This window comes from Leuciscus leuciscus (assembly GCF_965113295.1).
Source record: "Leuciscus leuciscus genome assembly, chromosome: 3".
NCBI lineage: Eukaryota > Metazoa > Chordata > Actinopteri > Cypriniformes > Leuciscidae > Leuciscus > Leuciscus leuciscus.
The window spans coordinates 48,981,098-49,123,497 of NC_138727.1; the positions used below are offsets into that span (position 1 = coordinate 48,981,098).

Here is a 142,400-nt window from a genome sequence, read left to right on the forward strand (position 1 = left end):
TAGGATATATATTCCATTAGCACTGAGTCTGCAACTATAGGTCTATTTTCTTCACAAACTTGCTTTCAAAGATGTAAGATACTACAAAAACTCCTTCTGTTCCTTTGTAGATTGTAACTGATCACGGAGTTTGGATAGAGACAGCTTTTATCCATTAAAGTAGTGATAGGAGAACGGAGATTTTAGACACTTTAGACACATTTTAGAGATTTTAGACACTAGCGTAAAGCGCACTAAACACTTTACGCTGGCGACACCTGCTGGTCAAGACCATGTGCAAGACACTTTTACAAAACAAATGCAAATTGCATGAAAGAGTAACCTATTCAAAGTAATCTATTAGTCAGATGTCGTTAAACATGAAGTGTATGTATGTTTTGTGGTTTTTAGTCATTTGTAGAGCTATTTGGTGCATCATACAAAACTCATCCATGGCTCCCAGAATGCACTGCAGCATTAAACATGTCACCATTGTTGAGATTCATACACTGATTCTTGATGTCTAAGTGAGTCTACTAGACACAGGAGTTTAAAATATGTCTTCAAATTCCTTCAGATTATCTGATTAAAACACTGCTGAATCACATGCTGTAGAATAACAGGGCTACAATAATCAAAAACATAAAAATGAATAACATACCCATATGATCACTAGATGAAATCAGTAAATCACTAGATGATGACTGTCACCATCATTAACAAGCCAACCCCATCCACTTGATCACATATTGTCTTCTTAATAATAAATGTGCCTTATAAAAACACAGTTACGGCAGTCAGAGAAAAGCGAATGTCAAACAGTCAAGGGTCCAACTAAAGCAAACACTGATCAGCATAATGGTGACTGCAAATGAACCATTTTCAATAAAACAAACCTCTGTAAACCATCTAAACCTCTGTTAATTCTTACAGTAATAAGAACTTTTGTAGACGTCTGACAGAAATAAAGTCAAACTGGTGTTTCCCAGAAGCATCATTACCCAAATATGGTCTCAAGTTCTGTTGAATTGTGTTTGCTAAAGACATAAATCGTGACTACAGTTGTCTTCGGGAAACGCACGCCATGCACCCCTAGTTAGTTATAAGTGAAGCTGGTAATGCTGTTTGTGGAGTTGTCCATATCCAGTGCCCACTGGGAAACCTCCCTCGAATAACTTTATAAGAATGTTAGGGGATAATGTTCTAACAATGTTATCACTAAACATATTTAGAGTGTTTTTAGAGAATGTTATCCTATACCTTTTAGGAAAACGTTGCAGGAACAAAATACAACTTGCTGCTGAAAACATTACTAGAACAAAACCAAAAAATTCTAGCTGGGTCAATACTTTTAATTGTAGTTAGATTTAATTTCTAACAGCATTGTTGTCATTAAAGCGTTTGGTAAAGGCAATAAATTCGAAAGCTACATTAATTTTTAAACATTATAAGTCTTGCTAACATTAATAAAATGCCATACTTTCTGCCATGTCGTGTCTTTCTATTACCCCACCTCCATAGTGAACTGCTGTAAAAAGGGGTTAAACCTCTGTGCGCTTCACAATCCAGACCAGTAGGTGGCGAAAATGCACCTAAAAAGTTGGTTTGCCAAACCGTGATAAAACTCGAGAAGAAGAAGAAGTTTCAGAGCTTCATAAATCAGTGTTTTGAAAGCGCCTTTTTTTCAGTTCCAGCTTATTTCAGTTATCAGTTTTGGCTGTTTAATTTGTATTAGAAGATATAGAGTGAACAAAATGACTGATGGAGCGATCTGTGAAATAAACGGGATCGAACATTTCCAGGTGATGAAGACTGAACAGCATGAAAACAACAAGACCACACAGACACCAGCCGGGATAACAGAGACCTTCGAGTCAACAGAAGAGTGCAAGAATGAAACACAGTGTAAGTTTGGTGATTCATTAAGTTAAAGGAATTGGGTAATTGTCAAATCTACAAATTATCCATTGTAAAATTAGCCGACTAAATTTGAACCAGAGATTCAATTGCTGCAGAAACGGCGATTTTTCATTCATATTTGTTAGTATCTACTGAAAAATTGTAAATTGCCACTTTTTGAAAAATAATAAAATAAACGCAGCATTAAAATATCTATTTTACATAATGCTCAATTTTACAAAGTTGTTCTTGTCAAAAACAAAAGTTTTCCCAACACAATGCCTGATGCCTTCCTCCGTTTGAAAACAACTGAATTCAGGTAAAACATGGTAGAGAAACTAGGAGCAAAAACATTATAATTAAAGGAACAAAGCTTTTTTTTAAATCTATTATTTAAGTATTCCAGAGTCTTAAGTTCTGGTTTAAACGGATGGTTTCTTCACAAACCATGGGAACGTTTTTGTTTTGTTCATATTACATTATACTGTAAAATGCAGTTAGCAGGAAAAGCAAATCGCTGCCTATATATCTTGTGACAAATGTGATTTCAGTCATCAAATCACAAAACATTTTGGATCCTGTGTTAACCCCTGTATTAATAGATATAAGTGAGATGGATGCTAGTCTCTGGTGTAAATTGAGCCTAAAGGCCTTTTCACACTGAGCACGACGTGATGAAACTAAGCAAATCGCCAACAAACGTGAATCACTTGATCGCCTTCGGCTAATTCACACCAGCACGATAGGTGGCACTGAACCGAGAAAGCATGTATCTCATAGGGTTTTTCCATTTGGCAATTCAATTCACAATTATTTGTATAGCACTTTTCACAATATATACCGTTTCAAAGCAGCTTTACAGAAAATGCACGTGTCTACAATTTAGAGTGATCTGTTATCGGAGGTGACCATGTCCAGTGATGTATTTTAACCTCATCAAACTCTACTTTAACCTTGTCCGCTGTACAACATACTGCAGTAAAATAAGATGAATAAAGTTTGGTACTAATACTAATACTAATACCAATAACACAATCTATCTATAGCCTACTAGACCTTACGAGAATTATTCAGATCCAAATACATCATAAAATACAATCACAGCTGGGTAACAAGTGCATTAGAGCTACAATAAGTATCGAGCTAATTTATGAAATAATGACCGTTTATGCTCAAAGCCCCCCTTAAAACATGAGCATCGAGTGCTTGTATGAACTTCCAATTGTGATTTAAAGTGGATTTTGATAATGTAATGGCCAGACATGCATTATTTGTAGTGTTTTATAACTGAATTTCTCATGTAAACGCTCTTTATTGTTATAAAAATACCCTGAACCAAATTGAAAAACACATACAGAAACATATATCGTTGCATTGGCTATTTGGGTTCATGTTTCATCTGTAGAAACGTTTCCCTTAATTGTTTATGCTCAGAACTCGGAAGTATACAGGACGTTGTCATCTGGATGGGCAGGAGTTATGATTACGTAATATGATAGATAGATCTAGAGTGAATGAGTGCACTCTGACTCAACACACATGCACCCTGAAGAAAACTGGGTGGGAAATTAATAGAAATGATATTCTGTAAAAAGAAATATGATGTAAACATGTGAGAACAAATCTGTTCTCAGACACAATGATAACCAAATCTCAACGCCCATTCTCTTCTCTCTTCCTGAAAACTCTCGATTTGATGCTCCACGATTGATCACGCCTGGTGTGAATAGCTCCATAGGGATTTCGATTCAAGAGCATCATAGCATGGTACATTCACGTCGCTTGATTGCTGCCTTAAAGGGTTAGTTCACCCAAAAATGAAATTTGTCATTATTCACCCTCATGTCGTTCCAAACCCGTAAGACCTTCGTTCATCTTCGGAACACAAATTAAGATATTTTTTATGAAATCCGAGAGGTTTCTGATCCCTCCATAGACTGTAACGTAATCACCACTTTCAAGGCCCAGAAAGGTAGTAAAGACATCGTTAAAATAGTCCATGTGACTACAGTGGTTCAACCTTAATGTTATGAAGCGACGAGAATACTTTTTGTGCGCAACTATTTTAACCATGTCTTTACTATCTTTCTGGCCTTGAAAGTTGCAATGATGTTGCTGCCTATGGCTGGCTCAGAAACCTCTCAGATTTCATCAAAAATATCTTAATTTGTGTTCTGACGATTAGGGTTGCACGATTAATCGAAATGATACCGCACGCAATTTGGCAAAGGCTGCGATTATTTTATGTGCAGCTTGTCAGTGCAGCACAGCTCTGAGTAAAAACATGTTATGAAATGTTGACACTTGTTGGACAAGAGGTTCATAAATGCTTCTCAAGTTTGAAAAGATGTTTGACGCGTGTTCCTTTTTCAAATGCATGTTATAAGTGACTCAAACTCGCAGTGCTTTCAGATGGAGCAGCGTTTACCACTGATCACAGAGCCGTACGTCACAAGTGACAAGCTTTTTATAATTATTATAAAAAGATTATAATAATACTACTAATTACAACACACAACGCACTAAGGATTGATGAGCTGCTGGGTTCATGAATATTAATCACGTTGTCAGCCTTTGCTCGAACTGATTGGCTGAAATCATAACAGGGTTGAACGCCAGTGAGATTGTCATTAGTATTAGTTCCGCCCACTACTGGAGAAACCGACAAATCTTCTGCTTGTTCTTAAAAGCTGAATAATTCCAAATGTACTCTAATAATTCGAATTTGACAGGAAAATACAACACAAATTTGTAGTTCAGTTTGGGTCCGAATCCACTTTTGCTAGTTTAACGACGGGAGAAATGGTCGGCGCACTCGGCGTATGGTCTAAAAGGGTTGTCCATATTCTCTTAATGAGTAATGGGTAGGGATGGGTACCGAAACCCGGTATTAAACGGGCCCCGGTGCTGAATTGGGAAAGACCGCTGGATCGATAAGCTCAGATGTTATCGGTTCTGCTGTCGGTACTGGAGAAATTAATGGCGCTTTTCCATTACCAGTACCGACTCGCCTCGTCTCGGCTCGGCTCGCTTTTCGCTCCGTTTTCCATTGCAGATAGTACCTCCACAATAGTACCTGGTCGTCATAGCGACGCCGCAGGATACTGCCGTGACTTAATCTTTTACGCGAGACGCGCGAGACACACCCGCTACCCCAAACACACAGGACTATGGAGGAAATCGAGTGTATGCTGTTTTTGGATGTTTTTGTTTTTGCTGTTTTTTATTCAGGATACTCCGTCTGGCGCGTGCAATGATGACGCAGTGAATAGTGACGATTCTCTCTGACCAATAAGCAGTCTGCTGTGTTTTCACGTCACATTTTAGTATCGCCTCAGCTCGCTCAGAACCTCGCCGGAGGTGGTACGAAAAAAAGTACCTGGAAGCAGGTACAGGTACAACTTTTACACAGTGGATAACCAAACAGAGCCGAGTCGAGTCGAGCCGAGCCGAGGCGAGCTGGTACTGTGTAGTGGAAAAGCGCCATAAGAAAGTACACGTGCCATTTATTATTGCTATTAAGAAATTATTATCTTGCTAATTTAATCTCGCCAGCCACTTCTATATATAATAATATTGAACCATTATAGTCTGTGATGCATTTTTGATAAAGAGAGAGAGTGTGTGAGAGAGAGAGAGCGATCTTTCACGCGGAGCCACGGCGCGCGCAACACAACAGCTCTGCTTAATGAGTGACGATGAGGACAGAACTAAACATTCAAACGGTTACACTTTAGATGTTTGATATTAAACTAATTTTATTTTAGATTTAGATTTTGGCTTCCAATGATTATAAAAAAAGATGATATTTGAGGTATAACCATTAAAAACTAAAGCCACATTCTGTCCAGCGCAACTTCCTTCCCTTCACAGCGGTGCGCTGTCATTTCTCCCTAAAACCCAAACGTAACGTCAGAATCTGCATGATTGTTGTAAAATATAGTCTATACTGATGCTAAACTGCGGGACACGTTTGATAATAAAAGGCTAGTACCAAAATTGACGCAATAGACGCTGTTCCAAAGGCGGCGCGCGCTCCGAAACACACCGCAACGAGACAAGCAGCAACGTATATTTTGGGCTTCGTGTGCGCATCTAACCGATCAAATTTACACACAAATATGTCAAAATGGCCTTCTTGGAGATTCACGTAAACAGTTTATTCACTTAACTACAGTTTATGTCTTAAATGGGCGTACCGGTAAATAGTTTTGAGAAAATATGATGCGTAATAATGATAAGATCTGCATTTGGTCTTAAAGAGGCAGCAGTCTAATAAACCTGCTGACGATTGCTCCATTAACGTGAATCAAACAACAAAAGGCAAAGAGAAAATCAGCGCAGCTCTTGAATGAATAATTTTGGCTTTTATAAGCTTTAATCTATCTATGATAAACTATGCAGTGTTATTTTACATCTGACTTTATTAGATGTCTTTTTAGCCCATATTACTCCTGAACAGTAATCTCAGTTGACATTACTGAAATTAAAGCACTGGGTCTATAATTTGTATATTTGTTTTATTATATACTTTTTTTTTTGACCATGTGTTTGTACTTGGTTTTTGGTGTCCTATGTCTTCTGTATATAAAACACAAAACCCTGCACCCTTCTACATAACATACATGTTTTATTTGTTTTGTTAAAGCATTGCTTTTATATATATATAACATTTCAGAATATAAAGCAATATTAATTATGTTCTAAATAATTTTTCCCCTTTTTTTTTAAATAACGAAAAGAACCGATAAGAATACCGTTAAAGTACCGGATCGATAAGGAGTATCGGTAAGAGTAGTAATACCGTTAAAACCTTAACGATACCCATCCCTAGTAATGGGTGTGTTTTGGGCGTAACGTGAAATAAACCAACCAGAGTCTCATCTCCCATTCCCTTTAAAAGCCAGTTGCGCTCGATAGTGGAAAGACTAAACGCTTCTCCAGAGAGCATTTGTTATGTAACAACGTGGCGCTGGAGGTGAAAATGATACTAGAAAAAAACACTTACGCCTGGCGCTGCGTTGCGCCGGTTGTAAGATAGCTAATGGCTAATGATAGACATTATTTAGTCGCCCAAAGTGAAGTTTTTTTTGCAAATCTAGAACTATCACAGCTTTATTGTGCTTGGACTGATTTTGACATTGATCTTTTAATGTTCATTTTAGATCTGACAGAAGATTCTGTCATTTGCCATCAATATGGGATGCATTTCACAGAGCAAGAAAACCTTGAACAGCACATGAGAATTCACACTGGAGAGAAGCCGTTCTCCTGCCCTCAGTGTGGAAAGAGTTTCACAGCTAAACAAAGACTTGAAATTCACAAGAGAATTCACACTGGAGAGAAGCCATTCAACTGCTCTGAGTGTGGAAAGAGTTTCACAGTGAAAGGAAACCTTGAGAATCACATAAGGATTCACACCGGAGAGAAGCCATTCAACTGCTCTGAGTGTGGAAAGAGTTTCAAAGCCAAACAAAGACTTGAAATTCACATGAGAATTCACACCGGAGAGAAGCCATTCAACTGTTCTCTGTGTGGAAAGAGTTTCACAGTGAAAGGAAACCTTGAGAATCACATAAGAATTCACACCGGAGAGAAGCCTTTCAACTGTTCTCTGTGTGGAAAGAGTTTCACAGTGAAAGGAAACCTTGAGAATCACATGAGAGTTCACACTGGAGAGAAGCCATTCACCTGCCTTCTGTGTGGAAAGAGTTTCACAATGAAGCAAAGCCTAGAGATTCACATGAGAATTCACAGTGGAGAGAAGCCTTTTACTTGCCTTCAGTGTGGAAAGAGTTTTACAGTGAAAGGAAACCTTGAGAATCACACAAGAATTCACACTGGAGAGAAGCCTTTCAACTGCACTCAGTGTGGAATGAGTTTCACACAACAAGGACATCTTCAACGTCATGAGCGTTCACACTGGAGTGAAGCCCTTCACTTACTCTCAGTGTGGAAAGAGTGTCACAGAACAAGGACACCTTAAACGTCACAAGAGTTCACACTGGAGTGAAGCCCTTCATCTGTTCTCAATGTGGAAAGGGTTTCACAGTGAAATATAACCTTAATATTCACATGAGAAATCACAACCAGTCAGTTGATTAGACACTGTAAAGCAGAATTACTATGACCTTTTTTGTTATAAGAATATAATTGTGAAGAACATGCATGTTTCGGTTTAGATGCAGGCAGAGCTTTGACAATGCAAATATCTAAGGTTATTCAATAAACTGTTTTCTTATCACTTAATTTTTTGCCTCATAATACATCAGCCTTAATTCTGCAGAATAGTTTAGTTCAAATTAGTTGACTATGTTTGAAGACATTTTAGAAGAGAAAATCCTACAGGTATGACATTGGTATCTCAAGAATATCTGTGACAAAAGCTCTTCAGTCCACTGTGGTTTTTTGTTGTTGTGTTTTTTGTACTCCGCTGTAACCAATGCGGGGGAAAGTAACTTTTAAAGTAATGCATTACAATATTGCTTTACTCCCTAAAAACAAACTGTTACCTTTTACGTAAAGTAATGTTATGTTACTTTTTCTCACCTGGGCTGGGCTTGCTTGTTTGTTTTTTAATAACAAAAAAAGCAACATTTGGCTCTAAAAGTGAAATGAATAAGCCTTAGGCTAAAAGCAGCTCTAACCTTTCACCTGTACTGCTGTTCTACATTGCAGAATAATTGGATGCAAGAGAAGAAAGTTCAACAAAGTGCAATAAAAAAAATTAATCACAAATGTGATGTTTATCTAAAGTCATTTTTCCTTATGGTTGAATTGGATCATCGAAGGTCAGCAGCAAAGACTATGGAAGAAACATAATGTCAAATGTTTTTTAAATAAAAAGCCTGTTGAATTGCACTACTTGAAAAAAAAAATAGGCCTTACATTAACCATGCTTGCATTTGAATGCATTGTATTTTTAGGGCTTGCACTTTTATGGGCTGAAATTCAACATGGTTGAATATTTAAGCTGTGAATATTTCAATTGAAAACATTTCAAACACATTTTCATTATTAAAAATTCAATAATCCATATTCACCTTTCATATTTCACTTCCAAAATATTAAAACTGTTTAAAAATACAACCTATAATATTCAACAGGCATTTTTCGGTCCATTTTATTTCGCTTTGCAAATTCGCTTCCACAAATTCAGTGGTTCAAATTCGACAGTAAATCAACATTGACATCCAGGAACTGCAGGAAAAGCAGTAGATTGCCGAGCATACTCTCCATCTGCTGTTAGTCGACCTCACCAGCAGGGGGTGCAAAAGCGCGTGTTGTTGACGAAGACCAGCAACTTTTAGAACAAGCCATTCATTCAATGAAAATGATTATCTGTGTCAGTATATACTGTATATGCGGAAAAAATGATAAAGACACAAAAGGTGTGTTTATGTTTCATTCAATAACTTCATTGTTACTTTCCCTGTGTAGCCTACATGTTATCAGCTTTCTCTATGATCGGTTTCCCTCAATACCTCATACTCAAGGATTCCCCTTCCGTTGGGACAAAACGCTTAATGTAGCTTTATGGACTAATACAGTGATATAAAAGACCAAACTCGCACCTTATTGGGGATGTAGGCTGTAGGCTACTATAGGCTACAGGCAAGAAGATGGACTCAGAATATGAACTTACGCGCAAAGTTTCATGCAGAGCGTTTCGTGATATACTGGCACAAAATCAACACTTGATCAATTAATACTAACACTTTCTCTTCTCTTCTCTTCTCTTCTCTTCTCTTCTCTTCTCTTCTCTTCTCTTCTCTCTATAGTATAGTATAGTATATAGTAGGCTATAGTAGCCTAGGCTATGCCTACGTGTATTGCATTAGTTTAAACTGGGAAGGGTCATAGCACTTGCATATTGTTGTCCTCCTATTGTTAGTTGAACTGTAAATCGCTGAACTGTAAATGACTAAATGTAGCCTAATAAATGTAAAATTGGCTTGACATTGGACATTCGCACATTTAGGGACCGTCTCCAAAGTTGCATACAACATTCTACACGTTTCTAACTTCAATAGCAAACTTTAATTTATTTGAATCAAAAATCTAAGGGTGCGCATTATGCCTGACACTACATGAACACTTTACAGCTGGTTTTATGACTGTAAGTCGTTCTATTCAAATGCTATTGAAGTTAGAAACGTGTACACCAACGTCGTATACACTTTAGAGACGGTCCCTAAATGTGCGAATGTCCAACGTCAAGCCAACTACTGGGAAACGCTCAGCATTAAACTTTGCGCGTTATTCTGAGTCCATCTGGAGCTGGACTTGCGTTTGGTTTTTAATATCACTGTATTAGTTATATTAGCTACCTTAAGAGTTTTGTATGTCCAGCAGGGGAATCCTTAAGTATTGAGGGAAACCCTAATAGCCTGCATGCAGCACATCGCCACAATATAAAGTTAAGGCAACTACAACCAAGAGAAATATATATCAACCTCAAAAATGTAACATTGGATCTGTATATCCGCATCGGGGAATAACATTATAATCTTGTTCACGGTAGAGAAAGATGCATGTAGGCTACACAGGAAAAGTAACCGTGAAGACACTGAATTTAACATGAAACAGCTGTCATAATAATCAAAAATACACTTACATTGCTGTAAATGAGTTTTATGAATGAATGCACCCCCTGCTGGTGAGGTCGACTAACAGCAGATGGAGAGTATGCTCGGCAATCTACTGCTTTTCCTGCAGTTCCTGGATGTCAATGTTGAATTTACTGTCGAATTTGAGAGAGGGAGCGGGGGCCGGTGAGAGGATTTTTCACGAGTGAAGATATTACTGCGCCAAGTCGAAGTGCTTACAAGCACTTGCTATGGTATTCCGCCATACAATATAGTTATCCATTTTACACGCTTAGAAAAGCGCAACGTTTTGTTTTGTGTCACCGTCCTCGAGTAACACTACGCGAGTAACTGTATTTAAATAGGGAAAACGTGGAGGTGTTTGGTAGCTTCTCTGCTTGGCCCATATTGAATGAACTGGGCTAAGCTAAGTGCTAACAAACTTTCGCCGCAAGACAGAGCGATTGAGTGCACGCACTGAGACGAGAGAGGTATGCATCAACTCATCTTAGTTAAGGGAATAACATAGTTTAATATGAAAAATCGGTGGAGTATCCCTTTAATGTAAGGCCTATTTTTTTTCAAGTAGTGCAATTCAACAGGCTTTTTATTTCAAAAACATTTGACATTATTTTTCTTCCATAAAAGACATTGATTAACAAAGTGAGATTAAATACATTAAGGCCCGGTTTCACAGACAGGGCTTAGACTAAGCCAGGATTAGACCATAGATCAATTAGGACATTTAAGTAATTTTTATAAACATGCTTAGAAAAAAACATTACCGATGTGCATCTTAAAACTAAAAAGGCACTGATATATTTTTAAGATCAGTCAGTGCAAGTTTATTTCAGTGGAGAAACAGCTCAGACTTACATTTTAGTCTAGGACTAGTCTTAAGCCCTGTCTGTGAAACCAGGGGTAAGTGTATCTGTGTAATTTAAAATATTTAATTATTGCCGATTTGTTTAATTTTCTGAGTTTGCGTTTCACTGTTTTCATCCATTTTGAGGAATAGTGAATCTGTTTTTGTGCCAGTGAGATGAATAAATGCTCACACGTATGTCAAAAAACTCTTGCGACAGCGAGGCGGACACGTCGGGTTCTGCAGTTGCTCTCCACCGACGGCGCTGATCAAAAGCACGATGGGTATCAACTTGCTGACGACACAGCTTAACGCTCATTGGTTTAAACAACCGTGATGTATTGTTCTTTTAAAAGATTTGATTTTAAAACTCTGATATCATGTTTTTATATGTATAAATGATGTGTGAGTGAATATTCCCAAACTCTCGGACAGTGCAATCCAATCTCTTTACACACACACTTAAAAACGTTGGGTTATTTTTTTAACCCAACCGTTGGTGTATTCATGTTGGGTCATTATGTTATGGGATACACTATTATAGGATACGATTGTTTTCATATTTCTAAAAATATATAAAAACATGTCTGTATTAAAGCATAAATTATTGATAAACACGTCTTTCGAATTAAATTAAATAACAAGTACTTTTGGAGTCTTGTTCATATTTATTTAACAGAATTTAAATTGCATCCAGTTTATAGCAATACCGTGCATGAGTGTGAATCCCGGGATATCCTAGGTGTCTGATCCACTTTTTCACTCCTCTTTCACTCACAGCCTCATAGTCTCGGCTGAATTTCAGGCATGGATCATCTCAAACGAGCCTATTATTCATCTGTTTTTCCAAGCATTAGCAACAAACGGTGCTGGTCAGTGTGTCACTCACTACTTCATAGCGCTACAGTCTCCGTCTCTGAATAGAACTAATTTATTATGACTAATGTATTAATCCAGTTTATTTACTTCAAATGTTACACCGGCGTTTTCATGGGTTCATCGGATCAACGCCCTCTCCAGTATAAATGACGTAACGACGCCTCGTTCGTTGCTGAAATCACGTGACCTGCCCAGTTTGATTCGCGCTCCGAATCACAGATTCGAAACAAAGAACGGTTACGTTTCGGATCTTCTCGAAGCAGTGTTTTTAAAGCGCCTGTGACTACATTAAAGCTGTTGTTATTTTAAAGCAAACCAGCTGCGGTTGTAGAATCTCGATTAGAGAATAGATTGAATCAAAACTGACTGATGGAGAGCTATCTGTGGAATAAACTTGATCGATAAAAATGGAGCAGCATGAAAACAACCAGACCACACAGGTACCAGATGTCAAGACGAAAACCTGCCAGTCGCCTAGCCTTAAACAGAAGAATAAAGTACTGTGTAAGTTGGTTATTTGTAAGTTACAAAGACTCAGCTATATTAAAAATGAATGTGTTAATTCTGTTAATGGTTGTTCGTGACTAATAAATACAAGTGTGTCAAATTATTTATACCTGTAAAGCCTAGAAAGGTGTTGTTACTTCAGATGTTCAGTTTGACCACAATAGTTGGGGATTTGTCAGAGGAACTATATGTTTTTTAAATTAGCTGACTGAAACCATGAAGGCAAGTGCAGCAGAAAAAGCTCTTTTTAGATGTTTGGATATTTGATAATTCATTCCTTTTTCGTGTGTGTAAAAATCATAAACACTCTGCAAACAAACACATTCTTCTTCATTGACTGCTTTCTTTTTTTTCTTTTTTTTTGCAAGCTGCAAAATTTAATTGTAATAGACATAGTGATGAATTTGATCCATAGCTTGCTTACTATAAACACAATGAACTTGTGATTAATGTGAAGTTAAAGTTACTTCACAGAATAATAAGAATAAAAAATCGCCTTAAGGTAGATAGGCTACTACTACATCCGTTCATCCCTGACAGTATATTATCATGTTTATTACACATTTAAAGCTACTCACCAAATAAAGAAAAGAAAAGAAAAAATATATTTTATTTTATAATCTTACCCCTATATTGACTTAAAATTGACACAACATAATAGTTCACTATAAATCTGCATAGCAACAAGAAACATAATTCAAAAATCACTGCAATCAAAAATTTTTGAACAATACGTCCACTCTATATATGCGGATAATGCAGTTTTTCTTCAAGGCACCATCTACAAATAAATCATATACATTTTGGATCCAGTTTATTGACAAACAGAGTTGGATTTTGGTAGTAGCCGATGAATGGGGCCTAACAGTGTCTAATAGAGGGAAAATGCTGTTAATCTAAAAGATAATAACCTTGTATAAGTCTTGCCAGATTTAATAGCAAGAACATTACAATGACAGATTTAACCATTTGTTTGTCAAAGACAAACTGTCACATTAAGCGTGCTGCGGTAGTTTTGTTACACAGTGTTCGGCTGTACACAGATTACATTACCTGGCCTCTGTGGCGCACTGTTGTTTAGATTTTTTATAGAAATAAAAACTATTTAGTTCAGTTGGACAACGGATGCACACAGTGCAGCAAGAGTCAGATTTTCCTTATCACGCAACGAGTAAGGAGAGATGACTGACAGGACGATGGCGGTGGATTTGGTGCGTAACAGATCCTTAGCGTCATTGACAAGTATCTTATCTTGTAAAATGTGCAGTCACTGTACACTGTAAATCGAATTAGTTAGTCTTAAAAAAGCATGCAAACCAATTACCTTAAAAAAATGTAGGCTAATTGTTACCATTGTTGTGTTTTGCATGCTGAATGTTTGTGACTTTATATTTGTGAAAATATTGTCACACAAATAAAGGTATTACATCAACCCAATTAAAACTTTCTACAATTTTAAAAGATCATAATTCAACATGAAAAATAGACTAGTTAAGGATTTAGTTAGAAGATAGGAAACCTTTTAAAAGCAACCTATTTAGTAGTTCCCTTCCTTTGAAACCAAACAACAGATTTCTTGTTGCATCGCTGCACCTATAGATAATTACAATGATATAAATGAAGTTCCAAGTGACCAACCAACGGCAACACTGATCACCACAATGGTGAGTTCAAACAGTGCAGAATTGGAGGGAATGAGAATGAAGAATTGCCCCACCTTAAAACTAAATTGTTTGTTGTTGTTGACAAAATGGTTCTCAAACCAATCAATTAATCTTAACTTGGTAGCTTGGAGTAAACAAGGAATAGTATGCCAACAGTACAGATTGCTAAATGTTTACAATTAAGTTAAGACATTAAGTAAATTTTACTCAAAAGTGTTAGTTTGAACAACTGTTGGATTTTACAGTGTACAAAGCCTCTATACACAGAGTACACATGATCGCAAATAGGGAAGTAAGCGCACATTCTAAAGCGATTTCAATACCCTGCATATAGATAGCGGCTTCCTGATGTCCATGAATTATAGGCCTATCCATAGAGCACCCATGATAGCAAATTCAAATTCGAAAGTGAAAAGCGAGCACGCATTCAAAATCCCCCTGTCCCTCCGGTGTTATCGGTAAAACTGTTGTTGTTGCAAGTTTATACGGTGGGAAAATGTCCTCACTGTGACATAACTATGTCACATTCTGCCAGTGGTCTGTGTTGCAGATCTGTTACTTTGGCTATTGGCTATTTCAAATTTATTGTCCTTGAATTGAGTTTTGACATTGATTTTTTTACAATGTTTATTTTAGATCAGAATGAACTGAAGGAAGATTATATCTCTTGCCAACAATGTGGGATGCATTTCACAAAACAAGGAAGCCTTAAGCAGCACATGAGAATTCACACTGGAGAGAAGCCATTCACCTGCCCTCAGTGTGGAAAGAGTTTCAGATTGAAACAAAGCCTTGAGGTTCACATCAGAATTCACACGGGAGAGAAGCCTTTCAACTGCTTTGAGTGTGGAAAGAGTTTCACAGCCAATCAAAGCCTTAAAGTTCACATTAGAATTCACACTGGAGAGAAGCCTTTCACCTGCCCTCAGTGTGAGATGAGCTTCTCACAACAAGAATACCTTAAACGTCACATTAGAACACACACAGGAGAGAAGCCGTTCACCTGCTCTCAATGTGGAAATAGTTTCAGAGTGAAACGAAGCCTTGAAAGTCACATGAGAACTCACACTGGAGAGAAGCCTTTTACCTGCCCTCAATGTGGAAGGAGTTTTACAGTAAAACAAAAGCTTGAAAATCACTTGAGAATTCACACTGGAGTGAGGCCATTCTCCTGCTCCCAGTGTGGAAAGAGATTCACAGTGAAACAAAGCCTTGACAGTCACATGACCATTCACACTGGAGAAAAGCCGTTCATCTGCCCTCAATGTGGAAAGAGTTTCGCTGTAAAACGAAACCTTGAGTATCACATGAGAATTCACACTGGAGAGAAGCCTTTCGTCTGCCCTCAATGTGGGAACAGTTTCGCAATGAAAAACAACCTTGGGAGACACATGAAAATTCACATTGGAGCAAAGCCTTTCACCTGCTCCGAGTGTGGAAAGAGTTTCGCAGTGAAATATGCCCTAGATATTCACATGAGAATTCACACTGGAGAGAAGCCTTTCAGCTGCTCAGAATGTGGAATGAGTTTCACAGTAAAACAAGGCCTTGAGAGACACTTGAGTATTCACACTAGTGAAAAGAAGCTTTTTCAACAGAGTGAGGGAATCTCTTCCTCCGCCTGTGTGCAGCATCCATCAAAATGAAGTGACTGAAGTCGTAGTGTACCAGAAACCCCACCATCTATCAGAGGAGAGTGATGTAGTCAATATTCTATGTAATTAGGAGGCCATAACTGGTAAGAGACCAATGGGACAATTTTGTTGGGATGCCACGTTTACACCCCTACTCAAGCAAGTGTTTCTATTGTTCATTATAATGGGAGACGCTGAAACTCAGCAAGAATACATTGTAAATTGTAAACATTTGATACAAGGAAAACTAGACCTAAATAAAATGCATTAACCAATAGTTTTTACAATTAGTTAACCATAGTCATAATTTCAGTTAATCATTTATAAATGGAGTCAGTTGAGTAGCAGTGCCGGCTGGCAGTCGCTCTGCAGTTTCTTCCGATCTGGGGTGTGTTTCCCGTACAACGACAAAACTCACTGCTTAACTATATTGTTGAAGAAATCAACTAGATAGTCAAAACTGTTTTTCTGAAACCATATTGTCCAAAGTTGTCGTTCAACCATGTTGGTTAATGATGTCATGAACTAGGTGAGGTGATAACTACTTTTAATGAATCGTTTGAGATCGAATCAATACTAGACTTTTGGCCATAAATTAGGGACATGGCACCTGAGGCCTAATTTTGCTTTATTTTCAGATTCAGTCACAGGCTCGTTCTTACGTAGTAGAGCACGTTCACACATGCGCACTCTTCAAAAACGACAAAGTAAAAGAGGTAAATTACATTTGTATGTATTCTAAATAAAAGACACAGGTTGTACTGAATGTCAGCTTGCTTATTTGGCCCCAGATAAGGATTTATTGAGTCCACATGTCATGCAAACAAGAAACTATGCTTCTAACTACAGGGTCGAGAGCTGTCGTTTCAGCCACAACTTTGCGATGCTGTTTGTGAATGTTCATTAGAACGATGGTTTCGGGAAACACGACTCGTTGAACTGCTGATAACGACGGAACTTGCGACCATAGTTGGCTAACGATGCTTTTGGGAAACGCACCCCTGGCCGAAGGCATGCTAATGGCATCTGGCTCTGAGGAGCTAGATGTAACAAAAGTTGAAGCGGACACTTTCAGTGAGCCCAAATTTTAAAATGACCCAGACAAATCTTTACTTAAAGTGTAACTGCCGATTTTCAACCCACTTTTGTATTGTTACAATGTCGGTAGTACTGTATGTGTAAATGAGCAACTCATTCTCTGTGTTACATGGACCAATACATTCACATTTATTTGTTTAATGTTTATTGGCGGACTTTTGACAGCTTTGAGGCTTTTGTGAAAAAGACGTTATACTTCTGGATTTTTGTATTCCCGCCCAAGGACCATGTGTACCTGATGTGGGCCGGATCTGGGCCGACACTGTGTTGCTGTCTGGGACAGCGGGATTGACAGAAAGTTATTAACTGAACTGTTATTGTGAACTGAAAACAATGTGAAAATTTTTATTTTACTATGCCTACTCTTTAAACAGCATTATGGTAAAAAATTAAACACTATAGCAACAGCTTTCTTACCTGTACGCGACGGTGTACTTCGGGGGTTGGGGTGAAATGACAGTTTTTCCCCTTCATTTGTCCTAAAACACAGTGTTCGTAGTCATAGAGTTTGATTATAATTGACTACAAATGTTGACTACAAACATAGAGGTTTTTCAGATTTTCAGTCATGGCGTTCTCTCCATATTTATGATTATTTGTAGCCTTTAGCCACTGCCTACAATGCGCTGGATCCTTCACTGGAAACTGAAAATAATTAATATAACCTAATATATTTGATGAATAAAAGGTTAAAAAGAACTGCATTTATTCAAAATAAAAAAATATTTTCTAATAATATAAATCTTATTTACTATCACTTTTTATCAATTTAACACATCCTTGCTGAACAAAAGTATTGATTTTTTTTCAAAAAAAATAAAAATAAAAAAAGACTGACCCCAAATTACTGACCAGTAGTGTATATTGTTGTTACAAAAGATTTATATTTTTAAAACATTTGCTTATTTTTTTCCCCTTTTTTTATATTTTTTATCAAATAAATGCAGGCTTGATGAGCAGAAGAAACTTTTCAAAAACATTAAAAATAGTAATGTGTCCAAACTTTTGGCCTGTACTGTATAATGAATATTTTAAATGTGCTATATGAATATAAATTTGCTATGTGAATACAAAAGTATTGATTTTTTTTCAAAAAAAGAAAGAAAAAAAAAGACTGACCCCAAATTACTGACCAGTAGTGTATATTGTTGTTACAAAAGATTTATATTTTTAAAACATTTGCTTATTTTTTCCCCCTTTTTTTATATTTTTTATCAAAGTAGCCTATCCTAAAAAAGTATCACAGGTTATGAAAAAATATTAAGCAGCAGAACTGTTTCCAACTTTGAGAATGAATCAGAATATTAGAATGATTTCTAAAGGATCATGTGATAGACTGGATGTCATGTGACACTGAAGACTGGAGTAATGATCCTGAAAATTCAGCTTTGCATCACAGAAATAAATGATAATTTAAAGTATAATAAATTGAAAACCAATTATTTTAAATAGTAATAACATATCACAATATTAAATTTTTTCTGTATTTTTTATCAAATAAATGCAGGCTTGATGAGCAGAAGAAACTTTTCAAAAACATTAAAAATAGTAATGTGTCCAAACTCTTGGCCTGTACTGTATAATGAATATTTTAAATGTGCTATATGAATATAAATTTGCTATGTGAATACAAAAGTATTGATTTTTTTTCAAAAAAAGAAAGAAAAAAAAAAGACTGACCCCAAATTACTGACCAGTAGTGTATATTGTTGTTACAAAAGATTTATATTTTTAAAACATTTGCTTATTTTTTCCCCCTTTTTTTATATTTTTATAAAAGCTGAATTTAAGGATCATTACTCCAGTCTTCAGTGTCACATGACATCCAGTCTATCACATGATCCTGAATATGTGAATTTGTATGTGGCACACGCTCTTTTCAGTCTACCTTTCGTCTGCTTCTTATTTCTTTTCTTTGTATTGGTAACACTATTAGACAACTGCCATTGTGGTCTGCTCTTTAAATAAACAAACAATATCTCACGAATAATCACATCGCTATTACAGTGTACAGCAGGTTGAAAAATGGGGGAGAAAATGGAGTTTTAAATTTTCCATTTTCCAAAGTGATGTTTTTTAAAAGGAAGAAAATCAAGGAATGTATTAATCTAAAACTATCAAATAAAATAAACTGTTTTTTTCCCTGATTATTGTCAGGTTTTAGAAACTATATAGAACATATAATTTGCAGACAACATTTATTTTTTTTCAACAATGACAGATGAGGAGGAGAATATGATGTAATTGGAATAACGGGGGAAAAACCCAGAAGATGGCAGTAGTGTAACGCCTCTGGATGCAAGCTGCCGTTAATTCCCAAAGAAGAAGAGGAAGAATAACTGACTGAGCGATCTGGAAAATAAACTGGATCGAACATTTCCTGGAGATATCGATGGAGCTTCATGAAAACAACCAGACCACAGCAGATGTGGAGACGAAAACATGCCAGTCATCACCGAGGCAAGAATGGACGAATGAAGGACCGTGTAAGGTTTTTTTTCTTTTCTTTTTTTTTTTAAAACACAAATGCTGGGTTCAGCCTGTTGGGTAATTTTATTGGATTATTCTTGATATTTTTTACCCGTGTTCTGAATAGTTATTCTGTAACTCAGCTGCTGGATCATTTTTACTGTCAATACGAATGATGAACCTCCTCACATACCAACCCAGCGCTGGTCAATGTCATGTGTAGAGGCTGCCGTGCGCTCCACTGACTATAATAGGAGCGCTGTTGATCTAGTGCGCTTGCGTCGACTCGCAGCTGTGTTCGCGCTATGCGTTTGTTCTGTGCGACGGGTTGAACCGGTTGAAACTAATATCTGACAGACAAGATGGCACAAGGTAAAGCTTTTTTTTCTTCCAAATAACCCATCTAGTGTTCTGTCCAATTTTATCCAGCACTGAGTTGCCAAATAACCCAGACACGGTTGTTTTTAACTCAGCATGTTTTAGAGTATATGGATTTCTCAGACCAACGACTTTTTATTTTACATTAGTTGACTAATTTAAACGAAATAATCCATTAGCTGTAGAAAAAAAGTGATTTTTATATGAATAAAATGTTTTGATAATTGAGATGATTCATACATTTTATTATAGTAAAATAACTATAGAATGAAATGTGTAAGTGCTGCGTAACATGAGAATGAACCTAATTGGTTCCCGCTGAAGCTGAAAGGTGCTGCGTAACACTCGAGAGTGAACCTCATTGGTTCTTGTTGAGGCTCAAACATGCTGCGTATAACAAGAATGAACCTAATTGGTTCTTGCAAAAGCTCAAATGTGCTGCGTAACACATGAGAATGAACCTCACTGGTTATTGTGGAAGCTCAAACGTGCTGCGTAACACAAAAATGAACCTAATAGGTTATTGAGGAAGCTCAAATGTGCTGCATTACACGAAAATGAACCTCATTGGTGCTTGTGGAAGATCAAACGTGCTGCGTAACATGAGAATGAACCTCATTGGTTCTTGCAGAAGCTCAAATGTGCTGCGTAACATGAGAATGAACCTCATTGGTTCTTGTGGAAGATCAAACGTGCTGCGTAACATGAGAATGAACCTCATTGGTTCTTGCAGAAGCTCAAATGTGCTGCGTAACATGAGAATGAACCTCATTGGTTCTTGTGGAAGATCAAACGTGCTGCGTAACATGAGAATGAACCTCATTGGTTCTTGCAGAAGATCAAACGTGCTGCGTAACATGAGAATGAACCTCATTGGTTCTTGTGGAAGATCAAACGTGCTGCGTAACATGAGAATGAACCTCATTGGTTCTTGCAGAAGCTCAAATGTGCTGCGTAACATGAGAATGAACCTCATTGGTTCTTGCAGAAGCTCAAATGTGCTGCGTAACATGGGAATGAACCTCATTGGTTCTTGAAGAAGCTCAAATGTGCTGTGTAACACAAGAATGAACATCATTGGTTCCTGCTGAAGCTCTGGTCAGAGGTTTGAGTTTTGAACACCAATCACTCAAATCCCAAGTTTTTTCATATCGCAATTTATATCACAGGAAAAGCTCAATTTTCTAAATCAGTTTTTTTCCAATATCTTGCAGCCCTAGACAAATGAGATGGATGTTAGTACCAGGTGTAACTTGAGCCTAACAGTGTCTAATAGAGGAAAAGGCTATTGCAAAATGCATCTAAAAGATAATACCCTTGTATACGCCATATCAGAAATTAATAATAAGAACTTGAGGATGAAATATTTAACCTTTAGTATGTCAAAGATAAAACAATGACATCTGTTGCAAATAAAATGGGTGCAAATCTAAAACATTGGCTATCTCGCATTTATTGTCCTTAAATTGAATTTTTGAATTTTTGTTTATGCTTATTTTTAGGTCTGAAGGAACTGAAAGAAGATTATATTACTTGCCATCAATGTGGGATATGTTTCACCAAGCAAGCAAGCCTTGAAAAGCACATGATAATTCATACTGGAGTGAAGCCTTTCACATGCTCTCAGTGTGGAAAGAGTTTCACAGTAAAACAAAGCCTTGAGTGTCACATGAGAATTCACACTGGAGAAAAGCCTTTTACCTGTCCTCAGTGTGGAAAGAGTTTCACAGCGAAAACTACCCTTAATTTTCATATGAGAAGTCACACTGGAGAGAAACCTTTTACCTGCTCTCAGTGTGGAAAGAGTTTCGCAGAGAGAAAAAAACTTTATATTCACATGAGGATTCACAATGGAGAGAAGCCCTTCACCTGCTCTCAGTGTGAAAAGAGTTTCAACATGAAACAAAACCTTGATATTCACATGAGAAACCACACTGGAGAGAAGCCTTTCATTTGCTCTGAGTGTGGAAGAAGTTTCACAGTAAAACAAAACCTTGATAGCCACATTAAAATTCACACTGGAGAGAAGCCTTTCACATGCCCTCAGTGTGGAAAGAGTTTCACAGAGAAACAAAACCTTAAATGTCACATGAGAATTCACACCGGAGAGAAGCCCTTCAACTGCTCTCAGTGTGGAAAGAGTTACACAATGAAGCAAAGCCTTGAGATTCACATGAGAAGTCACACCGGAGAAAAGCCCTTCACCTGCTCTCAGTGCGGAAAGAGATTCACAGTGAAACAAAACCTTGACAGTCACATGAGGATTCACACTGGAGAGAAGCCCTTCAACTGCTCTCAGTGTGGAAAGAGTTTCACAGAGAAGAAAAAACTTCATATTCACATGAGGATTCACACTGGAGAGAAGCCGTTCACATGCTCTCAGTGTGGAAAGAGTTTCACACAACAAAACCACCTTAAATGTCACATGATACTTCACACTGAAGAGAAGCCTTTTACCTGCTATGAGTGTGGAAAGAGTTTCAACATGAAACAAAAGCTTGAGAGACACATGTGGATTCACACTGGAGTGAAGCCTTTTACCTGCTCTGAGTGTGAAAAGGGTTTCACAGTGAAACAAAACCTTGAGAGACACATGAGGATTCACACTGGAAAGAAGCCTTTTACCTGCTCTGAGTGTGGAAAGAGTTTTACAAAAGAAGCCAACCTTGAATGTCACATCAGAATTCACACTGGAGAGAATGGAAATGCTACAAGTGTGGAAAGAGTTTCAACATGAAAAAAAAAGCTTGATATTCACAGGAGAATTCACACAAGAGACAAGCCTTTCAAAGAGTCTCTGTGTGCAGCATCAGAGGAGGCAGTCATAGCATACCAGAAAACCCACCAGCTATTGTAAAAGTCTGATGTAGTCAATCTGTGTATGTGATTAGGAGGCCATGTCTGATAAAAGATCAATGGGAAAAATTGGTCAGGTGAACAATATACTTCACTGGACTTCACTCCAGTGTGAACTCCTTCATGAGGGAGCCTCTGCAACATCATCAACACTCCTATTATAATAACAGATAGGGATGCACCAATACCACTTTTTTCCAAAACGAGTCCGATGCGATACCTGTATTATCATTGCATTTGTAATTTTTAAAACACTGCTTTTCAGGTTTTTCAGGTAAGATTCAACAGCAGTTTTCAGGTACAGAAATGGAATAATCAAATGTAAAATAATGTCTTTACTGTATAAATTAAATAAAGTTTAATCTTTATTAAAGTTACAAAAGTTATTCAAAAGCGGTGAGTGATTTTCTCTTTGTTCTTTGCTGTTAGATTAACATTAAGGACACAGAGAGCAGCAAGTACTAAATTAGGCTGCTGTCACTTTAAGAGCTGCACGTATCCAATATACTGTTACACACGCTTTTTCTTTCCCAACTGTTTACAAACACTGTCCTGGGCTGCATGGTATCGTTTTTTGGTATCGGAGCATTTTAATAAGTACGAGTGCAGTATCGGACCCGACACCAATACTGGTCTCGGCGCATCCCTAATAACAAATATAGCCGCTATAGTCAGGGTCCAAGCACTAATGGCCCATGTGGATGATTAACAATCTTATTGAAATGTATCTTATTATGTGGTTTATATAGCATAGTCCATATTGAATCTTCACTGAAAGTTAGAGTTTGTTCTTAATATGTGTGGACTTGTATTTAACATTTAAATTTAGATGAATCTTTTGTCATATGATGTCACAGGACTTTGCTGTTTTGAGTGTGTATTACACAAGGGAAACATCAAGTTGGTCCTATTCAACAAAAGAGGGTGAGCTTGGACCATGGTCCTCGCAATAGCCATCAAATGACTGTATGTAATAAGATCTGATGTTCCTCTCCCATTTCCTCACAAAAAATAAATAAAATCTAAAATAGATGCCTCTTCAGTGGGTGCGCCTTGATGAAATAAACTATATCTATATCTTTATTACCAGTGCTTCTGGATGTAAAAAGCAGCGAGTGGCTTTCACATGTGGGATTTGCGCTCTGACTCTGCTAAAGAAGCCCTTCGCAGTCCGTACCCGTCAGCACATATACTGAGACAGTCCTTCCTGCCATCACTGTTCCAGATACTCTGTTGTCACACGATATATTTCTTCTCCAGTTATTTTGTCAGGCATTGATTTACAAAATACAAGTTTCTCTAATACTATCGCCATCTACGAATCGAACATTTGCCAAGAGCTGAGCGTGCCCACTAATATCATTTGGTTTTTTCAAAACCAAACTTTCTATATCTGAAGATGTGTCATCTATTCATCTGATAATTGTATTGTTTGACAGGGGAACCTTTGATATTTGGTTTCGCTGCTTTCTTTGTCCTAGCATGGTGTTAACAATGGCTTTGCATGCTGGTAAGATTACAGTCCCAGCAATTGTGTGGCGTTTTTTTTTTTTTTTTTTTACTTGGCTACTATGTCAGCCACAAGATAGCAAGCCTTCAGTGCTTATTCGGACACTTTTGCACTCTTCATCATTACTTCCTCTTGTTTTTGAGTTGCCTTTTTAATCAAATAAAATATTCTGCATCCTTGCTTACTAGTAATGGGTGATTTTTTTGTGTGTAAGATGCTATTTTAGTTTGCTAGGAACCATTGCTTCAATTGACAGTTTGTCCCAACTTACCAGACATGGAGGAAGAGGACACTATGGATCTCTGATAAAGGTGAACATAAGACAAGTAACTGTCTCTTCTTCTTCTTCCTGCTGTCAGCTACCCGCTCAGCACTGCTACATGAGAATGAAGTTCCAGCATCTGGAGCTTTTCTTTTAAGAAATCTGTCCATATTCTGTTCACAAAAACACATTCATTTTCACAAAATGTAGAAATATATCCATTTTTGTAATGGTAGGCCATTCAGATTTTATGTTTTAACTTGGTGTGCGTCCTCAGAATGTCCTGCAATCTTTGTGTCTCAAGTTTCATTAAGCTTGGACATTGCATATGGCAGCTATATGTCAACTCGTAAAAATAGGCGTTGCCTGACCAATTAATTGACATAACTTTCCCTGTGTTTATATTTTAGACCTGGCGCAAGGGTTTTCACAGGTGTACATCCTGTGTGTCACTCAACCGTGCATGTCTTATCATATCCATAAACTATATAAGTGGAAAGTACCTGTGTGCACAATCATTGGTAAAGAGCACAACTGCAGTTGAGATTGTTAGATGTTTAGCTGGCACAGGCTTTGTTGAAACAATAAAGTCTGCTTTTTGGCATCTGGAACTCCTTGATTTGAGAGATCTTTTGGAAAAAGAAAATACTTACTAAAGCAATACCAGTTGCTTTTTCACCGATGCCAATGTGAGTCTGCTCCTGTCACTGCTTAAATAAAATTAAGTTTTTTTTTTTCTTAAATGTCAATTTTTAGAAATATTTCATGCTTATTTTAGTGTCATGTTTTACAAAGATAGACTTAAAATAAAATGACAGTGTTCTAATGCCATGTATGTGTAAGGATAGCATAGACTCACAAAGGTGCGTGAATCATAAATAGTTTATTAGCAAAATGAGGACAGCATTTTCATTTTTGGGATGGACTAAAAGCAAGATTATGCATTTGCTAATGAGATTATTCAGATCTCTGAATAAAATCCTTTTCTTATCCATATTGTACAGATTAAGTGCTGAAAACACCTTACGCTGGAGACTCCTGCTTGTCAACACAATGTAAATGCAACAAGAATACAGCCCAAACATGTAGGCTATAATGACATTACAAACCAATAGCAAATGTTTTGAAAGTGTATAATCTATTAAATATAATCTAAAAATCATTAAATGGCATTAATATGAAGTATGTATCATTTGTATTCTTTTATTAATTGGTATTGTTTTTGTTTATTTCCTGGGAGAGCTTGGCTAATGGGTCCAATTAAATATCACTCTCCATTTTGCCCTTCTGCTTATGTTTGCAGGTTAGAACCTAAATTATAAAACTGAACCGAGATCAGGTAAAATCATATCAATACACACTGGTTCATGGGTTCAGTCAGAGATCTTATAATATGGATCTTAAATGGCTCTGGTTCTGCAGATTAACGCCTCCTAGCGGCGAACACATAGTATATGACGTAACGATCACGTGATTTGGCCAGTTTGACCTATATGGGGAGGCTGCAGACCTGGAGCCGGTAGATATACGCCCCAAGCAGTTTTACGCCCCTGCTGTTCCTGATGCGTCCAGTAGGGGGATATGCTGCGAAATAACACCATTAAATCGATGCTCAAAACTTACACAATAATAACCGTCCAGTTCATAGATTTTGCCCGAATTTGTGGTTTTTGTTAATTTAAATATTAAACGTTTTAGTATAAATCTGCACTGCACTATGGATTAAAATATCTCTAGATATTAGGTTGGGCTTCACTCAGCCTATACAGAAGACTATTTGTTTTCATGAATTAAAAAATAACACACATAGTTGGATCAGATGACAAGTAATGATATATGACCTACTATAGAATAGTTAATTGAATATTGAATACATTAATATTGAATAAATAGTAATAATAATAATACTAATTAATAATAATAGAATATTCACTGTATGTTTTTATACAGGAGACTGAGTGAAATATGTTGTTGTGAATTTATATAAAGTTACAATTAGATATTAAACATATTTAGCCCATTAGACATACAGCACCGTGTAATCATATGGATCCTGGATTAAATATCTGCTGTACTATTCACTTAGTCATCATACAGCTACAAAACAGTGTCCTTCATAGCATTTTATGAAGACAAACACAATTTATCCCTTTTCTAAAATTCCAAGGGCCATTTATAAGAAAGAGACAATATTTTTGTTCACAAAAACATTATTTATCAACACCATTTATGAATTATGATGACTCCCCTATGGCTTGCCACTCTGCTTTAACTGTTTTTCTATCCTCCTGTCAAAGTGCTTCTGCTCACTGATAAAAATTTTTAATAAAATTAAACAAACAAATGTAAAAAGGACATCCATGGTGAATTTTATTTTGTCAAATTCAAAAGCAGCAGGACTCACTGTTAAATTTTGTATAAAATTCCTGAATCCTTAATTTTTTATCACAGTTGCTTTTGCACATTTCATCATTATTCATTATATCAATTCATTTTTTCCTTCATTAGTGAAATTCTAAATACACCTCCGCAATTCATCAATTCAGGACACATTTACAAAATAAAGTGTAATAGAAATGTATTGAAAACATGCTTAACAGTTTATGACAACTAGTCAGCCATTTTGCATTTAATGACTTATGCAAGGAACTAATGCCTAGATGTTTTGAGGAGTATGACAATTCAACAGAGAAATAGTATAATAGGCCTATATTTTGATCAACAAGACATAAAGAGTTGATAATGTAGGAAACAGCAGACAGTTGTACATTATCAATTGCATGAATGTACCAAAGCATTTGCAATTTGTATAAAATGAGAAATTGCTTTTATGATGTGCACAAGTGAAAGATGATGTGATTTCAGGTGTGATCTGAGAAATGCACCAAAGCAACTGAGATAAACTATAATACTTATTGGAGACCCTGCAGAATCACTGACCCCATGAGTCACAGACCACATAAAAGAAAGTGTTACGAGAACACAAACTGCCTTTTTAATTTGCATTTCATGTGTGTATTTCATTAAAAAAAGCTAAACTTTAAAAAAATATAAAAAGGACATCCATGGTGAATTTGATCTAGTCACAGTGTGTGTGTGTGTGTGTGTGTTGCCCAGAATTTATGTCAGATGAGTGTGGATTGCATCAATTTGCTCCTGATCTTCAAAGTACAATGGCACAGGTACTTGTTGGTGGAACACTTTTGGAAAAAGTGTCAAGACACTTTGATTTCTTTTGGCCACTGATGATGGACTGTGCAGAGAAAATTTAAAAAATGACATTAAAAACATGTCCTTGTATGTCTCTGTAAGTCATTTATTTACTAGAGAAGCTATTGGTTTGGAATGCAGTTAAAAAAGAGATGGGTGTTTATAGTTTATAAAAGTTTCGAGAGAGAGAGAGAGAGAGAGAGAGAGAGAGAGAGAGAGAGAGATTTCCATAGCTAAAGCAAACACACTGGGATGCATCATGCAAGTTACTTGGCAAAGAAAAATCCCACTTTAAGTGCACACAGCCTACATTTTAATCCAGATCAGTACGCTATTTTAAGAAAAATGTATATTTAGATATAAATGAGATAGTTAGATCTCATTTTATAAGAAACAACTCAAACCAGAAAGGAGTAAAGGAGTCTTACCAGAAGAGGCAAGATAAAGACGGGCAACAAAAGAACATTCAAAAGAAAATTAATTTTGAAAGTGAGTAGAGAAGACTAGGGGCAGCTAAACTTACACGTGGTAAGCTATAACTTATAAATTTAAGCCAGACAGAACATCAACCTGACCGTCCAGAACTTTTTGTCTCTCGAAATAAATGATAGACCTATCCATTGATATAAATAAATGAATTGATATCTACCTAGCTCTATCAAGCTATTCGTTTATAAATAATAAATGTTGCATCATTGCTAAACAACAATAACTTTAGCGGATTATTTATTATACCTCAATCAATTCGTGTCAATGTACAGCCTCCCCCTACTGGACGCATCAGGAACAGCAGGGGCGTAAAACTGCCAGGGGCGTAAAACTGCTTGGGGCGTATATCTACCGGCTCCAGGTCTGCAGCCTCCCCTTACTCACTTTGACGAGCACTCCAAGCCATGGATTCGCAAACGTCGCGAAGCTTATTCAAGCAGCGTTTTGAACGCCAAATCACTGATTTCAAACCAAATCAATTTTGGTTGTAGAATATCTGTTAGAGAATAGATTGAATGAAACCTGACTGATGGATACTGATGAAATAAACTGCATCGAACATTTCCTAGTGATAAAGATGGAGCAGCCTGAAAACAACCAGACCACACAGGCACCAGATGTGAAGACGAAAACCTGCCAGACGACACCTATGCAAGAGTGGAAGAATAAAACACCGAGTAAGACTGTTATTTGTCACTTACAATGTAACAAATCTATTAAAATAATTTGTTAATTCTGTTTATTGTTAATCGTGACCAGTGTTGGGAGTAACGCGTTACAAAAGTAATTAATTACTGTAATGCATTGCTTTTTGCTGTAACGCGGTAATGTAAGGCATTACTGGGGGGAAAAAAGTAATATTTTACTCGGTACAAATGTCAGTAACGCGCGTTACAAGCATTGTTAGTTAACCTGGAATAAAGTGGTAGTTTTTTTTTTCTTCATACAAATTCGCCAAAATCACCGCGAGATCAGCAGAGGAGAAACGTCCGCGCAAAATGTTTCACTTCCTGTACGTTAATCAGACAGAGCCGAGATGAGTGAGCCTGCAGCGGATAGTACATTCTCAACAGCGAGAGAGGGAATTTCCTGCTTACCAGTCGCAGTGGTCCAGCGCCGTTTCCATGGCAACTCTGCACCGCGGCCGCTCCAGTGTTTGAAAGCGACATGAATGTTCAAAGTTCACGCGCACGGCAATTGATTAGACCACGTCAAAATCATGCAGCATTTACAAACATCTAGAATTAGAACATTACTTAAATAAAAATCTCATTAATATTAAATTATACATTTAAAACTGATTTTGGAGATCTATGACTCGTTCATAGACCAAATGGCCTATGCCCACACTATACTGCAGTCACTCACAATAATAATTAAAATAAAATAAAAATATTTGGCTTAGTTATTATTCATTAGTTATTTTTATTTTTGCTAAAGTTTAAGCCTAAAGTTTACCCCGGGCTTAAAGTAAAAAGATGTCTGTACCATGCGTCCATGCAAAGTACCATGGTAATATTTGAGGTACCATGGTTATATCTGAGGTAGTATGTACCATGGTAATATGTACGGCAGAATGTACCATGGTTATTTCTGAGGTACTAGGGCATGTACCATGGTAAATCTGAGGTACCATACTATGTACCATAGTAACATACTGTACAGTATAGTACTTCAGATATTATCATGGTACCATGATAATATCTGAAGTACTATAAAGTATGTACCATGGTTATATCTGAGGTACCATACTATGTACCATAGTAACATCTACAGTACCATGCAATGTACCATGGTACCATGATAATATCTGAAGTACTATATAGTATGTACCATGGTTAGATGTAAGGTACCATGGTACTACTATGGTATACCATGGTATGTACTATAGTACATCATGGTAAAATTTCTTATGGGTCCAAGCTCAGTCGGATACCACATCACCTTCTACTGGATGTGTAATGAGCTAATTGAGCATCATACGCTACATTTAGATTGCCAAATTCATATTTGCAGTTATTTTGGTGAGAGTAACTTAAAAGTAATGCAATAGTAGTGTAATGCCTTACATTTTAAATACAGTAATATTGTAATGTAACAAATTACTTTGAAATGACAGTAACAAGTAATAAATAACGCATTACAGTTTCGAAGTAACTTGCCCAACACTGATCGTGACTAATAAAAAGCCAAATGTATCAAATGATTTATGCCTAAACCTAAATAGGTGATGTTCTCATGTCCACAACAAAACATCCAGTGTTAAATTAACTATCCTGGTAGTTTATTTTAGACCACACTCAAGAGTGTTAAAGTGTTCACATTAAAGTTGAGTTAATTGAGTGATGATTGACCATTATTGAAGATACCTGATGTTAAACAAGCAGAATCACCAAAGGAGAAAATCACAGTTTTAAGTCACCATTATGGAGATCGGTGTTTGCTTTACTTGGGCTTTCGCCCCTTTCGTTTTTAATATCAGATTATGTGTGTGCTGCTATAACTGAGTTGTTACTGAGTTAAATCAGCCAGACAAGCAAAGAGAAAAGGTGATCAAGTGGGGTTGGTTATGTTTTCACATAATAGCCTAATCATTTGACCTGAATCACCGAGCTCATTTAGTGTCTAATTTCTGAGTTATATTTAAGTTATTGATAACAGCAGCCTTGTGGTTCATTCTACAGCATGAGATCCAGCATTTTCAATATAATCCAAAGGTTTTCTTAAAAGCCTCATACCCAGCAAACACAGAAAATTCCCCTAACATTAGAACCAGAACATTGCAGGGAGATTATTTTTAAATAACCTAAAAATCGCTCATACAGAACGTTTCCTAATGTGTTTTTTTTTAGGTTATTATTTTGCATAATATTTAGCATCAATAAATGTTTATTCACATAATGCAACATTTTACTAAATTGTTCCCATTGAATTTTGTTTTGTTCTAATACATATATTTAGTGGCAGATAAAAGCATTGAACTCAGGTAAACCAGGTCAGAGAAACCGGGGAACAATAATGAGAGTTGGTATGTGAGGAGGTTCATCATTCGTATTGACAGTAAAAATGATCCAGCAGCTGAGTTACAGAATAACTATTCAGCACACGGGTAAAAAATATTAAGAATAATCCAATAAAATTACCCAACAGGCTGAACCCAGCATTTGTGTTTTTTAAAAAAAACGAAAAGAAAAAAAAACCTTACACGGTCCTTCATTCGTCCATTCTTGCCTCGGTGATGACTGGCATGTTTTCGTCTCCACATCTGCTGTGGTCTGGTTGTTTTCATGAAGCTCCATCATTATTTGCCTGACCAATTAATTGACATAACTTTCCCTGTGTTTATATTTTAGACCTGGCGCAAGGGTTTTCACAGGTGTACATCCTGTGTGTCACTCAACCGTGCATGTCTTATCATATCCATAAACTATATAAGTGGAAAGTACCTGTGTGCACAATCATTGGTAAAGAGCACAACTGCAGTTGAGATTGTTAGATGTTTAGCTGGCACAGGCTTTGTTGAAACAATAAAGTCTGCTTTTTGGCATCTGGAACTCCTTGATTTGAGAGATCTTTTGGAAAAAGAAAATACTTACTAAAGCAATACCAGTTGCTTTTTCACCGATGCCAATGTGAGTCTGCTCCTGTCACTGCTTAAATAAAATTAAGTTTTTTTTTTTCTTAAATGTCAATTTTTAGAAATATTTCATGCTTATTTTAGTGTCATGTTTTACAAAGATAGACTTAAAATAAAATGACAGTGTTCTAATGCCATGTATGTGTAAGGATAGCATAGACTCACAGAGGTGCGTGAATCATAAATAGTTTATTAGCAAAATGAGGACAGCATTTTCATTTTTGGGATGGACTAAAAGCAAGATTATGCATTTGCTAATGAGATTATTCAGATCTCTGAATAAAATCCTTTTCTTATCCATATTGTACAGATTAAGTGCTGAAAACACCTTACGCTGGAGACTCCTGCTGGTCAACACAATGTAAATGCAACAAGAATACAGCCCAAACATGTAGGCTATAATGACATTACAAACCAATAGCAAATGTTTTGAAAGTGTATAATCTATTAAATATAATCTAAAAATCATTAAATGGCATTAATATGAAGTATGTATCATTTGTATTCTTTTATTAATTGGTATTGTTTTTGTTTATTTCCTGGGAGAGCTTGGCTAATGGGTCCAATTAAATATCACTCTCCATTTTGCCCTTCTGCTTATGTTTGCAGGTTAGAACCTAAATTATAAAACTGAACCGAGATCAGGTAAAATCATATCAATACACACTGGTTCATGGGTTCAGTCAGAGATCTTATAATATGGATCTTAAATGGCTCTGGTTCTGCAGATTAACGCCTCCTAGCGGCGAACACATAGTATATGACGTAACGATCACGTGATTTGGCCAGTTTGACGAGCACTCCAAGCCATGGATTCGCTAACGTCGCGAAGCTTATTCAAGCAGCGTTTTGAACGCCAAATCACTGATTTCAAACCAAATCAATTTTGGTTGTAGAATATCTGTTAGAGAATAGATTGAATGAAACCTGACTGATGGATACTGATGAAATAAACTGCATCGAACATTTCCTAGTGATAAAGATGGAGCAGCCTGAAAACAACCAGACCACACAGGCACCAGATGTGAAGACGAAAACCTGCCAGACGACACCTATGCAAGAGTGGAAGAATAAAACACCGAGTAAGACTGTTATTTGTCACTTACAATGTAACAAATCTATTAAAATAATTTGTTAATTCTGTTTATTGTTAATCGTGACTAATAAAAAGCCAAATGTATCAAATGATTTATGCCTAAACCTAAATAGGTGATGTTCTCATGTCCACAACAAAACATCCAGTGTTAAATTAACTATCCTGGTAGTTTATTTTAGACCACACTCAATAGTGTTAAAGTGTTCACATTAAAGTTGAGTTAATTGAGTGATGATTGACCATTATTGAAGATACCTGATGTTAAACAAGCAGAATCACCAAAGGAGAAAATCACAGTTTTAAGTCACCATTATGGAGATCGGTGTTTGCTTTACTTGGGCTTTCGCCCCTTTCGTTTTTAATATCAGATTATGTGTGTGCTGCTATAACTGAGTTGTTACTGAGTTAAATCAGCCAGACAAGCAAAGAGAAAAGGTGATCAGGTGGGGTTGGTTATGTTTTCACATAATAGCCTAATCATTTGACCTGAATCACCGAGCTCATTTAGTGTCTAATTTCTGAGTTATATTTAAGTTATTGATAACAGCAGCCTTGTGGTTCATTCTACAGCATGAGATCCAGCATTTTCAATATAATCCAAAGGTTTTCTTAAAAGCCTCATACCCAGCAAACACAGAAAATTCCCCTAACATTAGAACCAGAACATTGCAGGGAGATTATTTTTAAATAACCTAAAAATCGCTCATACAGAACGTTTCCTAATGTTTTTTTTTTTAGGTTATTATTTTGCATAATATTTAGCATCAATAAATGTTTATTCACATAATGCAACATTTTACTAAATTGTTCCCATTGAATTTTGTTTTGTTCTAATACATATATTTAGTGGCAGATAAAAGCATTGAACTCAGGTAAACCAGGTCAGAGAAACCGGGTAACAAGAACATCAATTAAAGTTTATAATAAATAAAATAAAAATAGTATATGTTGGATTATTTTTTTTTTTTTTGAAAATGGCATTACAAGAAATTGTTGCAAAAAGTGTGTTGAAGACAATGTTGTATTGTTGTACAATACAACATTGTACAATGTTTTTATTAAAGGGTAACTAAACCCTAAACCAACTTTTTTTAGTAAATGATCTGTAAGAATGGGGCTTTATTAGTGCTGTTCATTGATTCGAGTAACTTTTTTGACATTTGGGTATAAAGTGTTTTAATTCTACAATATATGGTGTAAAAACGTCTGAGTGCTGCCCTCTTCAGGTTGAACGGTGGCTACTGCAGTTGAATTTTCCTATTGGATGTTAGCGGTACTACGTGACGTAAGCGGTACTATGTGACGTAAGCAGGTTCCAGCTCACCACGCCCCTGGTACGAGCTCACCACGCCCTTGGTATGATGAGCTAGCGTAGATTTATCACAGGTCAGGAGGATACGTAGGTGTAGTGTTGCTGGTTGCAACATCACTGTTGGACTGCATAGCTTTCCAGCAGACTTGTAAATTAGGCGACAGTGGTTGCATGCACTTGGCCTGGAAGACCGTGAGTGTGAAACCTGCATTTTACGCGGAATTGCTTTTGAAACGCAATAGAGGTGGAAATGGGCTTCTCCACACAGCTCGCGCTGAAAAGCGACACAGTGCCAAACGCTGCTCCTCCTGCATGGACTCCACCACCACAGCGGCGTCTTGATGTGAGTGATCATATATATTTTAATCACAATTTATGGTTAGGCTAAGTTAATCCTCTGGGGTCGACAAACGCGTTGGCGCATTTTGCTAGATTTTTTCACATAGCGGCAAAATATGAATATGCCTACAGAGAGCGCGCGCTATTGACATCAACTCGATAAAGCTCATCAGATGCATGTACTTTACGTCGTCTTGCGACCCTGTGAGTCACTCTCCATTTTAGAGAATCTGACAGCAGGTCTCAGGTGCAAGAAAAGCGAAGCGAGCCGAACCGTTCCGCGCCGCGTCGAACCGTACCGAGCCGTACCATGCAGTGGAAAAGCGCCATAAATCTACCCACCTGTTCCCGACACCCCCATGAAACCTCTGTACCATCCCCGCCACCTCTGGGGTCGAAATGTACTAAGGTTGGGTTCTAAGGACAGTAGAAAAAGGTTACAGAATCCAATTAGTTCGCCGTCCTCCGCATTTCAGCGGCATGGTCTCCACTACCATGAAGCCGGAGGAGGCGCATTTACTGTCACAAGAGCTGCAATCTCTTCTGGTCCTAGAACATGTTCCCCTTCCAGAGAAAGAGTCAGATTGCTACAGCAGATACCTCCTGGTTCCCAAGAAGGATGGGGGGTTGCATCCGATTTTAGATCATCAAGGCTTGAACTTCTCAGTCAAGGCGCTCAAGTTCAAATTGCTATCTACACTATTTTGCCAAAAGTTTCGGGACGTCTGCCTTTAGGCCTACATGCACATGAACTTGAATGACATCCCATTCTTAATCCGTAGGGTTTAATATTGAGTTGGCCCACCCTTTGCAGCTATACCATCTTGAACTCTTCTGGGAAAGCTTTCCACAAGGTTAAGGTGTTTATATGGGAATTTTTGACCATTCCTCTAGAAGTGCATTTGTGAGGTCAGGCACTGATGTTGAACGATAAGGCCTGGCTCGCAGTCTCCGCTCTAATTATTCCCAAAGGTGTTCTATCGGGTTGAGGTCAGGACTCTGTGCAGGCCAGTCAAGTTCCTCCACACCAACTCGCTCATCCATGTCTTTATGGACCTTGCTTTGTGCACTGGTGCGCAGTCATGTTGGAACAGGAAGGGGCCATCCCCAAACTGTTCCCACACCATAATCCCCCCTCCACCAAACTTTACACTTGGCACAATGCAGTCAAGCAAGTACCGCTCTCCTGGCAACCGCCAAACCCAGACCATACCCTGTCCATTGGATTGCCAGACAGAGAAACGTGATTCGTCACTCAAGAAAACACGTCTCCACACGAGTCCAGTGGTGGCGTGCTTTACACCACTGCATCCGACGCTTTGCATTGCATTTGGTGATGTAAGGCTTGGATGCAGCTGCTCGGCCATGGAAACCCATTCCATGAAGCTCTATACGCACTGTTCTTGAGCTAATCTGAAGGCCACACGAAGTCTGGAGGTCTGTAGCTATTGACTCTGCAGAAAGTTGGCAACTTCTGCGCACTGTGCACCTCAGCATGCACTGACCCCGTTCTGTGATTTTACGTGGCCTACCACTTTGTTGCTGAGTTGCTGTTTTTCCCAATTGCTTCCACTTTGTTATAATACCACTAACAGTTGATCGTGGAATATTTAGTAGTGAGGAAATTTGATGAATGGACTTATTGCACAGGTGGCAACCTGAGAGCGACCCATTCCTTCACAAATGTTTGTAAAAGCAGTCTGCATGCCTAGGAGCTTGATTTTAAACAACTGTGGCCATGGAAGTGATTGGAACGCCTGAATTCAATGATTTGGAGGGGTGTCCCATACTTTTAGTAATAGTGTATATTCACAGCCGGTCACACAAGAAAGTGTTCTCAGAGCGCTGAATCAAGCGCAGCATCTCATTCACACTTTTTCAGGAAACAGGGTTACAGTCAAGTAACCCAAAACGTTCATTTGTAATGAATCAAGATACATTGTAACAGGTCTACAACTTTGTATAAAATGTTCAGTTTCAATTGGATTTGAGCAATGTTCATCTTAATTTATTGTTTGGGGTGCACATCTATTACGTTGGCTATCTCATCTTTGCTGCCCTTGAATTGACTTTTAACATCAATCTTTCAATGTTTGTTTTAGATCTGAAGGAACTGAAAGAAGATTCTGTCACTTGCCATCAATGTGGGGTGTGTTTCACCGAACAAGTAAGTCTAAAGAAGCACATGAGAATTCATACTGGAGAGAAGCCGTTCAACTGCTCTCAGTGCGGAAAGAGTTTCACACAACAAGGACAGCTGACACGTCACATGAAAATTCACACTGGAGAGAAGCCTTTCTCCTGCTCTGAGTGTGGAAAGAACTTCATAGAAAAACACAAGCTTATTATTCACATGAGGGTTCACACTGGGGAGAAGCCTTACACATGTTCTCAGTGTGGAAAGAGTTTCACACAACAAGGAAAGCTGACACATCACATGAAAATTCACACTGGAGAGAAGCCTTTCTCCTGCTCTGAGTGTGGAAGGAGTTTCATAGATCAACGACAACTAATAATTCACACCAGAATTCACACTGGGGAGAAGCCTTTCCCTTGCCCTCAATGTGGAAAGAGTTTCACACAACACGGACAGCGGAAACGTCACATGAGAGTTCACACTGGAGAGAAGCCTTTCTCCTGTTCTCAGTGTGGAAAGAGTTTCAAAGTGAAACAAAGCCTTGAGAGTCACATGAGAATTCACACTGGAGAGAAGCCTTTCACATGCCCTCAGTGCGAAAAGAGTTTCACATTGAAACAAAGCCTTGAGCGACACATTAGAATTCATACTGGAGAGAAGCCTTTTATCTGCTCTGGGTGTGGGATGGGCTTCATAGAGAAACAACAGCTTAATATTCACATGAGAATACACACTGGAGAGCAACCTTTCATCTGCTCTCAGTGTGGAAAGAGTTTCATTTTTAAACAAAGCCTTGACAGACACATGAGAATTCACACTGGGGAGAAGCCGTTCACCTGCTCTGAGTGTGGGATGGGCTTCATAGAGATGCAAAAGCTTAAAATGCATATGACAATTCACACCGGAGAGAAACCTTTTACCTGTCCTCAATGTGGAAAGTGTTTCAGAGTAAACCAGAGCCTTAAGAGACACATGAGCATTCACACTGGAGAGAAACCTTTTGCCTGCACCCAGTGTGCAAGGAGTTACACAGTAAAACAACACCTTGAGAGTCACATGAGAATTCACACTGGAGTGAAGCCCTTCATCTGCTCTCAGTGTGGAAACAGTTTCATGGAACAACGGCAACTTCTAATTCACATGAGAATTCACACTGGAGAAAAACCTTTCTCCTGCCCTCAATGTGGTAAAAGTTTCAAACAACAAGGACAGCTGAAATGTCACATGAGAATTCACACTGGAGAGAAGCCTTTCTCCTGCTCTCAATGTGGAAAGAGTTTCACTGTGAAGAGTAACCTTGAGAGTCACATGAGAATTCACACCGGCGAGAAGCCATTTTCCTGCTTTCTGTGTGGAAGGAGTTTCATGCAACAAGGACAACTTCAAATTCACATGAAAATTCACACTGGACAGAAGCCTTTCATCTGCTCTTATTGTATGAAGAGTTTCACATTGAAACATGTCCTTGAGAGACACATGAGAATTCACACTGGAGAGAGGCCGTTCACCTGCTCTCAGTGTGGAATGAGCTTCATAGAGAAACAAAAGCTTAACATTCATATGAGAATTCACACTGGAGCGAAGCCTTTCATCTGTTCTCAGTGTGGAAAGAGTTTTACAGTGAGAAGGAGCCTTAAGATACACATGAGTACTCACACCGAAGAGAAGCATTTCATTTGCTCTGAGTGTGGAAAGAGTTTCACGCAGCATGGACACCTTCAAAATCACATGAGAATTCACACTGGAGAGAAGCCTTTCACCTGCTCTGTGTGTGGAAAGAGTTTCACAATGAACAGCACCCTTGAGAGACACATGAAAATCCACACTGGAGAGAAACCTTTCACCTGCCCTTATTGTATATTGAGGTTCACAGTGAAACAAAGCCTTGAGAGACACGTAAGAATTCACACCGGAGAGAAGCCGTTCTCCTGCTCTGAATGTGGAAAGAGTTTCATGCAACAAGGACACCTTCAAAGTCACATGAGAAGTCACACTGGAGAGAAGCCCTTTGTCTGTTCTGAGTGTGGAAAGAGTTTCACAGTGAAACAAAGCCTTAAAATTCACATGAGAATTCACATTGGATGGAAACCTATCGACAAAATAGTGGAATCTCCTCTACCGCCACCTGAATGCAACATCTATCCAAGTGATACGAAGGCAGTCATAGCTTACCCGGACACCCACCAGCTATCAGAGGAAAGAGATGTGGTCAATCTGTTTAAATGATTAGGAGGCCATGACTGAAAAGAAGGCAATCAGACAGTTTGGTTAGGACACCAGGTAAAACACATTGTAAACAGAAACATTTGATGCAACGAGAGTAGACCTAAGTGGAGTACCATAGCCAACACTAATTGCAGCAACTTTTGTCATAATCTTGATTATTTATTTAAAGAATTGTCTATATCTAACAGTCAGCCATTTGAGTAGCATTGCCATCAATGCAATTTAGTCAGTCATGATTTATTTACCCTGTATGTTTATTTATTTTGTTGTGTGTGTATATATATATATATATATATATATATATATATATATATATATACATATGTGTGTGTGTGTATATATATATATATATATATATATATGTGTGTGTGTGTGTGTGTGTGTGTATATATATATATATATATATATATATATACTGTATATTATATAATATGCTTTTCTGATGCTGTAACCTTACCTTGTAATACTGCTGTGCAAAAAAACAAAACATTCACGATTTAATAACAGGGTTCCCGCGGGGTCTTAAAAAGTCTAAAATTCTGAACTTTAAATTTAAGGCCTTAAAATGTCTTAAAAACGGGCAGATTTTCATCCGTGGTCTTAAATTTCATTTAGTCAGGTCTAAAAAAGGTCTCGCCAACAGGTCGTTCACATATCGCATCTTTTGCGCGCTCAAGTTCGTTCAAATGCGGACGCGCGCTCATAATTGAAGCGACGCACTCGTTTTTTTCCAGGCGCAGCGAGATAAAAGAAATCTCACCTCTTCAGAATGCCGCAAACGCACCGCAGGTCATGTGACAAGAACCAACCAATCAGCTTCGCCCCTTTCCGTAACAACATTGAAAGCTCACTCAACTGGAAGGATGCGGGTGCACCCAAACACTACAGGTGTTTTTCTCTTCTCCGGAAATAAATCTTGAAGCAGAGCTACAGCAAGCGTTTCTCACCGGTGGGAATCCATTAGCCACTAAAACTTCTTTGTCATTGTGGAGAGCGCAGTGCATGGTTGCATAGCAACGACAGACGCCACAGGAAAATCCGACCGAATTTTACTATTAATAATAAAAGATAAGCTAAAGTGCATTGTAAATGTCAGTAATTTATCTTTTTATAAAAAATGATTTAAAGTCTGAAATATGTGAGGTTTATCTTTTTATAAAAACACTTTTTTGTCTAAACTTTATTTGAACTTGTACATGTTAGTATATCACATGTTGCAAGACACTTTTAAAATCTGGCTATCATTTTCAATGGTATTATTTTAATGTTTATGTAAACAAAAAGTGCATATTGATGCTAATTTTATTTGTTATTTTCTGGTTTTCGACATTGTGTAGTAATAGTACTTTTTGAACAGGATTCTGTGATAACCGTGGTCGTTTTTGTCACTATAATCATTGAAATGAAATGTTCATGCCCTTTCATCTCTAGTTATGATCAACTATGATCAACTAAAATCAACTAATTATGTGTTTTTTTACAGTAATATGCATAGTACAATTTTCTATAAATAAATAATAGGGTAAACGTACCTATTAAGCTCACCAAAATCTACATTGAGACATTTTTAGTGCATAAGATATTGGTTTTAGTACAATAAGTTATTTTAAAATAAAATATTAATCTCTCACACTATAATATTTCATTTTATTTTAAATGACAAAAGTATTTCAATTAAGATGTACATGATTAAATATAAAAAGTCTGGCTGTGCTTAATGGGTATGTTTTGTACCCTTTAAGCACACCCCTGTTCCCAATAAGCTCACAACAAGTTTTATTAAAAATTCTTGTTTATTTTAAACAACTTTTTTAAGGAATAATTGAAAAAAGTATTATTTGAAGGTACAGAGTCAATCACAAGACTAAAATCAAGCAACAAGGCATTCAGTTTGATCAGGTAGCCTATCCTATTCATAGTGACGTGTCATTCAAACTCATTGCAACATTTCGTCTAGCTTTTGTCATCTTAAGACTGTGAAAATAAGTTTATTAATAATTTTTTTGAAGATTAACATAGTGACAACCATCAGTTAATATTTAAAGTCTGATTATGAAGTATTTACATAGACGTTCAATGTGGATGAGCTTAAAGGGAGCACACTGTGCTTAATTGGAGCAAAAACAATTTTTAATTAATAAATATTAAATGAAATTTAAAGGAAAATATTTAGCTAAATTAATATTCTAGGTAATGTATTAAGTTTATACAAATTTTAATATGAACAACTATTATTGACAATATCTATGAAATGCTTTTTTAAATTGATGTCACACTGAAGCTGTGTGATTGTCAGTAGTGCACCCTTTAAGCTCACCTAACATTAATATGAATTCTTTAAAAATTACAACAGTTTAAAACCACAGACTATCAATAAAATGTAAAATGATAATATTATGGATTTAAAAGTACAAGCCATTAATGCCTGTGAAGTAATATATTAGTGTAGCACACAATCTTATACAGCTAGTAAGCTGGCTATGTTCGTAGCATCTGGGCTATGTTGCTAAAACTATCTTTTAGATCTAACTGTAATTATTTCCCACATCCAGGTTCCAGGTTATAATATGCAAAAGTCTAAACATTAATCTCTTAATTTTGCAATAAGTAGATGTACTTAGACAAAATAAAGGCTTAAACATATAAAAAATGCACATTTGAGGGGCTCCTCTTCTGGTGAAAGTTTTCAGACAGCTTTCAAAATGACCACCAGACAGTGTGAACACATGGATACACATATCTCAGTGTGCAATGGTCTGATTGGTTTAAAATTTTAGGAGGTATGTAGTAACAAACACATCAATTGGTTAATACATCAAATAGGATAATACATTGCTGTTTCTTTTTATAATCTGAGCTCCAAGATGGTAGTGTGCTTAATGGGTACTTGAGCTTAATAGGTACGTTTACCCTATATCTGATTCTGATTCTGACACACGTTGTTGGGTGTGGAAGGTTACTAATGTGATTGTTTTATCTGTAAATTAAATTAATGTTTTTTCAATTACTTAATTCATTGAAATAAAATGAATTCTTTGATTAGAATTTTTTTTTGGCAATGCGTCGTGTAGGTCTTAAATTTCAAACTTTATGGTCTTAAAATGTCTTAAAAAGGTCTTAAATTTGACTTGCTGAAACCTGCAAGAACCCTGTAATAATGTGCAAGTCAAATTAAATAAGTCAAACTATACTTTGGCATTGTGGTACAGTATTTTCTCTTCCATGAATGCATTTTGCAGATTTATTGACCATTGTCCCTATATAGACAAAGCCCATAATCATTGTTTAAACTGTAAACACACAAGTAAACACTCACTATTCACTGAAGACAGCCATCAAAATCATATTATCCAGTCACAATGAAACACATAAGGGCATCATGTGAAAATGACCAATTTAATTGGTCAACGACAGTTCATGACGTCATTAGTGGAGTGCCATTAGTATAAGAGGGCGCCTGTTATACTAATGTTCAACTGTTCAACTCTATTGTCTGAATGAGACACGGAGGTAGGCCTAAGGCATGACAACAAGACGCCGTCTCATTCCCCTTCTAAGAACCATGGTTACAGTCGTTACCTGAGATGTTCCCTTTCGAAGCGTAACTTAAACACTGCCAATTATATACGATATCCAAGCTTCTATGCTCTTATAACAAGGGAAGTCTCGGCCTTTACAACCTTCCTCCCTTGCAGTCCATATGCCGGGCCCAAGAGCAGAGCTCTAAAGAATAACTGGCTCAGCTATGTGAACTTATTTTAAAGAAAGAGCGCAGAATAACAAGATAGATAAACTTGAGCTTTAAAGGGGAGCGAAGGACCCTACTTTAAGAGCCAACACAGTTGGGGAGGGAATAAACACCTTACTCAACCCTAAGGTCCTAAAGAGTAGCTCACCAAAGAGAGCATGCAAGGCTCTAAAACCGCAGCTGCTACGACCTTCAATGTTGCTGCTCCTCCAAGAGCCTCAGGCACAGTAGAGGCTCATCCCACAGGGGAGCTTAACACTACTTAAAGACCTCAGAATACTGGGGTAGTCAGCTCGAACCCTACTTTAGGTAAAACTTTAATCTAGGACCTGCTATAGCCAGCGCTTAGTTTTTCTTTATTAGTGTTTGCCATTGTAAGTGACAGATAACAAGGAGGGATTGTTATCCCTCCTTGTTATCTGTCAAACTAGGCAAACTTCTTCAACTTATTAGCATCCTCTTTTTCCATATTCAACCAGGGTCAACTAGAGGCCTAAAAAGCCCACCCATCCAAAGGAGAACATACACCCCTGCTTAAAGACTCAAAAGTAGTTTGGGAGGAAAGCAAACTAAGTAGAGGGGATATACATGTATAATGCCCTACAATACTCAGTTCACCCTGCATCAACCCTAAGGATCAAAGGGGAGCAAAGATGCTAAGATGACTCGCCTTCAGAGAGGATGATTCACCCTTTGAGAGATAGCTGACAAGCGTCTCTTCGACAGGGGCATCCTCACATATCCTCGCTCTCGTAACCCCTCTACATTCACATAATTTGAATGTTGGAATGGATAAATGCGAGCTGAATATGATTTATATTACGACGACTTCATCTCTGCATGGAGTTCAGTAAGAATTGGTAGGCTCATGGTGAGGGCTAATGGGTCAAGTCTGCCACGAGCTACTTCCTGTTTTTCACACCCATACCAGATCCAGATTTGGTTTTATATATATACAGTATATATATATTCTCCAGATCTGGTTATGACACGGCCATAACATCTAACAGCTCCCCGTATGCGGGGCTAGCAGGCTCAGAGGGCTCAGTACAAATGATATCCTTGCCCTCCACAACCACCTCTCCCTGGCCTGATGGCACCAGCAACATGCTATCTGCTGGATATGATGATGCCAAAGACGGGACATCTTGATGGAAGTTAGGAGTCAGAAACCTGGGGCACGAAGGCACACAGTTCCTGAAACTCTTGCTCAGATTTTCCATTTCTAGTTTGCCGTCACCACGTGCTATTTTACAAACAAATTGTTCCTGAAGACAAAAAAAACTAAACAACTGATGACATGCATTACATGCGCCCTCTTATACTCATGAGCGCTCTGCTAATGACCTCATGGACTATCGTCGGCCAATAACATTTGCTGTGTTTTCACACATTCGTAAGACAACGGTTATGTTGATGGCGTTCCCTGTAGTGTCAATCTAAGGTGCAGTGTTGAAGTTCCAATCTTCCTGAATGGAATTAACATTCTTATGCACTTGTAGAGACATAAACAACAACACCATTTTTAAAAGCACTCACTTTATTTACCCAATACTTAGTAAACACTGATTTAAGTATTTTACTCTTGTAAATTGCATAAGCCATATAATCAAATTATATAGTACGTACCAGTTTTGTCTGTATTTGCATCAGACGAAACTAGTCCTACCATACTGATACCGTTTGTCTTTCCACAAATTCCAGTTCATTGAGGCAGCTAATTTTTTTTTAATGGACCCTTTTCACTTACGGCGATGACACGTTTCCACAGTTATCAACATTGCAAATCTAGTTTTTAGTATTATCATTTTTTAAATATTTAATATACAATTATAACGCTATACTTTGTGTTAAATTTACCTTGGCAGTAAATTACAAAACACAAATGAACGCTGCTGTGAGGGTATTTTTAATACAACAGCTGAGGGAGTAATGGCAAATTTCACATCTTTCTCTCTTCTGACTGCTGTAATCAATATCTCGATATTTTTCCCTCCTTTGGAAAGTCACAGAACGCTAACATGGATTTTTTTCTTTTGATATTGGAGCAAACGGGAATACAAAATTTTTATTTGCTGCCATCTCCTGTTCACCACTAAAGTTTACCCAACTACAACAACATCCGCTTCTGAGAACCCCGGAAATGTGAAAAGGGTCCATGTTATTTTCAGAAATATTTCGGGATTATTTTATTGTAATGACTTTCAAATCCTGATTTAACACAGAAAATGATACAATAATAATAAGCACATATTTGTCATTTTTGGACCAACTATCCCTTTAAATGTAAATTTGTGTAGGACTAAAAACGTATGATTGGTCACTCTTAATTTATTTATAATATGCAGAAACAAATTTAAATGACACAATAAAACATTTAATATATAATAATAAATAATAAAGATAATTAATAACTATAATAATCTCATTAAAACTAGAATGATTGCTTTTGAAAAAAATCTTTAAAAGCATTTTCTTTAAGATTAGAGGATATATATATATATATATATATATATATATATATATATATATATATAATTGCATAAAAAAAAAAAAAGACACACACACACACACTGCAGGCCACTGGAAGTAACAGTCTTACAGACCCGGACCTCCTGTTGAGGAGGGAATGTTATGAGAGTGTGTCAGTATCCAGACAGCACTGTGACAGTAGGGTAGCGTGTGCGGTGCATCATACACTTCTCTCTGTCGATGAGGAGAGAGTTTGTTTTGCAAGCGATGTCTTTCTCCAGGGCCAGTCGACTCTCCTCAAGGTCAGACAAAGATTTGCGTGCTTCATACAGCTGCTGCTGTAGGGCTGATACTGTACTGCTGAGCTTTGATGCCTCACCTAACAGACTACAAAACACGCATCAGATCGGTTCATGAGTGTTGGGAGAGTGTGTGTGTGTGTGTGATTGAGTGAGTGAGTGTGTGTGCAAGTGTGTGAGTGAGCGAGTATGTGAGTGTGCGAGAGTGAGTGAGTGCGAGTGAGTGATTGAGTGATTGAGTGAGTGAGTGAGTGAGTGTGCGAGAGTGTGTGTGTGAGTGAGTGAGTGAGTGCGAGTGAGTGTGTGTGTGTGAGTGAGCGAGTAAGTGAGTGTGCGAGAGTGAGTGAGTGCGAGTGAGTGAGTGTGCGAGTGAGTGAGTGTGCGAGTGAGTGAGTGTGCGAGTGAGTGAGCGAGCGAGTGCGAGTGAGTGAGTGCGAATGCGTGAGTGTGTGTGCGAATGAGTGAGTGAGTGAGTGAGTGCGAGTGAGTGTGCGAGTGAGTGTGTGTGTGAGTGAGCGAGTAAGTGAGTGTGCGAGAGTGAGTGCGAGTGAGTGAGTGTGCGAGCGAGTGCGAGTGAGTGAGTGCGAATGAATGAGTGAGTGTGAGTGAGTGAGTGAGTGTGAGCGAGTAAGTGAGTGGCGAGTGAGTGTGCGAGTGAGTGAGTGAGTGAGTGCGAGTGAGTGTGCGAGTGAGTGAGTGAGCGAGCGAGTGAGTGCGAGTGAGTGAGCGAGTGAGTGAGTGAGCGAGTGAGTGAGTGTGAGTGAGTGTGCGAGTGAGTGAGTGAGCGAGTGCAAGTGAGTGAGTGAGTGAGTGTGCGAGTGTGTGAGCGAGTGAGTGAGTGTGAGCGAGTGAGTGAGTGTGCTAGTGAGTGAGTGAGTAAGTGAGTGTGTGTAAGGGAGGGAGTGAGTGAGTGAGTGTGAGTGAGCAAGTGAGTGTTTAAGTGAGTGAGTGAGTGAGTGTGTGAGTGAGCAAGTGAGTGTTTAAGTAAGTGAGTGAGAGAGAGCGAGTGAGTGAGTAAGTGAGTGTGTGTGTGTGTGTGTGTGTGTGTGTGTGTGTGTGTGTGTGTGTGTAAGTAAGTGAGTGTGTGAGTAAGTGAGTGTGTGTGTGTGTGTGTGTGTGTGTAAGTAAGTGAGTGAGTGAGCAAGTGAGAGAGAGTGAGTGAGTAAGTGAGTGTGTGTGTAAGTGAGTGAGTGAGTGAGTGTGTGTGTGAGTAAGTGAGTGAGTGAGTGAGTGAGTGTGTGAGTAAGTGAGTGTGTGAGTGAGCAAGTGAGTGAGTGCCTGTACCTGAGTTGCGGCTGGTCTCGGCACTGCTCAATGTTGGGTCTGAAGGTCCGGTTATGCAGCCTGGATTGAGCCACTCTGAGTGGAGCTTCTTTATCATGCAAAGCTTGCTGCAAGTATGATATATTCTTCTCCTGAGCCCCGATCTGATCCAGAATCTATTACAAACACACGGTAAACGACCATAGAGAGTGATTTCATGTTTTTGTATAAAGTATGAAATGTGAAGATTATATAGGCTCTATCATACACTGTAAAACATTATCTAAAAATGATTTTCTTATTAGTTATGTACATTAGGGTTTTATGTTCTTATCTTACGCTGTTAAATAAATGTTTATTGCATTATTTGAGTTTAAGGTGCTGTATTTTTATTTAATTTTTTTGGGGCTGTACTAAAGGATAAAAATACCATATGTTTGCAGATATCTAGGAAACATGCTGTTCACATACTTGTTTCTCTGAAAAACAATGCTACAGCCAGTTATTCTACTTTGAAATGTTCGTTCCGTTAAAACTTAAAATGCCTCTATCTTTTTGTACTGTAAAGTTCACAGCTACCGTTTTTTTTTTTTTTACAGTGTATGTGATAATTTGTATACATGTATTACCTGTCCCAGGTGCTGCTCCAGCTGTGTTTTAGACTGGCTCAGCTCCATGCAGCGCTGGATGAAAGCCTGATCTACAGTAACACACTGCGCCCGCAGGTCCTCAGTCGTCTCCTGCAGCACCCGCTCAGACAGCCTCCTCAGGGCCTGGCTCGCCGTCTCCTCTCTCTCCGCCAGCCGGAGGTTATCCACAGTAAACTTACGCCACACCTCCTCATCACACACCCTACAGAGAAACACACCGGAGAGAGTGCCGTCACTGATGCTGTCAAGAATCCAATACAGTTTGTGTTTGTGAGTTTTGGCACGCACTGATCCTGCAGCACTGCTGAGCTGGGATGCTGTTGTGTGTCCATGCTCCTGTTGTTATAACGTCCACACTGGTCATCCAGGGTGTAGGCCTGCTGTTTATCAGACCAGTCGAACTCAAGAGTCTGCGTCACCTCCCGGTTCAGCCTGGCACACACAAACAGTTTTATGACTTTAATCTGCATTCTGCAATCTGAATAAAATCCATCTCAGTTATGCGCTGTAGTCTCAAAGGTAGTAAATGATGACAAAATGCTAGATAACTAGCCTGATCTGGTTGAGAGTTTGATCCAGAGTTTTTTTCAGCAGGGCCTGGATGCTTCTGATCAGCTCCACCTCCTGTTGAAAATCATTTAATGAACTGTTTTAGGATCTGTTGTCCACATATATTGTTCAAATATTATCTTGATTGTGTTTAATGGCATCTTCCTTACTCAGTAGCTACTATTACTAGTCATCTACTAATAATATAAATAAATTATAAAAAAAAATTTTTTATTAATTAAACGGACTCTCAGCAAACACAGAACATTCCCCTAAAGTTCCCATTTGGTTATTTTTTGGGGGAACCAAATAATAATGTTCTACTTTCTCTGGAAGGTTTATTTATTTATTTATTTATTTATTTATTTTTCCTAAAGAGAACCTTCCCAGAACATTCCATGCATTATTTTTTTTTTTTTTTAGGCTATAATGTTATGCTGAAATGTCTTTTTTTTTTTTTTTTTTTTTTTTTGCTGATAGAGTTTATTAAAACCTGGTTTTGATCAGTCAAAACGCATTTTAATTTTCGGATAAATCCAATTAGCTAAAAAATATTAAGCGATTAGAGAGAGAAGCACGTCGATCCGCTAATTCAACGGTAAAATTATTGTAATGTTATAGTAACATAATTATTATTCATTTTTAATGTCTACGAATACAATTCATATTTTAAAAAAGTCATTCTTTACCAAAAACAAACGTTACAAATAGGCTAACACGTTTTGGAAACGTTCCCTTCCCAGATCGTTCAGAGAACCCAAAACTACGTTCTGCCTGGGAACCAAAAATTGTTCGCTGCCATGGGAACTACTAATAATGTATTTATTGTTTTATTATTCTCTTGAACAAAGAAAAGACAAAAATAGACCATTTTACATCATTTTCACTTTGTAAGGAGCCAAAGGCAAATTTCCATAAAAAAATTAGACAAAAAAAAAATAATAATTCTATTTAGATTATTTGTATGTTTTTCATACCTTTAGAAGTTCCTCTTCCACCGGGTCCACCACCAGATCCGGGCCGAAGCGTCTCTCTCGGCAGGTCAGGTTATCAGTGGCGATGGCGAAGGGGATCTCCGTGGCGTCCAGCGCTTTTTCCAGCCGCCTCCTGGAGCCAATCAGCAGGTGTGTTTCTGCGTTCAGCCGCTCGATAAACTGCGCCAACTCGGATCTCCAGCGGTGGATGTCCTGCAGCCGCTCGCCCAGGTGTTTGGTGCCCTCGGTCTGCGTGCGTAAAGTCCCGGCGTCGGTCTCCGCTTTCAGCGCTTTGGACTCGTGGCAAATATTCTCCGCCCGGTCCCGGTCCGCGACGGCCCGGTTTAAGAGAGCAGAGTTATTGGTGAGCCACTCTTCGGGGGTGTATTTAGCACTCCGGTAGCCCGCGGTGGCCAGACCGGTGGATGTACCCGCGTAAACGTTTTCCTTAACGGTGGTCTCCGGGTTTGTGACCGGCGGCTGTGAGCCATTCTGTGCCACTACCCGCGTGTCAAAATGGGGTCGCGACACTAAAACTTGGGATGACATCATAATTTGGTGTAAAGTAAAAAAAAGTTTTTACTAGCCTGTATTTAAAATCGTTTTGTTAAAGAGATTGATCGGTTCCTGTAGCAGTCGAAGTCGCCGAATGTTTGTATTCCGTAGCCTGGATACTGCCGGTTTCTATGGACGCGTTTTTCTGACACACACACACACACACACACACACACACACACACACACACACACACACACACACACACACACACACACACACAGACACAGAGAGAGAGAGAGAGAGAGAGAGAGACAGACAGAGAGATTTCTTCATTTTTCCAACATTGTTTCTAGATTAGGCCCATTTTAAGACTTCAAAATTAGTTATTCACAGACCTTGGATTTTAACCAAAGTTTAATGCTATTAAAGTAATGCTGAATAAAAAAAGAAATATAAAAAGTTATAATTTCCTTATGTCTCCCCTAAAAACAGTTTCAAAAATGGATAAGAGAAAGGCTAAACTCCAGATATGATTTGGCAAGCTGATGTTATATTTCATATTCAATGTACTTCTCAATGTATACTGAATGAGAAAGGTTGAGGCTTCAGTTAGTATGAACAATCAAGGCTCTACACATCAAATCAAATAAAAAATAATTTCCAGCATTGCAAGTTGGATGATGGAGACGTGGTAAATTGTTTCTAAGCTGCCCTCTCTCTCTCTCTCTCTCTCTCTCTCTCTCTAACGTTAATGACTGACTAATTCCAGGAAATGCTGGACTCAAATGGAGGTAATATTAATATAAACAGATTACAACAGCACAGTGAGTTAATGGAAACTTCCTCCCACAATGGCAATCACATTAAAGTTTTATGAGCACTGAGTAGCCTACAAACTGACAGAGTAAAATATAACCATGCATTTAGTGTGCACATCACCCAAAAGAACTGAAAGCCTGGGACTCGACTCAGCTGTGATGAAATCATGATTTAGTCATAGAAAAATCTAGCAATGTATGAGCACACTTAAAGGAATCATTCAGCCTTATAAAGTCACACTAGAATATGATAAAGCGGCTTATAATCTGCATAGCCTATGGCATTTTCCATGAACGGGCTAGTTATTCAATTTGAATATATACAATTAACATAATAAAAGAGAAGTATAAAGTTTTAGACACATCAAATAAAATAAAATAAATTATTTTCATTTTTAACAACCAAACGCATTATATTCCATTCATTCCTGTTATTTTTCCCTACTACATAAAATGTAACATTGCTTAAACTGTGACACACAGAAAGTGACATAATTTTAGATTAGTCCCGGTTTAATATGTTCGTGGATTCAGTCTGTCTGCTGACCTGCCAACATTTGCTTTAAGATTAACAGTGCAAACAAGTAGAAAAGTTATTTTGCTAAACTGGTAATGTTGCTTTCTCACCTTTATTGTCATGGAAAATGGGGGTTGATCATCATGTAGTCAGCCAAAGATAGCCCTGCCTACACAGTTAGTGCCACTGTTATCTTGCCTATAATTTTATGACTAGACTGCTGTTGTCATGGACCGCACCCTCTCGCTCTCTCACTCATAGTCATCCATATTCTGCCGTTCGTTCTCTAAAAGAGGAAGCAACACAACCGCACGTTTCACACCGCATACAGGTACGAGCATACATTTTTACATCAACTAAGAGTGATGTTATTCAGCTTTGTATAGCGTGTGGCTTTTATTATAGATATAGGGAAATTAGTAGAACAAGAGTAGAATGTTACAAAGATAAAGAAACGTTTGCAATTCCTCATCTTCATGTATTCTCATTCCCAGGTCTTTGATCATGGAGAAAGAATACAACCCCCCTCCTTATTACGGTCCTCAGCCGACCCAGACAGGCGAATACAACCCTGGACCGCAGGCAGCCTACCCTCCTCAAACAGGTCAGATCATCTTCACTAACAAGAGGATTACAGACCAGAACGAAATATAACGCTTTACAATAAGGTTCCAGTTGCTATGTTGGTTAATGCAACTAACAAACAATGAGCAATATATTTTTACAGTACTTATTCATCTTTTTCAACATTAGTTAATAAACATAGAACTGTTCGTTGTTGGTTCATGTTAGCTCAGGTCCATTAAATAATATGAACAGACACACCTGTTTATTTGAATAATGTATTAGTAAATCTTGATATGAACAATAGCTAAGATTAATAAATGCTTTAGAAGAATTGTTTGTTCTTGTTAACTAACGCAGTTAACTAATAATAACATATGGAACCTAGTTGTAACAACTTACAGTAGGAGAATGTATTAATAATAGATAGAAAAAGATCCAAAAACTTGTAACAAATAACAAAAATAAAAGTTGTAAGTAAAACAAAGATTATTGTATTTGGAGTATGTTTTACAAGAAAATACTATTTCAGGCTCTACTTCAGTTCAGTGAATTTTTTATTATTTCAAACTAAATCTTACACCAAATTGTTTTCAGTGTTTCTGTTGAAGAAAGTGCACCATTAATATCTGTTTTATGGATGGGTTATCAGGAAATCATGCACTGTGCAAAGGTCACATCAGTGACGTCAGATGTGTGTTAAAGGACATCACCTGTAAAACATACAGACTTTGGGTGGTGGTATAGTTTGAGCTTCACGATTACAGAGGACCTCAAGAAACATGTATGAAACTTTTACAAGATGTTGTCCTCTATTAAGTAATGGCCTGGTAGATTATATTACTAATGGATGGATACTGTTGTTGTGGATGGGAATGGAACATCTCTGACAGTGAAAGCCTGAAAAAAAGAAGAAAGATAATTGCTATGTTCTCCAAACACAGAAACACTGGGTTTCAGGACCTGTCCATCTGGGAAAGCCGCCACTCACAGAATATTGAATTTCAGTTTTTACCAGCAATGTGTGTCCACCCAAGACAATATAGCATGTCATTGATCCTGGAAACAAATAAATCAACAACTGAACAATTGAAACCCTAGTAATGTTTTAAATGGGACTAATATTTTTTTAAAATCTGATCGAGAAGATACACATATTCAAGTGTTTACATGCTTATTTTTTCCTCTTAATCTGATTATTTCAGATCTACCCCTTTTAATCATAATTTCACTCCGATCAAGCTCAGTTGAGTCGATTGAGGTGTTTACATGAAGGCTTTTCATTCTGGTTGAGCCATCAATTCAATTACTAACAGATTATTTGGGTGCATGTTAACATGGATAGTGTTTTCTTTGATTTGCTCACTTGTTTAATTGGATCATTTGAGATGAACTGGCTTCCCAGACAGCAACATGTTGTTGGCCCAGATCCGGCCCACATCTGGTACACATGGAATCCACACGTACCAGATGTGGGCCGGTTCTGTGCAGTGGGTTTCAGTGTTTCTAACTGGTGTTTTGACCCTTTTACAGGTCCACACGCTGCACCTTACCAACCACCTCAATATGGGTTCGGGGCTCCACCCACCAACGTCCAGCCCATGATGGTTCCTGTCGGTGAGTGTTCAGAACCCAAGACCAATCATATCTCATGTTTTATTCATTTCATGAGTGATAAACACTAATGTAGCATGATGAGGATAAACCATATAAATCGGAGGGAACTGATAATGCCTGCAAACCTCTGCAAGATTTCCTCTGAATCAGAAAGCCGCCATTTACCTAATTCCTCTTTATTCCCTGAACTTTGCACGTTTTGATGTGATTAGAGGTGTGAAGTACTTAATTATTACTTTGAAGAATTTGTACTTTACTTGAGTACTATTGAAACTGAATACTTGTACTCTTGCACTTATTACATTACAGTGAACGCCCTGGACAAACAATATTGGCATAAATCCTTATTTTGTTTTAATGATGTTTCAACCAATTTTTATTTTATTTTTTATTTTTTTATTTTTTTGCAGTGAAATACTAGAACTGTTTAGAAAATGTATTTTTAATTGCTGTGTACTATCTTTAATTGCTTATCATTAATTCCACTAACCAGGCATCACAGCAGAAAGGACATGTGTGATTGTGATGTGTATATACTTATGTAACCAAAAAGAAAATCATTGATAATAATTCCAAGTTACTTTAATGGATTTACTCTGAAAAATAAGATTTATGCTGATATTGTCTAAAACCCTACCTTGAAATATAGGGTGTTTCCTTATGTTTGGAGGACACTATACATGCTTAATTAATAAATATAAAAATCTTCAAAATACATATTTTGCGTGTCACCCAGACTTAATTAATTACTCTTGCAGACGTATAATATATATACTCCACCATTCAAAAAATACTCTTTTTTTTTTTTTTTTTTAAGAAATGATTTATATTTAGCAAGGATGCATTAAATTGATTCAAATGAAAAGACATATGTAATGTTACAAAAGATTTATATTCCAAATAAATGCTAGTCTTTAGAATTTTCTGTTTATCAAATTGTCTTGAAAAAGAGTTTCCACAAAAATATGAAGCAAATATGAAGTTTTCAACATTGGTAACAAAAATGTACGGTACTTTGTTATTCTTCTAGTTATTTACCTATAGGCGCTTCTTTCTTTAGGAGACAATAACTCTCCTATTTTGCATTTATCTGCACTTTGATCATTGAAACTTTACAGAGCTTTCACATTCACAGCTCTATTACACACTATGAAAGGGAATATCCTAAGGGCACTTTAAACATCTGCAAAAGGATATATATATATATATATATACTGTATATGCAATATTTAGGGGCCAAGCACCGAAGGTGCGGGCACCTATTGTATCTGTTCCCGTTCTTATTATTATTATTATTATTATTATTATTATTATTATTATTATTCTTCTTCCACTCTGGGAGTCTATGGCAGCCCATAGAACCGATTGCGGGAAAGTTGTAATGGTTTGACATTCTGATAGAGGACAGTCCCAACATTAAATACACCAATTTTGGTGTGTCTAAGTCATTCCCTCTAGCGCCACCACCTGTCCAAAATGTCACTTTTGTTTTGCTAATAACTTTTGAACCGTAAGGCCAATCAACAAAATTCTTATTTCCTCTGATTCCTGAGCTCATGCCGATTCGATTGCACCCTATGTCGTCATTTTCCGTCATAGAAACATGGCCGCCATTTTGAATTATTCTCAAAACCTACTTTTTCGAACTCGTCCTAGACGGTTTGTCCGATTTGCACGAAAATTGAACCAGATCATCTTCAGGCAGTGCTGACAAAAAGTTATTAAAATCTAGTTGATTTGTCAAACCGTTTTCAATAAACGCTCGAACAAATTTTACGTAGCGCTTGCGAAAACAGTCGTAAGGCTGTATCTTCGCAACGCTTTATCGTATTCAGACCAAACTTGGTACATGTCATCACAAGCATGACCTGAGGCTACATGCTGCGTTTCGGCGCAGCGCCACCTACTGGTCCAGAGATATGAAAAATGGCTATTTTTGCTTATAACTTCTGAACAGTTTGTCCAAAAATCATAAAATTGGTCTTGTTAGATTCAGGGCAAAATGCCAAGTCGACTGATATCCAATTTTACCATATCGGCCATTTTGACTGTCGGCCATTTTTAATTTTGTGCTAAAATGCTGTATTTTAAGAACGCATGAACGGATTGTTACGAAACTTGGTATGGGTCATCAGCACGATGTCCTGAAGGAGCCTGAGAAGTTTCGAAACAGCGCCACCTAGTGGTTAATCTTTTTATTCAAATGCTTATAACTTTGGGTGTGGTCGACTTATTTTCACGAGACTCATCTAATTAGACTCCTGAATCCTTGCCGAGTCCTAAGATACCAAACATGCTAGGTTTCGCCTTACGGTTTGTGTAGCGTTGTGATTTAGCGCTTAAAAAACATTTGGCTATATCTGCGAAACCGCTAGTCTGATCGAGACGAAACCACCGTCAGAAGTTTGGAAACATAGGTCGATAGCTAAACGCCAATGCCCAAATGCGAAAATATTGATAGTAAGGGGTAGTAAAATCCAATCAAAGTCATGTGTCAGTCATTTTTTACGTGTTTTTTCATATAAATGTCTATAACTCCGAAGCGAATTGAGATATTTTCACCAAAATTGACACACATATGTATGGGCTCACTCTGAGGACACATAAAAAAAATGGTGTGACTGAGCCTCTTGGTGGCGCTATAATAGAACAAAACATGAAATTCCCATTGACTTCAATACAGTTTTGTGAAATAAAATGCTATACTAAACAAATGCATTGGTGTTATTTAATGAAACTCAAAGCGCCTTCAGCACCATTTCCTGAAAGTACCCAACATATTTCAAGACAGCGCCACCTAGTGGTCAAAAGTTATAACAAAACTTCTAAAAATGCTAATAACTTTTGAATAAATCTGCCTATTGAAATGCCACTGGTATTAATAGATTCCTTGGGTCAAGCCGAGAACATAGAAACCAAGTTTTCCTTATTTGGCCTAACTTCCTGTCCGCCATCTTGATTTTCATTCAAAACATACATTTTCGAACTCCTCCTACACCGTTTGTCCGATTTTCACCAAAATCGAATCGTATCATCTCCAGACCGTGCCGACTAAAAATTATCGATTTTGTCTCGATTGACGAAACCGTTTTCGTATAGCGCAGCAGCAAAGTTGAGGCATGATGCTAAAAACATTATTCAGGCTTTATCTCTGCAATGCCTTGACATATTGACACCAAACTTTGTATGTGTCATTGTCACTTCACTCTGACCACATCACATCAGTTTTGTAACTGCGCCACCTATTGGTAGAAAGTGATAATGCATTACATCATATTTTTATTTACTCTTTCTATGAATTTTCAGGCATTTTGCCTAAAATCCTCTTTAATGTCTTTAATTGCTCATTGTTGCAGTTGGTCTGACACTTTCAGCAATGTTGGCATGTCTTGTCATCTGATTGTGCTTGGCCCCGCTAAATGCTGCTTGCAGCTTTAATTTATATTTGTTCTGCATGTCATAGATGTATTTGTACATGTGCAGTTACGCAGCCGGCGGTTATGAGTCTCACTGATGTCCCGGGCCGTATTATCTGCCCTCACTGCATGACGGAGGTCCTCACGGAAATCGAATATTTAAATGGGTTGCTCACCTGGTTAATCTGCGGAGTTCTTACGCTCTTTGTGTAAGTATGCTAACTGTACAAGCTTTAGAGCGTTTACCCTGCTTGAATTTACAGACTGCTGATTTAGAGATTGTCTGTTGTGATTTTCAGGTGCTGGTTCTGTTGTTGCATTCCCTTCTGTATGGACTCGTGCAAGGATGTGAAACACACCTGTCCAAACTGCAAAAACATCATTCGCATTTACAAACGAATTCAATGAGTGATCGAAGCTGTGTCATTTGTATGCTTCATATGGGAGTTTAACATTTTAAGATTTGTGAAATCCTGTAGAACAGATGCATTATTAATTACAATCTCACAGATGTGTAGATCAAAAGTTATGACAGAAATATCTAATAACTGAATTACACTTATTCTGGAGGGAAATTGCAAACTTCCCATTGGGCCTTTTTTTAATAATATAATAATATGTGTATATATATGTGCATGAATAAAATAAGTTCTATTTTAGCTCTATTTGCAGTGAAAAATCACTTGTTTTACACGCACACACCTGAAGCTCCAGGTGTACTTCCCCTCAACAACTGAAACATATCCTTAGAGTTAAATCAACACTGCTCTGTACATATTGTCCCAATCTACAAAGTGTTAAAGAAACACTGCGGCAGATTTGCTGTCAAAGAGATAATCAGGTGATTAATTGAGTGATGATTACGCATTAGTGATGAACACCTGTTGTTAACAAGCAGAATAACTGAAGGAAAGCGGAACAAGAACAGAAAAAAAGAGAAGAGACAAGAGGAAACAAGAACTACAACTGACTTTAGATGAAATCAACTGAAGATGTTTCAGATGTTGACCTGTTTCTGAATATTTTGATGATTGTCACCATTGTTGAGGTTTGTATAATGTGTGTTTATGTGTCTCAATGATTATGTTTGTTTATTTTCAGTGTTAATGTATTACAGTGGTTAATCACAACAGCGGCTTCTGTTTAATATATTTTTTTTTTACGGTTCAGTAATACCTCGACCTCAATATTATTGAGTCAATAAACAAATAAAAAAAACTCACTTTGTGACATTCTTTTAAATGTCATACAAACAGGAAACTCCCGCTTGTGTGCATTGCTAAAAAGAGAGATACAAAAAGCACAAGGCATTTTGTGAAACACTATTGCAAACGCTGAAAAAGAATTAAAAAAGTCAAGGGTCAATAGACCAAGTAAAACAAACACCAATCACCATAATGGTGACTTCAAATGAAATATTTGTTAATATTTCAACTAATTCCTCTGTTAATTGTCAATGAGAGCTTTTTTATAGATGTATGACAGTAATAAAGCCAAACTTTATATTCTAACCGTATAGTCATACTATATATTCAAAATAACAGAGAAAAATTAAAGGCCAGTAGTAACTAATTTGGCTTATCTATCAGGCACAAACTCTTTAGAGAGATGTCATGTCCGCCTCTCTTGGACATGACCCAAACAAGTCACTGAGGATCATTCAGATTTATTTGATGCCTCATGCTCATTTTTTATTTATTTATTTATTTTTAACTTTAAACCGACTGTCAGATCTAAAAAACTTAAACAAAGGGAAAAAAAATGGGCAGGACAGTTCCAGTTTATGTGCTTATGAGTGCTTTATATGATTCTTTTTTATTTAAATGATCTGTGCAGTGACGCAGGTGGTGGTGCTGCCACTGAGTCTATCCAATGTCCTGGGACAGATTAAAAATGTCCTCACTGCCAGCAGCAGAATGTCACAGAGACCAGATACTTTACATCAACGGCCTGCTTACCTGGGCCATCTGTGGCTTTTCATTTACAACGCATCGTTTTCAAACTTAAGAGTAATTTACTTTCAGATTTGAGAAAACACTGCTTAAACCCCAAAACAAAGATATGTTTTAATGTGCTTCCTTGCTTAAACATTAGATGGCATACTAGCTTCAAACCAGCAACATTACCTGTCCTCATTGCCTGGAGGAACATCTCAATGGTTGCTCAATCTGCGCTCCATTATTGTACTTCACTTACAAAAAGATTTATTAGACTCTATAGAAACATCATTGCAGCCGTTTGACTAAAATATTCATATCATGGTCCTTTATGATAGCAGAATAAAACACCAAACCCACAAAGACAACAAAAATGCATTATTCATAAACTCTCTTACTTCTGAATTCAACACAAAAGTTGGGTTTGTATTGCATACACCCACGTTCCTATTGGAAGCATTTAAGAGAATATTAATTTTGACAGTCTGAGACTGAGATTAGCTGACCGACATAAGCCGAACTATTTTGCATCATATGATGAGAAACTTCTGAAAACGCATTTGCATGAGCCTTCATACCTGTGATTCAGCTCCACCCCTTATATCGGCCCTATCCGTGCTTATTCTCACAGTCTCATCACTATCCCAGTGTCTTCATTGGAAAGAGCATCAGAATTTCCACAGCGCTCCGTCGACTGCAGAAACACACAGGTATGTGTCATATTTTGAGTATAGCAATTTTAGATTTAAAAAGAAGGGGATCATATTCTTTAATTTGGATTATCTGTGATCCACAGTCACACTCAAAAACTAATAAACTTAATGTGATGCATATTTGACAGTCATAGATTAATGAAACTTAAGATTCCTGTAATTATACTAATAAACAGAATGTGTTTTAAATACTTAGTAGCAAGGTTTTTATTATCATCATCAATAAATCCATTTTGTTTAATTAATTTGAACTAATTGAATATTGCTTGTTCCACAGCTAGCCATATTATGCTCATACGTTTAACTGCACAATTTAGGTCTTTTTTGAGTGTACAGTGATGATCGGATACAAATAATTGTCATATGAAAACCTGAGATAAAGATAACAGCATTATTAAAGCATGATTGTGCTGTGCGCTATAACGAAAGATGAACTTATTTACAGATGATATGTGTAAAAACAGGTCAATCTTGTCAATGTCAAAAGTGGCCTTATTTACCTGCGTATTCATTGCCATCTGTCCACTGACATATGTTGCAGTGTTTAATGCATGTCAGTAATTATTGGCAGCAACCATTAAAGCCCTCACTTTTAGAATATTAAAGTTTAAAAATGTGAAATGTTTGGCACAGATTCTCTCACTTTTACCAAACACATATTCAGTTGATTTAAACATGAACTCCTGGGGGGTATTCCAAAAAAACAGGTTATGTGACATACCCAAGTATGTTCAAGGGTAAGCAGAAAACCTCCACTTTCAGTTCCAAAAATGCAAGTAATTTTTAGGGTATACGCAGCCATAGCGACTTTCTCTCTGAATATTACCTGCTCCAGTTGCAAGAACAGACCGTCATTTAGTTTTATCAGTTCTTCTTTTTATATTATAATTAGCATCATACAAACAATATAGTTCTTATTCACAGTGATTAAAGATTATTAAACGAAAAGATTGAAAAATGATTGCACAACCACCAAATAGGTGGCGATATGCTCTAAGTATGTAAATCGCCATTAAAAATAAGAAGAAAGAAGTAGTATTGCATGCTTTTTCTTAGCGTCCATTTACATTGTGACTCGTTGATTCGTCGCTCTGTTGAGAATATCTTTTGTGTTAACCGTGAATATGCTATGGCTTGGCTGAACTTACTCCCGGATGCGCTTTTGAAAACAGTTTGGAAACAAGTTTTGGGTTAATCAACCGAGAGTTCAGGGTATATGTGAGGGTAAGTTAACCTTGCTTTCTGGAATACCCCCCTGGCAGATAATATGTTGGCACAGATCAGATCTCATTGGACAAAGTGTCACGTATTGGTGTGGTAGTAAAACACGCACTACAGAAGACAATTATATTAACACTCTTAAATAGCGAAACCAAAATACGCAGGAGATCGTAGGAGATTCACAGGAGGATGACCCACACAACTCAAAGAGGAGAACTGACAACTGACTTAAAGCCACACAGCCTGAAATCAACTGCAAATAAAATAAGACACACCCTGGATATACCCTCATTAACTACTCCCTACATTAGTTCACTAATATAGTCCACTTGAGAGAGTGAATAAAAATAAGTGAGTGAGCAGAATCACTGAAGAACAGAGAAACAAGAACAGAAAAAAAGAGACTACAACTGACTGTGTAAAACCAGTTTACAAACCAGTTTAACATAATTTCTTTCATACATGTACAAAAGGTCTTGTTAAAAAATTAACAGAGGTTTAGAAGTTGATGTTTTATTGAAAATAATCAAGCTTATAGTCACCATTATGATGATTAGTATTCACTTTATTTGGTCTCTTGAACCTTGACTCTTTTAAGTTAGTTTTTCTCAGGCTGTGATGATGCTATTATCATCCTGGACTTGTCTGATTCACTGATCTCTTCCTGTGTCTAATATTTGATTTTATGGGTATTTAAATAAAAAAATGATTGATTATAGTATCTCTGAGGTTCTACAGAATGAGATCCAGCAGTGTTTCAGTAATCAGTTATTTTGAAGGATACTGAAATCATACAGTGCGTAAAACAAAACTCCTGCATGAACTACACCAGGGATGGGCAAACTCGGTCCTGGAGGGCCACAGCTCTGCAGAGTTTAACTCCAACCCTAATCAAACACACCTGAACCAGCTAATCAATGTCTGCAGGATTACTAGAAAGCTACAGGCAGGAGAGTTTATCAGGGTTGGAGCTAAACTCTGCAGGACAGTGGCCCTCCAGGACCGACTTTGCCCATACCTGATCTAGACTCACACAGACATCAACAATCAACACATGAATCTCAAAAATAGTGACAATCAAAAGTTTCATGTTGCAATGCATGCTGGGTACAAAACAGCTGATTTTTATATATATCTGTGTGTATAAAGCCCCATACACACCGCCAGCAACACGTAGCGACAAAGCGACATGATCCCATTCATTTTAATGGAGCACTGGCGACACAAGTGACAGTCACCATTGGCGACAGAATGTGGGCATGACAAGCGACACGAGACATGCAACAAAAGTTCAGAAAAGTCAACTTTATGCAGATGAGAAGCGAATTTCATGAGCAACAACCAATACCCATAAGCGACTTCACAGTACAGAGACTAGCGACATACAGCGACAAAGTCGCTGGCGGTGTGAACGGGGCTTAAATGAGACTGTAGCTCTGTTTGTCTTTTTGTATGATGTGTTTTAAAAAATCCTTCATTATAACTGATTGCTGTTGGAATTCTTGATGTAGTTTCAAGTAATGTCAAATTTAAGTCTGCTAATAATGTAACACTTTTGATAAGGGATTAAACATTAGATGAGATCAGTGAATCAAGAGACTATATGATGATTATGTCATCATCAATATAACTATCAGCATTCATCATCTTTTTTTTTTTTTGACGTAACAAATGTAGCTTGCAAAAACACAGTAAAATCAGTCAGAGAAAAAAAAACTATTTAAAAAAGTCAAGGGTCAAGAACTCAACTAAAGCAAACATAATGGTAACTTCAAACCAAACATTTTCAATTAAACATCAAAATCTAAACATCTGTTAATTCTCAATAAGAACTTCCGAAGACGTATGACAGAAATAAGTCAAACTGGTTAGTAATAAGTGTAATAATGTGTAATGGCTGGAAATTAGTTGTAGTTCTTGTGTTTTCTGCTCGTCTCTTCTCTTTTTTATGTTCTTGTTTCTCGTCCCTTCAGGCATTCTGCTTGTTAACAGCAGGTATTTATCATTAATGCTCAACAATCACTTACATATTCAATTAATTAGTTAATTGCAACACTGCGTCAGTAGGCGAAAAAACTTTTTTTTTCTAAATGTCGACAAAAAACGATTGCGAAATTACGGCGTTTCCATTAACCGATGTTATGCGACTAAAACGCAATTTTTTCCTCTCGCGATAAGTCATTACAAAAATCATGGCGACAGATGTTGGTAGATTTACGTATATCCCAGCCACTGCACTGCCCATTATTATTAATCAAAGGAGATGTATGTGTTATCCAAGCATTAATGGTAAGGAAAGACCCTTATACTTGGAGCGGCTGGTGTTTCTGGGTGTTTCTCCCTCATATCTGCTTAAAGGTCTTGATTGTGCCATTTATTTGAGGTTTAGAATCCAGTATTCCTGTAATTCTTTTGTCCGGTAAAGAACTCTGTCTCGTATTCTGTCCAAACATACCGCGTCATCTACGTCAGTTGACCTGTAAATGCGCAAAAACTGTTTGTTTTGACAGTTTTGAGAAACCATTGCAGTTTTGAAATATATTTCTTTTTCGAATTGCCTGAAAAACCACCTCATACGAGCGTAAAAACATTTTTGCGATAAATGGGAGTTTTTGCGAAATTTACGAGTTTCCATTGGGCGTATTTTCAATTCGCAATTTTAATTTGCACAATTTGAAGGGTAATGGAAATGGCTAATGTTACTTTTACTCTTTATCATGTGGACACTACAGGATTTTCCCATGGGGTTAAAAGCGTTAAAGGTGTAGGATAAAAAACACACACCCACAAATTGTATTTTAACAGTAATAGAAACATTACCAAAGAAGACCATGAAACATTGAAAATATACTGCATATTGCTTTATTTAACAGCCAGTGACTGTGTAGTTGCTGATCCAGTGAAAATCTTTTTCTTTAAAATATTTTTAAGTGGACTCAAAAGAAATAAGTTCACAGTAATAATATGCTCACATTATTAGCGCATTATAAATATTAGTTTATAAATGTCATGGCAGTTGGTCAATTTAAGGCAGTCGATTTCTGCAAATGAAATGAGTTAACTCGAATTTTCATTTAGTGCATGGTATCTTTACAGTAGCATACCATAAATGACAGTAAAGAACTGTACAATTAACAGTAAAATACTGGTTACAGTGTTGCCAGTATTTTACCATTAATTTACAGTGTTTACAGTGTGTAGAACTCACATCATTGAATCACTTATGTTTTTCTCATTCACAGATCGCTGATAATGGAATTAGAACTAGATCCCCCTCCATATCCTGGACCGCCATTGGACGGGTTTATCATTCCCTACCCAATGCAGCCGGTTGTCAATCTTCCTCAACCAGTGGGCACACAAGGGATGCCCATGTCCCCTGTCACTCAGACTGCGCCTGCCCCGGGTGAGCAGTAAAGCCCTAGAGTACCCAGACTCTGCAATCAAATACTAGAAGCTTTCAGCAAGCACAATATGCATCTGTATAGAATAGTATGTTAGCGGTTTATGATCATATTATTTTTAATTCCCAGGGGTCCAGCCCAACATTCCCTCTCAGACGCCGCAGGATGTCAGTGTTTCTCAACCGGTGGATAGCGAACCAAAAAAGGGTCGCGACCCAAAAAAGAAACAAAAGAAAAAAGGTAATTCTAAATGTTTTTCTGATGCGAAACTTTTATTTTGAAAGCTGCCCCGATAGTAAGCAATTAATGTTGAAAACATATTTAAATTTCATCATTGAATCAATGTTACAATGTGATGTTGGTTCCACATCATGCTTGCACTCTCAGAAAATTGAACACACCAACTACAATTGACTTAAAGCCACACGGCCTGAAATAAACTGCCATTCAACTGAAATCAACTGCAAATAAAATGTATTAAGGAGAAAAAAAACCTTTAGACACACACAAATACCAAATGGGAATAAACTGAACATCACAAAACAGGCTACAAGAAGTCACGAAAAAAGCTAATAAGTTAAATAATAAGACCATTCAGCTCCATAATTTATTCATGCCACAATGCATGCTGGGTGTTTAGCATGCATTGTTGTGGCATGAAACTTTTGATTGTCACCATTTTTTAGATTCATATGCTGATTCTTGATGTCTGAATGTTGCAGTACCTCTAAATGATTTATGCACTAGATGTTTTTAAAAATTCTTCAAAATAATTGATTACCAAATCACCGCTGGATCTCGTATTGTGAGATCACATAAATACTATAATCAACAAATATCAAATTAAAAGACCCACAAAATCAAAGATTAGAGACATGATGAGATCAGAGGATCAGACAAGTCCATGATGATTAGGGATTAATCACAACAGCCAAAACACCTGAGGATCTTTCTCTTGGCTTTTTCTCACCAGAACAAATGCTTTACAAACTCACTGTCACAACAGCCGAAGAAAAACTACTGTTATAAATTCAAGGGTCAAGAGCCCAACTAAAGCAAAACTTTATTGTTTTTAAATAAAACATCAACATCTAAACCTCTGTTAATTCTCAACAAGAGATTCTGTACATGTATAAAAATAAATAATGTCAAACTGGTTTGTAAACTGGTTTCACACTTAGTTTGGCTGGAAGTCAGTTGTATTTCTTGTGTTTCTGCTCATCTCTTCTCTTTTCTCTTTCTCTTTCTCTTTCAGGGATTCTGCTTATAAGGTGTTCATCAGTGTCTGAATTCACTCATTTCTTTTCATTCAGTCTCTCAAGTGGACTATATTAGTGAAATAATGTAGGCAATAGTGAATGAGGGTATAGGGTGTGATTTGGAACACATAGCCTATATTATTGTTTTAGTGGAAAATGGCGTGTTACTGTCAGAATTTGGCCGTTTTATTTTTATTTATTTTACAGCAAGGTTTTACAGTGAGCCAAAGCATGATTTATTTATTTTACCTTAAAAACAAAAACAATGAAAACGCGATATTGTACTGCCATTTGGAGATCAGTTTTTTTTTTTGCAGCTTCAGTGGAGAAACAAGACGTGCCCATGTCCCCCGTCACTCAGACTGTGACTGCCTCGGGTGAGAAGTAAAGCCCTAGATTACCCAAACTCTGCATTCAGCAAGCACAACATGCATCTGTATATGTTAGAGGTTTATGATCAAATTATTATTTTTAATTCCCAGGGGTCCAGCCCAATATTCCCTCTCAGACGCCGCAGGATGTCAGTGTTTCTCAACCGGTGGATCGCGAACCAAAAAAGAAACAACGGAAAAAAGGTAATTCTAAATGTTTTTCTCATGCAAAACTTTTATTTTGAAATCTGCCCCGATAGCAGGCAATTTATGTTGAAAACATATTTAAATTTCATCATTGAATCAAAGTTACAATGTGATGTTGGGTTCCACATCATGCTTGCACTCTCAGAAAATAGAACACACCAACTACAATTGACTTAAAGGTGCTCTAAGCGATGTCATGCGTTTTTTAGGCTGAAACATTTTTTGTCACATACAGCAATCTCCTCACTATCCGCTAGCTGCCTGTCCCCTGAACACACTGTAAAAAAATACATCCAGGCTCCACAAACAGCAATAAAAACAAACTGGGCCAACCTGCACCACGAAACATAACAAACAGTGTTCCAGCCAATAACCGACAAGAATGATTTGGGGGTGTGGGGTTAGTGTGCGTGCACATGAAGGGGGGTGTGGGGAGTGGAGGAGAGAGAAGCATGAAGAGGGAAGTTAGCTAGAGGAGAGATGTCCTAGACAACGTTAACAACTAACGTTAAAAATGTATATTCTTGAGAATTTTGATATGGCCGACACACGACCAAAGAGACGAAGTTCCGATGAACAAATAACAAAGAATAGGGAAAAGGAGAAGGAACGCGCGAAGTCCCAAATTTACATCGGAAAAGCGCTCAAAAGGTGTCGAGAACTCAGCCGGCAGAAAGGCTTCCAATCCGACATTCATGTGGCTCTGTTTTTGCTGGACAGGGGGGTAAATCCAGTTTGGTTTTTCTAAATGGTTCATGACTGTTTCAGGAAGCACGGAAGGGAGGGGGAGGGGAGGGGAGGGGAGGGGAGGGGAGGGGAGGGGACGGGATGAGGAGGAGGGAGGGTTGAGCTAGCCTTCGTTTTGTTTAACAATAATTTGAACAATGAAAGTGCCATATTGTACTGTTGAAGATCAGGTTTTTTTTGTTTTCCAGCAGCTTCAGTGGAGAAAGACGTGCCCATGTCCCCCGTCACTCAGACTGCGACTGCCCCGGGTGAGAAGTAAAGCCCTAGATTACCCAGACTCTGCATTCAGCAAGCACAATATGCATCTGTATAGAATAGTATGTTAGAGGTTTATGATCATATTATTATTTTTAATTCCCAGGGGTCCAGCCCAACATTCCCTCTCAGATGCCGCAGGATGTCAGTGTTTCTCAACCGGAGGGTCGCGAACCAAAAAAGAAACAACAGAAAAAAGGTAATTCTAAATGTTTTTCTGATGCGAAACTTTTATTTTGAAAGCTGCCCCGATAGCAAGCAATTAATGTTGAAAACATATTTGAATTTCATCATTGAATTAATGTTACAATGTGATGTTGGTTCCACATCATGATTAGCCTGGAAATCCAGACCTAAATCAGAAAGATTAATGGTCTGGCGTCCACTAATGAAAATCAGCCAGCTCGAGGGGCGGCACCAAGCATGCATTTGAAAATCTCACTGCACGCAATTGGATAACACTACGACCAATCACAACAATGAACCCCATACGCTTAGCTACCAGCGGAGCTAACTGGTAGATTATACTCTTATACTTAATCTCTTTTAAGTATAAGAGTATATACTGTACTTATACTACAGCTCAGATCGAGGGGCATATTTAATGAGCATCATTACTCAACACCAGAATAACTCGCTGAGCAAATTCAACTTGTGCTCTCGCGAGAACTCTGGATTACCAGGGTACATCATGCTTGCACTCTCAGAAAATCGAACACACCAACTACAATTGACTTAAAGCCACACGGCCTGAAATAAACTGCCATTCAACTGAAATCAACTGCAAATAAAATATATTACTAAGAAAAAACCTTTAGACACACACAGATACCAAATATTAGCATATGAATCTCAACAATGGTTACAATAAACAAAAAGGGAATAAACTGAACATCACAAAAAAGGCTACAAGAAGTCACAAAAAAAAGCTAATAAGCTAAATAGTAAGAGCATTCAGCTCCATAATTTATTCATGCCACAATGCATTCTGGGTGTTTAGCACGCATTTTGGCATGAATCTTGATGTCTGAATGTTGCAGTACCTCTAAATGATTTATGCACTAGATGTTTTTAAAAATTCTTCAAAATAACTGATTACCAAATCACCGCTGGATCTTGTTTTGTGAGATCACATAAATACTATAATCAACAAATATCAAATTAAAAGACCCACAAAATCAAAGATTAGAGACATGATGAGATCAGAGGATCAGACAAGTCCATGATGATTAGGGATTAATCACAACAGCCAAAAACAACTGAGGATCTTTCTCTTGGCTTTTTCTCACCAGAACAAATATGCTTTACAAACTCACTGTCACAACAGCCGAAGAAAAATTATAAAGTCAAGAGTCAGCAAACACAATATGCATCTGTATAGAATAGTAGCCTATGTTAGAGGTTTATGATCATATTATTTTTAATTCCCAGTGGTCCAGCCGCCGCAGGATGCCAGTGTTTCTCAACCGGTGAAAAAGAAACAACAGAAAAAAGGTAATTTTAAATGTTTTTCTGATGCAAAACTTTTATTTTGAAAGCTGTTGACACGTCTGTCGTGGGAAAGTTTTTACTGTATCGCTTCGTTTCTAAGCAATGACGGCATCCCGTGTCAATTAATAAGTCATGAAATTACCAAAAAAACATAAACAGTGTTCCAGCCAATAACCGACAAGAATGATTTGGGGGTGTGGGGTTAGTGTGCGTGCACATGAAGGGGGGGTGTGGGGAGTGGAGGAGAGAGAAGCATGAAGAGGGAAGTTAGCTAGAGGAGAGATGTCCTAGACAACGTTAACAACTAACGTTAAACATTTATATTCTTGAGAATTTTGATATGGGCGACACACGACCAAAGAGACAAAGTTCCGATGAACAAATAACAAAGAATAGGGAAAAGGAGAAGGAACGCGCGAAGTCCCGAATTTACATCGGAAAAGCGTTCAAAAGGTGTCGAGAACTCAGCCGGCAGAAAGGCTTCCAATCCGACATTCAGGTGGCTCTGTTTTTGCTGGACAGGGGGGTAAATCCAGTTTGGTTTTTCTAAATGGTTCATGACTGTTTCAGGAAGCATGGAAGGGAGGGGGAGGGGAGGGGAGGGGACGGGATGAGGAGGAGGGAGGGTTGAGCTAGCCTTCGTTTTGTTTAACAATAATTTGAACAATGAAAGCGCCATATTGTACTGTAAAAGACCCATAAAATCAAAGATTAGAGATATGATGAGATCAGAGGATCAGACAAGTCCATGATGATTAGGGATTAATCACAACAGCCAAAAACAACTGAGGATCTTTCTCTTGGCTTTTTCTCACCATAACAAATATGCTTTACAAACTCACTGTCACAACAGCCGAAGAAAAATTATAAAGTCAAGAGTCAGCAAACACAATATGCATCTGTATAGAATAGTAGCCTATGTTAGAGGTTTATGATCATATTATTTTTAATTCCCAGTGGTCCAGCCGCCGCAGGATGCCAGTGTTTCTCAACCGGTGAAAAAGAAACAACAGAAAAAAGGTAATTTTAAATGTTTTTCTGATGCAAAACTTTGATTTTGAAAGCTGTTGACACGTCTGTCGTGGGAAAGTTTTTACTGTATCGCTTCGTTTATAAGCAACGACGGCATCCCGTGTCAATTAATAAGTCATGAAATTACCAAAACAAGTGCAGATAAATTACGTAACTGGTTTGTCGTGTGTTCGCTGGGGAGGATTTGCATGCAGGTACAATGTTCAGTCTATTCATCAGGAGCAGTTTCCATATGTTGTAGGCCTATTAACGGTTCATTAGTATAGCGTATTTACCATGGTTATTGTAGTACACTGCATGAAAATCTAGACTAGTAAACTCCTGCCCAGCAAACACAGAATGTTGGCGCAACGTACCCAACCTTCTAACAACGTTTTAACAACATGGCCAAAAGGTTGCTATAACTACGTTGTGTGGTGAAGGTTGTTACAGCGTTGTCACAATGTTGGCATTAAACCACCGTTCAGGGCCTTTGCTTAAGGTTGTACCTAGGTTGTCTGGACAACCACTGGACAACATATGTACTCGTCACTGCCCTGAAGTGCGAAAATCAGCCTTTTGAATTTCAGCTGACCGGGCTGCGGAATTTTTTTTCCCAGGATGGTAGGGGAAGACTCATTCATTTCCGCGCGTAGATGTTTGCTCTCTGGAGATTAATACAAGTCGTAGCATCGCGCTAACTTTGGGGCTCCGGCTCCACACGTGAACTCATTAGGGAAGTCATCCCTGATTGGTCTTAACCCCAGTGACGGGTAAGTTTAGGGGCGGGGTTAGGGAGGTCATAAGACCCCCAGTGACGGGTGGGGTTAGGGGTGGGGTTAGGGGTAGGTCATCAGACCAATCAGGGATGACTTCCCTAATGAATATTCATGAGTCTTCCCCTACCATCCTGGGGAAAAAAATATCGTGACCGGGCCGTCTCTCATTCTTCATCAAGCAAGGATACGTGAGAATTGCGTTTAATTTACTTCAGCTAAATAAGATACGTAATTATTCAAACACAACCTACAACTTCCTTATCTGATGTGACATTTTTTTGAACATCATCTGGTCAGGTATGACAAATATTTAACTTTATGCCAAAACTATGAAGCCTAAATTACTTTAATGATGAGTAATTGATTTCAGCACTCATTGAACAGGCAGCGACGCGTTACTTGTTGCATGTTAATGTTTTTTACTTTTTTTTGGTTCTTTTTTTTTGGAAACGCACAGAGAAAATATTTTTTTTTGTAACTGCTCGCACACCTGTTTATATTTTCCTTTGATTTGTCGTCTCATTCGTTTCTTTGCCAGGTTTTCGCATGTTTGCTCATGCTAGTTAGTCCACTCCCTGTATAGTATAATATTTTTCACAAATGTATGACTTTTGGAAGTGCAATTTGATTACCATATGCAGTTTTAATAAAGTTGAATTAGCTAACCTTCTATGTCATTTTTACTCTTCAAAGTGTACACTTGCAGATGTTGATTATAATGAATTTGCTGTTAGGCCCATAAATAATAATAAGGATTAACAATATTTAAAAAGTATATAATTATATAACATATGACTAATTAAAAATTAACCACAAAACATAACATGCTACATGAGCGATATCTATAGACCTATCTAGCATAAAAAAAAAAAAATGTCAGAATGTTGTCTCTCAGTTGCTGAATGTCGCGCAACAACGTTGCTACAGCCCTGTCACGTCTTACAATTCTACGTTGTTACAATGTTGCGAGCACGTAGACAGCGACGTTGCCAAAGCAGAAATGCAATGTGCCACAGACGTTGCCACAACGTAAATGTGTTTGCTGGGTGTAGGCTATACACCACTGATTTCTGAAAGTATCCACAAACACTCTTCATCAGATATATCAAATTCCACCAGTCCGGATATTTCCGTAATGTTACCAATTCGGGCGTATGTTACTGAGGCATTCTACCGTGTCTACAGACATTTGCAGCCATGGCAAGTGAGTAATCCCCTCAAGGATATTGTCAGGGGACATTGTTCACACCTAAACCGGACAGCTATTGTACACTCCCAAAACCCTTAAGGTGAATGATTTGATTGGTTTTCTTTAAAATATATCCATCCCCAAAACTCTTACATGTAAGTGATTTGATTGGTTGCAGGCCAGGTTCACAACCTTCTGGACTTCTGTTACTGTTTATAATGAGCTGACCCAGTCTTGTGTGTAGGATACTGTGGAAAAGAGGAAACATTATGTGAGAAAAAAATACAGTATAAATATAGTTGACATTAAATATATTAATTTGACACAATATAGATAATCAGTCTTACCTGGTTTGTGCATGATGTTGAAGTGAATTCTCCTCAGAACTGTGCAGGATTACAGTGTTTCAGTCTGTATCTGTTGGTGCGTTTGAAATGACTCCTCGAGAAGGGGTGTGTGTGTGTGTTTCTGGGCTCATCTGATTTCTTATACATAGTATGGTTTATTAATATGATGTGTACTGAGTTTGGTCATTTAATATCACTGTCTTAGTACAGTAAGCCACATTAAGCCTTTTCTTATAATGGTTTTCTATGGGAGAAAAATGCTTAACGTGTAATTAAACGCGTTGCGTTCAATTTCTGGGCTCATCTGATTTTTTTATACATAGTATGGTATATAATTATGATGTGTACTGAGTTTGGTCTTTTAATATCACTGTCTAGTACAGTAAGCCACGTTAAGCGTTTTTCATGTTAAGCGTTTTAGAATGTCCCATGTGTGTGTGTCTCATTTATGGGAGACCAGGGCTGTTTGACACTTCTTTTTTCTTCTTCTTTTTTTACATAAAATATTTCTCAAGGGAGATATATTTTGAAAGTATGAGTGTTTATTTATAAGTAGTTTAATTATTCATATATACTGGAAATCTCAATTGAACTGGAATGTTCTCACATACCAAGTTACTTTAAAGACACAGAAGTTCTACAGCATTCCAAAACACTGTTGTCCTTTTCTAGAGAAGAGAAAAAATGAAAATGACATGACATACTTTTTTTGTCTGACTGTATTTTTCTCTTAAAAAAATACATAAATATGCACACATAATATTTACATTATTCATTTAGCCGATTGTACAACATAAGCACTTAATCCTAAAGAGAAAGAGAAGTGTTGTGACACAAAGCGCAGACTTCTGAAGGGGTTTAAATGGATTTATATGGACAAAGTGAAGAAATGTACATGTAAAAAGTTCCCTGCATTGCAATTTTGATGCATTTTGTTTTCCTGGCCAAAATTACTGTGTTTGCATTTATATTTTTTACATAACATAAAGAAATCTTGCTGGAAGAGGTTGATTTAATAATATGCCATGTGAGACAAAAAAATTAATAAACACACATAGACTTTTAAGTTTAATTAATTTAAAAATAATTAAGAACAAAAAAACAAAACAACAATGGGCTGCATGTCAATGTTTTATAAGATAAAACGTAATAATTATGATATAAAAATACATAATTATGACATACTAAATAACTATGACATCATTCAAAATTATAACAAAATTTTTAACTTTTGTCATAATTATGACTTTTTATGTAAAAATCTTGACTTTTGATCTCATAATTATGATTTACCAAAGCATGATTTATTTTCTTATATGACAAACATGTGCTTCTGATGTGACCTTAAAAAACAATGAAAACCTCATGTTGTGCCACCATTTGGAGATTATGGTTCCCTATCGATACGGCTCACTCGTATTGCGTTGAAATTTTTCTGCGAATACTGAAGCCTTGTTGAATCACGCAGTGAAACTGCACGAGCCAATGGAATTGCACAAATGGCGCTGAAGCACGGCAAAATGGCCAGGGCGACCCGTCTATATATAAGCGGGCATTTCGCCTTCAGCGACGGAGATCTTCTCCTCGCTGGACTCCGAGACAAAAGAGAAGAAGCCTTCTTGTGGTCGAACGAGCCTCGCAGCGGATCAAGCTGGTTCAGCGGCGCTCTGCACGCAAGCTGATGACCTGGCAGCAAACTCACTGATCTGCGCTCTGCACCCAAGCTGATTCAGCGCTCTCCACTTCGGCTATCCAGCAATTACTACAAAAGCAAAATTTTTACAAAAACTACAAGAGTTTTGATGTTTTAAATGTCATGGCCAGCTTAGTAGTTTTGGAACACCACTTGGGGCTAAACTGAACAGAGATTAAGGACACAGACAAGGCTGCTTTCCATAACTCCCCAGTCTCCTCTACCGACCTCTTTGGCCTCATGGTGGATGGTTTTGCAGAGGCTTCAGCTGCTTCAAGCAGCCAGAGAAGCATGCAGACTGAGCAGCCCATGAAGCCTTCATCTTTGACCGCTCAGTCCAAGCCAGAGCCTCAACAGCGTTCCCGCTTGCTAAGCGCTACCCCTTTTCTAAGCGCCAGGGCCCCTGTCCAAAGATAACGCTGGATCCTGAGCCACAGAAGCCGTCGAAAGACTTTCTGACTCAGACAGTGTTTCCCACTGAGCCACTCGTGCTGCTCTTAATCACAGACATAAAATACAGATACTTTGACTATTTCAGATACAGAAGTTCTTATTGAGAATTAACAGAGGTTTAGATGTTGTTATTTGGTTCATTTGAAGTCACCATTATTGTGATCAGTGTTACACACACCGACATCAAGATTTTGTATATAAATCACAACAACAGTGACAATCAAAACAAAAAAGCTTCATGCTGCAATGCATGATGGGTGGCTTTATAGTACAAAACTCATCCCTGATTCCAATGTTTTTTTTGTTTTGATTGTCACTGTTGTTGTGATTCAAATGCATTATCTTGCTATAAATGCCAAATATAAACACAAAATTAAAAACACAACATTGGATGCTCGTTTTGTGATTATTTTGTCATCATCAACAAGGAGCTGATAACACCTGATTTTGTCTTACAAACACACAGCTACAGCAGCCAAAAAAAAAAGCTAACACAAGAAGTACAGGGACCAACTAAAGCAAACACTGCCCACTACAATGGTGACTTCAAATAGAGGCCAAGTTGTCTAAAGGGGTGCGTGGTTTCTTTTATTTTCATGATTTTTGGACAAACACAGACTGTCTAATTTAATGCATCCTGAGAGTGTTTATTTGGTGCAGAACTAGTATAAATGAGACTTTAAATGACTTTGAAAATATGTCCAAAATGGAGGCTCCATGAACATCTATATCGGACATGCAGAACAGGTCAAAAAAAGACGTCATCAAAACTTTCATTCTGGCCCCCCAGTGGACGTCTTTTCAAAGTCCGACTTTTTGACAAAGACATTGAAAAGACGTCTTTTGAAAATAATTTTGCTTAGTGGGTAGCCTTGCTGCCTTCAGGACCCTTTTCCTCAAGAGTCTTAGGCCAGGGCCATAGAACGATTGCCGTTCTGCAATTATAGCGCAACATGCTAACAAGTATTGCGGAGCTGGCCATGCTATCATGCTGCACGACTCAGCATTAGTTGGTTCAGTCGAATTAGTCTGAGATCCTACGACAAAATGCCTGCTTATAAAGGTTTGTGCAGTTCCGCTGCTCAGCCATTGGCTTGTACAGTTCACTGTGTGATTAAATAACGATTCAGCATTCGAAAAAAAAAAATTTTCCCAAAGTGTCTAGCGAAGACACTTGTACCCATTATCTCAGGGAACCGAGGTTATGTTAATAAACCAAGTACGTTTTCTGTTTTCCAGCTTCAGTGGACACACAAGAGACCGCCATCACTGTCCAGCCTACTGCGTCTGCCCCGGGTGAGCAGTAAAGCCCGAGATTACTAGAAACTTTCAGCAAGCACAATATGCATTTGTATAGAATAGTATGTTAGAAGTTTATGATCATAATATTATTAATTTTCATCAGTATTATTGCTTTCTATGCATTTGTAGAAGAAGTAGTTATTACACCACGGATGACTGATGTCCCTGTGCAGTTGAAATGTCCTCACTGCCACAAGAAGGTCGTCACGGAGATGAAATTTATCAATGGCATGACGGTGTGGGTCGTCTGTATCAGTCTTGGCTTTTTAGGGTAAGGAATCGCATTCATCAGATTTCAAATTGATCACATTGATATGAGAAAAGAAACCACACTTTTTTTTTCAATCCAGGGTCTGGCCGTGTTGTTTGATTCCGCTCTTTGTGGATTCCTGCAAGGATGTAGAGCATGTCTGCCCAAGCTGCAAAAGCCTCCTCCATGTGCACAAACGCATGTAGCTTGTTCTGAAGCGGAGAAAATCTGGAAAAACCAAAAGAAAAACTTTGGAGTGTTTGAAATGGCAGCATCATTGCTGGACATACTGGACTTTCTGATTCAAAGAAAAACAACACCATGATTTGAAAGAATCTTATGGGTTTCTTTTTACTTCTTTATGCAAATACACATCTTGATATGATTTACTGTATTATTAATTAATGAATTAATACATTTACTATATTAATCTTGCAATTCAATGTAATAAGCTTGTGTTGTGCAAAAATGGCAGCAAGAAGTAAAATGTATATTTTGCTTATTTCCATGTCTGTTCATGCAATTCCAGCTTCTTTTTTTTTCAGTAACACAAAATTACAAGATTTTATTATTATTTTATCTGATAATATAGCATGCTATTTCAGATCAAATCTATATAATACGATATAGGGCTGTGCAATTAATTGAAATCGTAATCAAATCATGATGTGAGCATGCATGATTTCTAAATCACAGAAAGCAGGATTTTTCTGCCAGCCACCTCAGAGTGAAATCTGAATGCAGCTTGGCTCAATCATAGAGTTAGAACAAAGCAATTTTACCGTTGCTTGAGACATGGAAGAAAGCACAGAAACAGGGAATGTGAATTCAGGGCTGGATAAGGACCAAAAAAACATATTCTGTGGTTTGGGAATATTTTGTTGACAGGAGAGATGATGTATCACAGAAAAACAGAGTAGGGGTTATTCATTCAGAACACCTTTTGCTATTTTAAAAAACACGAGACTCAGGTCTAGAGATATGTTTTATTTTGTTTTGTTTTTAAGTTTAACTTCTTTTACCTTGCTCAATGCTAAAAAATGATGAACAGTACTTCCTGTAATGTTAAAGGACAAGTTCGGTATTTTACACTTAAAGCCCTGTTTTCAGATTGTTTCTGATGAAATACAATGGTTAAGATTGAAATTTGGACACATGCTGCTGGCCCGAGAATTTTCGGTTTCTGTGGTAGCACCCCCCCACCTCCACAATGGCTGCATAGGTGCACTGGAACAATCCTTCCTAAAACGCATTAAACTTACGTTTACAAAGACGTGAAACTCACCGAGTGGTCCAGGGGTGTTCACTGATATGCTCACACAAAAATCGCTGCAAAAGATGCTTTCCAACAGGTTTTATCATAGTTTTTGTCCAACTCCATTGACTTGTATAACTCCAAAAACTACGATAAAACCTGTTGTAAACGAAAGTTTAATGCGTTTTAGGAAGGATTGTTCCAGTGCACCTATGCAACCATTGTGGAGGTGGGGGGGTGCTACCACAGAAACCGAAAATTCTCGGGCCAGCAGCATTTGTCCAAATTTCAATCTTAACCATTGTATTTCATCAGAAACGATCTGAAAACAGGGCTTTAAGTGTAAAATACCGAACTTGTCCTTTAATCGAGTGTTTGTTGAATGTTATGTGGTCTTTAATAATGTTCTCAAAATGTTAGCACGAAAAAATGTTTTTATACATTGTTTGTAGAAGGTTTTTTAAATGTCCTTATAATGTTGGGAGAAAATGGTCATAGAACAACATTCTTGGAACATCCTTTAAACATTAGAAGGACAAATACAGCTAATAGGTCCTAACTCAACTTGCTCGTAATCACGTCATTTTCTATAGGGCGCAGCTGATTGGTTCCTGCTGTACCAGTAGCCAATGAGCTTGCATGCTCAACCTTCAAATACATGGGTAGCATTTGCCTTAGCAGTGCAGAGCGCTTTCAGAAACCCTCCACCTTCCCGAGCTCCACCTGTACAGATTTCTATTTCATGCGCCGCGGTGGAGTTCTATATCATGAGGTGCTGCAACTTCCTTCACTGATTCCTTTCAGGAGCTTCTGTCAAGTGCAATGTGTTCCCAGTTGTTTGATGTGATATGGAAATTCTTTAGAATGGTCATGATATTGTCCATGAAACGTTTTTTTTTTTTTTTTTTGCTCACCAGATGCTCGACTACCGTCCTTTCAGCTGGGAGTACAGGTTCTGTTTGGGGAGACATGTATTGGACAAGCGGATAGCATGGCCAACTATCAAAGTTGGTGCTGTATTATTGCAGTGGTGATGCTGGTCATGTTGGCTTCCTCCAAGATGCTGATGTTTTCTGCCCTCCCAGCTGTTCCTCAGAACCTTTCGTGGGTATCTTTGATGGTATTGTTCCATGGCTTTCAGGTGCCTGCTGTAGGTGGTCCATGAGCAGGCTGGGGAGGACAATGGCTCTGCTGGCTGTTAGGTCTCAGAGTTCAAATACTTTTTTTCCTGAGTCTGGCGTAGGTTCCACTGGCACAACTCAGACGATGGTTTAACCTCAAAGTCTATGTCAGCTTTTGAGGTGAGAAAGCTGCTGAGGTAGGGGAAGTGGTCCATGTTTTCAAGAGGTGTTGTCCACTTTTATGGTTGGCTGGGTAGCTGGCTGGTTTTTGTGGAGATTGATATAGAACTTGGGTCTTCTCGATGTTTAATTTTAGTGACACAACCTCTTGTGTCATAGCTGAGACACACATTGACATCATAAAAACCCTAACAATGGTGACAATAAAAAAAATATTCAAACATAAATCAGGTCAGTTTCTAATGATGTCTTGGCAAAGGCATATAGGATGTCCTGGAGATCTTCTGCTGAGTGTGCCGCGTACTGAAGCTCTGTGATGGTGGTGTAGTTGACCTCATAATGTTGGCAGAAAACATTCTTTGAACAACATTCTTCAAAAGTCCTTAAAATATTAAGGGTCACTAACTTTTCTCTGGCTACAGTATTAGTGGGTTCAGAAAACACATTTACTCTGTCGGAAGAATCCAGAATAACATCAGATATTGACTTTTAATTAATGGTGACATCATTAGAAAGTGGTCTGATTCACTGATCATATCTGAGGTCTAATCACTGCTTTTTATATGTTCTGACGTAGAACCAGGAAACGCTGTACTGTGTTTACGACATGATCAGCGTATCAGACTGACATGGAAGAGACGAAGAAGGGATCAGAAACCTCTCGGATTTCATCAAAAATATCTTAATTTGTGTTCCGAAGATGGACGAAGGTCTTGCGGGTTTGGAACGACATGAGAGTGAGTGAGTAATGAATGACAGAAATGTCATTTTTGGCTGTTGATCTGCCTTTTTATCAATCTCTTTTTTTTTTTGAAAAACACCTGTAATTCCAAGAGAAATACACTAACATTAAGTCAAGGATCAAAAGAGCATAAACTAAAACAAATGCTGATCACTTGACGATGACTTCAAATGAAATGTTTTCAACCAAACATCAACAACTAAACCTCTGTTAATCTCAATATGAACTTCTTTAGATGTGTGATAGAAACAAAGTCAATCTGGTTTGTAATTGAAGCTGGTAATGCTGTTTGTGGAATTGTTTAATCAGATCTTGAGAGATTTAATGTCTTCTTTTTTCTTCAGTTGATTGTGGCTGAAGTCAGTTGCAGTTCCTGTTCTTGTTGTTTCTCTTTCCTTCAGTGATTCAGCTTGTTAACATCAGGTGTTCGAATGACTGACAGAATGTTTCAGGAACATCATAACAACCTTTAAATGACGTTCTATCATGAACCTTTATTTAAAGGTAGGGTAGGTAATCCTGTTCAGAAACACTTTTTTTTATACTGGGTGAAATGGTCCTTCCATCCTGATAGTAGTCAATACATTATGTGTTTAGAAAAAGGAATGAAAAAAATCAGACCTCTGTAGCAGCTGCAGGACAGTAAAAACTCTGACCAATCACTGCCATTCGGTGCGAATGTAAAGAACCAATCAGATGCCTTCATGTCTCGTGCCCGCCCCGAGCCCCACTGCGCGCGCTGCCCGGCGTGCACTCATCACATGTCACCGTTCCCGGAAATATTCAGCTCAAAGCACCTGCATATGCAGTCAGCGAAGGCAAACAAGGCAAAAACTACTTCCTCGGACCCTGCCCGCACTCTTGAACGACCTCCTCTGCTTCGCCCTCAACCCCGGACCTGTCCTCGAGCCGACGATGCGGTACTTTTCTCCGGACTCGGAGTGTACGTTAGTCTTCATTAGAGTCAACAATGTTTTCATCATGGAAACTCTTACATGCAAAACACCGTATATGTTATGAATCTTACACGAAATTCATCTTCATCACAGTGTAACTGATGGTAATGGAAAAACGTGTATCAATGCAACCTGTTTTTAGTTTTGCCTTATAAATATAGCTCGTTACCGAATGAAACTTTACCATTATCGATATGCTAGCTTGATAGTGAGTACTAAAAGAAATCTTATTTGTTTATATTCATAGTGATAAAGTTAGGTATTTTATTACATGTGATTCTGACATGATGTCACTGTATGTACTGCGCTCCTTCCTCTCCACTCGTCTCAGGTAATAAATGCGTCTTGTTCCAGCCTGAGCGTTTGGCGTCGCGCGTTCATGTGTTTTGGGGGCGTGGCTTTGGAAGGAGCTCAGAAGGGAGGGGGTGGAGTGAATGGAAATAATGAGCTGTGTTTATTGCAGATTAAAAGGTCTACAGTCACTCGATTTTTAAATTTTCTTTTTCAGAGTACTTACATTTTAATTATGTTTTGGTATATAAAGACAGTTTAAACAAATTTGGAATGTTTTTTTTTTAGAAAAATGATTACCTACCCTACCTTTAACCAGGAGAGAAGACTCACTGAGATTAAAATCTCTTTTACAGGAGTGTCCTGGCCAAGATAGGCAGCCGAGTTTGCACATACAGTTATACATCAAAGTTACGACATACAAAAAAACAAAAAACATATAAACATAAAACATGCAACTGGTTAAAAACATTTACACGCCATTTTACTATTACACACTATTAACATTACCCACTACAGTCAACAATTTGTCTCACAGTGATCTCACCATTTGGTCACAATGTGAGTTCACAGTGATCTAAAAGTGTAACCTCACAGCGTACTCACTGTGTGCTCAAACTTCGGTCAAATATGAGCTCATCCCAGCTAGAAATGTCTAAACATTTGTTTGACGTCAGACTCCAACGTTATTAAACAACTCCAAAAACAGCATTACCAGCTTCACTGATTACAAACCAGATTTACTTTTTTTTCCTGTCATACTGTATGTGTAGAAAAGTTCTTGTTGAGTTTAACAGAGGTTTAGATGTTTTACTGAAAATAATACTTTGGTTTGATGTCACCATTATGGTGATCAGTGTTTGCTTTAGTTGGGCAGTTTTACTCTTGATGTTTTAATGTTAGTTTTTCTCTGGCTGCTATAACTGTTTGTTATGACAAAGACAGCAAGAGAAAATGTGATAAGATTTAATGATAAAGATATAATCATCATGTAGTGCTCTGATCAGCTGATCTGATCTAGACCATCATATGTGTTACTAATTTAATATATTTTATTAAATTAATGTTTCTACAGCATGAGATCCAATGGTGTTTTAACACTAGAAGTGCCAGAATTCCATAACTACTAGAACTGCCGCAAGCGGTCATTTTGACCGCTAGATTCCAAACTCTATATCTTTAATGATACATACCCAATTGAGAGATTAATGCATTTATTGTATTAGGATATATTTTAAAAACAAAACAACACCAAACTGTACATTTAAACAAGTTTAATTATACATTTATAAATAATATCTGTAGATGTCCTGAACAAAATAACGGAGTAGCCTATGTTTTCATGTTTCCACTGTTCGATTCGCGCCCGCGCCCGCCGACACACACACACACACACCATATTACAGCATTGCAGTCTTGACATTGCAGCCTGTTCATTATAGCCATAATAAAATAGTCAACCTAACATATACAAATTCCACTGCTCTGTTTATATAGTCAGTATAGCCTCATACAATTCGTACCATTTTGCATGTGGAGAGAAGATGATTTTTTCCGTCGATATTGGAACGTGAGTGAAGTACAAAGCCTATAATAAAGTAGTTTAGTTTAAAATAGTTTACCATCCAAATACATCGCAAATGTTGAAACATTTTGATTCTAATTAGAGAATTACGTGAGCCTAACACCGCTTACTTTCACTTTCGCTTATAAAGTATTTCATTTTGGCTTGTTTATAGTTATTTTTTCATTCTTGTTCTGTTCTGAATATCATTACATTTAAATTATTTGTTGTTGAATATGTTTTGTGTATTTTTACCACATTTTATTGTTGTGTATATTGGTATAGCCTATAATAATACCGCGAAATTCAGTGCGGTCAATATGACCGTCTATGGCCGAAATAGGTAAATATGTTCATTTGTTTTTTTGCCTTATGTGCAATTTATATGAAAAACATTTTAAATGAAAATACAGACACTTTTAGGAAAAGTCAGGTACCGGCAGGATTTTATTTATTTTTTCAACAAAGTTATTGCAGATATAAAATTCAAAACGGTCAAAATGACCGCCATGGCACTTCTAGTGTTAATAAGAAATAATCAAACTTCTGTCAGGGCCACTATCGTCATATATGATTGACAATTAGCATACAATTTGGATTGGCGGTATGGTTCCGTTCTGGGCGAGAACTCCCTGCGCATCCATGCAGCCTAGCATGGATAAGAGCAGGGAGAGCAGCAATAACCCCCCTTGGGGTAAACAGAACAGAACCAACATGAATGTATTGCAGATATCCTTAATTCAAGATTTTAAAGTACGACATAATTCGAGAATTTATTCTGATTCGAAGGGAATCAGAATGCCAAATCCTGACTGATGAGAGGAGGAGCTGGGGATGGAGGAGGGTAATTTGCTCCTGAGAAACGCGATAGTTGCGGATAATACTGAAGCAGCTTATATGTATACGGTGATAGGCGTCGTATTCCTATAGGTAGATGTGGATCAGCTGATAGTCAGCTGATGCGAGCTTGACTAACGTGACCTGCCAGAACTAACGCTACGCTTGATATTTTGAACTACTCCTTTGCTTAGACACACTCAAACCTCAAGAATCAGCGCGACACAAATTGTGACATGCTTCATGCCACAATGCATTCTGGGAGCCACTGATGAGTTTAGTATTATGCACCCAGAATACAAATTGCGCACCGAAGCATGTCACCGTTATTGAGATTCACACTTATTCGCACTTATTGTGCACAGTTTTTTTCATATTGAAGCCTCCAGATATTCTGGTTAAAATACTGCTGGATCTCATGATGTAGAATCCCAGGATTGTTATTATCATGTAAAATTCATATCAGAGTTTTGATCCTGGATTAAATCAGACTGCTACAAGATGATCATATCTTTATTATCAATAAGCAGCCAACATCACATTTTCTCTTGCTGTTCACACCATAACACTGGTGGCTGTTAAGTGAACTGCAGCCAGCAGAAATTACAATCAACGTAATCAACAAAGTAATTTTTGTTAGTTAGATCAAGTAGAAATAGACCCTTGAAAGAAGAGTTGCAGGTTACCATTTGTTGTTTTTTTCAGTGTAGCCTTCGTTTTAGTGTGCCTCCTTAGGATTTTACTGTGCCCCTCTGCCCACCCCATTTCCTGTCATCATGACATTTCAACTATGCTCAGTAAAGACTATAATTATCATTCATGCATATACTGTATGTTCCCTTTATGCTGCATTCTCTTAATAACTAACCTCTGAAGTCATGTATCCATACCCCCATCATTTGACTGACAGAACTAGCTAAACTACTCTGACTTCTTATGCTATATAAACAATAATAGTTTCTTTTTACAGTTGTACAGTTGGTTTTGTAAGGCTTGAAGCTTACGCTGCTATTTTGAACCAATAATCGGAAACAAAAGGCAGTTGAAGGATGACGTGTTTAATTCAAATATATATATCTAATATAATTAATCTGACTCCATTAAAGTTGTTGTTATTCTTTAACCTCTTATTCTTTAAAGGTCTTTCTTAGAACTGATAGGAAAACATAGGATTTAACCTGAACGTTTAGATAACGAAAGTTATAATCACTTTAGCTTTAAACATCATCAGTGATGAAAGGAAAGATTCTCAAAGCTTTTAAAGCAGGCAAAGTTATTTATTAAGTTACATGTTTAAATATACAGACAGTATATTTGTCCATCCTGTGCCTGGAGTGTCCCAACAGTCCTCAATCAGCATATTGATGAAATCCCTTGCATGAGATAGGCATTAGCTGTGATGATGAAGGCCATTGTGCCACGTTTATACCTTTAAAAGGATTTCTGAAGTACTAGAGCATATTTTAGAGTTCTGCCCATATTTGCTCAGCCCTACAGTTTCATGTCTCTAGGTCAAATAGTTATTGAGTTTAATAGATTTATAGGAATAACTTAGTCTGTATTCAATTACTGAAGGTGTACAACCCAAAACAAGCCTTGTGCTAAATAAAGAATATTCTGAGTGTTTTACAGTTGGTTTCATGTCTATAGGTCAAACAGTCACTGAGTTTAATAGAATTATATACATTAAATACATTTACACTACTATATTTATTTAAAAAACAAAAAGAATGTTAATTCCACAATCATAATGAGAAAGGGTTGAATTAATTGATTTATAGGGATCATATTTTCTATATCTTTAAAAAAAAATCTATATCTTTGTAATGGGTAAAGAAAACCTATTCATGCATTTACAGGTTAGTTTAGCTTGAGTATGTGATAGAAACTGAAAATATAATGGGCATTTACGCGAATGTCTAACAAATGTCAAATATAAAACTAACTTAACCGTAGGGTTGCCAAATCCCAGAAAAATGTCCACCGACACCAAAAGCAAACACTGATCACCATGATGATGAATACAAACGAAACAATAAAACAGACTGAGGTTTGTTGTAAGGTTTCATTTGTTGCTGTTTCATTTGTCAGCCACTAGATTGTCCCAGTGTCTCATTTTTGTTTCCTACATTTGAACTCCTGTGTCTAGTGCACTGTTAAACAGTTTTGTGTGAAATTACAGTATATTCCAGGTTAATAATTGCATGATTTTCACAGTAATTCCACAGCAGGACTTATCATGTATCTAACTGCACTCTAGGAAATTTCTTGTAAATTATACAACATCTTACTGTATTTCTACAGTGCACATGTACTATGAAGGTACCTAGCATGCAGTGCGGCATGAATAGATTATGCTGTGGAGTTTCTTGATTCTTGTTGGTTTTATCTGTGCTGGTGAACTTATTTTTGGTTCACACAGCTCACACAGTAGTCATTCAAATTCAGGCAGCTTCCTGAGAAATTTCACAGAGTAACGGTTAATGTGACTGCATATTTAATGTACTTCCTTGCTTAAACATTAGATGGCATACTAGCTTCTAACTAGTAGCAACATTACCTGTCCTCACTGCCTGGAGGAATATCTCATTGTACTTCACTTAAAAAATAAATATTAAACTCTATTTGATAGAAATGCAATTAAAGAGTGCTTTGTAGAATGGGAGGCTTTTATTAGATGGTCCTGTAGAACAGCAAAATAAAACATCAAACCCACAAAGACATTGTTGTCTTCGCATCCATTAGTGTAGCCGTCCTATAGCTCAAACAGTAGAGCGTTGGCGCTTACAGCGGTCATGGGTTTGATTCCCAGGGAAAGCAAGAACTGATAAGAATGTAAATGTGTACCTTGAAATTCAATGTAAGTCGCTTTGGATAAAAGCGTCCGCCAAATGCTTAAATTTAAATGTAAATTAGTGGTATATCCAGTTTCATTGTCCAGTCTTACTGTCCAAATACAAGAGTGTTCATTTGTTACCAGGATACCTGCAAGACAAACATTGTGCGCATTACAGGTTGTAACTGAACCTCTTCCAACAAAAATATGGGGTTTATCTGTATAACGTACGGCACGCAGTCCTCTATTTAGTGTGTTTATGTCATGCATTTAAGAGAATATAAAGGTCAACCGTCTGAGATTGAGCAAAACTGGCTAAGTTGACTGGTGTGGTTGGGATGAGATGGGTCACTGGAGGTGTTAGTACTGTGTATCGAGGTGTTTTGTGAACATGTTCCCACTGATCATTCAATCAGGAAGCAGTTTAGATAACGTTCAGGACTTCTGATTGGGCATTAGTATCAACTTTCAGCTCCACCCCCATGTCAGTGGCTATTCTGAAAATCTCTCTATCTGTCCAAGTGTCTTTATAGGGACGGGCATCAGAATCTCCACAGCTCTCCACCGACTGCAGGTATGTGTCATATTATAAGTTTGGGTGTTTTAGATATTTTTTACTTTGGATTATGTGCTTCCACTGCAAATTTGTGATGTTTGGATTTAGATACAGGTTGTTATATGAAATCCTGGGATATAATAAAATAATAAAACCTGATGTTCAAATTCAGATCTGTGTTTTAAGTTTAATATTAAGAAGGTTGAACTTCTTAACAGATCAGGTAAATGTCAAAAGTAGCCTAAAGTGATCACCTTGGTGTACTTTCTATTCATTGCCATCTTTCCATTAGTTTGTTGTGGTGTTTAATACATGTCAGTACTTGTTTCTTTTGCGATTGTTAAAACCTTCTCACTTTTATAATGTTCAAATTTGATATGTTAAACACAGATGCTGTGTTTAAACCATGTCGTAATTCCTGTAATTAGCTAGCTGTTCAGCTGTTCATGTTCTTGTGCTTTGTTCCAATTCGCATATTATTCGTAAATAGTATTGGTAATGGAAATTAGTGTGTCCCAACTCATAGTATAGTGAAATGATTATCCAAAGGTACCCGGACGGTTTACCAGTTTTGGTGGAAATTCGAAGTGGAGATTTGTGCACACTCAGGTAACAGATAACATTGCCCACAACCCATTGCGTGTTAGATGAGGATCTGATTTGAATTAGTATAAGCACAAATGAAAATACTGTGTCTGAATATGGCATACTGAATAGTAGGTACCACGTCTGGTTTGAAACTTACTTTGCGACTGTTAAAAAGTATATTCTACGTTCTACATCCAAATGTTGTCTTTATCATGTGACTTCACTGCCATTACGTCGCTTCACTGCCATCCACAATCCCTCTCCACGTGTCCTCATGGGATAGTAAAGTGTCCATTGGATGCAACTTCAGAATCTCTCAGGAAGTGCTAGTCAGCCGCTAGATGAGTAAAGTTTGTAAACAAACTTTGACATTAGCTTGACATTATACAAAATATTTTTTACTAAAATTGCTATTAAATCAAAGCCATATGTCTAACCAAGTCGTGTTTCAAATTTGAAGTTGATATCACAAAACATTTAGTTCCTATGAGATTATGTTTAGGCGTAATACCAAAAAAAGCCACCAGATAAAACACCTTCTATTGAAGTTGACAACTACATTCCATAAAAAATGTTTAATGTGTTCTCCTGTAACAAATTAATACATTTCTGTCATAATATCACTTCTATTACAAAACAGTTGCCAAATATGGAAGCTTGAATCTCAGGCCTTTCCGACAATGTGTTTTGTTGAGATTAGAAAACATTTTGACTATAAAATATTTAAAATAAATGTTATGTAAAGTGACTCCACCCACTAGGAGGAGTTTTTTTTTATTTTTTTTTTATCACTGTTACCATGGTAAAGCAATGTCCGATTTCATTACGAATGATACCTAATGTATGATGATTACTCAAATATGTGATAGGAAAACAGTTAGCACAATAAAAAAAGAGAGCCAAGCATCCTGTAGCGGGACGGTGTCAGCTGCACAGATGCACGTAACTAAGTGACAGCGGTCCATTAGAGATGCATTTATGACAAAGTAGTATATCCTGCTTGCCCACTCTTCTGCTACACACTCTAAAGTATGTACTTTATCTTTACAAATGGCATAGTGTACATCGGTTAACTGGAATGCAGGGTTGGGCAAGGAATTATGCATTTCTATGGCAACACAGCCTTAGATGAAATCAGCTGAAGAAAAAAGACGTTAAATCTGTGAAGATCTCAGCAGAGGAGGTTTAAACAACTCCACAAACAACATAACCAGCTTCACTTATTACTAACCAATATGACTTTTGGCATGCGTCTACAGAAGTTGTTATTGAGAATTAACAGAGGTTTAGAAGTTGATGATTTGAGTTTCGTTTACCATTATGGAGATCAGTGTTTGTTTATAAAACATTTTTGTTATGACACAAAAGCCCAAAGAAAATATGAGCATGTGTCGATTGTTGTGTTTTAATGATGAAAATCTTCATTTAGTGACTTTTCCAGAGCCTGGTGATGTATTAATTATATTATTCATTATAATAGAACCGTGATTCTACTGTAAGGTCCATTGTTGTGACAATCAGATTTTAAAAACCTCTATGGTATCATGCTGACTTACTGTGTGTTCACACCGGACGCGAATAGCGCGTCAAATTCGCGCCTGCCGCGTCTAGTTTGACGCTTGACCACTTTTGTGTTAATTCGCGTGTCAAGAGCGAAATTGACGCGCGTAAAAACAAAAGTTTGAAGCAAAATTTACGCGCGTCAGAGGCGAAAGTTTCGAAACCCGTTGGCGGCCATCTTTTTTAGATGTTTATCGAGCATTAGCATTAGCATTAATCGAGAGAGTCATCGCTCGTATATGGTCTGGAGAGCAGAAACAGCTGCGTAGGGGACATCGTCGCTGTACTCGGGTCCACCAGACCCTCCAGAGGGTTTCAGGAGTTTCACAATTTGCTCCAGGAGCTAGGTTTGGTGGACCTAACGGTGAGGACGCTGACGAGGACAACGTAGGCCGTAAGGCCTCGGCCTCGAGTGGTCGCTGCCTGACGAGCCCGCACTCTACAGCCCGGCGCGAGGTTCACCCTCGCCCGCACCCACCTAATCTGTCATTTATTTTTGTTTTGATAATAAATGGAGTCAGCCTCCAAAAGTGAAACCTGTCCTGTGATTTTTGTTTTTATACACTAAATTGTGTTTGTTGTCTTTACATTAGAATAATAATGTTTCATATAATCTAGAATAGATATGGAATAAATAGCATTCAATACAAAATGAGTATCTCTCATATATTGAAATCGAGTTTTTATGTGAAAGATTTGCTTTGTTGTGCATTTTAGTCATATTACAAAATTTATTGAGGCCAAACATAAAATAACATTGTAAACTGTCACTTCACCACGTGACAGCAGCAAGCAGGCTCCTGATTGGTTAACGCGGCGCGAATTGACGCAGAAGTTCAGATTTTTCAACTCGGGCGGCAGACGCGAATTCGCATCAAACGCGTGAATGCACAAATAGCACTAATAAAATCATTCGCGCGTAACGCGCTTAACGCGGCAGACGCTCAATTCGCGCTATTCGCGCGAACTTGACGCGCGAATGAGGCGTATTCGCGTCTACCGCGCCGCGCTCTACGCCTCATTCGCGCCGCAGGAATTTTTTACGCGCGTACCGCGTCTTTGCATTGACTTAACATTGAAATCACTCGCGCCTGACGCGCTATTCGCGTCCGGTGTGAACGCACCATTACACAGACATCAAGAATCAGCATATAATTCTCAACAATGTGAATCATTAAAAACCATTAAAAAATTATTCATGCCGCAATGCATGCTGGGAGCCATGGATACGTTTTCTAGTACCCAGCATGCATTGCAGCATTAATCGTTTTTTTATTGGTCACCATTGTTGGAGATTCATATGCTGATTCTTGATGTCTGTGTGAGTTTGTAATTCAATCAACTTTTTGTGCACAAACTTGATTTAAAATCCTTCATATTACCTGATGGACACAACATTGCTGGCTCTTATGCTGTAGAACCACAGTTTTGAATAAAACGAATAACTTGTTGCCTGTTAATCAGACATTCGACTCTGAATTAGATCAGAGAATCAAGTCACTGAATGATGATTGTCATCATCAATCCTTAACACCCGATCATACTTTTCTTTTAGTGCCATAACAAATGTGTTTTATAAACACTCAATTACAGCAGCCAAAGAAAAACATATGTGCAAAAGTCAAGGGTCAAGAGCCCAAAAAAAGCAAACGCTGATCTCCATCATGGTGACCTTAAACGAAACTCAAATCATCAACTTCTAAAACTGTTAATTTTCAATAAAAACTTAACAGAAATAAAGTCAGTCTGGTTAGTAATAAGTGAAGCTGGTAATGCTGTTTGTGGAGTTGTTTAATCCTCCTCTGCTGAGATCTTCACAGATTTAATGTCTTCTTTTATCTTCAGTTGATTTCATCTAAGGCTGTGGCTGAAGTCAGTTGTAGTTCTTGTGTTTCTCTTTTTTTCAGTGATCTTGTTTGTTAACAGCAGGTGTTCATCACTAATGCTCAATCATCACTTAATTAATCACTTGATTATACAATTATTATTCGATTATCATTCTGCGATCTAGAAATGTTCTATAGCTCATTCAGTTTGAGTTCTGTTTCAGTCATTGTGTCCACACAAGTTTCGTTAATATTTGAGTGCAGTGAACTCAATTTAATTTAGTTTACTGTTAGGTTTTACAGTCTATCACTTTTTCCAAACACATATTCCGCTGACTCATCTGTCACTCTAAACATGAACTCCTGAAAGATAAAATGTTGTCAAACTGGCTGATCAGGGGATCTTCTTTCAGGAAATCAGATTTCTTGATAACACGGTTAGACAATGATGAACACTGGACAATTACTGTAAGTCACACTTAAAAGAGAATGGCAAAGTCATGACATTAGATTCAAAATATCAAAACAAGTTGCATTTGAAAGAAGACTCTAAAATATATAAAATATTTCAGTAAAAAATTGTATTTTCAGGTTATAAATAAATAAAGTTATGCTATATAATAATGATTTAATATATATATATATATATATATTAGTTCAAAATGAAGACAAAAAGTATTGTGAAGTGTTAGCAGATCAAGTTGATACTTAATGTCCACTAAAAAACAAATGTTAGTTCCTGCTGTTGGAAGGTGCAGCAAAATACATATCTGAATGCCCAACCAATCACTGCTTTGATTGTAACATGGTATATTAACCACAGGTACATGGCAAAAGTTGTCTGTTGGCATTCCTGTTTATGTCAATAGCACGACCACGCGAACCCATGGAAGTATGCCAACCTGTTTGATTTCGAAAGTATTTTTGATCTATTCGCCTAAAAATGCTATGTAATTCATCACTGTGAACAACTGATTGATGCAATCACAAGAATCTGTACAATCCAACCACTTCATTACTTCCTGATTTGTGACGTCAAAGGCAGCAGTCAGTCTGTTTGTTATTTTTATTGTTGCTTTGCCAGTGTTGTTTGTAAAACCTTTACATCACACCATTAAAGCACTTATGTTTTTCTCATTCTCAGATTGTTGATTATGGATAAAGGACAGTTCCCCCCTCCATATCCTGGACCGGCAATGGCCCAGACCAACTTTCCTAACCAGCCACAGCAGGTTTTCTATCAAACCCAACCAGGTCAGCGGATCCTCACTCTGATATTCAGTTCAGAGACTATTGGTCATTGGTAGCTAACTACAGTGCTTCAATAATGATCTTTGTTGCAGTTCCAATGGCCACTGTATACAATCCACCGCCCCAACAGACGTCAGTCATGTCAACCAACGTATCCCAAACGGTCCAGTCCTCTGTCATGGGTGAGAGCTGATGTTTACAGTGTTTAGAGAGAAACTTGATCGTCTCTGCATGTCACAATAAGTATCAAGTCCTACAGCATTCCAAAACGCCCCCGATACTTTCTAAACATTAAGGGACAAGTCATAAAAACATGACATATTGTTCTGTCCAACTGCATTGTTTGCCTTAAGATATAAATATGTACATGTAATTAGGGGCCGAACACCTGTTGTATCCAACAGTGTTCTTCTTCCGCTCTTGAAGTTTATGGCAGCCCATAGTTTGAACATTCACCACAGCAAATTCAGAGTCTCTACCTCAATCCCTCTAGCGCCACCAATTGTGCAAATTTGTACCCTGTGACGTAATTTCCAGTCATTAAAATTCTTCCGGCATTTTGAATGATGAATAAAAAATTACTTTTTCAAACTCATCATAGAAGTTTTGTCCAATTTTCACCAGCATTGGCTTTTTTTCTTATGTGGTGGAAATCAGCTTCCATAGATATGACCCCAAAAACAATGAAGAATCTCCAAATGCAGTTTGGAACTTAGGGAAACTTGGGCCTTGTCAGTTCTGACTTATAAAACTCATGTTTTGTTTCACAGCACAACAGCCCATGTCTTCATCGACCGTAACTCAAACAGTCCATACTTCAAGTGTGGCTTCCGCTGGTGAGTGTCGATGTCTTGATTTATGAGACTCCCTGTTTAACTGCCATCCAGGATGCTTCAATAAGATTATAAAATGAAAAGCAAAAGTTTACAGGATAATATTTCCCTTATCTCAAGTTTGAACGAATTTCTGGTTCTGTATGTTTTCTTTTTCAGCTCCAACGGTAATTTACAACCAACAGCCCACCGTCACTCATATGGTCCAGTCTGCACCTGCCCAGCGTGAGTTTAAGACTAAGACTTATGCGCTCAAACACTAGACATTTACAGCATGCACATGATGCACCTGTACAGGATACTATTCTGGAGGTTTATGATCATATTATTATTCATTTTCATCAGTATTACCTTTTTCTTCTGCATATGTAGCCACAGTGGTGATTATTCCACCACGTCTATCTGAAACTCCTGGGCAGATGAAATGTCCTTACTGCCAGCAGCAGATCGTCACACAGACGACATACATCAATGGAATGCTGGTGTGGGTAATCTGTGGAACTCTTGGCATTTTTGGGTAAGGAACAGTATTCATCAAATTCTCATGTTCAAAAAATCTGATTCAGACATAATATGGATACTTGTATATCATGTATTTTAATATATTTGTATTTACACATTTATAATGATGAATTTGCAAATTAGTACATTTACAATATATTAACTTTAAATATGATATCAAATAACACACTAGAGTTACAATGTTAATCAACTCCTTTAAATGTTCTGTATGTTAGTCAACACATCAAAATATGTGTATTTCTTTACAGCATGACAAAAGTTTATTAAAGCTGATTGATTGATTGATTGATTGATTGATTGATTGATTGATTGATTGATTGATTGATTGATTGATTGATTGATTGATTGATTGAACGAACATTCTGGCCGTGGTGGCCTTTGAAGTAGGTTTCAAAGTGCAAGTTTTTAAAAAAGGGTTTTGAAAGCGATACCTTTATCATCTCCGTGTAAACTTCAAAACGTGCAACTGTGAAAAGGGTGACAGCATGCACATGCGTATTACGTGTTTTGACTATAGACATGCACCTTTGAATGCATACAGGGCCGGCCCGCGGCATAGGCGGTATAGGCAAATGCTAGGGGCGCCACTCATCCATAGGGGCGCCAGAATGAGTGAACGAGTGAATTTTTTTTTTTTTTTACATTATTATTTTTTTATATATAATACTATTTTAAAACCATAAATTCGAAATACTACCAAAAAAAAAAAAAAAGTCCGGCTCACCAATCGTCCCCCGCCCATCGAGTGCTTGAAGTGCGTCAGAAACAGAGCGCGCGCGCGATCAGTTGTTGGTAATTTGTTGTGTAGCGTGCGCGACTCCGCATCCAATGTAGACAGCACTGCTTTTGTTAACACACAGCTCGTAGAAACGGGCCTGGCAGCTCGCTCCAGTTCTAGACGCGGTGAAAGTTTCCTGATTGTGACGGAAGGCCGAATTTACATGACACATTATAAATGAGCATAGTCTGCGATAGATACAGTGCCAAAAAGAAGAGAAGAGGATAAAAGGGGATAAAGACAGAGGTAAAGTGATGTAGTGAATGAACAATTTATGGCATAGGAGTAAGATACTATAATTTCATGGCAGTTATTTTTACCTTAAACTTAATGTTAGCAGTTGTTCTGAGTTCTCCAGAGTCCCCAGACTGTGTGGTTTTGTAACCATCATGTCAGTTTTAAGACGCATTTTTTATTATCACTTTTTTATTAATGTTTTACTCTACAGTTGTGCAGTTGTGGGGATACAGTACAGGCCAAAAGTTTGGAAACATTACTATTTTTAATGTTTTTGAAAAAAGTTTCTTCTGCTCATCAAGCCTGCATTTATTTGATCAAAAATACAGAAAAAATTATAAATATTGTGATATATTATTACAATTTAAAAGAATTGGTTTTCAATTTATTATACTTTAAATTATCATTTATTTCTGTGATGCAAAGCTGAATTTTCAGCATCATTACTCCAGTCTTCAGTGTCACATGTGACATCCAGTCTATCGCATGATCCTTTAGAAATCATTTTAATATTCTGATTTATTATGAGTGTTGGAAACAGTTCTGCTGCCTAATTTATTTGATGAATAAAATGTTAAAAAGAACTGCATTTATTTAAAATAAAATACAAATATTTTCTAATTATATAAATCATCTTTACGATAACTTTTTATCAATTTAACACATCCTTGCTGAATAAAAGTATTGATTTTGTAGTGTATATTGTTGTTACAAAAGATTTCTATTTTTAAAACATTTAAAAAAATTTTTTTTTACTATTTATTTATCAAAGTATCCTAAAAAAGTATCACAGGTTATGAAAAAATATTAAGCAGCAGAACTGTTTCCAACTTTGATAATGAATCATCATATTAGAATGATTTCTAAAGGATCATGTGATAGACCGGATGTCACATGTGACACTGAAGACTGGAGTAATGATCCTGAAAATTCAGCTTTGCATCACAGAAATAAATGATAATTTAAAGTATAATAAATTGAAAACCAATTATTTTAAATTGTAATAATATATCACAATATTAAATTTTTTTCTGTATTTTTTATCAAATAAATGCAGGCTTGATGAGCAGAAGAAACTTCTTTCAAAAACATTAAAAATAGTAATGTTTCCAAACTTTTGGCCTGTACATTTTATGGCATAGTAATGATATTTATTTACAGGTTTATTCAAAATAGCAAAGTTCACATTAAATCTTTATTGTAAATCGTGCTATAGAAGATAATGGGGACTTGACTTGAATGCTATGTAATGCTCTTGGTATTTGTGTTTAGGCTGTAATGTGTGTGTGTGTGTGTGTGTGTGTGTGTGTGTATATAGGCCTATATATATATATATATATATATATATATATATATATATATATATATATATATATATATATATATATGCTAAATCATGAACACAATGACGGGGTGAAATGGGCTGTGATGCATGGGGCGCCAGGTAAAATCTTGCCTAGGGCAGCAAATTGGTCAGGGCCGGCCCTGAATGCATAGTGCGCGGTCACATAGTCTTTCTTTACAAAGTGACATTGCCAGTTACTTGTCTGTAACAGCGTTAATACAGCGTTTTTAGTTGTTTGCGGATCCGTGTGAATAGGAATCAACGGGAACGGGAATTAAGTTAACTAAAAAGTGTGAGTTAGAACAACTGTTGGATTTTACAGTGTAGGTTTCTCACTATGTCTACTCTTTAAACAGCATTATGGTAAAAATGTATCACTATAGCAATGGCTTTTTTACCTGTACGCGACAGCGTACTTCGTGGGGTCGGGTGGAAATGACAGAACGGCAGTTTCTTTCAGTTTTTTCTCTCCGTTTGACATAAAACAATGTGTCCATTGTCATCCAGTTTGAAATGTTGACTACTACAAACTCAGAGGTTTTCCATATTTTCCATTGGGGCGTTCTCTCCATATTTATGATTCTTTGCAGCCTTTGGCCACTGCCTACAACGCACTGGATCCTTCACTGGAAACCGAAAGTAACTCACCCTCGCTAAGCATGTACTCGTTGAATTCAACACAAGTCGACACCATTATAACTAAAAGTTTGCTAACAACTATTTCCTACTAAAGCAAGGTGGTATTTGACTCTGGTCAGGCATATCCATAGCAGACTGGTGGGAGTGGCCTTGGACGCTTATATGCCCAGTGCATTATGGGTGTTGAAGTTTTCCTACCTATTTGGCAAAAGTTTCTTTTATTCAGGTAGCAAAAACGTTTTCGTCTTTCTACTGAATAGGAAGCCAAATTTTATTGAAAGCAAATTTTGCTAGCGATGAATTACCCGTTTAAAGGGTTAATTCACCCAAAATTTTTTTACCTCTGTCATTAATTACTCACCCTCATGTCGTTTCAAACCCGTAAGACTTTCATTCATCTTCGGAACACAAATGAAGATCTTTTTAATGAAATCTGAGCTTAAATTCAATATGCTCATCATATAAAGTGATCGTTTCTCTTCAGAACATTTTGGACTAAATTGCTCAATCCATATGGATTCTTTTTTTCGATCTCTTTATGAACTTCTTGAAACGTCAAAGTAGTAGTTGCGTAGACTGTCAATGGAGAGAAAGAAATCTCTATTTCGTTGCTGATTGAATTAATGATGACCCACTAACCACAAAGGTATACCAGGAGAAAAGAAGATTACATTTTCAACACACTTTGTTTTTTTCTGTGCAGGATCTGGCCATGTTGTTTGATTCCTTTCTGTGTGAACGCCTGCAAGGACGTAGAGCATACCTGTCCAAGCTGTCAAAGCCTCGTCTATGTGTACAGACGCATGTAGATGGTTCTGAAGCAAAGAAAATCTGAACAACCAAAAGAAAAACATTACAGGCAGCATCTTTTGGATATTACTGACAAAGAAAAATAGAAAAATAATATAATGACGTGGGTTTCTCTTTCCTTATTTATGCAAATATATATATATATTGATACTGAATATTATATCTCTTTTCTTATTGATAACAATACAAGATCCTGCAGAGTTTATTATAAATTTCACATCTTACTACTTGTTGCCATTTTTGTACAATCCATATGTTTGCTTGTTTAACAAGATTTGTTATATCTGATTAAGATTATCTGACAATAAAGCATGGTATTTCAATGATGCTATTCACTGGCTTGGTTGAAGGTATTCTGCATGTACAGTTGTGGTCAGAATTAATGGCACCCTTGGTAAATATAATTGAAAAAATGGCTGTAAAAAAATAAATCTGCATTGTTTATCCTTTTGAAAAATGTGCAAAAATCAAACCTTTCATTGAAGGAAAAGAATTGAAAGTGCTGGGGAATCACATTATGAAATTAATGTTTTTCTCCAAAACACGTTGGCCACAAATATTGGCACCCTTTCATTAAATCCTTTTTGCAATCCAAGATAACAGCTCTGAGTCTTCTCCTATAATGCCTGATGAGTTTGGAGAACACCTGACAGGAGATCAGAGACCATTCCTCCATACAGAATCTCTCCAGATCCTGCAGATTCCCAGATCCATATTGGTGCTTCTTCTCTTCAGTTCACTCCACTCATTTTCTATATGGTTCAGGTCAGGGGACTGGGACAGCCATGGCAGAAGCTTCATTTTGTGCTCATTGACACATTTTTGTGTTGATTTTGAGTTTGTTTTGGATCATTGTCCTGTTGGAAGATCCAAACATGGCCCATTACAAATACACAAGCAGACTAAACAAGGAACAGCTGACAAGACTTAACTAATTGGAAACCATAGAACAGGTCCAGACAAGACAGAACATAATTGTGACAATAACCAAATAAATGTTTGTTTTTTTAACCTAGACTCATAACATTACCATTATTTATCACAAATAACTGGTATGTGTGTGTTTGTGCATATATATATATATATATATATTGTAATGCATGCTGGGAACCATGGATGAGTTTTATACTATGGTAGCTCCCAGCATACATTATGTCACTGTTGTTGAGATTCATATGCTGATTCTTGAGGTCTCTGTGTGTCTAAATATAGTAGCAGTTCAAAATGTTTTATGCACAATGTGTAACTGATTACCACAACAGTGCCGGACCTATTGCTATAGTATCACAGTGTTTAAAATACACAAACAAAAAGTGTTTGATTGTGTTTAATGACCGATCAGTGATAAACCTTGGGATGAGAGCTGTGAAGATCTAGAATACTCGATGATATTGTAACAGTTAAATGCTACTTATGGTGCTATTCTACTACCCACCATTAGCAGGGGACACTATTGTTCCTTTAGGCTAAGTTTAAATACAGGTGGGAGTAGAAGAAGAGAGAGCTGTTTGGTAAGAGGAAAGCATGGCTAACCTTACCTTTACTGATGTCCTGATTGGGAAACGTACCGTTTTATGCTCAATCAAAGTAAGGTTCCTTTGTTTCATATTCAATGGTGGCTGTGTAAAATGTATTCCATTGTTGTTGAGGTTTATACTAATGTTTAATATTTTGTTTGTAGAAGGACTCCTTTGCTACTGCATGGTACATGTTGGGAATAGAAAGGAAAATAACAACAGAATAACTGAGCATGACAATAAATGGAATGTCTGCTTACTTGAGTTAGAGATATAAATATTAGGTGTACTTTCTTAAAGGCGCGCCATGTGTTATGGCATAAATGTTTTGCTAATTCTATTGTATTTTGTTTATTGATTTTTTTTTATCAGTATTATTTATTTATTTTATTTTTCATTTTCTTATGTTATTAATTTTGTTTGCTTTGTGCTTCCTTCTATTTTGCTTTCTTGTCATAACACTATGAATGTGTGGATGATTGTGGTTGTGGTATGAATGCATGGGGAGGTGGGTGGGGGGTTTGAAGCTTGTCTTGTTATTTTATTCTGTAATAAAAAAAATAAAAAAATAGAAAGCACTAATTTACCTGCATTATATCTCATATCTCATTGCCTTGGGTCATCGAAACGGGATATTAATCAAGAGGATAATAACTGTTTTCTGCTTGGAATTGCTGTGTGGAGTATTTGTATTGAATTTGTTGACTGTTACCAAGGTTGAAGAACTACATTGTCTAGAAGGGTTCTTCTTTCATCTATGGACTGTGGCATATAAGTATCACCACATTCATTGCATCCAACATTCTTATATCATGACTATTCTTTTTGTATTTATTATTATTTTATTTTTTGAGTCATTTGTACTGTTGGATTATTATTGTACCACTTCACTGTTGTTTTTCCCCATAATATATCTCTGCTAAGAAAATCAGTTTTCTGTTCTGTTGTTTTCTTGACCTCAACCAGTTTAATGATTGTGACAAGTTGATCCCTCTGATTTATTCAGATTTATAGTAAACTTTTACTCATAGAAGTACGAGTTTGTTATAATATCATCATCAATAAATACCCAAGAGATGTTTTTTTTGTTGTTGTTGTTTTTTTTTTGCCGTAATGATTGTATTTTAAAAACAGTGAGTCACAATAGACAGAGATAAAACTAATGTTAAAAAGTTAAGGGTCAAAAGGGTTCTTTCCGTAAGAGTTGGGCCTTTTACAGATCTGTCAGCTTAATTTCGCCCCATTAAACCCCTCCATATGGGTCTCCGTCCACCACAGTCCAGTTCTGGTCAATACAGGTGAGTGTTCAGCACCAGAGACTCGTCATTTCTGTTTTTATTCATGTTGTGAGATTCACACTTCATTGTAAACACTAGAGGGTGAAAGATGCTGAATTAATTAATAAAAACTCTTTTGAAAGCAATAGTGGTAACCAACATTACCTGTCCTCACTGCCTGGAGTAACATCTCAGTGGTTGCTCAATCTGCGCATCATTGTACTTCACTTAAAAAATATTTATTATACACTCTCCATATAGAAATGTCATTACCCCAGATGAGATCTTCCTGTAGAACAGCAGAATAAAACACCAAAGACAAATACATTATTGTCTTTGCATTCATTGGTATTCATGTATCCAGTTTCATTGTCCAGTCTTACTGTCCAAATACAAGTGTTCATTTGTTACCAGGATACATGCAAAACAAACATTGTGCGCATTACAGGTTGTAACTGAACCTCTTCCATCAAAAATATGGGGTTTATCTTTATAACGTACGGCATGCAGTCCTCTTTTTAGTGTGTTTATGTCAAGCATTTGAGAGAATATAAAGGTCAACAGTCTGAGATTGAGCAAAACTGGATAAGTTGACTGGTGTAAGCATGGTTGGGATGAGATGGGACACTGGAGGAGCTGTTAGTACTGGATATCGAGGTGTTTTGTGAACATGTTCCCTCTGGTCATTCCATCAGGAACTCAGTTTATTTTGCATGATTTCACGAGAAACTTCTGAAAACGCATTTGCATGAGCCTTCATACCTGTGATTCAGCTCCACCCCTTATATCGGCCATATCCGTGCATATTCTCACAGTCTCATCACTATCCCAGTGTCTTCATTGGAAAGAGCATCAGAATTTCCACAGCTCTCCGTCGACTGCAGAAACACACAGGTATGTGTCATATTATGAGTAGCCTATAGCAATTTTACATTTGAAAAAGATGGGGATCATATTCTTTACTTTAGATTATGTGCTTCCACAGTCACTTTGTGATGTTTACAGATAATTGCTATATGAAAACCTGACATAAAGATAATAGCAATATTAAAGTCACTGGAAAAACGCTCCCCCACCTACACTTTTGCAAAACTCCAGAAACATACTTATACATACAATTCACTGCAGTTTCCAGCCGAATTGAACACTGGTGGCAGTAAAACTTTTCTACTACATAAATGACCCAATTTAAATACACATTTATCTTTCCAGCAGTGAAGTATACCTTCATTTCCTGATCTCCTTCATCTATTCAGTATTGCTCTTTAAGCTTGGTGATCGAGAGGCAGGGATGGGCAGTATTTCAGATACATGTATTTAAAATACGTATTTGAAATACAAAATACTATTTTGTATTTTGAAGCCTTTGAAAAAAATCAAATGTAATTTGTATTTAAATACATTTAAGATGAGTATTTTTGTATTTTCAAAATACATAAAATACTTTTTGCCAGTCAACCTCTTTATCAGGGTACTGATTTTGTGCAACTAGTTCAGACATTCACTAGCTCAGCATTGGATCAGCTATTTTTTCTTTTCTTTTTTTTATAAGGTGAGAATGTCATGATCAATTCTACTTGTTGATTGAAGTTAAAATAGTGCATTATTCCCTTCAATTAGCATGAAAGAATAAAAGAGCAAAGACAAGTGGGAAAATAGCGTAAGCCAATCAGTCTTGACCGGTTGTTGATTTTTATCAACTAGCTTGTCAAATGTGTTTAAAGCATCACTGCATGTTAGGGCTGGGTGATATGACACTACATATCATAACGATGATATAAAGTTTGAATTTATGGAACTTTTTCTAAATCATTTACATAGATAGGCCTATTTGTGGGGTAAGCAAATTTATCCATGCAGCTTTTAGTGGGCAGGAATTACTGGAACGCTGGAGTGGACAAAGAAGCACTAATGAATGATACACCACAAACATCTTCAGCTTTTAGTTTTATTGTAAATAATAATTAAAAAGGGGTAAATAGTGTTAAATTAATCTAAATTAATTCTAATTTTAGATACACTTTCTAATTTTAATAAACTTATAGAAACAAATAAACTTTACATAAAATAAACATAAAATGACTTAAAAAGCATTGGACTACCTGCAAAAAATATTGATATTGATCATTGTGAAACCATGATATTGTTACTGTGAAGTAAATCTGAGATTTTGGTCATATCGCCCATCCATATTCTTTGCTAGATATAGCAGAAAAGGTTCCCACAGTTTTACATACAGTATGAATTTTTTAATAGTGTTCACCACAAGTAATAGACTACATTGTAACCAGAAATAAGTAGCCTATATAAATGGCTGCTATTTTGCATAAGTTTATTTGTAATTGCCAGAAAGAAAGAAAAAAAGAACGAACGAAAGAAAGAAAGAAAGAAAGAAAGAAAGAAAGAAAGAAAGAAAGAAAGAAAGAAAGAAAGAAAGAAAGAAAGAAAGAAAGAAAGAAAGAAAGAAAGAAAGAAAGAAAGAAAGAAAGGGCAGAGATAGTTTCTTCATTCACTGTGACCTACACTGTAAAAATAAAAGGTGCCTGGAGGAACCTTTTGGGGTTCTTCACTTTGCCACACCGGCGGAACCGTCTGTAGATCCTCTAGGCACCCTTTAAAAAGGGGCGGTTCTCTGAGGAACCACACAGGTGGTGCCTCCAGGAACCAAATTTCAATTTTATTTTATTTGTATTAAATTAATTTCATGTTGTTACTATGGTTACCACCATTAACTTCTATTATAATAAACAAACTGAACCAAATACAAAATAAGAATTGTTTATTACATATTTTAGATACATTTTAATACACTTCCATGCACTTGGAAAAAAAAGAGCTAGTAATAGATTAATATCAATGAATACACACACACACACACACAAATAGTATAATACATAAGTAACATGAATAATCAACCATGTGTATACAATAAGCTACACAAGAAAAGACATCTCAACAAAATGCATGGAAAAAACATGTTCCAAGTAATAAATCAATGTAAAAAATAAAAATGTTGACTAATTAAAAATGTCCATCTTCACTTAATTTTAAAACATGTTTCAGTCCGCTTGTTAAGTCTGACGTCACTGTTTCCAAGTCCAAAAGCTCTATCAGATGCCAAAAACAAACAGTGCTAATATACACTCATTGTGCTGTAATATTCCTGAAAATTAGGATCCTAACCTTTATCTCTATTCCGAATCTCAGATAGTTAGTTATTCAGCTATTTTGAATCATAAAATGTTGAAGTCTGGGATGCTGTTAGACTGGAGACTGTTATGTACACTATGGCTTTTGAAAAGCTTAAATGTGTGACTTGAATCAACAGTTCCCATAAATGGTTGTTGAGTATTCGCAATATCTAGAAACAAGATAGAGAAAGTAGAAGTAGAGGTTTCGACCCGGAAACAGAATTCCTTATGTCACAACAAGCAGAAAACATTTTCCATTTTAACAGAGTTAAGGTGCAGTAAAATTATCTGTTGTTCTGTGAATGTTCACTGGTGAATTCACTCGATCAGCAATTTTGTGTGGTGCTTCATACATTACGTCGCTACACTGCTGACAACGGTCAATGGACATTTTTGCCTGCGTAATTTCACGAAATTCACAAATGTGACTGCACCTTTACTCGCTGCAACATAAAATGCAATCAATTATAAAATCTTCACAAGGGACACGTGAGGTACTTAACGAGTTAGAAAAGTGAAAAGGTGCATCAGCTTCATTTTCCTGTTTGTTTTTCCTCTTTTCTGGTGGATGGTCCAGGCACTTCAGTGATTTTCAGGTCTACAGGAGGATTTTTATTCTTGATCAAACTTGTATTTCAGCTTACCGAGATCCCTGCAAAGTACAACATTTACTGTTAGTAAGGTTATTAAAGTGATAGTTGGGAAATTTAAATAATTTCCTCAGCCTTGTGACGTTCCAAACCTCTTTGACTTTCTGTCTGTGGAACCCGAAAGCAGATCTCAGGCATAATGCAATATCACTGCATGAAACACAAGCATAAAAAAATTGTGTAATTCATTCATGAAACTATTCTTATGTACACTTGACTAGTTCAGTTCAATGCAACAATTTATGTAAAAATGGTTAAGCTCCAAAAATGTCCCAGAAAAGATCCTAAAAATAATCAATGAGTTCACAACTCATGTGTTATGGGTTTTGTTGTAAGTCTTATGAAGCCATATAATAGCTTTTTCCTTTTTTTTCTTTTCGAAAAAGACTAAACTTGAAGTTATAATTCAGGGTTCAAATGTCTTATATTCAAATGCATATGATTAAGGTATAGCCTATAAAAAATGCATAGCATTATTGGCTCCAAACCTGTGATATTATTTTTCTGAGTAACATGAATGAGATTTGAGAGCATGAGGGAAGATTTTCAGAGAATAACTGATTAAAAAAGTACACAGTCAAACAATACAATTTCACACAGAGAAAGTTCATAGTAATAAAGTACTTGCATGTGGTGTATAAGTAACTTACTGTAATTCAATGTTGCCTCTGAAATGTTCAGATTATTTTAGAAATGTACTGGTTGTTCTGGGGAAACAAAAGAACAAAGCTGATTATTCACAACATAATATTTATTGACCAGTAAATGGCTTTAAAATGGTATTTGAGAGAATGAGGGCACCTGTACTACAGGCTGTAGTAAGTAAAGTTAGGCTAAACAAAAACAGACCAAACTATATTAACCTGCTTTTGTTATTCATAACAAACGTCAATGACGACAGCAGGAATCAGCTAAATTAGTTAGGCTATATCAGCAATTTGAAGACACAGTTGTACAGAATATGTTGAATTGAATGACTAAATCAATCTAAGACAATAAGTCAATAATTTCCATTTGTTCATTAACGTTAACTGTTCAGCATCGCGGCTATAAAACCTTCATACCAGATACTGTGCAATAAACGAGTGGTAAACACTGTAAAAAAGTAGTAATGTATAATAAATGTAGCTTATATGTGTGTGTTTGAATATATAGTGAGTAGACTCTGTATTTATATTTATTTGGCGAGTTTACAAACCTTGTAATGGAGAGCCGAACAAACGGCGGAAGCTTTGATGAGAGTAGCCGTTACTTCAAATCCGATGACGTCGATCAGCTGAGCTTTGATGCGCGCGAGCAGCGCGAGGAACTGAAGCGACGACAGCAGAGGAATAGCAGCAGTTTCGTGACAGAATAAAACTTTTCTCCTCCTGGTTCTTCTTCTTCAAATAATAATTTATGAAGAAGAAGGTAAAATTATTAATTTATTACTATTATTTATTCATTAATAATTAATGAATTCATATTATTAATATTATTATAATTTAGTGTTATTGTTTAATGTTTAAATTAATCAATAAAATAGGCCTATAGATACTAAATAAATGTAAGCTACCTAGGTGAAAAAGACGTAGGCTACTGTTAAAGGAGAACTTGGTAACTTTTTTAACTTAATAAAACTGTCTAGAAATCATTTGGATGGTTAAACAACCTGTTCTGGTGATATTGGTGACTTTCCCCGCTCCCCCCAGCGTTCCCAGGCGGAAAACCAACCTTGCAACTTGCAACACTACCGTCCCGGCAAGTTAGAAATTGGAAGTCTCGTGATAAGCGAGAACTAGAACGAGAACGAGCGCGAAACACAAATTGCTTTACGGCAATTCGACATAAACACACACGCATGTATGATGTATTACCAGATTACCCACCTCGGTAGACATAGCTCCACGCGATACAGTTGGCTTGCTCCGATCAAAACAAACGCACATGAGCAGCGGTAGAGAGGGGGAGGAGGCTGCCGCAAGTGAGTTTTTTACACTGTGTTGTGAAATATACACCCCCCCCCCCCCCCCCCCCCCCACAGCTGTAGGGGGAGCTTGTGGGGAAAACATGCGACAACAAAAGGGAAAATCAGCGAAGAAGTGACAAGAGTTCGCTAGAGTTACCGAGTTCTCCTTTAAATGTATTAAAAATGTATTAAAGTATATTTGTATTGTAGGCCTACTAAAAACACACTCAAGTAGGCTACATTTTTAATATTACGTCTTTTTCACCTGGGCATGTATACTGAATCAAACTTAAGTAGCCTATAATAATAATAATAATAATAGGATAATAATAATCTTATTCTGGCCTCACTGAACCATTGGGTTCCTCCAGATGCTGGCTTTAACATAAGAGATCTTCCAGGAACCACTTAAATGTTAAAAGATCTTCCAATAACCCTTTTATCGCATTCAAGTTCCTCTATTTTCCCTCAAAGCACTTCGAGGTCTCATGGTAATGAAAAGGTGACTCCAGAACCTCTGAACTAAATACAAAGTGCTTAAAGGATCCCATAAGTTCCAGCAAGAACCTCAAAGATTGTCAATGCTCCTCCAGTAACCCTACTATAGGAGAAAGAGCTTTGAGGCACTTAAATTACATTTTGAAGTTCCTTGAGTATCCGACAGGATATTTGAGGCTCCTTTAGTTTTTACAGTGTATACCTGCACTGGATGGCCAATTTCACATGTATTTTATGTATTTTTAAAATACAAAATACTGTATTTGTATTTAAATACATTTTTTCACACAGTATTTTGTATTTGTATTTTAAATACATTTCTATGTATTTATGCCCATCTCTGTCGAGAGGAATAATGTCGTTTCAAACCTGTATGACTTTCTTCTGTTGAACTTAAAACATATTTTGAGAAATGGCTCATTGTTTTGTTTTGTTTTGTTTTGTTTGTATTTTTTGTCCATACAATGGAAGCCAATTGTCACTGAAACGGTTTGGTTAAAGGATTAGTTCACCTCAAAATGAAAATTTCCAATGCCATCCAAGATTTTGCCATCCAAAGCCATTTTGAGGAAAACATTTCAGGATTTTTCTCCACACAATGGACTTCAATGGCAACCAGAAAATCAATGCAGTTTCAAAGGGCTTTGAAGTGCTTCAAAGGACTCTGCATGATCCCAGCTGAGGAATGGGGTCTTATCTAGCGAAATGATTGGCCATTTTATAAAAATAAATAAATAAATGTATATACTTTTTAACCACAATTGTTTGTCTTGTGTTGGTCTGCGACGCGCCACGCATTGCGTCATCACGTTGGAAAGGTCACGAGTCACGTCATCTTTTATTTTATTTGTCTGTGTACTCCGGTTCAGAAAGGTAGGGAAGGGTGAAAAATTCCATCTCATTTTCTCTTTCAACTTCAAAATGTCAAATATTTTCTTCTTTTTTTCGTGACCTTTTCAACGTGATGACGTACAAGACAGACAATTGTGGAGGGAGGAGACCCCGGGGAAGACCTAGGACACGCTGGAGGGACTATGTCTCCCAGCTGGCCTGGGAACGCCTCGGTGTCCCCCCGGGAAGAGCTAGGAAGTGTCTAGAGAGAGGGAAGTCTGGGCATCTCTGCTTAGACTGCTGCCCCCACGACCCGGCCCCGGATAAGCGGAAGAAGATGGTATGGTATGGTTAATAATTATGATTTTTTTTTCTTATGTGGCGGAAATGGGCTTCCATAAATATGACCTCAAAACAGAAAAAATAGAGAACTTGGAGAAAAGGCCTTTTCAATTCTGACTTATAAACCTAATGTTGTGCTGCCATTTGTAAATCATGGCTTTCTGTCTTCCAGCTCCAATGGCCGTAGTTTACCCATCACCGGTCATGTCTTCATCCATTGTAACTCAGACAGTCCAGTCACCAACTATTGGTGAGTGTTGATGTCTTGTGATTTGAGACTATCTAAGGGGTCATGACATGGATTATTTTATTATTTTAGTATATTCCATGAGGTTCACTTTTAATGTTAATTAATTTTTTTGCGCAAAAAACAAATAGGTTTTATATATATGTGTATCATTTACAGACAAACCATTATGAAATCGTTTGCTTATAGTTTGTGATGCAGAAACTGAACGAGCCTCCAGTGTAGACAGCGTCAGTGATTATAATGGATTCTTTTTGCTTTTGACGCAACGCTCACATCTGTTGTAAGCAAATGTCAGCTGTTAAGCGACTGAACGCCAGTGGGTGGGGCATTCTGATGCAAAGATTTATAACTATTCGTCAATATCTTGCTTTAGAGGCAGTCTGTATGCAGATGTAATACATATGCAGATGTATTTTCCCATGAATGTTTAACACTATAATGGAGGTTTTATGCAGGATGTTTTAATGATACAAAGACCTCTGTCAAAAGATCAAGGCAAATTTGATTTATCATGTCACGACCCCTTTAAATGACAACCAGAACGCTTTAATATAAGACTATAACATGAATAAAAACTGTTTACGGGCTAAAATGTCCTTATCTCAAGGATTTTTTAAAGCTTTTAAAACAGTCAACAACACATAAAGGGCGCATCAGAAGCCAGACTGGTTCTGTAGGTTTTCATCATGAGCTTTTTTTCTCTTTCAGCTCCAATGGTAATTTACAACCAACAGCCCGTCATGTCCACCGTCACTCAGATGGTCCAGTCTGCCCCGGGTGAGCAGAAAAGCTCTAGTTTAATAAGACTCTGCTTCAGTCAAACATTAGAAGGTTCATGCATGATGCATGATGCATATGAATAGAATAGTATGTTAGAGGTTTATGATCATATTAAATGTATTTCATCAATATGATCTCTTTATGTATAGTGATAGTGTCACCACATCTGACTGAAACTCCTGGGCAGATGAGATGTCCTTACTGCCAGCAGCAGATCGTCACACAGACGACATACATCAATGGAACGATGGCGTGGGTAATCTGTGGTGTTCTTTGCATCTTTGGGTAAGGAACTATTCCCAGCTAACAAGGAACACTTTAAGAACTTTAGGAACGTGCTAATTCTCCTCTGTTTTTTCTGTGCAGGATCTGGCCATGTTGTTTGATTCCTTTCTGTGTGAATGCCTGCAAGGACGTAGAGCATCACTGTCCAAGCTGTAAAAGCCTCGTCCATATGTACAGACGCATGTAGTTGGTTCTGAAGCAAAGAAAACTTTTCTGCCAGCATCATCTAGATATTATTGGACCTCCTAATTCAAAGAAAAATAACACCATGTCATGAAAAGACTCATATGGGTTTCTTTTTCCTTCTTCAAGAAGGAAAATGAAACCCATATTGTCTCGTCACGTCATGGTGTTATTTTTCTTTGAATTAGGAAGTCCAGTTGTATATACTGATTCTCCATATGATTTATTTATTTCTTGTTTTTCTTATTCTGTATGATAATGTTATGTAATCAAACAGAATATAAACTTTTTTTCCCCCAACAATCAAAAAAACAAACAAGATTTGTTGTATTAGATTATGACAGGGTATTTCGGATCGAATTTATACAATATTAGACAACACAAAGGTTTTATATTATTTGGCTCTTTTTATTTGACTACAACTATTCTCAGTAAAGACTATTAACATTCATGCCTTTTTGTATGTTCCTATACGCTGCATTCTCAAATATATTGTGAGTCAAGGAAAATAAACAATTCTTTGACTGTGACAGAATTAAACTAATCTTACATGTGGATGTCACTGTCATTGACACAGCATAGATCTGTAAATATTATGGAAATTATTAATTTTTTTAATATATTTTTTGTGACAAAATGCAGCCTTCGTTATCAGGAAACTGAATCGATTGACATAGGCTCACTTCTGTATACCATCAAAGATAAATATGTCAGGCTAGTAATGGGAAAAAATGAAAACAAATGGATTAAAAAAAACAGCAGACAAAATGAAGAATGGAATATTAGCTTGTTAATTACTGTGCAGTATACATACACTGTTTATATGTTTTAATAAACAGTATGCATGATTCAATGATGATGAATGAACTTTTCAAACTTGTCAACCAATAAACACATTTGTTTTATATGGTGGATAAGTGTAATATAACAAAAGACAATGTTCTACGATAAATGAATAAGAATCACAACAAGGAATTAAACCTATAAATATCTAGATTAAATTATATGCGCTTATATTAATCATCCCAGCTAACAAAAAACGTTCAAAGAACTTTTGCTAACGTTCCCTTTAAGGTGTGAAAATGTTATTTCTAAATGTTCTCTGAATGTTCAAATTGTCCAGTTTCTTTTTCTTTTTCTTTTTTTTTTTGGTTATTGCCATCATTAAACATTCAGGAAACATTCCATTGTATCATTTTGCAAACATTATGTGAATGTTACTTTTAAATGTCTTCTGAAACAAGGAGTAGTTAAGTTTTAAGCAGGGATGAGGAGAGGTGTGCAGCAGCAGTTTATCCAAAAAACACAAATCGAGATAATCCAAAAAAGAGACAGGAAAATATTCCAAAAAGGGGAACCACAGAGATATAACCCAGACAGGGGAAACCGGGAACACAACATCTTACAAGAGAGAGACAAGCAAGAACAACGACAAACAAAAGACAACTGAAACACAGGGGTATAAATACACCGGGAACACAAGGGCTAATGATGAACAGGTGTGGATAATAAGTTATTACGGAAACTAATGAGGGTAACTACCGAGACAAACAGGAACTAAACACAGGAAGATAATAGGCTATATGGACAATGGGCACAGAAATATATCATATGACAACACTGATAAACAGACTCAGTGAATGTCACAGTAGTAACATTTAAATACATTGGTCCAACTACAATGTTTCAGAACAATGTATAAATAACATTCTGAGAACATTATTAAAGACCAGATAACTTTGAACAAATGTTCTTAAAATGTTACTTGAAGAACGTTTGATCATAAATTTTAATGAGAATGATATAGTTTGCCATTAACCAAATTTATGAGGCTTAACAACTTCAAAGGGAGCTCATTCAATAAGAATTTCCTTTGTATCCTTAAATCCCCCACAATCCTTTGCACACATTCCTATTCATGAAAAAGATCTGACGGAAAACGAGTCAACACTGAGTTTATCTGAGTTCATTATGAAATGTAATACACAAATCATGTTTTCGGAGGCATACATGTTATCTTTTGTTTTGTTGTAAATGAATCACTTAACACTAATCCACTGGGAGACCGCAGACGCTTGTCATTACATTAATAAAAGGCCAGTTAATTTAAAGATTTTTAATAAACCGTATTTTCACCCGTGAAACAATCACATCTCAGCCTCAAAAAGTCAAGACAAATGCAACCTTAGTAAAGAATAATCTAAAGAGTGCAATACAACACACAGGCGAAGCCAACAGTCGATACATGGTCACTCAAAAACAAAAATAAGGCACTAGCAGCAACAAATGAAGTCCATTTATGTTTCTATATTTTATCAAAATATTCAACAACTGTGTGGACCAACAATACATTTAAAGAAAGATTTGGGTTGCCCACTATTCATAAATTGTCATCTATTAAGTTGTATACAGCCTTGCACTTGCAAAGATGATCATGTGGGGAGACATGACAACTCAAAAACAAAAATCAGATACTAGGACGCCATCTAGTGGCTAATAAATGAAACAGCAACAAATGAAAACTGCCCTAGTAACTACACAACCTCAATTTGTTTTATAAACACTTTTTGTTATAGGCCCAATGGTTGAAACTCTCTTCTCATCCTGGTAGAATTAAATTATAGAAGTGGTCTAAATATTAAAACAGTGTTTAACCCCTTATCAAAGTGGTTACATTATTAACAGGCTTAAATTTGGCATTACCACCACTGTGAAACTAGAGCAAGAGATCTACCAGCAATCAGTTAAAATAAAGGTTTAAACACATTATGCACAAAAAACAGAACTACTGCATAATTTAGACGCACACATACATCAAAAATCAGCACATTAATCTCAACAATGGTGCCATTAAAAAAAATAACATTCAGCTTCATAATTGATTCATTCTGCAGTGAGTTGTGTACGGGTTGTGTACTATGCTGGAACCCAGCATGCATTGCGACATCAAACTTTTGATTGTCGCCATTGTTTAGATTCATGTGCTGATAGTTGATGTCTGTGTGTGTCTATGTTTTATGCACTATATGACTCCAATATGCTTCAAAATAACTGAATGAAACATTGCTGGATCTCATGCTGTAGAATCACAGAGATACTACAATCAATAAATATAAAATTTAAATACCCATAAAATCAAAGATTAGACACAGGAAGAGATCTGCGAATCAGACGAGTCCAAGACGATTATAGCATCGTCAGCCCAAAACACCTGATCAACCTCCTCTTGGCTTTTTCTTACCATAATAAATGTTTTATAAACTCACAGTTGTGCAGCCAGAGAGAGACTAACAATAAAGAATCAAGAGTCCAACTAAAGTGAATATTGATCACCATAATGGTGACTACAAACTTTTTTAATAAAACATCAACAGCTAAACCTCTGTTAATTCTCAACAATCACTTTTGTACATGTATGAAAGAAATAATGTTAAACTAGGTTGTAAACTGGTTTCACACTCTGGCTGGAAGTCAGTTGTAGTTCTTGTGCTTCTGCTCTTGTTTCTCTGTTCTTCCGTGATTCCGCTTGTTAACAGCAGGTGTTCATCCGTGTCTGAATTCACTCAATTCTTTTCATTCACTCTGTCAAGTGGACTTGAATGGGAATAGTGGGAATAGTGAATGAGGGCATAGGGTGTGATTTGGTGCACAGCCTCTGAGTTTCGACTTTGATCGCTGTTAATTCACAGTTAATTTCACATGGCTATTTTCTCAAAAACAACAAATATTACCCAGAATGCATTGTTGTACTTATTTATTTTTATGCATTTGGCAGATGCTTTTATCCAAAGCGGCTTACCTTGCACTTCAAGGTACACATTTACATTCTTATCAGTTATTGCTTTCCCTGGGAATCGAACCCATGGCCTTGGCGTTGCAAGCGCCAACGCTCGACTGTTTTTACTACTTTATTACTGTTTTAATGGAAAATAGTAACCATACAAGATGGCAACCCGGAGTTCACGTCTTGGATTTATGTGTTTCTATGTCAACACTATCAACGCCGAAATTAATCTGCAGCAGTCAGGTGGTACAACCAGAGCTCTGTAAGTTGTTTACGTTGATCATTATTATTGTAATGATATGTGCTTTGAGACATGAGGTAATTTAACTCCGTCACTCGTCTCGCAATGCTTTCCAGATTCTCCTCTGTGTGTTCATGTATTTTGAAGGAGGCGTGGCTTTGGAGACGCTCTGAAGGGAGGGTGGGATCTTAGGATTTCAAAGCTAACTTGCTATATATATATATATATATAGCCTCTCCACAAATGCCTACCCTACCTTTAAATAAAGGCCATTTATGTATCTATACTTTTTATCTAAATATTCAGTACTGGGTGGACCAAAGATCAATTTAAAGAAAGATTTTGTGTGACTACTATTCATAAATTGGTCTCCATTGGTAAATACAGCCTTGCAATGCATTCATTGAAAAGATGATCATGGGGAAATAGCCAAAATAAAATGGACAAAAAATTACCTTTAGATTTACTTCATCATTATTTATCACAAATAACTGGTATGTGTGTGTTTGTGCATGAGTGCAGAAGAGCGCTGTGATTCAGCAGTGTTCAGTTGGAGCCTCAGGGCTTCGTCCTCTTACTGTGATTCTACATCACTACATTTTCCACAGGAGAATCACGAAACAAGCTTGACTTGACCTGACATGAGAATTTCCTTTGAATTACTGAGAGTACAAAACCATTGTTTTAGAATTTTTATATATATATATATATATATATATATATATATATATATATATATATATATATATATATATATATATATAACAAAAACAAATCATCTTTATAATCATATTATAAAATATAATATATAAAATATGTTTATAAAATCATAAAAAAAAAACATTTGTAGGATTTACTTGATAAAATCCTCGTAACAATTTGCACTAACACATTTTAAGTAAATGTTACTGCTACTGCTCTGTACAACTTAGGCCTACCTGTTATTACCAAGTAAAATCGACTTACTATTGAACTTATTCATTTGACACTTAATTGACACTTAACATTTAATTGAAGTAATTAACTAAATATTACTTAATTATATTATTTCACATATAGAATTAAGTAACATCTACTTAACTAGCTTAATATAACAAAATTAACTTTTTACTCCAACAATATAACTCTAAATGAAAGCACACTTTTAAAGTATATCCTTTACTAAGAAAAATCTAGATATTGTACAGTTTACATACTGTATCTATGTAACGGAGATAAATGGCATCTGAACACAGAAACCTCAATACTTGGTACACAATACATAATGACGGTAACATTCGATAGATCGTTTTTGTGTATGAATGTGTCCTTTTGAGTAAAAAAGGACACAAAATGGCAAGTCACCAAACCTAACAACAATTGCAATGATAAAACGGTGTAAATACAGCTGGGAAACAGTGAAAAATTTAAGTTGCATGATGGGAACACCAGTATTAGAAACATTTAGTAGGTTTTACTTAAATTTATTTGTTGATATTACGCTTTAATTTCGACAAACTTGAATGAGTACTAATATAGGATTTACTTTATATTTTGGAATTCTTGCCTGACTAACTTTTTCAATTTGATTTCTGAAGCATTTACTTCACCACAGAATGATTTTTATCAGTGTAGTCCTATAAATATGCTGTGTCCTCAGTGTCCTAATGACCCTTCAGTATGAAGGACAGCAGTGAGGATAATCCGTCTGTAAAGTTAAGTCAGTACAGTAAAGTTACCAGCTCAGCATCTTCAGCGCTGCATTCATGCCTCACTGAGGTGTTACACATGTTGAACATGTTCTTGATGTTCTTGAGTGGTTTATACCATCACTGCTAAAAAACTGCATTTAATTACTCACATAAATGTCTCATGAAGTGCTTCCCATGCATCTAACAAAACAATTTTAGTTGAAACTTTTGTTCAAAACGTGCAGTTTTAAAAAATGATTTTAAGGGAACTTTACTTTACATGAATGATGTATAAACGTATTTGAGAAACGTTACTGAAAGAACTTTTGGCTAACGCTTTGTATCGACTCAAAATTGTGAAGTTGCCAGAGCGTTAGCCACAGTTCTGAGACCGATCCCTGTGTTAGCCAAGTACGCATGGGCAATACAAAACAAGCTGCGATCACTATGGCAACCCTATTTAAAACATTCAGCTCTCAAGTTCTCCAGCACGAGAGGAGTTTAGCAAGTCATCTGAATGCAGCTTAACCTAATCGTCATCAAGAGATAATCTGTTACGGTGTGCTGACGCATATCTGTCTGTGTGTGTGTGTGTGTGAGTGGGAGTGAGTGTGTGTGTGTGTGTGTGTGTGTGTGTGTGTGTGTGTGTGTGTGTGTGTGTGTGTGTGTGTGTGTGTGTGTGTGTGTGTGTGTATGTGTATGTGTATGTGTGTGTGTGTGTGTGTAAGGCCTCAAGCCAAATAATGTTTCCTAGACATTAGGAATATGATGAAATGTCTCCTCTCGGATCCCACTTAATATTCACTGTACTAATTACTGGTGAAATAAAATAGCACCAACACATAATGAAAGGAGAGGAGACGTTTCTAATGCTCTGATGGCTCACTGCACCACTGTAAGGGATTATCTGAAGGCTACTTAAAGAGACACAATCACACACACACACACAATACGTATGACCTGAAGCGCTGGGATCTTTATTACATAAGACTCCCTCAAGTCAGTGCACGCGGACACACACCTGGCACACACACACACAAGTGGACAGTCAGCGGTCAATGACAGAAAGAGGTCTAATAATCAGAGATCTTCAGGCCAGAAGTTTGAGAGCCAGGATCATCATGACAGTGTTTTGCTGTGGTTTATTTATAGGCTCTGCTCTGCATCAGTCACAATGCTGCGAATGAAACCCTTCAGAGAGAGAGAGAGAGAGAGAGAGAGAGAGAGAGAGAGAGATGTGACAGTGAGGATGGACTACATTGGTCCAGTGCGCTTTATATCCACTCAGAAGTGAATCTCAGTCTCTGCTGATCTGCAACTGCTCTCCACCTCAACACTGACAAAAACAGGCTGAGAGAAAGAAGAAGAAGAAGAAGAAGAGAAATAAAGAGAGAAGGATGCTCTCTTACAGATGTAGTGTGTAGGTGTGAAACTGTCACTGATTTTCAACTATTGAGCACGAAGAACAAGAGCGGCGCTCGGTTGCAATGTCAGCGCGCAAGTGTGTGTTTTTCAGGATTATTCCCACGACACGATAAGAAGAGATTTGGATGGTGGAAATGTGAGTTGAGGAAACTCTCCAGCACTAATAAATACACATCAAGGCTTCATCTAAAACACAATCTGAACTGGTCAGGTGAGTAACAACCTATCGTATCTGTCAGTGGATTATATAACTGTTTTGTCTGGAGATCTAATCTTAGTTCCTCGTCATTTTGCTGTGCTCAAGTAACTCAAAATAAATTTGATCCTAAAGTTGTTTATGTTTGAACATGAATGTGTGTTTGTGTGCATGTGTGTGTGTGTGTGTGTGTGTGCGCTTGTGTTTTTCTGGCTATGTAAATTTCGTGCTGCTCCATCTAGGCCAGCCCACGCGCGCCTCTGGTTTCCATAGCAACTGTCGGGGTTTAAAAGGGGTAGAGGATGCGAGACAAAGTGGAAGCTCGTCTTTACACTCGGCTTTTACAACTCAGCAGCAGAGGATGAGCTAATGCATCTGCAAAAAATAGTAGCCGCAACCATTATTTAACCAGGTAAAAGAACTAATAGGAACTAGAGTGGCCTTGCAGCAGACAAACACAAATGGAAATAACCAAAAGCCAAAAGAAAACAGGATGCAGAGTCAATTTAAGTGTCACGCACAACTAGATTTGAAAGTTGTATTCCTGTGCAAAACAAACCATCACAAGGTGAAAAAGTAGATGGGAAAATAAATAAGCCACAGTTAAACCTAAGATGGATTTATGAATAACCAGTGTGAGTTCCTGTTAAAACACCAATCATTTTCTTTTACTTGTATTTAACCGCAAAAGTCCTAGTGAATAATTATCCAATCCAATAACCAATGGAAGTTACAGCAGAGTCTGTCTTCCTCTGTAGTTTATTTATGTAATAATTATGTAAGAATACTTCAATATTGAATATTTATTTATATTTATATTCAGTGACTTAAGTTTTTTTATTATTTGAATTAATGCATAATTCGCAATACTTTATGCAATAGTTCACTGCCACAAAGAAGTGTAGTTTTGTCTTTAACTTGTAATTTTTTTAAGTTGCCATGAAACAGAAGTTGCGATAGTCTTTTATTCCCTATTGTGACGTATATCTGAGTGAAACTGCTTCTCGAACAAGAACAAATGTAGGGCGGGGCTTGATTTCATCCGTGGGGAATTGATTGGATGGTTGTGGTTTGCTATTGGTGAATCTCATGTGAGTGACAGGTTGCTCCGCCCTCATGCCAGTGAACACATCATCAGAGGCCCTGTTTACACCTGGTATTAAGATGTGTTTTGGTCGATCGGATCACGAGTGAACGACACTAAATACAGGTGTAAACGGGGTTTAAAGCGTTTTGAGCTTGTCCACTTTCCACCACTTCCAGAGGAAGTCGAAAACACATCAAACAGCCACAAAAGACCGTCTTCTTCTCTCTGTCTACTGAACTAATGCGTGAACATTATGGGAAGAGCTCTAGCCAGACGGGGTTTAAACTATCGGCTGGAGACTCAAGTTTGGTTTGAAGATGAAAAACGTATCAAGCACAATGTTCTCTCATCATTCCTGATTTCTAACACACACTCACAGCGTTCGGATGATCTTGCGTCTGTCAGAGCAGAAACTAAAGCTGATGCTCTTCGTGTCTTCTCCAGTCGTGTTCATGTAAATAGCGTGAGCTTATTTTGTCCATTATATCAAAAGATCTGAAAAAAATAAAAACAGACATTTACCCGCCCATAGACCCTCCCCTCGAAAAATCAGGACAGAAGTGGTTGAAAGTGGACAAAAGAGACGGATTAAAACACCAGGTGTGAACGGGAATGTGTCTCCCTCGTCTACTTGTGATCCGATCGACCAAAACACATCTTAATACGTTGAAAAACAAGAATTGTGAATTTCGATTTCATAGTTACTTTAATGTTGTGATTCATCTCAGAGCTGGTTGGTTCAGTTCATTTCTTTGGTTACACTATTTTAAGGTGTCATTGTTACAGTGTAATTATATATATAACTACTGAGTAATATTAAGCAACTACTATGTACTTGTACTTACTATAGGGTTAGGGTATGATTAGGATTTGGTTGAGGGTTAGTTGCATGGAATTATGCATAATTTACTGTATGGTAAGTACATGTAACATGTAACGAGGACACTGTAAAATAAAGTGTTAACAAATAAAGTGTTACCATGTCTTTTAACAGAAAACTTTTTTTGAATTCTTTTCACAGTAAACGAATGAAAAAAAGAACATTCATCTGTGCTCTTTCTCTTACAGCCATGGCTCTAAGCCCCACCCTCATCTTCACTCTCGCTCTGATTGGCTGCTGTGCTCTGGAGGACCCGCCCACGCTTCAGGCCCCGCCCCCTCCTCATGGGTGTGGCGCTACAGTGGACCCGCCCTACAGAGTTCTGTGCGACCTGGAGTCCGTGTGGGGCGTGGTGCTGGAGGCCGTAGCGTGCGGTGGGACCGTATCCGCTTTGACTCTGGTCATGATTCTGTTAGCCAAGCTGAAAACGGTAACGGAACCGGAGAAACGGTGTGGCGTTGGTCCCCTCCTCCTCCTATTGGGCGGAACGGTTGGTCTCTTCTGCCTATCGCTGGTGTTCTTGGTGGGGCGTGGCGAGGTGCTCTGCATAGTGCGGCGTGGTCTGTGGGGGGCGCTGTTCGCCATGTGTTTCTCGTGTTTGCTAGTGCAGGGAGTGCGACTGAAGAAGCTAGCCGGAGGGAGGCGGAGCCTAGCAGGGAGTACTCTCGCGGGATTGGCTGTCGCACTCACCGTGGTTCAAGGCATCATCGCTGGAGAGTGGCTGCTGCTTACGGTGGTCCGCGAGGGACACGCCGCCTGCGATTACCTGCCTTTAGACTTCGTGTTGGTGTGTAGCTACGCTCTAGTGTTGTTACTAGCCGCCACTGTGTTGTCGTTAGCCGTCGTGTTGTGCGGCGGGAGCAACCGAGAGGAGTCGAGCAGGAAGTGGATGAAGTGGAGGTGTAACGCCGTCTGGCTTTTCCTCTCATGTCTCTCTTCGCTTCTACTCTGGGTCGCCTGGCTTGGTCTCTATCTCTACGGAAATGCTGGCATCATGACCGCGGCGAAGGATTGGGATGAGCCGGCATTGGCGGTTGCCTTGGTGACCGAGGGTTGGATACTGTTGTTATTTCACGCTATCCCAGAAACGCACCTGTGTTTGCGTCCGTCTGGTCAGAGGAACGCAGACTCCGGGCAGAACTACTACGACACCCCTCAGCCCCCGGCGGCGCAAAGTTACCATGACGACGAGCGGCCAGCCAATCCCAGAGCTCCGTTCACAGAGAGTCAGGCATACACTGTAGAGGAGCACAGCGCAGGTGGGTCGTTAAACAAAAACATGTGCAACGTTATGGGGAGGTTAGGTTTTGGTTGTAATTTTTTTTTTAAATAACCATTCCAGACAGCAACATAGTGTCTGCCCAGATCCGGGCCACATCTGGAACATGTGGATTCAACACGTACCAGATGTGGGCCGGATCTGGGCCGACACTATGTTGCTGTCTGAGATTAGTGAACGTTCTGCATATAGGTTCTCTTTAGGTTGTTACAAAAACCTTCCAGCAACGTTCTGGGAAGGTTAGGTTTTGGTTACAAAAAAGAAGCAACAGAGAATGTTTCTAGAACATTATTATTTGGTTCTCAAAAAAATAACCAAATGGCAAGTTTGGCAATATGGGAATGTTAGGGGAATGTCTGTGTTTTCAGGGGAGAAACATGCAAAACTTTTAAAGCTCATTTAATTGCCCATATGTTTAAATAATTCATATTTTTTCTTTCAGCTTTATGCTGTATGGACAGATTAGTGTTATTACACAGATTTGTCTTTTTTTTTTTACTTTTTTTTTTATATAATAATATACATATTTAATATATATTGTTGTGGTTTTCACAGTTCTGCAGGCTGGAGGTTATCATAACGGACTAATCCGGCCCGCAATACCCTTCAGGAGTCACGTTTACCAGCCCACTGAGATGACACTGCTCATGAATGCAGGACCGGTGAGATACAATACTATACATTAACAATACATTTAGATACTGAATGAGTTTCAGTCTCACACACGATTCACGTCCTGCTCTGTGTTTCAGATCCCAACCGCCCCTCCAAACTTCACAGGGAGGCATCTGTGGTGAGACCGGCTAACATGGCAATAATGTCCTCTTCTACTTCGGCTGGCTTCACAGGGTCAAAAGGCACTTTATTAAGGTTCCATGTTAATAATTTGGGAATGCTCCACTAATAAAAAGACCTAAAGTAAAGCTGTTTTAATTTAACGGGCATTTTCAACATGGGAGCAGGCTAATTTTGCACATAATCTCTTTTAAGTGCTTAATACAAAATACAGGAAGCATTACATATTTGATATCACACTGATGATGTCTGTTTAGATTAAATGAATCAGACAAATCATGAGCTGATGAGGACCTGTCAGAATTGAAGTCCATACTAAACGCCATTCACAAGCCAAATTTACTTACATAATGCGACATTTCTGAGCGTAAGAGAATAATTGTTTATATGAATTAATGATTTTAATCATTGTGAAGTGATTGGCTGTTTAAAAGTGTCACTATATGGCAAGTGATTGGAACATGTTCTAAGCATGTTTTGCTAATGTTCTCATTAAGTTATGAAAACGTTTATTTTTTCTGAATGTTAGCTGAACGTTCAAAGCGTCCAGGTTTTAAATGTTTTAAAAACACTTTTTCTTGGGAATATAACTTTTGAATATTCTCCGAACATTCTGAAACAAGTAGCAGCATTTAAAAAAACATTATTTTTGTACTAACATTTTGAGAACATTATTAAAGACCAGATAACACTGAACGAATATTCTATAGAGAGCAAAGGCTGGGTTCTGGAAGTTAAAACTTCATTCATTTTCTCCATAGGGAAATTGATTTTTAACGATAACTTACTGTGAGCTGTGAGGTTGTTAATCAATGGTGTTTGTTTCTGCTGAAGATGTCAGCCCACATTATTTCAGCTTATTTTTAAAATAATCGTGTTTAACAGTGGAATTCCTGATGAAAAACTACATTACCCATGATGCTGTTCAAAAATGCCACCAATCAGAGTCAAAACAAGCAACAGGCGCCAAAATAGCTCTTTAGCTCCACCCACTACCATGAAGCGCTGCTAATGTGCTTTTATATTTGTATAGATATATGCATATTTTGCAAAAAAACTTAAAATATATTGTTTATATACAATCAACATTTGTAAACGAGAAGTTGTATATTTCTCCTTTCTTTTTAATTAAATTATACTTCATGGGATTGTAGTTCTTGACCTCACCAAAGCTAGGCTACACAGTCTTTTGCTTCATATCAAAGTTTGTAGTGTTGTGTGATTCACCTTATAGCTGACTGGCTTAATGACTTATAACGCTTTAACAAATACTTTTTTTAAATCCCAATGGGAGAAATAAATGAAAAAAAATACTTCCGGAACTAGCGGGCGCTGTTGCACTCAATTACCGTTACTGGAATAACATTTGTTCATAACTTTGAGAGAACCTTGCCAGAACGTTCTGAGAACGTTCCGTTAGCTGGGTGGGGATTTGTGATGTCATTCAATAAGGCCCGTTTACAAAGAATAACATGCACAAAATTGTGTATTAAGGAAGTAAATAGGGTTTTCATGTGATTTCATGTTGACTTTACAGAGAGATTGTGTGAGAGAGAATGAAACATGTATTATCTCATTAATTTCTAGCCTTAGCAAATCTTCTGCCTGCATTCCACTGTAAATAATCAAAATATCTAACTTTAAAATTTATTAAAATGTATTTAATTTACTTAAACTGTTTTGTATAAATTGTCCAATTGTTAAACCTTTTTAAAATGTTTATCTTTATGTTTGTTTTGATATCACATCAGCGTTTGGTGTTTTTTTCCCAAACTTTGCACGCTTGATTGCCAGTCTTCATGATGCAGTTGATGCTATTCATCTATGAATTTTACGCCGTGTTTGATCTTGTAAGGCAATACTGTGTTCTTTGGAGTAATGAATGTGTATGAATGCTGCAGTCTCACAGAATGAGACACTTTCAACAGGGTCGGTGGAAAAGTGAAATTCGCTCTTTATTATGCTCATGATGTTCAGATCTATCGCACAGAATGGTTGTATTTTTCCCTATATTTGATGTCTCTATATTTGAAATAAATTATAATAAACATTCCTACCGTGTTTTCAAATCGTCTCCTGTCACTGTTCGCAAACTGCGTTGTGCGCATGCGCACACGCGTTCTTCTGTTGTTTAAAAATGGCGGTTGGCAAAACATGATGCGGACGCGTTCAGTTGCTGTTACCAAGGAAGTGGACGAGCGATTTCTTCCGGATTAAGAGTCAAAAGGAAAGCTTTCCCACGTGTGGCGAATGTGTAAGTAATAAAACACACATGTAACTCAAATAATATAGTGCGTTAAACGAGTAATAATATTAACCTGCTGTTAGCGAAGCGCTCGCTCGCTGCATATGCTATATGCATGTCATTTAACTGCGTTTTAACGATACAAGTTGTTTGAATAATGCTGTTATAATAAGATGCTTCTGTATTTTACAAATTAAAAGATATTTTAAAAAAATTAACCCAGCAGTCATGGCATACACACATCAACCTAATGTCATTTTTATGTTTTTCCTTCTCGACACAAACAGCCTAGAACTGAATAAGTTAATGAAAATACATTCACGCTAAATAATTAAAGGGTTAGTTCACCCCAAAATGAAAAATATACCATAATGCACTCACCCTCAAGCCATCCTAGGTGTAAATGAGTTTCTTCTTTCAGCCAAACATAGTCAATCGGAGTTATATTAAAAAAAATATCCTGCCTCTTCCCATCTTATAATGAGAGTGAATGGTACATTATATTTTGAAGCCCACAAAGCATATCCATCCATCATAAAATATATCCATATGGCTCCAGGGGGTTATTTTGGGGGTTACTTTGCCTTATGAAGCAAAGTGATGCATTTTTGTGAGAAAAATATCCACATTTATAACTTCATAATCACTGGCTAGTTCCGGTGCAAGAGTGACCTAAAAATAGTTTACTTCTTATAACTTATGAATATACATTTGAATGTTACTTATAAATATGAATGTCATTTATTTGTCTAAAATAATGTTGTGTTTTCCTGCGTTTGCAGATGGTGAAGGCTGATCCAGAATCCGAAATCTGAGAAAAATCAACGAACAGAACCAATGAAAAGCAACTCAAGGATGCAAAAAGCAAGAAGAACAAAGAGAAGAGGTTTTTGAGAAATCCGCTGACGGTTTCATCCAACTCAGGAGAACATGGCTGTTGATGGGGCGACCAAAGAGAAGAAGAAAAAGAAGAAAATAAAGGTGAAGGAAGAAGTCGTCGTTCAGGATGCGGGAAACACAAATGTGATGCAGTGTCATGATGTGTCCGTTCAGACTGTTGTGAAAAAAGAACCGCTGAACGTAAACGCCAGAGATGAGGAGAAGAAGAGGAAGAAGAAAAAGAAAGAGAAGGAGGAGGTGGAAGCAGACATCCCCGTGACGGTGTGTCATGATGTGTCCGTCCAGACTACCGTCAAAGCTGAACGCTCAGAAATCACTATCAGTGATGCTCCTGAAAAGACCATCAAGAAGAAAAAGAGGAAGATGGAGGAGGAGCCAGTACCGCTGCGGGAGGAAGAGGATGGAGAGCATGTAGTGTCCAAGAAAAAGAAAGCAAAGAAAAAAGGATATGAAGATGAGGTGGACGGTATTAAAAATAAAAAGACGAAAAAGGAGGTGGAGGTCAAAGAAGAAGAGGTTGACATAGGACACAGTGTAGAGACGGTGAAAAAGAAAAAGAAGAAAAAAACAGAATTGGAGGATGGAGAAACTAAGAAGAAAAGGAAGAAGAAAGAAGCTGATAAATGCATAGAGGAAGAGCAAAAGGTGAAAAAGAAGAAGAGTAAGAAGAAACCTTCTGCAGAAGAAGAGCCGGATGAGGTCATCAGCTCAAAGAAAAAGCCGGAGAAGAAGAGCAAGAAGAAGAATTTTAAATGCGCGGATGAAGGTGAGAGTCTTCCTCACGCGAACGGAGGACCCGTCAGCTCGCCGGAGAAGAAGATGAAAAAAAACATTAAGGTGAAGGCTGATGATGTCATCGAGATGGTGGAGGAGGAGCCGGTGGGAAAGGAGGAGAGGAAAGAACTGCAGAACAAGACGCCGGAAAAAATAAAAAAGGACATTAAAGAAGAGCGCCGTGAAGCGCTGAGGGCAAGTAAAGCGGTGAGTCTCGTTGAGTTTTATTCTACTGAGGCTCGTGATTGGCTGTTGACAATGTGACATCACTGTCATGATAATTACGTTTACTTTTAGTGTAGATATTCAACTTTTGTGGTACTTTCATTCATATCAGTGTTATTATGTGTATACTCATTTAGTATTTAATCATATTTTAAAATATTTTTTATTTTTATATTTTCAGTTTTCATTTTAGTCTTTTTCAGGTACCATTTATTTTATTTTTCAAGTAACAAAATTTTTTTATTACGCTTTAAGTTTCAGTTTTAATTTTAGTTAACTATAGTAGCCCTACTTCATATCAATGTTATTTTAGTATTATTTATATACTAATATAGCACAGTAGTCAACATTTGAAGTGGATCAAATGAACTTTTCAACAAAGTTATACGTGATTTTTTGGACAATACCCATTCTTATCTTAGGACAACTTTGATTAACTTTTTTGATCCACTTCAAATGTTGACTACTGTATATTAATATTTGAATTAGTTTTTCTTTTTATATTTTTAATTAGAATTTTTCTAGTAATTTTAAGTATTTTTGCCCTGCTTTAATCATTTTTATTTGTTGTTTGTAAATATTTATATTTATCTTTAATTTATTACTTAAACTTTTAATAGTTTTTAAAAAATATTTCTTAATAGTTATAGTTAACAATAAAAACACTGCTTCATATTAGGGTCAATATCCAGGTTAAAATCAAAAGAATAACAGGATTTATTTAGACTGTGATATTTTCTCTATGGCAATCAATACAATTAATATTTATTTATTCTATATAATATTTCTATTGTTAAAAAAATCACACTGTCCTATAAATAAGCTATTTTATTTATGCAAAGTATAATGTCATATCTTGTTTTATGATGCATAATCTGGACATTTAAGGTTTTTTTCTGTACACTGAAAGAAGAAACGCTCCAAGAACGCAAGCAAACCACAGCAAATCAGATCAGAAGTCATTTAATATCCCGCTATGGGGAAGCAGGAATTTACCTCATGTCTGATGGTCAAGTGTACTGCGTTTAAAACACTGGCTAGTAGTTTTATCTGACATTAAAAGTGCATCACACACTCATTTCTTCTCCATCTGCACTCAGAGGGATATCGTGTTCCTGTCGGCAAAGCCTGGAAATCAGGACGAAGTTTCAATAGATCAGGTAAAGCGCCAGATCACCAATTATGTGTTTCATATGATATTCCTCATGTTGAGATGTGATTAAAACACTGTTTTATTCCCCAGGCGCGCCGTCTCGCCCTACAGATGGACATCGACAAGGAGTCGCAGCCGAAGCCGGTCAGTTTCCACATGCGTTGAGGATATATTTCAGTCCTAAAGCAGCTTTGCAATCAGTACTAATGTGAATGTGAATTGTTTTGATCTGTTTGTAGACTCTGGGCCAGTGGGGCACGGCACAGTTCGACAGCCCCGACAGACAAACCAAGTTCCTGCGTTTGATGGGCGGCTTTAAGAAGGGCAGCCAGCCCGTCGCGGGATCACCCGGCTCGGCCAATATGGCGCTGGGGAAAGAAGGCCAACAGACTTTGCAGCAAGGCCTTCTGGGACAGTTTGAGCGCGCTCAGAGCCACCATATGGACTTCAAAATGAAAGGAGCCGGATTGGGGTTCGCAGCGCCGTCCAATAAGAAGTTTACGATCGATGCTAACGCAAGGAACTCAGTGCGATTCGACGACTGAGGGAGAGTTCGCCTGAAAGTGAGCGCTCTGTCATCATTTATGAGAATCAATTACTCATGTGCTGGGATGTGTCAGGAATCATATAAGGCACTTATAAAATAAAATAAAATAAAAAAAATACAGAAAATAAGTCCACACGATATATTTTTGAAATGTATGGAAGCTTGTTTCCGCCTTTTGATCTCACAATTCTGACTTTTGTTTTGTTTTGTTGCAATGGCGAAAATATCTCGTAATTCTGACTTTTTTTCCTCAGAAATGCGAGATTTACTCAGAATTGCGAGTTATAAAGTGTAATTCTGAGGATTTTTTTTATTTTTATCGCTATTACACTTTATAACTCGCAGTTGCGAGTTTATATTTTTTCTCAGTATTTTGAGTGTATATTCCACAAATCTGACTTAATAACTTGCCATTGCAACTTTATATCACGCAGTTCTGAGAAAAAAAGTCAGAATTACGAGATGTAAACTTGCAATTATCTTTTACATTTTTTTTTTATTCCGTGGCGGAAACAAGCTTCCATACAAAGGACAGGATGTTGAGTAAATGATGGCAGAATGTTAATTTCTAGGCAAACTGCTTCCTTTAATGTATGAATCCACATTTGACAGATTGAAATCTTTTTTTTATTTTATTTTGAGATGTTGTACTCAGGGTGAAATATCAGGAGACGCATTTGAGTTCATCATGGGATTTTCCCATGAAAATTATACTAAAAGAGAAGGACAGCAGGAAAGGCTGAATAAAGACACTGGAATAGAGCTGTCATGGTGGTTATGTGATGGTTATCATTATTGGCATTGCATTATTGATGTTTTTGAGGTTTATAGTGTTTGTTACGCTGCTTTTGTCATTTCGCTGAGACTTTTGACTTGCATTGCATTTAAGGTATATATGCAAGATCTTAAAGTTTGGGGTCTGTAAGATTTTATGATCATCAAGGCTGAATTTATTTGATCAGTAAAAACAGTAATATTGTGAAATATTTATTTGAAATAGAACATTATAAATGTCTATCACTTTTTCACAGTTAAATCATCCTAGCTGAATACAAGAATTCATTTCTTTTAAAAAAGTTAATCTTAAGGACCCCAAACTTTTTAATAGTAGTGCATTTCTATCAATTCTTGCAATCCTGGGATTCAAACACACGTTTGAGTTACAAGTAAATCCTCCAGTGTGTGTGTTGAGTCTATAGCAAACTACAATGAAACATTCAGGCAAAATTGAGCTGAGCTTGTGTTGTTAAACACTTTATTTTTTTCTTCTTTTAAACACATGACCTCTAAAAACAGTTACAGACAAAAGGACAGAACAAGGAAAAGGTATCAGATAAGACATTTCCAGATATTCTGAATTAAAGCAGCAAGAGGTAAAAGTAAATTCATCTCTGGGTGACTCTTTTTGTGGTTCATGTGCTTTTAAGAGTTAGACAACCGAATGTTATTGCTCTATAAACTTCAAATCTCATTGTGAAAGACTGAAAAATCTGTTTCAGAGACTGTGATTGTGACAATAGCACAGTTCCAGTTCTCTACTGCTGGTTTTCATCAAACTTTTAATCAAATGGCCTGGATGAGACAAAGAACATACTTCCTTAGTTTATGTTCTTGATTTCTGTCTTCATCCACACCAGCGTGTAACAGATTCGGCCAATGACAAACTCAACATTAACCTTTAATCCTATGCAGTTTGGTTTAATATAAACATGAAGCTATTAGAGTGAATCTCACAAAAACCTCGCAAGAACATCAGGGTCATATTTCACCCACAATTACAAAGGAAAAATATATATTTTGTCTATTTTATATGCATTGCGTTTCTGCATTTTCTTGATGCACATTTCACAACACAGTTCTCATTACCATAAAATTTAATTCATGTCTCTCTCTCTCTCTCTATATATACACATACAGTATGTTTACATCATGTATTTGTTGTACTATCTTCAATCAATGCTGTTGTAAAAAGTACTTTCATTGCAGTAATGAGAATTATTTTTGAGAATAAAATGAATTACAAAAATAAAGCTAAACTTTCAGATGCATTACAGTAATGAGAAATTGTAGCTAAACGTGCTTTATTGTCAAGAAAATACAACAAATTGCAACAAAAAATATCAATTGCCCTAAAAACAGGCCTCTGTTGGTTTACCTTACACAAAAAAATAATTTCTTCTTTTTGATTTTGCACTTAAAATGTGACCCAGCAACATTCCGTTTACTTCAGATTCACTCATAATTTGTTCAATGTTTAAAGAAGCTGAATAATATGACATTCCCGCTCATGTTTCAGAGCTTCCAAAAGCATTGCAAGATTGATCATTGAATATGTGAAATCACAATCCAAGTGTGTCAGAGCACCTAGAGCGTCATGAATGCCAGAATACTGCTTAGTAATGCAACTACACTCGGATTATGGTCATGTGATCGGCTGTCGACGGGTTCTTTGCATTGACAGGCAGAGTGGAATGTGACAGGAGATTTAAACCATCAAGATTCACACCTAGAATTCCGAACATACACGAGAGTTCCGTGAGAGAAGGGGGCGTGTCTTTGAAGCTGTGTGTTCCAGTGGGTGTGGTCTAGGGTTCCGGTGGGCGTGGCTTAGGCCTGCAGGTACTCCGGCTGTACCCGCGCGACCTTGCGAAACTCTTTGGCGTGCGTGCGAGGACACTGCATCTCACACCAGCTGATGGGCACCATCTGAGCCCCTGGGGGAAGAGATTTCACACGGCATGAGTGACACGAGCGAGGGCAGCACTTCATTAAAGGTATAGTTCACCCAAAAATTAAAATTAGCCCATGATTTACCCACCCGCAAGTCATACTAGGTGTATGACTCAAAACTTTCGAATACAGTCAGAGTTATATTAAAAAATGGCAGCTTCCAAGCTTTATAATGGCAGTGAATGGCCGTTTCTGTTTTGAAGTCCAAAAGTGTCCATTAAAGTGCATCTATCCCCTGATAAAAGTGCAACACACGGCTCTGGGGGGGTTAATAAAGGCCCTCTGAAGCGATGCGTTTGTGTAAGAAAATATTCATATTTAAAACTTTATAAAGTAAAATAACTAGCTTCCGGCCAAACAACATACGGATTCCACTTAAGTCTAAAGCACAACTTACGGAAGTAATGCGACACACTGATATTTACACTACGCCATGACGTCACAAGTTGTGCTTTAGGCGTAAGTAGACTGCGTTTGGCCGTAAGCTAGAATTTTACTTTGTAAAGTGTTAAATATGGATATTTTTCTTACACAAACACATCACTTCGCTTCAGGAGGCCTTTATTAACGCCCCAGAGCAGTGTGGAGCACTTTTATCACGGATAGATGCACTTTTATGGACACTTTTGGACTTTAAAACAGAAACAGCAATTCACTGCCATTATAAAGCATTTTTTAATATAACTCAGATTGTATTCGTCTGAAAGAAGAAACTCATATACACCTAGGATGACTTGAGGGTGAGGCTAATTTTCATTTTTGGGTAAACTATCCCTTTAAAGCGCACTACTGTTGGAACGCTCCCTCACCCGCCTCACTGTGGGCCACGACGACGCCCAGCTCGTTCTCCGCCGTGGTCAGCAGGTAGTTCGACTGCACATCGCCCAAAGAGATCTGATAGCTGAGGTCAAGGGTCACGAGCAACAATCAGGGTACTAGAGTTTCATTTTTCATATAGCATAAAGGATACCACTTTTGCAAGGACAATGTCGCCTGGCCTGAAGCTTTTGTACGTCTCCACCTGAAAATAAGAGCCGCAATTCAGCAAATATACACGACATTTTACTGAAAACAAAAATTTACCACAAACTCACTTTATCTTTCTCTGTCGCTCTCACGTCTTCTCTTCTGGTGAAATAAAAAATTAACAGAATTTTAGTTTTTTATACTATTATTGGTAATAACATGAATTACACTTTAAGCTGTTAATGGATATAAAAGTAATAATTACGTCTTGATTGAAGAATGAAACGTTCATACCTGATAGTGCCTCTGAACCGGTCTTTTAGCGGCGTTGACCCCACATACAAGATGTGGACTTTAGCAAATCGTGGGTTGATACTCGTCACCTGCAAAGAGTGACAATCACACATCCGATGTTAATTTGAACATAATACATCATGGAGTAAATGTCAAAGAAACAAAGAATTTCTGACCGGTATTTCTGTTTTTAACCTTTATTAAACCTCAAATAATAAACATGAATTTTAATTTTTAAACACACCAACGATAATATCAAGCAGAATACATTCAAAGACAAATTAATACAAATATAAACTTGGAGCAAATTTTACAAATCTACATTTGTGTACATAAAACTGACCTAAAATCTAAATATTATTGTACAAAAATGTAACCACTTTGCTTTGAATAAAAACACCAAATCTAAATCTATTTCTCTCTTCTGCAGAACACAAAAGAAGATATTTTGAAGAACGTCGTCTAAACAGTTTTGGATCCCATTGACTTGCATTGTATTTATTTATTTTTATCCATACAATGGAAGTCAATGGGGATCAAAAATGTTTAGTTATCAACAATCATCAAAATATAGTTTGTGTTTCAGCAGAAGAAAGAACATCATACCGGTTTGGAACGACATGAGAAGTAAATTAATCATAGCATTTTCATTTTAATAAGCACCAATGATGTCATGTTTAGTACAGGACACACACCTTACAGGTGACGATGGCACCGACGTCAGGCAAGAGTTGTGCTTCTGTCTCCCTAACCACTGAGATCACCGGGAGCTATAAAAGAAGAGGTTGGAAGAAAACGTCATGGTTACATTATCAAGAAGCAGGAACGTTTAAGTTTTACAAACGAGTAAAATTGTTGCGTTCAAAGTCAAACCAAAATCTCCACGAACGTGAACTGACCTCCTCGCCCTCGTTCTTTCTCAGCACGTATCCCGCGAGCGTAGCGAAGATGTATCCGTGCCGCAGATCCGTGCCGGTACCGGGAATACAGTCCTCTGTGCTGCAGAGCCTTTCACCTGCGTGAAGAGCACAAACCAGCCATCAAACTTCACATCATCTACAGGAATGCACTTACAATAGAAGTCTAAACATTAAAAAACTGTGCACAACATTAGTTTTAAAATTCATTCTTCAATCAAAATAACTTCCTCTTGCAGAATCTCTTCCCTGATGATGTGTTTAGTGGCGTGAGGGCGGGGCAACCTGACACTCACATGAGATCGACCAATAGCAAACCACAACCATCCAATCAATTCCCAATGGACAAAATTAAGCCCCGCCCTTCATTTGTTCTCGTTCGAGAAGCAGCTTCACTCGGATATATACGACATAGGGAAGAAAAGACGATCAACCTCGGTTTCATTCCGACTTTAACATTTTACATGTAAAAATGGATCTAGCGTGATAGAATCTGTCACCTTATCTGTGTAAACGTAATCCAATATTTCACCCCGTCATCATGATCATACAGCGTAATTTCACACAATATGCGCAAGGATACCAGAAAGGAACGTTTTACATACTGTAATATGCTGTTTTTATATATTTGTAATATAATATTTTTAATTATTACTGTTTTCAAACTCCACTACTGGAATTACGTCATTAAACGAGAAGTTTGTCCACTAAGAAGAGTAGTTCCACTGCTACGTCAAATAAAACATAGTTTTGTACAGAAAAATACAAGCGTGTTAACAAAAAACATTTCCACTTTAAAATGCTTCCTTACACTTGGCCATTTTACTTACATTGTAAGTGAATGCACATGACTTGAAGGAGTAGCCTAATTTATTTTCTGTCAAATCCATTAAAACATTTATTTAAAGTCCCCCTGTGGTGAAAATCAAGCTTTTAATGTTGTTTATATGTCTATGTGGTGTTTTTAATATGCTTTAAGACAAACCATGTGTAAATTCATAAGTCGACACCATTGCTGAGTATTTTCTCCTTAAAACTGCAGTGAACCAAAGACAGTCTCAAAAACACGGTTTGAAATCACTGGTGTTTCTGACGTCACAATCTACCTTGTAACCAATCAGATCAACGTGTGATCGTCAACAAATGTGAGTGAGTGGAGGCGGGGCTAATTTGCATAAAAGAGGCAAGGCCAAGGGTGTGGTTACATTCCAGATATTTTAAGGCATGAAGACATTTTTTTCAAGAAAAAAAAAACGTTTAAATATGTCATTTTGGTGATCAAAGATGAGTTTTACGATATTGACTGCAGGGGGAATTTAAAACTGGATCTCTCGGAATTGAAGCATTTCAGGGAATCCAAGTGATTTAAGTAAACCGCGTCTTTCATTATCCGCGAGTTCGTGTAGAGGCACATATGTGTGTGTGTGTTTCAGAGCAGGTGTGTATGACAGCAGCGCTCGCGCCCCGGGCGGGGGTGGGCAGGGCTCGCCAAACGAGTCTTTAAACCCTGCAAACACCTCCAGAGACACGCTTATTTACACCAGATCAACTATACAGTATGGTTAACCAACAGTTAAACCAACATCAGCTGTTTTTGACATAAGTTGACTGAAGCTGAACATACCTATGCGTTTATAACGTCATCATTATGCTGCGCGTGCGGATGATTCAGCCCTACAGAAACGCACGCTGACCGTAATGCAAGTGAGAGATTAACTGTCCTTAACTTTTACCAACCACATCAAAGTTCACAAAATGTCATTATGTGTACAAGCCAAGCCTTTCAGCGATTATGTCGATAAAACCAAAGGAAAGTGCAAATAGCATGATAATAACAGCGACCCACCTGGAACACACAGCTTCATGGGCGACATGTTTTCAAGAAGCGAGAGACGCGTTTTGATTGGCTATTAGTCAGCGGGCAACTCGTGCTCTGATTGGCCACTTCATCATATGCGGTTTAAGTAAACCGCCATATTTGTTGTGGCTGTAAATGCACGTTACCTACTTGTATTAACTATAAACCGTTAACAAAATACCGAACTCTTTAACTTTTAAAATCTAAAATTCATTATACATTGAAAAAGTATATTTCCTAATAATTCAACGTCATGTCAAAAATGTTAACATTCACTCAAACCAGAACAGTAATAAAAAATTTACTTAATTGTAATAAAAAAACGATTTCCACTTATTTTAAAATAATCTCCACATCGCTACACTTCACACTTAAAGGATTAAATAAATAAAAAATGAATAGCATTATTTCTGGTTCAGTAAGCCAACATTTATTAGGGATTGCACATCAACTCACACTAGTGTACATAGAACTCTTCTCTTTCAGTCAAGCAAAATAATTTCAACATTTGTTGTACAAGTGAAATGTAAAGGAACAGACAACATGAGCATTTCTTTTCTGGGGAACAATGTTCATTATTTACGTCATGGTGAATGTTTGCAGGGTCAAAATGCATTATACTTTGACATGGACATCACACATCAGCAGGATTTCAACATACAGTGACATTTACCACAGTGAGAAGAAAAAAAAAGAAGACCATAAACATTCCCAAAAAAGCCCACAGGAATATAATCTGCTGTGAATCACCAACAAAAACTCTAGATGTAGGAGAATCCTTAAAACGAACCGTGTTAGAGATCTTCTCGTGTTGGATATTTCAGGAGCGTGTCTGTGGGCGAGCAGAGATCTAGAGCAGCGGGACAATGCATGAATCACAGGAAGATGGGGAAAACGCAGCACTTCTGCAGCCCACCCAACCATTAATATATGCTGTCGCCTGGCAACAGTTGTCAAAGCGATGCCATCGCAGACAAACACTAGTGCCATCTTCTGAAATGTGCGGCCGTGGATTTTCAGTGCAGAGAATATAAACATACTGTGGCCCAGTTTCACTGCAGATACACACATTCAAGCAGTAACGGTTGAACTTTATTAGCATGGTCCCGATTGAGAGCATTAGGAAATAAATGATTGGTCACTGGTTTGGTTCTAGGCTCATGGTAAAACACTGATTGTGGGAAATAAGAGACCGAATACGGGACGTCTCGGCCTACTTCTTGGCTTTGCCCTGAGCGGCGACGGCCTCCATGGCTTTGCGCACGGTCTCTTCATCTCCCAGGAACTGCATGGGCTTCACGGGCTTCAGGTTCTTGTCCAGCTCATAAAGGATGGGGATTCCTGTGGGAAGGTTCAGCTCCATAATCGCCTCCTCTGACATTCCTGGAACAAACACATTAGAAGCATCCAATCAAACAGACGCAGATATAAAACACTGGTGGTTGACGGGTGTTTCCAAAAACTGCTACTCTTGTATGCCGTGTGTCCAACAAAGCATTTTTTTTATTTAATTTTTTTACCTTTTATGGGCATTTTACCTTTATAAAGGCATTTTTTAACCTAATTAAATGTATGCATCATATTTTGAGTCAAATTCTTACATTTAATCAATAAATTCAGTTAATAATAAGTCACAATAGGGCTGTTACCAATCAAATTAAATCAGAATCAACAAAATTAATCTTTGCAATGCAGAGGAAACACAGTTGCTGCATCTGAAGTGACATTTAGATGCCTTTACACCGACTGCTCAGAAGGACATGAATGCATTTAACCTGCACTTACAAATGCACTCATGTTTTGATGTTTTAAACATAAAACTTTGAACATTGATATTTGAAATTATAAAAAAAAAAAGAAAAGATACTTTAAAAGTGAAATTAAAACCGCCAGTAGGTGGCAGCAAGTCACTGTTAATGACTTTCAACCAATTCATTCAAAAGGCTGATTAATTCAGGAACAACACATTTGACTGTCTTAAAGCTACACTGTGTAGGATTTTCTCCCGTCTAGCGGTGAAATTGTTTATGACTACCAACTGAATATTACTTTCTAGCCCCTCCCATTCCGAGGGCGTTTTAACTCCTACGGTGGCCGTATTATTTCAAATCTGCCGGCAGTCGCGGGTAATCTCCCCCTCGCATTCGTCACGGTGCCACTGAGTGTCAAACGCGAAAGACGAAGCTTGAATTTCCAGGTATGTCCCTCTTTGGCTAATGTATTTTCAAGATGGAGGCGCAACATGGCTGCCGCCATTCGAGCGACTCGCTCATATGTATTCTAAATGGCAGATTCTACGCTTACGAGAATACTTGATTAGTTGGTAGAAGTAATTACACATTAATGAGCACATATCATTTTGAAAGAACAAAGTGTTTTTTGCTAAGAATCAACTACACACAATTACACAGTGTAGCTTTAATGAGTGTGTCATTGAATCAAACATTTAATTGATTCGTTCATTCAGCAAGGAAACACCGCGGTGTGTTGCTTAACGGAAATTGGGGGGGAAATAAAACAGAATTTTATACTTAATTGTAATAAAAAAACGATTTCCACTTATTTTAAAATAATCTCCACATCGCTACACTTCACACTTAAAGGATTAAATAAATAAAAAATGAATAGCATTATTTCTGGTTCAGTAAGCCAACATTTATTAGGGATTGCACATCAACTCACACTAGTGTACATAGAACTCTTCTCTTTCAGTCAAGCAAAATAATTTCAACATTTGTTGTACAAGTGAAATGTAAAGGAACAGACAACATGAGCATTTCTTTTCTGGGGAACAATGTTCATTATTTACGTCATGGTGAATGTTTGCAGGGTCAAAATGCATTATACTTTGACATGGACATCACACATCAGCAGGATTTCAACATACAGTGACATTTACCACAGTGAGAAGAAAAAAAAAGAAGACCATAAACATTCCCAAAAAAGCCCACAGGAATATAATCTGCTGTGAATCACCAACAAAAACTCTAGATGTAGGAGAATCCTTAAAACGAACCGTGTTACAGAGATCTTCTCGTGTTGGATATTTCAGGAGCGTGTCTGTGGGCGAGCAGAGATCTAGAGCAGCGGGACAATGCATGAATCACAGGAAGATGGGGAAAACGCAGCACTTCTGCAGCCCACCCAACCATTAATATATGCTGTCGCCTGGCAACAGTTGTCAAAGCGATGCCATCGCAGACAAACACATGTGCCATCTTCTGAAATGTGCGGTCGTGGATTTTCAGTGCAGAGACTATAAACATACTGTGGCCCAGTTTCACTGCAGATACACACATTCAAGCAGTAACGGTTGAACTTTATTAGCATGGTCCCGATTGAGAGCATTAGGAAATAAATGATTGGTCACTGGTTTGGTTCTAGGCTCATGGTAAAACACTGATTGTGGGAAATAAGAGACCGAATACGGGACGTCTCGGCCTACTTCTTGGCTTTGCCCTGAGCGGCGACGGCCTCCATGGCTTTGCGCACGGTCTCTTCATCTCCCAGGAACTGCATGGGCTTCACGGGCTTCAGGTTCTTGTCCAGCTCATAAAGGATGGGGATTCCTGTGGGAAGGTTCAGCTCCATAATCGCCTCCTCTGACATTCCTGGAACAAACACATCAGAAGCATCCAATCAAACAGACGCAGATATAAAACACTGGTGGTTGACGGGTGTTTCCAAAAAACTGCTACTCTTGTATGCCGTGTGTCCAACAAAGCATTTTTTTTTTTTTACCTTTTATGGGCATTTTACCTTTATAAAGGCATTTTTTAACCTGATTAAATGTATGCATCATATTGTGTGTCAAATTCTTACATTTAATCAATAAATTCAGTTAATAATAAGACACAATAGGGTGGTTGTTACAAATCAAATTAAATCAGAATACATTTTTTTTTATCTTTGCAATGCAGAGGAAACACAGTTGCTGCATCTGAAGTGACATTTACACCGACTGTTCACAAGGACATGAATGCATTTAACCTGCACTTACAAATGCATTCATGTTTTAATGTTTTACACAAAACATATTACACATAAAACTTTGAACATTGATATTTGAAATTATAAAAAAAAAAAATGAAAAGATACTTTAAAAGTGAAATTAAACCGCCAGTAGGTGGCAGCAAGTCACTGTTAATGACTTTCAACCAATTCATTCACAAGGCTGATTAATTCAGGAACAACACATTTGACTGTCTTAAAGCTACACTGTGTAGGATTTTCTCCCGTCTAGCGGTGAAATTGTTTATGACTACCAACTGAATATTACTTTCTAGCTCCTCCCATTCCAGGGGCGTTTTAACTCCTACGGTGGCCGTATTATTTCAAATCTCCCGGCAGTCGTGAGTAATCTCCCCCTCGCATTCGTCACGGTGCCACTGAGTGTCAAACGTGAAAGGCGAAGCTTGAATTTCCAGGTATGTCCCTCTTTGGCTAATGTATTTTCAAGATGGAGGCGCAACATGGCTGCCGCCATTCGAGTGACTCGCTCGTATGTATTCTAAATGGCAGATTCTACGCTTACGAGAATACTTGAGTAGTTGGTAGAATTAATTACACATTAATGAGCACATATCATTTTGAAAGAACAAAGTGTTTTTTGCTAAGAATCAACTACACACAATTACACAGTGTAGCTTTAATGAGTGTGTCATTGAATCAAACATTTAATTGATTCGTTCATTCAGCAAGGAAACACCGCGGTGTGTTGCTTAACGGAAATTGGGGGGGAAATAAAACAGAATTTTGGGGAGAAACAAGAGATTTTAAGACTCCTCTTGTTCAGAGTGTTTTTAGGGTGTATATAGTGTGTGGTGAAATATCAGGGTATCTGAGACGGTTCCTCACCCTCCAGGTGCTTGACGATGCCTCGCAGGCTGTTTCCGTGGGCAGCGATGAGAACCCTCTTGCCCTCCTTGATTTGAGGAACGATTTCCTCGTTCCAGAAGGGCAGAGCTCGAGCGATAGTGTCCTTCAGGCTCTCGCACGAGGGCAGCTGGTCCTCCGTCAGGTCCCCGTAGCGCCGGTCCTGCAGAGACATGACACTCAGAGATGATATACTCGCACCAAAATTGCATTTACGTGATCAAAAATACAGTAAAAACAGTAACATTGTAAAATAACTTTTCTATGTAAATAAATATATGTTAAAATGTAATTTATTCCTGTGATCAAAGCTGAATATTCTGCATCAGTCTTCAGTGTCACATGATCCTTCAGAATCATTCTAATATGATGATTTGATGCTCAAGAAACATTTATGATTTTTAGCAATGTTGAAAACAGTTTAACATATTTTTGTGGAAAACGTGATACATTTTCTTTCAGGATTTTTTAATGAACAAAGTTCAAAAGAACACCATTTATTTGAAATAGAAATCTTTCGTAACATTATAAATGTCTTTACTGCCACTTTTGATCCATTTAATGCATCCTTGCTGAATAAAAGTATTGATTTCTTTTAACCTTGCTGATGGCAGTGTAGAAGTCGTGGTCGGGGTCCATGGGTGGCGGTGGGATGTCGAAGGAGCGCCTCCAGATCTTCACCTGCGCCTCGCCGTGTTTGGCCGCCGTCTCGGACTTGTTGAGGCCCGTGAGGCCGCCGTAGTGGCGCTCGTTCAGACGCCAGGTGCGGTTCACCGGCAGCCACATCTGATCGATGCCGTCCAGCACCAGCCACAGCGTGCGGATCGCTCGCTTCAGCACGGAAGTGTAGCAGATGTCAAACTCATAACCCGCATCTGGAAGATGGTGGTTATGTTATTCAGGTTGTGTATCAGATACAGATGAGGAAATAATGGCATTAAAAAATATATTATTTTGAAATTAAATCTCCATATTGATAATTTAGTTAATGTTTGAGCTTCCTCAAGAACCAATGAGGTTCATTCTCATGTTACGCAGCATGTTTGTGCTTCCTCAAGAACCAATGAGGTTCATTCTCATGTTACGCAGCATGTTTGAGCTTCTGCAAGAACCAATGAGGTTCATTCTCATGTTACGCAGCACGTTTGAGCTTCTGCAAGAACCAATGAGGTTCATTCTCGTGTTACGCAGATTTTTTTAGCTTCTACAAGAACCAATGAGGTTCATTCTTGTGTTACGCAGCACGTTTGAGCTTCCGCCAGAACCAATGAGGTTCATCCGCTCGATTCATATGGATTAGTTTTACGATCTCTTTATGAACTTTTTGAAGCGTCAAAGCGGTAGTTGCGTAGCTGTCAATGGAGGGACAGAAATCTCTCAGATTTCATGAAAAATATATTAATTTGTGTTCTGAAGATGAACAAAAGTCTTGCAGGTTTGTAACGACATGAGGGTGAGTAATTAAAGACAGAATTTTCTTTTTAGGATGAACTATAATCATAACGACTTGTGGGTGAAATCTTTTGAATTGGGCCAATAAGCAAGCAAGTACAACATCCTCGCAACCACCAAGCAACGGTTTGACAACAAAAAGATTCACGCTACAAATAAACTACAGTTGTCAAAGACGAAATGAGGAGGAGCAGCAGAAGCTTAACTAATCATGCATTAATTTAACAGTAATAATACATCGTGAGAGAGGAGGTGCATCATCTCTGCGGGCCTGTGATCTCTGCCGGGCCCTCCACGAATGCAGTGCAGATAAACATAAGAAGATCAGTTTAATACACGGACACCAGATCACCTTTCAGGGCCTGTCCGCCCCTCCTGGCCTCCTCCTCTCCGGTTTCGCTCAGATCGGCATCGAACCAGCCGCAGAACCGGTTCTCCTGGTTCCAGCAACTCTCGCCGTGGCGGATCAGCACCAGCTTGTACGCGGCCATATCGCGCGGTCTGCAGGCAAACGCTCTCAAACGCAGCGGGAATGTTCGCAAGTAACGGAGACACGGCCCCGGGACACGGATGAGAGATGCTGGCACGGTGATCGGTTATATCGCACCGGTGCTTTTGGAGGTCGTCGCTTGTGAAAGTGAGAAACGCTTCCTGATGCGCGCGACCTATCAGGGTGAAGAGCATGCGCGTGCACGCACGTCACTACGCGACCTTGAGAGTGATTATCATCATCATAATTCTGTATTGGACATAATACACATCTTTGTAAAAATAAAAACAGTTTTACGACTACGTGGAAGTGAAATAATATAACATTTCAATGGGATACGTTTTTATACATAACTTATTGTTATAAATTATTATTGATATGATCGTGGAAGCTCTATACATCAAATTAAATGTATTTTCACTTTATATATTTTCTATGATTTAAAAAAAAAAAAAAAAATGTTTAAATGCTGTAGTGCAGGGATTTTCAGTTTTTGATGGACCCCCAGATATAATTATCCTTGTGTGAGTGACTCCCATCCTAAATTAAAAAGTCTATAGTTTCATGTATAAACCTAATTTATACTATGAAAAATAAACATTATGTGTAAAATATGATTTGGAAAATTTCTATTAATTTCAATTATCACATTTTTCTACGAACTATTACAGTGCTGTAGACTACAACTCTAAATCAACTATTAATTATTTCATTGATTTATCTTTTTAGTTTAATCATATTTGTATTATTTATTTATTTTTACATTGTCTTTCTCTAAACTTTTCCACATATCTAGCACTTCCTTTAATATTATTGTATTAGCAAAGAAAATCTAAAGAAAATTTGCAATATTATTAAATATGATCCTGAAAGAAATGTAATACAACCTTTTCCTTTTTTTGTTTTGTTTCATCACTTAAAAAAAAACCATCAATAAACCACAGTCAGTGTTTGAAATACTTTATTAAGTGACCTACAGTATAGTTGACTTGACAGATGCACATGAAAGATCATACAAATAAATACATATATATATAACATTTAACGTGTCGTTCTTTGATGTATTCTGATTGGCCGTCGTCTTCGCTGCCGCGTGGGTCTTTTCCTGCGGAATCCGTGAAGCTGCTCCCGGTACTCGCGCTGCCGCATGGGCACGTAACCGCAGGGGTCACACAGATCCTGAGACAGAGAGACACCGGGACTGTCATGCTGCACATACTGTGGAGTCTCCTACTGTAGCTTTACATGCGTTCAAGGTCAAAACACTTAACTTTTCTCATTATATAATACATTACAAGCATCACCTCATTTCTCAAAGAGTCTAAAATAGTTTGTTCAAAGATTCAGTCTCTCTTAACCCCTCCTTTCTGATGGCTCAGTCTGTTGTGATTGGTCTACTCTGCTCTGATTGGTCAGATGGCCCAGTCTGTTGTAATTGGTCTACTCTATTCTGATTGGTCAGATGGTCCAGTCTGTTGTGATTGGTCTACTCTGTTCTGATTGGTCTACTCTGCTCTGATTGGTCAGATGGCCCAGTCTGTTCTGATTGGTCTACTCTTCTCTGATTGTTCAAATGGCCCAGTCTGTTGTGATTGGTCTACTCTGCTCTGAATGGTCAGATGTTCCAGTCTGTTATGATTGGTCTACTCTGCCAATCAGAGTCAGATTAGTCACATTTGTTTACACTCTAAACCTTTCCACAAACCCCTAACCCCTAAGCACCTTATATTGCGCTAATGTGAGTGCACCTTTAGACAGTGAGACATTGTGTTGTTGTACTGTACCGGATAGGAGGCATGGAAGTGTTTGTAACCCCCCAGCAGCAGGTAGAGCTCAGGATAGTGCAGGTTCGGATACACCTGAGCATTGACACACCTGTCCAGCCTCCTCAGATACTGACACCTGTTGAACGGGTAAGAAGCTTGAGTAATCATGCACACACTCAGTGAGTGTGTGTGTGTGTGTGTGTGTGTGTGTGTGTAGAGTGTGTTTCTCACAGATGTGGTCCTCGTTCCGATGAGAACTCGCAGTGGAACACTATCAGTTTGCGTGGCGATGACCCCTCGTCCTCTGGGCGTGAGTCGGACGGATGATCCTGATGAACCGCCTGCTGGATCTGGGACTCCGTGTACAGGTTCACTGCGCCCTGTATGAGTGCAGTACAGTCTAAAGCCCAATTTATACTTCTGCGTCGAACTCACACCGTAGGCTGTGTGACAACGCGTCAATTCTATGCGGACCGCAAGCGCTGTGATTGGTCTGCTAGAACCCCTCCCTCGGGTTTCACATGCTCAGATGCTCATGTGTAATTGCGCGTTAAAGCGGACAATGACACAGAAGTATAAATGAAAACCGCCGTGTAACCTACAGCATAGAGGATACGGCGTCGGTCCGACGCAGAAGTATAAATTGGGCTTAAGGCCCTGTGTCCACCAAAGCGTTTTATCACGCTTCCAATTGTTTTCAATGGGAGCGCCGCATTTTTAAAACGCCAGGAGCGTAACGAGGCACTGAATGACTATTTCACGCTGAAGTGCAGAGCGCTCAGCGGTTTTTAGCGGTCGCCGAGAGTTGAAGAATGTTCAACTTTGGGTAAAACGCATCGATCATCACTGTCACTTTTTACCCAGCCGTCCAATCACAGTGGAGGAGGGGCGGGACTAATACCACACCGACAAACCGCCACATTCTGCTTGTACAACGTCAACAGATGACAACAACAGCATAATAACAGAACTAAATAATTTAAAACAAGAGCCAGAGCAAATACTTTGCATTGTATCGATATTTTTATATAGAAACAATACAGAAACAAACTATCTGTGTAAGGAGATACTATAACACTTACGCAGATATTCCGAATCATAGCAAGCAAAGCGTCTCAACTGGAAAAAACTGTGGACACACGGCCTAAAGGTCACGATAGGAAGACCTGTCAGCACAAACATTGGTTCGACAAAACACTCAATATTTTAAGGCACCTTAATGTGTCCTCCTTGGTACTCGTAGGGGTAACGACAGTCGACGATGAGGAAGTCCTCCACTGCAGGACCAAACTGACCTCTGATCAGAGACGCCACCTACAGGTCAGGAGCAGACAATACATCTCGTACATCATTCAAATAAACCCATTAAATAATTGGGTAAGGAACTTATATTTCAGTCTCTCAAAGCTACTTTGTGATTAAGAAAAATAATTCATATGAAACTGCATTAAAATGGGAATATTTGACCAGCTTTTTATCCACCCTAGCCTAGACTAGAGAACAGTCATGATTTCTTACGGTTTGTGCGCTGACACAGTGAAGCTGCCGATGGCCGGCTCTCTCAACAGGAAGCAGGTGTTGCTATGGAAATAATTGCGTCAGGACACAAGACACGACTGACTGGGAATGAGTCACTCTAAAAATTCTAAATATTGACCCTTTGAAGGCATGGAAATTAGTAATCAATAACTTACTGGTGTTTAAAAGATTGAGGTCTCTAAGATGTTTTATGTTTTTGTCTCTTTTGTTCACCAAGGCTGCATTTATATGATCAAAAATACAGTAAAAACAGTAATATTGTGAAATATTATTAAAAATATTATTATTTTCTATGTGAATATATTTTAAAATGTAATTTATTGCTGTGATCAAAGCTGAATTTTCAGCATCATTACTCTAGTCATACACTAGTCTTCAGTGTCACATGATCCTTCAGAAATCACTCTAATATGATGAGTTGCTGCTCAAAAAACATTTCTGATTATTATCCACTATATTTTTTGTGGATTTATTTTCAGGATTTATTTAATACAGAAATCTTTTGTAACATTATAAATGTCTTCACTGCAACTTTTGACCAATTTAATGTGCTCTTGCTGAATAAAATAATTAATTTCTTAAAAACAATCTTACTGACCCCACTCGTCATCACTTTGAAATATCATATCGGTTTCGCAGAACCGACCTTACTGAAGTCCCCAATGAGTGTGAGGTCAGCGACGTCATCCTGAGTGACGTGTGTGAGCGGGGCGTCCCGCCGTGACCTCAGCTGACTGAACCTCTCAACGGCCTGCAGAAGAACAGGGATAGATAGCAGCCTATAT

The 142,400-nt window shown here is 37.6% G+C and overlaps 14 protein-coding genes and 3 long non-coding RNA genes across 23 annotated transcripts in view; 10 read left to right on the top strand and 7 right to left on the bottom strand.

The window, feature by feature from the left end:
- Positions 1–1,592: 1,592 nt before the first annotated feature.
- LOC309494965 (uncharacterized protein) lies at positions 1,593–8,616 on the top strand. Its single transcript, XM_082164466.1, has 2 exons — positions 1,593–1,884; positions 7,044–8,616. The coding sequence occupies exons 1-2, from the start codon at positions 1,734–1,736 to the stop codon at positions 7,862–7,864; spliced, it is 972 nt and encodes a 323-aa protein (XP_082020592.1). The 5' UTR covers positions 1,593–1,733; the 3' UTR covers positions 7,865–8,616.
- On the bottom strand, positions 2,356–78,340 carry LOC309494974. Its single transcript, XR_014204497.1, has 2 exons — positions 78,263–78,340; positions 2,356–4,016 (listed from the first exon to the last, which is right to left on the bottom strand). It is a non-coding gene; the product is annotated as an uncharacterized lncRNA (long non-coding RNA).
- LOC309494964 (uncharacterized protein) lies at positions 11,395–17,914 on the top strand. The gene is made up of 2 exons (XM_082164465.1): positions 11,395–12,714; positions 15,018–17,914. Exons 1-2 carry the CDS (start codon positions 12,618–12,620, stop codon positions 16,025–16,027), a joined length of 1,107 nt encoding a protein of 368 aa, XP_082020591.1. The 5' UTR covers positions 11,395–12,617; the 3' UTR covers positions 16,028–17,914.
- LOC309494959 (uncharacterized protein) lies at positions 18,979–23,818 on the top strand. The gene is made up of 2 exons (XM_082164455.1): positions 18,979–19,599; positions 21,463–23,818. The coding sequence occupies exons 1-2, from the start codon at positions 19,506–19,508 to the stop codon at positions 22,695–22,697; spliced, it is 1,329 nt and encodes a 442-aa protein (XP_082020581.1). The 5' UTR covers positions 18,979–19,505; the 3' UTR covers positions 22,698–23,818.
- On the bottom strand, positions 27,151–28,661 carry LOC309494973. The gene is made up of 2 exons (XR_014204496.1): positions 28,534–28,661; positions 27,151–27,841 (listed from the first exon to the last, which is right to left on the bottom strand). It is a non-coding gene; the product is annotated as an uncharacterized lncRNA (long non-coding RNA).
- LOC309494954 (uncharacterized protein) lies at positions 28,680–42,079 on the top strand. Its single transcript, XM_082164448.1, has 3 exons — positions 28,680–28,964; positions 32,899–33,006; positions 36,774–42,079. The coding sequence occupies exons 1-3, from the start codon at positions 28,817–28,819 to the stop codon at positions 39,032–39,034; spliced, it is 2,517 nt and encodes an 838-aa protein (XP_082020574.1). The 5' UTR covers positions 28,680–28,816; the 3' UTR covers positions 39,035–42,079.
- tekt4 (tektin 4) lies at positions 44,305–49,665 on the bottom strand. 2 transcript variants are annotated; one of them, XM_082164454.1, is made up of 6 exons: positions 48,993–49,665; positions 48,020–48,090; positions 47,755–47,898; positions 47,446–47,668; positions 46,838–46,992; positions 44,305–45,641 (listed from the first exon to the last, which is right to left on the bottom strand). In XM_082164454.1, exons 1-6 carry the CDS (start codon positions 49,539–49,541, stop codon positions 45,428–45,430), a joined length of 1,356 nt encoding a protein of 451 aa, XP_082020580.1. In that variant the 5' UTR covers positions 49,542–49,665; the 3' UTR covers positions 44,305–45,427. The 2 variants fall into 2 exon arrangements, with proteins under 2 accessions (XP_082020580.1, XP_082020579.1); XM_082164453.1 differs by having other exon boundaries at positions 47,437–47,668; positions 48,993–49,660.
- Positions 51,040–57,639, top strand: LOC309494969 (lipopolysaccharide-induced tumor necrosis factor-alpha factor homolog). Its single transcript, XM_082164471.1, has 5 exons — positions 51,040–51,153; positions 51,317–51,426; positions 52,920–53,003; positions 56,487–56,628; positions 56,719–57,639. The coding sequence occupies exons 2-5, from the start codon at positions 51,327–51,329 to the stop codon at positions 56,825–56,827; spliced, it is 435 nt and encodes a 144-aa protein (XP_082020597.1). The 5' UTR covers positions 51,040–51,153; positions 51,317–51,326; the 3' UTR covers positions 56,828–57,639.
- Positions 58,900–75,330, top strand: LOC309494966 (uncharacterized protein). The gene is made up of 9 exons (XM_082164467.1): positions 58,900–59,066; positions 63,533–63,696; positions 63,824–63,934; positions 66,467–66,526; positions 66,640–66,732; positions 68,982–69,044; positions 74,736–74,792; positions 74,928–75,069; positions 75,149–75,330. Exons 1-9 carry the CDS (start codon positions 58,921–58,923, stop codon positions 75,252–75,254), a joined length of 942 nt encoding a protein of 313 aa, XP_082020593.1. The 5' UTR covers positions 58,900–58,920; the 3' UTR covers positions 75,255–75,330.
- Positions 78,341–85,255: 6,915 nt separating the features above from the next.
- Positions 85,256–96,106, top strand: LOC309494968 (lipopolysaccharide-induced tumor necrosis factor-alpha factor homolog). Its single transcript, XM_082164470.1, has 7 exons — positions 85,256–85,404; positions 90,505–90,614; positions 90,704–90,793; positions 91,382–91,447; positions 91,604–91,669; positions 91,817–91,961; positions 95,669–96,106. Exons 2-7 carry the CDS (start codon positions 90,515–90,517, stop codon positions 95,772–95,774), a joined length of 573 nt encoding a protein of 190 aa, XP_082020596.1. The 5' UTR covers positions 85,256–85,404; positions 90,505–90,514; the 3' UTR covers positions 95,775–96,106.
- A 520-nt stretch (positions 96,107–96,626) lies between these two features.
- Positions 96,627–108,521, top strand: LOC309494970 (uncharacterized protein). Its single transcript, XM_082164472.1, has 5 exons — positions 96,627–97,362; positions 99,385–99,463; positions 106,202–106,279; positions 106,988–107,344; positions 107,426–108,521. Exons 1-4 carry the CDS (start codon positions 97,300–97,302, stop codon positions 107,140–107,142), a joined length of 375 nt encoding a protein of 124 aa, XP_082020598.1. The 5' UTR covers positions 96,627–97,299; the 3' UTR covers positions 107,143–107,344; positions 107,426–108,521.
- On the bottom strand, positions 101,438–103,724 carry LOC309494972. Its single transcript, XR_014204495.1, has 3 exons — positions 103,609–103,724; positions 103,061–103,117; positions 101,438–102,412 (listed from the first exon to the last, which is right to left on the bottom strand). It is a non-coding gene; the product is annotated as an uncharacterized lncRNA (long non-coding RNA).
- Positions 108,522–112,305: 3,784 nt separating the features above from the next.
- On the top strand, positions 112,306–120,936 carry gprc5bb (G protein-coupled receptor, class C, group 5, member Bb). 3 transcript variants are annotated; one of them, XM_082164458.1, is made up of 4 exons: positions 112,306–115,255; positions 116,999–118,069; positions 118,645–118,751; positions 118,842–120,936. In XM_082164458.1, exons 2-4 carry the CDS (start codon positions 117,001–117,003, stop codon positions 118,884–118,886), a joined length of 1,221 nt encoding a protein of 406 aa, XP_082020584.1. In that variant the 5' UTR covers positions 112,306–115,255; positions 116,999–117,000; the 3' UTR covers positions 118,887–120,936. The 3 variants fall into 3 exon arrangements, with proteins under 3 accessions (XP_082020584.1, XP_082020582.1, XP_082020583.1); XM_082164456.1 differs by having other exon boundaries at positions 112,306–114,858; positions 115,086–118,069; XM_082164457.1 differs by having other exon boundaries at positions 112,306–114,858.
- Positions 120,937–121,022: 86 nt separating this feature from the next.
- On the top strand, positions 121,023–126,458 carry knop1 (lysine-rich nucleolar protein 1). The gene is made up of 5 exons (XM_082164452.1): positions 121,023–121,138; positions 121,912–123,010; positions 124,129–124,188; positions 124,272–124,325; positions 124,421–126,458. The coding sequence occupies exons 2-5, from the start codon at positions 122,060–122,062 to the stop codon at positions 124,724–124,726; spliced, it is 1,371 nt and encodes a 456-aa protein (XP_082020578.1). The 5' UTR covers positions 121,023–121,138; positions 121,912–122,059; the 3' UTR covers positions 124,727–126,458.
- exosc1 (exosome component 1) lies at positions 125,962–131,549 on the bottom strand. Of its 2 annotated transcripts, none has more exons than XM_082164469.1 (8): positions 131,482–131,549; positions 129,618–129,733; positions 129,414–129,488; positions 128,719–128,807; positions 128,553–128,583; positions 128,429–128,479; positions 128,268–128,352; positions 125,962–127,442 (listed from the first exon to the last, which is right to left on the bottom strand). In XM_082164469.1, the coding sequence occupies exons 1-8, from the start codon at positions 131,507–131,509 to the stop codon at positions 127,336–127,338; spliced, it is 582 nt and encodes a 193-aa protein (XP_082020595.1). In that variant the 5' UTR covers positions 131,510–131,549; the 3' UTR covers positions 125,962–127,335. The 2 variants fall into 2 exon arrangements, with proteins under 2 accessions (XP_082020595.1, XP_082020594.1); XM_082164468.1 differs by having other exon boundaries at positions 128,553–128,586.
- Positions 131,550–134,123: 2,574 nt separating this feature from the next.
- On the bottom strand, positions 134,124–138,500 carry pgam1b (phosphoglycerate mutase 1b). Its single transcript, XM_082162732.1, has 4 exons — positions 138,173–138,500; positions 136,969–137,243; positions 136,351–136,531; positions 134,124–135,104 (listed from the first exon to the last, which is right to left on the bottom strand). Exons 1-4 carry the CDS (start codon positions 138,309–138,311, stop codon positions 134,935–134,937), a joined length of 765 nt encoding a protein of 254 aa, XP_082018858.1. The 5' UTR covers positions 138,312–138,500; the 3' UTR covers positions 134,124–134,934.
- A 754-nt stretch (positions 138,501–139,254) lies between these two features.
- cdc25d (cell division cycle 25 homolog d) overlaps positions 139,255–142,400 on the bottom strand; it is a 6,953-nt gene continuing 3,807 nt past the window's right edge. For all 3 annotated transcript variants that reach the window (XM_082164461.1, XM_082164462.1, XM_082164463.1), the window contains 6 exons: positions 142,262–142,366; positions 141,595–141,657; positions 141,292–141,390; positions 140,308–140,456; positions 140,095–140,212; positions 139,255–139,489 (listed from right to left, as the gene is read on the bottom strand). In XM_082164461.1, the coding sequence (XP_082020587.1) occupies positions 139,352–139,489; positions 140,095–140,212; positions 140,308–140,456; positions 141,292–141,390; positions 141,595–141,657; positions 142,262–142,366 (672 nt within the window). In that variant the 3' untranslated portion in view covers positions 139,255–139,351. The remainder of the gene's footprint in view (positions 139,490–140,094; positions 140,213–140,307; positions 140,457–141,291; positions 141,391–141,594; positions 141,658–142,261; positions 142,367–142,400) is intronic.

Coding starts and splice junctions, on each gene's coding strand:
- LOC309494970 (XM_082164472.1), top strand. CDS start 97,300: ATGGCTAACCTTACCTTTACTGATGTCCTGATTGGGAAACGTACCGTT. Junction 97,363..99,384: donor CCGTTTTATGCTCAATCAAA/GTAAGGTTCCTT, acceptor ATATTCTCACAG/TCTCATCACTATCCCAGTGT. Junction 99,464..106,201: donor TCGACTGCAGAAACACACAG/GTATGTGTCATA, acceptor TCTGTCTTCCAG/CTCCAATGGCCGTAGTTTAC.
- LOC309494964 (XM_082164465.1), top strand. CDS start 12,618: ATGGAGCAGCATGAAAACAACCAGACCACACAGGTACCAGATGTCAAG. Junction 12,715..15,017: donor ACAGAAGAATAAAGTACTGT/GTAAGTTGGTTA, acceptor TGTTTATTTTAG/ATCAGAATGAACTGAAGGAA.
- LOC309494969 (XM_082164471.1), top strand. CDS start 51,327: ATGGAGAAAGAATACAACCCCCCTCCTTATTACGGTCCTCAGCCGACC. Junction 51,427..52,919: donor AGCCTACCCTCCTCAAACAG/GTCAGATCATCT, acceptor ACCCTTTTACAG/GTCCACACGCTGCACCTTAC. Junction 53,004..56,486: donor GCCCATGATGGTTCCTGTCG/GTGAGTGTTCAG, acceptor GTACATGTGCAG/TTACGCAGCCGGCGGTTATG.
- pgam1b (XM_082162732.1), bottom strand. CDS start 138,311: ATGGCCGCGTACAAGCTGGTGCTGATCCGCCACGGCGAGAGTTGCTGG. Junction 137,244..138,172: donor GGGCGGACAGGCCCTGAAAG/GTGATCTGGTGT, acceptor ACCATCTTCCAG/ATGCGGGTTATGAGTTTGAC. Junction 136,532..136,968: donor TCTACACTGCCATCAGCAAG/GTTAAAAGAAAT, acceptor ATGTCTCTGCAG/GACCGGCGCTACGGGGACCT.
- tekt4 (XM_082164453.1), bottom strand. CDS start 49,541: ATGATGTCATCCCAAGTTTTAGTGTCGCGACCCCATTTTGACACGCGG. Junction 47,669..47,754: donor TCAGCAGTGCTGCAGGATCA/GTGCGTGCCAAA, acceptor GTTTCTCTGTAG/GGTGTGTGATGAGGAGGTGT. Junction 45,642..46,837: donor CGAGACCAGCCGCAACTCAG/GTACAGGCACTC, acceptor CGTGTTTTGTAG/TCTGTTAGGTGAGGCATCAA.
- exosc1 (XM_082164468.1), bottom strand. CDS start 131,509: ATGTCGCCCATGAAGCTGTGTGTTCCAG. Junction 128,808..129,413: donor GTGCCATCGTCACCTGTAAG/GTGTGTGTCCTG, acceptor CACTCTTTGCAG/GTGACGAGTATCAACCCACG. Junction 128,353..128,428: donor ACATTGTCCTTGCAAAAGTG/GTATCCTTTATG, acceptor CTCAGCTATCAG/ATCTCTTTGGGCGATGTGCA.
- LOC309494966 (XM_082164467.1), top strand. CDS start 58,921: ATGAGCCTTCATACCTGTGATTCAGCTCCACCCCTTATATCGGCCCTA. Junction 69,045..74,735: donor AAAGAAACAACAGAAAAAAG/GTAATTTTAAAT, acceptor TCTGTTTTCCAG/CTTCAGTGGACACACAAGAG. Junction 75,070..75,148: donor ATCAGTCTTGGCTTTTTAGG/GTAAGGAATCGC, acceptor TTTTCAATCCAG/GGTCTGGCCGTGTTGTTTGA.
- gprc5bb (XM_082164456.1), top strand. CDS start 116,911: ATGTCTTTTAACAGAAAACTTTTTTTGAATTCTTTTCACAGTAAACGA. Junction 118,070..118,644: donor TGTAGAGGAGCACAGCGCAG/GTGGGTCGTTAA, acceptor TGGTTTTCACAG/TTCTGCAGGCTGGAGGTTAT. Junction 118,752..118,841: donor TGCTCATGAATGCAGGACCG/GTGAGATACAAT, acceptor TCTGTGTTTCAG/ATCCCAACCGCCCCTCCAAA.
- LOC309494954 (XM_082164448.1), top strand. CDS start 28,817: ATGGATACTGATGAAATAAACTGCATCGAACATTTCCTAGTGATAAAG. Junction 28,965..32,898: donor GTGGAAGAATAAAACACCGA/GTAAGACTGTTA, acceptor AACATTTCCTAG/TGATAAAGATGGAGCAGCCT. Junction 33,007..36,773: donor GTGGAAGAATAAAACACCGA/GTAAGACTGTTA, acceptor TGTTTGTTTTAG/ATCTGAAGGAACTGAAAGAA.
- LOC309494959 (XM_082164455.1), top strand. CDS start 19,506: ATGGAGCTTCATGAAAACAACCAGACCACAGCAGATGTGGAGACGAAA. Junction 19,600..21,462: donor ATGGACGAATGAAGGACCGT/GTAAGGTTTTTT, acceptor GCTTATTTTTAG/GTCTGAAGGAACTGAAAGAA.
- LOC309494968 (XM_082164470.1), top strand. CDS start 90,515: ATGGATAAAGGACAGTTCCCCCCTCCATATCCTGGACCGGCAATGGCC. Junction 90,794..91,381: donor GGTCCAGTCCTCTGTCATGG/GTGAGAGCTGAT, acceptor TTTGTTTCACAG/CACAACAGCCCATGTCTTCA. Junction 91,670..91,816: donor CCAGTCTGCACCTGCCCAGC/GTGAGTTTAAGA, acceptor CTGCATATGTAG/CCACAGTGGTGATTATTCCA.
- LOC309494965 (XM_082164466.1), top strand. CDS start 1,734: ATGACTGATGGAGCGATCTGTGAAATAAACGGGATCGAACATTTCCAG. Junction 1,885..7,043: donor GTGCAAGAATGAAACACAGT/GTAAGTTTGGTG, acceptor TGTTCATTTTAG/ATCTGACAGAAGATTCTGTC.
- knop1 (XM_082164452.1), top strand. CDS start 122,060: ATGGCTGTTGATGGGGCGACCAAAGAGAAGAAGAAAAAGAAGAAAATA. Junction 123,011..124,128: donor CGCTGAGGGCAAGTAAAGCG/GTGAGTCTCGTT, acceptor ATCTGCACTCAG/AGGGATATCGTGTTCCTGTC. Junction 124,189..124,271: donor ACGAAGTTTCAATAGATCAG/GTAAAGCGCCAG, acceptor TTTATTCCCCAG/GCGCGCCGTCTCGCCCTACA.